Consider the following 144,179-nt stretch of genomic DNA (forward strand, 5'->3'; position numbering starts at 1 on the left):
TTCATTCAGTCATTTCTTTCTTTCATTCATGGCAGTCCTTTCTTTTCAGTCCTTTTCATTTAACAGTTCATTCATGGAAAATGTCATTTAAAAGCATGAACTTAAACATCATCTTTTCATTTAACAGTACATTCATGAAGAAACATCATTTTAAAAGTATGAGTTTAAACATCATTTTTCATGGCATCCATAAAACATCAGTTTATAGGGACATTTTAAAACACTTTCTTTGCGTCATTTAAAACATCAGTTCATAAGGACATTTTAAAACATTTTCTTTGAGTCCTTTAAAAGCATAAGTTCATAGGGGCATTTTAAAAACTCATTTAAAGCATCACTTGAAGCATAAGGCATTACACATTCATTTCTTTTCCTTTGCAATCAAAGTATTTTCATCATCTTTCTTACTTCGATGCACATGCATTTTTATGAACAAGATACATTTTCATGCTATACTACATATAGGAATAATCAATAAGTTTATTGAGAGAGCATGCATGGAAATCTCATGACTTAGAACCTACGTGCATGCATTACCTTATACACATACACACAATTATAATAGATAGGGTGCTTAATAGGAGCTATCAAGAAAGGGCTTGTACATACTATATACATTTACTCTTTCTTTAGAAGAACATTTGAAAGGAGAGATAGACATTCTTTCATAAAGAGAAATTGGTGTAAGAAGCATGGTCATATCTACTTACCTCTATGCTCCTCGATACTTCCATCATCAATATAGGTCCTATTTCAATAAATAGCATAAGCGTGTTAATACTCATACAATATTCTTTAGTCCTCTCTTTAAAAGAGAAAGCTACAATATTACAATCTAACGTCCCTTCTATGCTTATCATTAACCCAAATGACTACTCCTCACCTCAACTTATAAGAGAAATAACTTAAGTATTAAGACATGCTAGTTGTCCATGGAAATGTTATTTTAAAAGCTTACATGAAAAGTAGTTAAGAATTCATAAGCTTCAATTCAAGCAAGGTTTCTTTGATTCAAGCTCACTTTGGGTTGTGGACATTAGGAGATAAAATCTGGAATTCTCGACAATGGGCTTTAAAGTAGATTTAGGCATCTCAAGTAGGCTAAACAAGCTTAGGGAACATGCCATTTAATCAACTTGTAGTCACTCATTATAAAAAGGTTAGCTCATCAATATTTTGGACTCTTGGGTTAGGTAGAATTTAACCAAACGAGAGACAATATAAATAGTTATTTTTACATCAAGACATGGCATGACATGAACTTAAGAATACTTGGACAGCTTTGCATATCATAATATATCATGTACAATTAATCTCTTATATCTAAACTAACTAAGCTATAACTTATTCACATAAGCAATATATTAATTAGTTTAGAGAAAACCTACCATTAAAATTAAGTAGCATAAAGTATGGCAAAATTACCCATTAAGAACTTTAAAACCTTTAAATACTTTAAATTTATGATTTACTCACTTAATACCTTTCAAAAGCAAGATATGAAATTATAGGACCAAGCAAAACTTTTGAACCAAACCTCTAGCATTCTAAAAATAGATTACCAACCAAACCTCAATACAAGGCACATGATACCAACATATATAATTTAAAATCACTATAATCATCACCTATGATTAAATCAAGTTTAATAACAACATAGCATTTTCAAAATATAGGAAAATACATAGCAAAACAACTATAATACCATTCGGTTTGGGCCAAAAAAAGGGTATACATATTTATTTTCAACATAGGAAATTAAACACATCAAAACACAAGCTAAAACAACTTAATTGGCTTCCAAATCACATTAAAAACAAATGAGTCAAATTAGGATTTTTACCTTAAGCTCTTAGCCCCTTTCAAAACACAAGTGGAAGACCAAATAGAGGTATAGCCGTGTGGATGAAGAGGAACACGATATCACTGTTTTAAACCCCAAATCTGAAACATAAAAGATCATTGAAAGAAAACTCACTTGATCAACCATGGCTAAATTTGAAATACACAAAGGAGAAGGATTAAAGGTACTCTTACCTTGCTATTTTCCTCTTGAGGAGAAGGAAAAATGGATGCTTGGCTTGAAGGAGAATAGAGGAGTTTGGTTTCTTGGAGAACAAAAGAGAGGAGAAGAAGAGAGGGTCGGCTTTAGCTTGCTTGGAAAGGAAGTGAGAATTTATTTCTTTTCTCTTGGGTGAAGGTTGATGGGTAAAGGGGTAGAATGCTTTAGGAATTTTTTTTTTCTTCTTCTCCTTTTGTGCTGCTTTGGACGATGGGTGGGAGGAAAAGTGAAGTCAATGGCTTCCTTAGGAAGCTTATGGGTCAAAGGAGCTCAATGGCTTGCTTTAGAAGCCTATGGGTGCAAAGAGCCTAATGGCTTGTCTTGGAATCCTAAGGGTGAAAAGGGTGGGAGGAACTTTTGTCTTGATCAAAGCTTATCACATAAGATTGGAAGATGGATGGTGGAGATCTATCCACCTCAAGAATGCTTTTCACCTACCAATCCAATGGTAGATAATAATTGGCCATTTTTTTAAATAAATAAAATTAAAGGGTTTAAGGAAAAATATTTCAAAATCTTAAAAATAATACCCTTGATTTATTTTAATAAAGCATATTTTAAAAATAAAGCATACTCATATTAAAATAAAATAATTGAGAGTAAGAAAAATCTTTATCTCAAAATATTTAACTTAAATAATTGATAAAATGACGTAAGGACCTACGTAGTAGAACTTGGGTATTACACTTGGAGATCATAAAGATGAGGTGAAGGAAGAGGTGGATCAAAAGAGGTAGCAGGTAGAGGTGTTTCAAGAGGATGTGGTTGATATTGGAGATTAGAATTGGATGTGTTAGATTATAGGTCATTAAGAGGAGGTGGAAAGTAGTTATCTGGTGGTGGAGGTAAAACCAGATTATGAAGGAAGGATGAGTGAATGTCCAAAGAGGAATGAGAGGAGGGAATGGAGGTGGAGGAATGGAATGAGAAAACAGATTCATGGAAGATTACATTTCTAGAAATAAAGGTGGAATGAGTCCCTATGTCTTAGAGCTTGTAACCTTTGATATTTGCAGAGTATCCTAGGAAAATGCAAGGTCTGGCTCGAGGTTCAAACTTGGTTCTGTGGTGCTTAAGAATGCTAATATAACTTAGGTATCCAAAGACTCAAAGATGAGCATAGGATGGTGGTGATGAAAAGAGCCATGGCTCTTTTCATGGAGAGACTGGTTAGAAAGGAGGGGAGTAGGGATCCTATTGATGATGTATGTTGCAGTTAAGATGTCATCTCCCCCAAAAGGAATAGGTAAACCAGCTTGAAAAAGGAATGCCCTAGCAACATTTAAGAGGTGTTGGTGTTTCCTCTCAACAACACCATTCTGTTGAGGGGGTATACACACATGTTTTTTGGTGAATGATGCCATGGTCTTTATAAAAATTAGCCATCTCGAATTCAAGGCCATTATCAGTTCTGATTTTCTTAACTTTGCTATTGAATTGAGTGTGTATGAGCTAAAAGAAAGACTATAGGATAGGTCTTGTGTCTGATTTTAGCTTCATTAAAAAAATCCAAGTGATTCTTGAATAATCATCCACAATGGTTAAGAAGTAATGAAAGCCTTGAGTTGATGCTTGAGAATATGGGCCCCATTATCACAATGAATTAAGTCAAAAGGAAATGAACTAGTGGATACACTTGGAAGAAATGGAAGATGTTTCTGCTTGGCCAAAGGAAAGATTTTACAATGAGATAGGTCCTTGGACTTTACATTAGGAACAAGAGAATGAATTAGATTCATTCTTTGTGAAGATAAATGTCCTAATCTAAAGTGTCATAGATCAAAATCTTGTTGTATAGCTGCTTGATTGGGAAAAGTTAAAGAAGGGTTGATGTTATTGTCATGAGAAGGAGGCAGCAGATAAAAGAGGCTAGTATGAACTTTAGCAAGTCTAATCTTCATCCATGAAGAGAGGACCTGAATGAAGCAAATATCTTTTAAGAAAAACAAACATGTATTTGGTTTTTGAGTGAACTTGCTAACTGAGATGAGGTTGAAAGTGAAAATGAGGGTACACATAAGACATCAATTAGTGATAGTGAATCCAACAGCTTAGTAGTGCCTATGTGTGTGACTTGAGCCTTTGTACCATTTGGGAGTTGCACGAAGGCTTGTATGCATGAAGAGGGATTGTCAAAGAATGAGGTGGAGCACACCATGTGATCAGTGGCTCCTGTGTCCATGATCCATGGTGTGTTATAGATATTAGAGTGCTTATTCTGGGAAGATGAACTGTGTTTACATTGATTCACAGTACTGAGATGAGAGTGATCACTGGGTATGGAAAGAATGGATAGGTAATATGATTACCTGCTAAGTTTCAATAAGGTGTGGTCGAGGAGCTGGTTTCAGTAGTGTCTGGTTTGGCAAGAGCAGCAGGTGTAGGCATAATTGGTTTGGTTTGTCCCAAGTTCATTTGAGGAAATTGAGCATTGACAAGAGCCATGAGGTGTTGTGTTTGTGCCTAAGAGAGGTTCAATTGAGAGACACTTGGAGCAGGTGCTTCATGGCTTTAGGCTGTAATCTGAGCAGCAACCTGATTTGCAGAATAAGGTGCAGCATAAGTGTTTTCAATTCTTGGTTTGGTAAACTTGAAGTTTGGTGGGAATCCCACTAACTTGTAGCATTTTTCCTTTATATGTCCAACCTTACCACAATGGTGGCAAACCAGGCTTGACCTGTCCTTTTTCTTTGGAAAATTCTGGTAGGCAAGCAAAGCAGAAGGTTCTGAGGTGGGCAAGGCTGTGTTCCTTGCCTGTCTTTGTCTTTCCTCTTGCAAAATTAGTGAAAAAGTTTTATCTCATGAGGGCAAGGGACTTAACAAAATGATTTGTCCCCTCACAACATCATAATTATCATTTAAGCCCATTAAAAATTTAAACACATAATCTCCTTGTTGAACTTCACCAACATCTTTCAAGGCATCACATGTGCACTTCCCACAAAAGCAACATGGAAAGGTCTATAACTATGCAATTATCCCAAATAGCATTAAGTTGTGTGAAGTAGTCACTGACAGAGAGGTGTCCTTGTACAATGCCACTTAGCTTGTGTTAGAGGTGATAGATTTGAGCCTCATCAAGTTGTACAAAACGCTCCTTAAGCTTGTCCCATACCTGTTTGGCTGAACTCATGAAAAAGACATTAGATGCAATATCTTTTGAGATAGAGTTTAGAATCTATGCAAGGAGGATGTTGCATCTTAGCCATGAAACATAGGAAGATTCTGATAAATCAGAAGTGGTGATCTTGCCATCCAGGAAGCCTAATTTGTTCTTGATGGAAATAGAAAGCAAAAATGATCTACTCCAAGAAATGTAGTTTGAACCAGTTAATGGAGATGAGACAATGATAGTGTTAGCATTGTCACTGTGATGTAGGAAGAATGAACTATTTTGATCCTCAGGCAAGAAGGAGAAGAATAAGAAGAGGAGGTTGTCATGTTTTATGAGATGAGGTTTGTTTGCAAGTTAAGGAAATGTAGTAGGAAAGATGTCCCACTCTGATACGATGTTAAAACATGAACATAAACTTGAACTGAATAAGCAGTTTAGAGAAGAATCTCATTCTCATTGATGTAATTTTCATACAAGAGCTACTGTTGTATATATATTACAAAATGCGGAAAAGAAAAGTTCTAAAAACCAACTTTAATCTCCTATTTAGTTACAAGTAATCGATTGCAGCTTTATGGACAGTATGGTTTAGGCAGTGCCTTACATGTTGATTTCTTGACATTGCTTTGTATGCAACCATGTATTTCAGCATATGATCCCTTACTTTTATGTGACAATACCTCATTCCTTTTGCTGTTGCTTTTCACTTCTCCTCTAAAGTGCTTTATTTCAACATTTTCTGCTGCATGCATTTCTTGGTCATTGTAGGGTACTTTATATCTATTTTTGCTGCTGCATACATTTCTTTATGTGTTGCAGCTTTGTTGCTCAGTGTCCTTATGTCCTTCTTGCTTGTAATCATCCTTCTCTTTATGTTTTATTTCGTGAGAGATTGAGATGGTTTAACACGCTAATTTATTTTGTGTTTTTTTCACGTGTATTTTTTAAAAAAATTCACAACATTATTAAAAAACACACTTAATTATTTAAGTAAAAAAACTAATAAAAAATCCTAGATAGTTCTACAGCCGCCAACCAATTCTCCCACTTGATGTGGTATGTCACGTGGTTTTTTTTTTTTTTAAAAAAAAAAAACAACGACAAACCAAACAAAATTTGAAAACCCCCAACCTCGACAAGCCTACCCCCTCAATTACTCCGACACTGGCATCCAGTCAGCGTGGCAGAAGAGATCCATTTTCGGCGTCATCTCCCCTCTATCCGACCTCCAATCCGAGAGGTAGATTTATTTTCCTCTTTCTAGAATAGAGTTTTGACCTAAAAAATTTATTATGCTAAAATCGATGTTCTCTGTATAACCGACTGCTTCTATACACCTTTTCTCTTCTCTCCTTTGAACTGGCCCAAATTTTGAAGATGCTTCAGTTACTAATTTTGATCCTGGAAATTATGTACATGTATGTAATGTGGTGAAAATAATTTAGCTAGGAACATTAAGTTTCAACAATGCTCGCTGATGATCCTTTGTTCTTAAAATAAAGTCTGAGCCACAAAGAAATTACTGAGAAAATAAAGAACATACATAGGGATCAATAATGGAAAAAAAAATTATCACATATAATATATATACCGATTTCTTCTAGGAACTTGTGAACCACAAGAGAGTTCTTCTTCAATCCTACCTCCTTAGGTTCCTTGATAAAAGTCTGTTGTAGTTGAAAACTTGATTTAATTAGTTTTACTCTTTATATTTTCATTCATCTATTATTTTCCTTATATATATATATATTTCGTTATTGCCTCAAATGTACTGGGTACAATCTGACCTTGATTTTTGCTACAAAAGCCTCATATATCTCGAGGACTTTAGGTTGAAGCTCAGTCCTCTTCTCTTCAAACTCTTTATTGATTTGCTCCTAAAACCAAACGATATATATCGAAACAATGTCAGAATTTTGTTGTTGTTTTATTCTGCAATTATTCTTCATATATATATATATGCCTGCATGAGTATATCAAAAAAGTTTATGGTACGATGAGGTAGGAATTGATAAGAAGATTAAATGTGATGAAACTATTGAAGAACCTAAGGTTGGAATGAAATTTTCATCTATAGAAGAAGTTTGGTCTTACTATATGAAGTATGGTAAGCAAAATAGGTTTGGGATGTGTAAAAAGAATTCTAGACAAGATGATGATGTGAATGTTAGATGGGTTTGCTTGACATATGCACGAGAAGGCACATCAAAGAGTAAGGCTGTCAATGTTATGAAACCAAGACAGACAGAGAAGATAGGGTGTATGGCTATGATTAATGTGACATTGAATGATGAAGGTGGATATACCGTATCTAAAGTGACGTTGGATTATACACTTGTTTGTAGTCCGGGAAAGGTAAGATATTTCAGATGCATTAAGAAGGTTGATGCTTGCGTGGCTAAGAGGCTTGAAATAAATGACGAGACAGGAATAAGGTTGTCCAAAAATTACAAGGTTGTGGTTGTTAAGGCGGGGGGTTATTAGAATGTGCCATTCGGGGAGAATGAGTGTCGAAACTACATTGAGAAAGCACGACAACTTCACCTTGGGTGGGAGTTGCTGAAGCTCTATATAACTATTTTCAAGATATGCAAAAAATAAATCTGGATTTTTATTATCAGATAGTCGTTGACAATGAGATGCAGTTAAAAAATATGTTTTGGGTAGACAACCAAAGTAGAGATGCGTATGAATCATTTGGGAATGTGATTACATTTGACACAATATAACTGACTAATGTGTATAAGATACCTTTTGCACCATTTGTGGGTGTGAACTACCATGGTCAGTCAATTCTATTCGAGTGCGGATTGATTATCCAATGAGGACATAAATACATTCGAGTGGTTGTTTAAGTCATGGTTAAAGTGTATAAATGACCAACCGCCAAATTCAATCATCAGAGACTAAGACAAGGCCATGAAAATTACAATTTTAAGGGTGTTTCCAACGTCTAGGCATCGCTTTGCTTGTGGCATATAATGAAAAAGCTTCCTCAAAAGTTTGGATCACATTATCGATATAAGAAAATCAAGAGTACTCTACATATATGTGTTTATGACTCCATAAACATGTTGGTGAAGTATAATTGGTGACGTTGACATATTTTTTTTGTGGAGATGACTATTTTCAGTGTATTTTTGTCTCCATAAACATGTTGCTATTGTAATTATTTTTTATTGTTGTTCTTGAGTATTTAAATGCTATATTGATAAAGTTTGATCTCTTTTCTTGTAATGAAACAACATTGTCATTTATAAGGGAAATCCCTATAGGGTGTTGCAAAATAAGCCATGCTCTACGTAACCTCTTGATTCCATTCGGTACGGCAATGAGTTTGGTCCCATTTTGAATCCGATGGTAGTTTGGCATCCTCTTGTATCAACCAAAAGATTGATAATTAAGAGCACTTAAATATGTAAAGCTAGAAACTATACATTCTTGTTTATGCAGCATAGTACTCCCTTGGATGTGAAGAGTCATATGCATTCTTATGCAGCATCTATTTACTTTGCTGAAAAACTGTTTAACAATCATCTGGAAAGGATCGGGAAAGGAGGGCATAGTACTCCTTTGGTCCAAAGAAGCTGAAAATTAAAAACCTGAAAATTAAGCTAAAATACAAAACTAGTTCATATAAAATTAAACATGCTTAGTTACATCTTGATCACATTGTTTTCTTAAAATTTCCCAAAACACATGCCTAGACTACCAAATGATTGATTAGTGGCCTCATATATTAGGAACAACTGTTAAATTTAAGAACCAACCAAGTATTAAACATTATTGTATTGAATTCCTACATGATAATATTCATGAGTAGGAGAAGTCATGAGTGGAGTTTGTTTGAATGCGAATTTAAGAACCAATCTGTCTTGACTATAAGAAGCAATCTCAATTGAATTTGTGTATTGTTATCTAAAATATATTAAACAAAACAATAATTCAAGGTGAAGGAAACTCGCTGTTTGGTGTAGATAATGACTATGAAGTTATTTTCAGACCATGATTTTTGCATTCATGGGTTGATTTTTACATTCATGCTTTATGTTAAGGATACAACTGTCAAGCCTCTGATACAAGGAAAGTCAACTAATGATCCTCAATCATAGCTTCTATCACAGCATAAATAGTTGCACCATTAGTGTCTAATTTATAGCCTACAAATCAGCTGTAAATCTCTTTATATTTATTTATAATATTTGTACAAATTATATATAAATGAATACAAGAACCCATGCCTTACTTAAGGTTGTGAGAATCATTTTGTCAAACCTTCTCATGGTATCCAAAGTCCGACAGGATTGACATCCATTTTGTCATGGCTTCTGAATCCTCCACTCCTTCTCCTTCTATTTTGTCCTTCAATACTATGATGCACATGCTTTCTATTAAGCTCACTTCTACCAATTACCTACTTTGGCATAGTTAGATTCTACCCCTTCTCTCAAGTCAAATTCTCTTAGGGCTGGTTTGGATGTTGAGACGAGATGAAAATTTTGAGAATTTTGTGAATAGTATAAAGATAGTATGAGTTAAGATTTTCGGATGTTTTAAGAAATTTTTGTGGGTCCCATAGTGAGATGTGTTTGGAAGTAAAGTTGAGATGAGAATTTCCGGTTTGAAAGAATAGAAATATTTAGGTGGGGCCCACTGGCTGTGCATTTATTGCCTGTCAACCGAGACGTTACAAGTCCTACTCCAGTCGTCTCTGAAACTCATATTCTTCTCTTCCTTCGTCTCCCTCCAAGCCTGAAAATGCGAATGAAAACCCTCACTTCCAAACCAGCCCTTTCCGTCTGAATATTGCTGCTCCTGGTGGTGATAGCTGCGTTTGAAGACCCCATCTCCTCATTTCAACATTTCTGTAAGACCTGGACCGAGACTTGCGTTTCTTTCCCAACATCGCTTTCATTTTAACACCCTCCCTCTCCAGCCGCAAAGACGGACTTTTGCACGCGTTTCGTCTTGGCGTCTTCGATTTTCAATTTTCCCGCACAAACCAGAGCAGGACAACCAGGTAAGTTCCCGTATTTGTATTGTTGAGCTAAACGAAGTCGATGTTAGGTAGATTAGGGTTTCCGTATTTTTGCGCTGCATCTCCCTTTCATTGCGGGTGCAGGGTGTTCTTGTAGTGACAATGGTTGGGATCGAACACGGCCTTTGAATGATTTTGCTAAATGTTGCTGTTGTACATATGGTTGTGCCTACTGGTTGGGATGTGTGTTCGATTTCATTGCTGTTCCCGTAATTTTGCTAAATACTTGTGCCTAGTTATGGTCCAAATCAGTAAGGGTGTTTGGAGTTATGTATTTTGGGGGTTTATTGGATTCTCGCACGAGGTGGAGATGGGTGTATCTGTTGTTTCTGTCAATACATTCTGCACAAAATTGTTGGGTGTATCTCCTGTGTTTTGATCTCATCTCTTGTGACTGCTTCCACTCCAAATATATCATTAACATGGTTAAACAGTGATACATTGTTTTGGCCTTCTATCATTCTCCATTCTCAAGTACAGTACTCTCATACGGACGGGGTCAAACATTTGTTGTTGCAACATCCAACGTCCAGCTTAAGGGGGCAAAGAGGGGTTGTCATAATTAATACAAAAATATAGTCAGTCATACGTTAACAAGTGCAATTCACTTTCCAAAACCTATTTCTATATTGTTTGTCTGTTCAGCTTATTTCCACACTGTCTTTGAATTCCATTAGTGACCATGTGAATCAACTCTTATGGGAAAATAATATTGTTGAGGTTAATGACCATGTTGTTTGGTTGGGAAAAGGGGCAAGGAGGTTTATCCTAGTAACTACATTTCAAGTAGGTACAGATCAAATAGACACAGCTGTCCTGACCATGCCAAACAAAGCCATTCGTCAACCCATGGAACTGCTCAATAGAGTTTGTCACCTGCAACATATTTTTATAGTTTCCAATTTATGTTGCTGTTATAATATTCTGACCGCCATTCACGAAGACCAACCTATATTATGCTGTTATATATTTAAGAGTATGCATTTCCCTGTATAAAATCAGCATTATAAATTCTGGTGGGCAGTGTGAAAGGCCAGCTTCTTGTGAGCTGTCTGCCTTTATTCTCTTTCGCAGTGATGTGAGAAACTTGACCCTATCTCTTGCTTTCTTTCTGGTTTATACTTTGTATGCAAGAATTATGGCAACGAGTAGCGGTGTGTCCATAAACTGCGCTCATCCTATGAGGTCAGAAGATGAGCTGGTATACGGACGAAGACCTCTATGTTATTGTGGGATTCCCTCCAAACTGCGGATGTCGGCCAAGGCCAATAGTTTTGGGAGGCGTTTTTTTAATTGTCGATATTACAAGGGTGAAAACCAGTGTGGATTCTTCCAATGGGTTGATCTTGCAAGGTCGCTACCAGTTTGTTGTCAGCGCACCTTGGAATTAGCAGATCAAAGGAATGAAAGGATAGCGGCTGAACGTGCAAGAATAGAAGCTACCAAGTTCCAATCAATGAAGATGAAGTACAAATGTGCTTTGATCACATCTTTGGTATTATTGCTTGCATTATTATGTACTGTTAAATTTGAGAAGCTTAATGATAATGTAAATCATTTAATGCTACCTAAATGATTTACTTGTCATACATTAGTCTTACGGTAAAATGAACTGGTGTTACCATTAACAATTAACTGTAGTTATAAGTGCACCTTTTTTTGAGAACTATTGTATTTATTACACTATTACAAAGTAGTGAATTCAAACTTGAAAAAGCTTCTACTTTCTTGAACAAGAATATAAAACAAGAATACCACTTCTTGGGGTGTTCTTTCCTGGATGCTTGTAAAAACTCTCACTACAAAACAAAAAATTAAAGCTAACATCACTACATGCATCTAATATCAAAAGCTAACAGGTCTAGTTCAATTAAAGCTATAGACTTACCCATGGAACCAGTAGAATTCATGAAACATGTTAAGAAACTGCGCTCCCCTGTGCTTTTGTTCTGCTCATAGAATGGTTGTTCACCAAAATATGAATAAAGAGGCAACACATACTTGTAAATACTCAAAAGGTTGCATTGCCTCTTTGGGAAGTGATCGAATCATCCTTAAATTGACTACCTACACTCAGATATGACACAAACTGCCTTTCTCTGGATAAGTAATAGGTGAAATGGTGATTTATGGTAAAAAGGTGGACTGATTTACCTACACAGCCACTTCATTTAAGTGCATCAAGTAAAAACTTGCTTCCACAACCACAAGAGGCACAAATATTCCATCCCGAGTATACACAACAGACAAAAGACTGCATTAGTTTGCTGGCAAAGTGATCGAATCATCCTCCACTCAGACACAAACTTCCTTTTTCGGTACAAGTAATACATGAAATGGTGATTTTTGGGTAAAGATTTATCTACACTGCTACTTCATCTATGTGGATGGAGTAAAGCTTCGCCTCTAATCCATTTTATTATCAGATTAGATTAGAACAAAAATGAATCCACCATAAAAAAATAAACAACATCTTGCATATTCGATTTACCTTGAAAACAAAAATGAATCCACCATAAAAAAATAAACAAAAAAAAAAAAGGAAAAAATTCAACATAAGTTGAATATTTTTTTTTTAAAATATTTCACCAACTTTATCTTATAAATATTATTTCTCTTTATCATAATTATAAAGAGGCAAGATTGGAATCTCTTTTCAATTAGGCAGGATTGACAAATGATGAACATGGGTCCGTTGATAAAGTTTGTACATACGGGGTGGTAGGTAGTTTTGCACATGGGTCCTTCATTAAAGACAAAATATGAAAAACATACATCATGTAAAGAGTGTCGTTCACAAACAAATAGAGATACATATCAATCCTTGGCAAATACACTTATACCAAATAGTATTAATTATTTAAATACTACAAAACCATCCAGAGTTTTTCAAAGGCACTACGCAATCATTCCCCAAACCTATCTTCCCACATAGGGATTGCAATCCCATCTCTCTGTGCTGCCATAACTCCAGCTGACTCATAGGACACGTCAACCACTTCAGAGGTTTCGCCCAGGTGGTCGGCCGCATCCATATTTTCTTCACTAAACTGAAGCGCCAATGTAGCCTGAATGAACTCATCATTCGGTGTTACCGTTTTAATAAGGTTGTGCAGTGTACAACATGCGGTAACAAGCATCCCTTGCCTGGTAGGCCGATATCGAGGCATCGCATTCAATATTAGAAACCGATTTTTCAGTAACGCAAATGTACGCTCAATAATATTGCGTAGCGATGAATGACAGAAGTTAAAATAATCTTTATAGCCTCGGAATTGATGACCGCTATAACGATCAGATCTATGATACCTCTCTCGTGGATACGGAGGCATAAACTTCTCAATGCATGGAAATGCAGAATCAACAAGGTAATAATGGCCTACAAAATTAGAAAAATTACCAACTCAATTGGAAGTAATGCCGCTCAAAATAGTATTTAATTACCAACTTGGTCAAAGGCATGTCAAATGAATTGTTTTAAAAAATACAATTATTTACCTTGTGGTGGCCAAGGAAATTTATTCGGAGATCGACTCAAAGCATCCAAGAATACTTGAGCATCATGGGCTATTCCCTCCCAGCCAGTATATACATACGTGAACTTCATATCGAAGTCACATAAGCACAACACATTTTGTGCGATTCGACCACGATGATTTCTATATGCGTTACTCAGTCTAGATGGTGCAGCAGCGTCAATCATGGTTCCGTCCATCGCACCAAGACATTTCTACAAAACCATTATCATATAACGTAGTCCATAAGCTTAAATATTTTGATATCATGAAAACTTAAATTAATATAATGATATTAATAAAAAAACAAATAAAAAAATACCTCAAACCATGGATAATTGTGTGGGTTCCTCGTAATGTAAGGATGGACCCCATCTGTGTTTGTAGGCCTAATGACAGTTCTCCCTAGCTGATGTAGCGCCCGCATGACTGTCTTAACATGTCGGTTAATTGTCTCGCTCGAATGTTGGAATCGGTCTCCAACGATACGTTGACCTTGTGCATGGCCAACAAGAAGGCAAAACATCCCTAATGATTCCTCCACAGACACCCTCTCTGTAGGGTCCATTATGAAGGACTGTCGTAAAAGATCACAGACATAACGGAAGGCCGGCACTTCCATTTGAAACATTGTTTTGTAAGTCCTTGGGTTCCCATTCAAGACGGCTTCAATATATTGATTCCCCCGTAGGCCAATATTGTGTTCCGGCATGAGAACTCGACCTCCGCTCAATTGTGATGCCATCCACATCATGTAGATGATGTTCACCTCCTGCGTTGCGGCTTCATCCCCACTCGAATGATATGTGGCCATAGGGTCATCCGACTCGCTGGTACGAGTCCTACTTGAGCTAGAATCCTCAATCTCGCTGTTTGTCTCCATCGATCGGGGTTCTTCCGAACTACTCTGATTCTCCATTATGAATACTGGAATGGTTGGACAAGAAAAAACATAACAATATTACAGATTCATCTTTAAATTGAGGTGGATGGCGATGGGTTTTGGAATAAATAAACAAAATTGTTGGAAATTTTGGTTTAGCCTACTCGTCATTATCATAATATTTAGGTCTTGAGTTCCGCATTCAATAGGGTTAATAATGGCATAAATTCATGAAGCACAAACTAGCGGTGTGAAAATGTTAACAGGCATCACAAACTCAAGTACAATGCGTTTGAAGAAAACATAAACATCCTGCAAATAAGTGGCTATTCAACGTCGGAAATACATGAAACATGCTGAAAATAAATAGCTGTCTTCAAATGAAAAAACAACAAACAATAAGTAGAAAGACATGCATAAAAGCCGAGAAAATAAAGAGGAGCCTCCAACTCTTTCACCAATCACTGCAAACTCTAAGCCCACTAGCTTCTGCGGGCATCTGAGATCGAGACAAATGACCTCTGCACTTTTGTGCTCAACAATCGGTCGAACGCCTTGTTAAAGAGCTCGGTCGGTAGGGGAGGTTGTACTTCTTCAAGCAGCTTCATACAATGCATCTGCAAATCAAACGCACCAGATGACTCCATGCTAGTGTCCCCTTTACTGCGCTTCCTCGACCTGCTGTACTCCATCGATTCCGTCGCTGCTTGTTCTCTGGCTTCTGCTGAACGTTTAATAGCATCAAGGGTCAGGCTCATTTGCACTTGAATGGCTGGGTTACTCATGGGCCCCCCCTTTGTCGTGTACGAGATCCGCTAGCATAGAGATGGAGAAGGGTCTAGGTGGGACGTGGGGATCGGCTGAGGGGGCTGCATCATGATCAGTAAATGGTCGGCCACGACCTTGCTGCTCCTCATCAAGCAAGTGCTCATCATCACTGTCTAGGGCCGAATCTGTCGAGGCCCGATGCATTGTACCAGTCGCAACTGAACAACCAAATATTGTACATAGTTGTTCATACTTAGGGCATCCATACGTCTTGAAATGCTTCCATGATGGTCTCACCTAACAGAAGAAGGGAGTGATTAGATGGAAAGATGGAATGTTGAATTTAATTATTTACAAATACATTTTAAAACAAGAGCGAAATTTATAGGTAGTACCCGAAGGGCATTCACCCTGTGTTCTTCACTAGCAATTGGTGCATTCCTCTCTGAGTCCCACCCCAAGCCGGTTTGCTTCATGAGATCGGTAAATTCCCGCTGTCTTCGCTTGAGACGGGCAACTTTGCCCTTAACTTGATCAGAATTAAAATTTCTTGGCCCAACGGCAGACAACTTCTCAGCAAGCCTTACATGATCACCGTTTGTGATCCTCCCTCCCCTCAATCTATCCATGATGGTGTCTTCATACAACATCTCTATGAGCAGATTCTCTAACCCATCTGCCCATAAGCTTCCATCCCAGGTCGAGTCGATGGTATCATTTTCCATGTGGTTCTAATATATGAAGAATAAAAACCCATGGTTTGCACATGTAGTGAGAACAACCAAACCAGATTGGGATTGTTTGAAACCACCATAAGATTGTGATGAGACAATGACATGAAATAGATGGAAGTTGGTACATAATTACTACAATTGTGGCTCATATCAAAGCTAGAATGAAGTAAGTAGGTAAAAAGGTTAGATGGAAGAAGTTAAGAAGTTGACAACCAGTAAATTGTTATAAATAAACAAAAGTTTCATACCTTCGTAGATGATGACCTGGATGTTGAGCGTAAGTTGTAACGCTACAACAAGAAATGGTATAAATTAGGCCTCCAACAAACCAAATAAAGGGCCAATTTATGTGGCTTCCAAGAGTGTGGATGATATATAGATCACGGTGAAACATATTTTCAGATGATAGATATAACCAATCCTGGTTATTTTCATTTCCTTTTCCAACTATACCATGGTTGGAAAAAGTCCAACAAGTCCATATAGATAGGAATTAAAATGGACTAATTATTATAAATTAAATAAAACACAAGTTTAAAACTTTATAAACTCAAGATGGGAGATGTGTTGGAATAAACACAAGTTAAAAATTAGTTTTATAAATAAAACACTAATTTTAACCAAATAATGTTGTTCTCCTGTCTAGATATATTTTTCATCCTTCAAGGGATGGATTCTTCTGCTTTAATACTTTAGTGTAGGTTCTTTGGGAGATGTAATCTTTCAGCTCTTATACTTGAGAATTATTAGGTAGTCTTTAGAGTACAACAAGTGTTACTCCCATTCTATCACACTCTGCCATGTCATTAAAATTAGGCAATTTTAATGGCTTGCCATTTTGTGCTAAGACAGGACAACCACGTTGTCCAGGTCTCAGGAGTATTGAGGTTAATTTTTCCTCATACTTATACTAGTCATTGTGTCATTGAATGTTGTGGCTTCAGCCTTGTATGAAGTTAATGACATACCAAGATCCATATGTTACTAAAACCTAGATGAAGAATAGTTTACACGATTGTAACCCCTTGCTGCAAGAGGTTAGGTGCACATGTGAAAGCAAGTCCTAGAATAATGGTTTATTCCCCTCTTCCTAGTAGCATCCACCACATATGAAGCTAATAAAATTCCCAAATAAGCCTCAAGAAAAGTGCAACTGAACATTTGTTGTTGGATGTAGATCCCTTGTGAATGTCTAGTCTGCCTACCATAAAGATTCCATTTTGTAATACAAAGAGACAAGTAACTTAACCCTCAGATTAAAAACTTGTTCAACTTCTTACAAACTATAATATCTTACCTTTAATATATGATATTTGAATTTAAATTAGTTCACCTTGAAAAGCTCCCCTTACCCACTCGGATGCTCTCTACTTCACTACAAGATATCAAATACCGTGTAACAAAGAATTTATAGACGTTTTATACCGTGTACCACTCTATGGGTATGGTGCGTAATTCATGGGAGAAATGCTACATTATTTGTGATTTTTACACACAGGTGGATGAGTGTGATATATGGCCTTCAACGTCCAGCTTGCCAAGACCAAGATTGGCATCCAATCAAATTCTTCCGAAAGTAAGGGATGGTTCGATTTATGCATGCCCCAAGTGTTTAGTCGCACAACACATTTACCAAACATACTGACATCTGTTCTTACCAAACCACCCCATCTCCTCAAAACATACTGAACAAAAATTACAAACCATTTCAAGGCCTCAAGACACTCGGATCATTGACAATACAGACATCAATACAAACACTACCAATCCAAATATAATGAATATAACATGTGAGAAATGAAGCCTAATCATGTGAAGGACAGACAAATACATGGACATCTGTTCAATACCAACTCCAACTACTGAAGATTTTTCCACACACACCACAGATTGACAATATTGTTCCACGATGATTTTTCTTAGCTTGCTACAGCTTCTAATCCAGGTTAAGGAAATTGAAATATGATGGAAAAATACCTGGTAGGAGCGTGTCTTCGGACCCGTGGTGGTGGAGTTATGGACGGCCAGCCATCTATTGTGACATTTCGAGATGCTGTTGCGAGACTTGCACCGGTTCATTGGGGTGCCTTCGGTTTGAGTGGTTCCCGTATTTTTATAGACCATTTCTTTGGGGCAATGAGGCAGCCGAAGTCAACAAACCAACACAGTGGCGTTGGTACAATTCACCAGCCACGTGAGGCGACGGGTCTACTCTAGAGGTCACTTCTATTCCTGAGGAGGACGTAGAACAGAGGCAGAGAAAGAGGGGCAGAGATTCGACTGGGTGGGGGTGAATAATGTTTACACTGCCAATGACCAGGTTAGGCGCAGAGATTCCCCTTGGTAGGATGATTTGAACACACAAAGGGTTGGAGCACAGTGCCTTCAAGGGAATGGGAATTGAAACCGCGTCACTCCAGAGGTTGTGGAGACGCGGTTCGAAGAGAGGAGCTGGGTTGCGCTGGTTTTCGCATGAAGTCACGCTGCAAAATTCTTGGCCGAAGAACTTATCTGTGGCTTCTCGTAGGGCTGCGTCGTGCATTTACCTTGCCACCAGGGATGTATTCTTGGAATGGGTCTTCTCCTAGATGAACAGCAGCTCCATTAAAGACTTCACAGGGGTAGTTCGAAAGAGGGAAGAGAGAGGTAATGTTACGGGAAAAGTACATTGTACAGAAGGGACAACAGCTAATATCTTCAGACTGTTGTCATATCTATAAACAGTAAAGAAAATTCCTTATCTCGCTTCTGGTTTATATGAACAGTGCGTTTGGATATATGATCTCGTCTCAAGTTGAGACAAGTTTGAAAATTCTGGGTTTCGTCCCAGCATCCAAACCAGCCCTTAGGTTATGTTGATGGTTCTCTCCCTGTACCATCTAAAGCTATTCTTTATAACAATTATTCCATCCCAAACCCAGCTTATGTTTCTTCGAAACAAACAGACCAGCTAATCCTCAGTCTTATCTACTCCTTTCTCTCCAAAGAAGTAATAAGTGAGGTTCTTGGATTGACCACTGCTAGAGATGCTTGGAAATCTCTTGAGAATTCCTTCTCTCATAAATCCAAGGCCAGAGAACTCAGGCTAAAGGATGATCTTCAACTCATGAAGAAAGGGACTCGAACTGTTGGTGAATACTCTCGAGCCTTCAAAAACCTCTGTGACCACCTTGCAGCCATGGGTTGCTCTATTGATGATTCTGATCAAGTCCATTGGTTCTTACATGGATTGGGACCTGAATTCTCCACTTTTTCCACCACCCTGCTACCACATTTTCCTCTACCACCTTTTAAGAACATTAATCCCAAGGTAGAGAGTCATGATTTCTTCATCAAATCTATTGAAGGGCATTCTAATACAATAGTAGCATTCATTGCTCAAAGAGGAGGTCGTCACCCCCATCGTGGTGGTTGTCGAGGTGGCAATCGTACTTGAAACCAAGGCTCTCAAGGTGGGCGTAGCAACTTTACCAACACTAAGAACTCCTCCACCACACGAAAACATAAACCTGTTTGTCAAATTTGTGCCAAAATTGGTCACATTGCAGCTGTTTGTTGGGAATACTATAATCAAAATAGTCATGAAGCTCACATTGCAGAATATTTCTCTTCTTCTGATAATTCATTTGATTGGTATACTGATAGTAGTGCTTCTTCCCACACGACAAATGACCCTGCCCAACTTGATACCTCCACCACCTACACTAGTACTGATCAAGTCTTAGTTGGAAATGGAGCCTCATTGCCCATTACACACAGTGGTTCACTCAAACCCAATTCTTCTATTTCTTTTCGTGATTTTTTGTTGTGCCTCATATCACTAAAAACCTTATCTCCCTTAACAAATTGACTGTTGATAATCATTGTTCTGTCAATTTTTTTGACTTTGGTTTTGTCATACAGGATCTACACATGGGAATGGAGTTGGGAACTGGAAGATGTATTGATGGCCTCTATGTTCTTAACCATGGACACCAAGCCTTTCTTGCTTCTCTAAAAAATAACAAACTCAGTGCATCATTTTCTCTTTGGCATGCTCGATTGGGTATGTCTCAAATCATGTACTTGAATTTTTTTAATAATAATGGTGGTTTATCTTTTACATCAATTTTGCCAACTCCCTTTATCTTCTCTAGCTGTCAACTTGGTAAAAGCAAAAGACTTCCATTTCCTATAAATGAAAATTGCAGCACTTCCATCCTAGATTTAATCCACTATGATTTGTGAAGACCCTCTCCAATTCTTTCTTCTTTAGGTTTTTGGTTTTATGTGATCTTTGTTGATGATCACTCGAGATTCACCTAGTTCTACCTGTTAAAACCAAAGCTGGTTTTTATGAAACATTCATTCATTTTTAAAGGTTGGTTGAAAATCAATTCAACACTAAAACCAAGATTTTCCAATGTGATGGTGGAACTGAATTTGCCAATTTTCACTTTAAGACCCACTTGGAAAATCAAGGCATTCAACAACAAATTTCCTACCCATACATGCTTGAACAAAATGGCAGAGCAGAATGTAAACATTGATATATAACCGAAGTTGGTTTAATATTTTTGTTTCACTCTCATGTTCCTTCCTCACTTTGGGTTGAAACGTTCTCAACAGCTACATTCATCATTAATCGACTCCCAAATTCAATTCTCAAAGCCAATTCTCCTTGTGAACTCTTGTTTGGTAAGAAGCCAAGTTATTTACTTTTTCAAACTTTTGGTTGTTTATGCTTTCCTTTCTTACGTGATTATCAATCTCATAAACTAACTCCAAAAAGTTCTCCTTGTGTTTTATTTGGCTACAGCTCTACTCATAAAGGTTTTTGATGTCTTGATCGCAGCACACTATGAGTCTATATCTCAAGACATTTCACCTTAGATGAACAAAATTTCCCCTTTGTAGGAAATTCTCTTTCACATTTTTCATAACTCACTGATTTTGTCTCCTATTTTGATGCTCCACAAATCATATCTATACCAAGTTCTCCACTTCCCAGTTGCACCATTACCACTTCCTCCTCTCATCCTACAATTTGTCTTCCTTGTGCACTCAATCCATTTGCACTACTCCCAAATTCAACAGCTCCTTCCACTTCAATATCTTCTAGTCCTTTCGACATACCAAACTCCTTTGTTGTTCCAGCACCTCCATCTTCTCAAACCCTACCCACATCATTGCCATCTGATCCTATTAACACTCACAACATGATCACAAGAGCTAAAGCTGGCATCTCTCAGCCTAAAGCCTATCATGCTATCACTGCATTACCTTCTTCTCATTTTATTCATTGTCTATTGGCTCTTAAAGAACCAAAAGACTTCAAATCAACCTTAAACATCCTAAATGGATTTCTACCAAGGATGACAAAAGACGAGCTCTCAAACAAAATGAAACTTGGATTTTGGTTCCTCGGCCACCAAATAAGAATATTATTGGCTCTTGGTGGGTTTTGAACCAAAGTCAAACCTGATGGGAAGTGTTGAATGGTACAAAGCATGTTTAGTCGCTAAAGGATACACACAGATTCCTAGCTTGGATTTCAATGAAACCTTCAGCCCTATAATGAAAGCCTCCACAATTAGAATGGTCCTCTCTCTTGTTGTTACAACAAGTTGGTCTCTTAGACAACTGGACATTAAAAATGCCTTTCTCCATGGCTCTCTTTCTGAAGAAATATATGGAGCAGCCTTCTGGTTACACTAATTCTATATATCCAAATCATGTATGTAAGTTAAATAAGGCCCTCTACGGATTGAAACAAGTACCTCGTGCTTGGTTTCACAAGTTCAGTAGCTTCCTTCTCAACTTTAGTTTTCAATGCAGTCGTGCTGACCCTTCCCTATTTGTTTATCATCAATCTGCAAGCACCATTTACTTGTTGCTCTATGCAGATGATGTTGTTGTCACTGGCACCAACAATGAGTTTCTTACTAGCTTCATTCAACAACTTGGAATTACCTTCTCCATGAAGGATCTCAGGCCACTGCACTACTTAGGCATCGAAGTTCATCATCAATCTCATGATTTATTTTAATCATAGATCAAATATGCTCTTGATCTTCTTGAACGAGCAGCCATGACTGATAGTAAACCAGTCGCTATTCCAATGGTTGTTGGGAAACACCTTTCCATCATAGGTCAACCCTACTCAAATCCAGCCTTCTAAAGATCACTCGTTGGTGCCCTTCAATATCTCACTATCACACGGCCTGACTTTTCCTACTCTGTTAACATAGTATGTCAATTCATGAATGCCCCAACTGAGGATCATTTCTAAGATGTAACAAGGATCATTCGCTATGTTAAAGGAACACTTCATTTTGGCTTTAACATTTTCTCTCAAAACTCTAATGATCTTGTTGCCTACTCCGATGATGACTTGGTTGGCTGCCCAGATACACGTTGATATGCATCAGGCTATGCTATCTATCTTAGCTCAAACTTGCAATCATGGAAAGCTAAAAAGCAACCAATTGTCTCTCGGTCCAATGCGAAATCCGAATATCGGTCCTTGCACTCACTATAGCTTAAATCATTTGGCTTTTCCATCTACTTCATGAACTTTGCGTTGATGTTCCACGCTTTGCTACTATACATTGCGATAATCAGAGTGCAATCTTCATGTCTACTAATCCTGTGTCTCAAACTAAGTGCAAACACATTGCATTGGACTACCACTTCATACGAGAACAAGTTGTTGCTGAAAATCTCTTTGTCAAATTCATTCCATCACTTTACAGATTGCTGATATTTTTACTAAAAGTATTTCATGGTATCGGTTTGTTTTATTTTGGTCCAAGCTCACTGTGACACCATCCCTAGTAAGCTTGAAAGGGGTGTTAAGGATACAAGTGTCAAGCCTCTCATACAAGGAAAGTCAATTGTTGATCCTCAATCATAGCATCTATCACAGCATTAATAGTTGCACGATTAGTGTCTAGTTTATAGTCTAGAAATCAACTGTATATCTCTTTATAAATATTCTAATCTTTGTACAAATTATAGATAAAGGAATACAAGAACCCGCGCCTTCCTTAAGGTTCTGAGAATCATTTTGTCAAACCTTCACATTTTACTCCTCTTGAATTTTACATACACTATAATTTTAGGAACTACTATAATCCTAAGGCAAATTCAGCAGACAATTTCTTAAACTACTTTGAATTCAAAGTAGGAACACATATTATACATTAGTGTTGAAAACCCAATCAACCAAAAATAAAAAATAGCCATCTAACCAAATTGTACAGATCAGCCAAGTGATTGATGTTGATATAAAGATCAATTTATGACAATAAAGAAGTCTTGATTGCTAACAAAGACGAGCCATAGCTTGAGTATTTAAAACTCTTTCTAGTTAAGAGCAACTAAAAGCTAAATTTACAACCAACAATACAAAGCATTTTCAAATATTGATAGTTGAAAGGTACATATAAAACTCAATTAATAGTTCAAATTTGAATTTTTTTAACAAAGTTTTAGAGGGACCATTAGAAGAGAAATACCAAAAGCTTCATATTTTTTTTCTCTTGGTTTTTCACGAGAGTCAAAGCCCTCTAGCCTAACAGTGAAGACTCTTGAGTCTGAAAAACCAAGAAAGATGAGAGAAAAAATTCATAGAAGAAAGGGAAGAGAGAGAAATTAGAATGTCCTTTCCTCTATCGGCGTGAAAACTGTGAGTGACGACAACGAAAGACGAGTGTCTAGAGCTGAGCTTGTTTCTGCACTGGGCTCAATGGTGAGGGGTAGGGGTAAGGGTGTAAAAAAAACTGGTGAACCGGTAAACAGGATCGGACCGGTCTGGACTGAACCGAGTTTTTTTGGTCTAGTACCGAGTTTGGTTCGGTCTGGTACCAGTTTTATTTTTCTTAAAACTGGTCAAAATCAGTCCGGTTCTAATTTTTCTTTTTCTAAAACCGGACCGGACCGAATTGGACCGATTCATATATATATATATATATATTATAAGTTTTTATATTGTATATAAATTATATATATAATATATAATTATATATAAAATAGTTTTGTATTATATGATAAATTACTAATTAATATAATATTAAATTTTAAAATATTATATCACTCTAGTCTATTGTCTTCATAGTTATACTAATACTATATCACTATATATTATAATATATTATAATATATCACTATATTATTTATTATGATATATCACTATAGTCTATAATACAATTATAATATATATTATAATATACTACAATATATTATCACTATAGTATTATATACTATAATATACTATTATATATATATTATATAATTTAGTATATAGTATATTAAAACTGAAAAACCGGACCGAAACCGATAAAACCAGAAGTACCGGTTTAGGGGGGTAACTGGTACGGAATCGGTTCTTGAAAACCTGACCGGTTACACCCCTAGTGAACGACTTCGATTTCAGGCCTTCGGATGGAGGAGATGGAATGGTGAGGGGCTTTGGTTTCAGGCCTTGGGATGGAGGCGTCAGAATGGTAAGTGCTTCGGTGGTCTTAGGGTTTGGCCTTGGGATAGAGGCGACAAAATGGTTTGGTGTTGTTGATGGAGGCTTACAGGGTGGAGCAGATCAATATTTTCCTTCTTGGAAAAGACAAAACTTTTTAGTATTTGGATGCTACATGGCCCATGCCACGTCAAGCGGGATTTGAAAGCAGGATAATTGTGCGGTGGGTGTAGCTTTTTCAACTAGCCAAACTTTTCAAGACATTTATTTCACGATTCTGTCTTTATAAGGCCTGACAAATAAGATATTGGTCACTCCACCTTTGCGAGGAAGAGGGTATGTTTAGTTTGAAAGTGTGATTTACATCTTCTGCTGGACAATTTTAAGCTAACACTTAATTTAGACAACGTAAGGGCCACGACACCAGTATGGGTGCAGGCGAACGAGTTTCTTGTATTCTCTTTGAAAAAGGTAGAGCCTATTATAAATAATAATAATAATTTTTTTAAGTGAGTCTCCTTTATGCAAGTTTAAACCATGTAATTTTCATTGGTAGGAATAGATCAATACCAACAAGTAGTAATAAATATAAGAGACCTACTTGGGTTGGTGAACCTTGAAAGAAACTATTTGAAGGTTAAATAATATTAGCTTTAACGCTAGTATTTGGATTTGACTCATTATCTATGGAGTTGACTCATAAATACTCGATATGATGTAAAAATCACGCAATAATTAAAATCATATAACCATGAACATCATAATTGATTGGGGTCTCAATTTTTAAACCCCAAAACACTCAAGTAATTTCGGGGTTTCAATATTGAAACTCCCAAACTATTATGAGGTTTTAAAACTGAAACCCAAAACTCATTAGGGTTTAGTTTTGAAACTCCAATCAATTGTGATGTTCCTGATTATATGATTTTAATTATTGTGCGGGTTTTGCATCATGTCAGGTATTTGTGAGTCGACTCCATAAATAGTGAGTCAAGTCCAAATACTGCATTAGTGTTATCTCCCCTACCCCTACACCTACACCAATCCCTACCCCTACACCCATAGGCCCACCAAAGAAGAAACAAGCTTAAGTTGTGTGGACTCACTTCACCAAGTTAGAGGATGGTGACTCCAATGATCCCATCCTAAATGTAATCATTGTGGTAAAATGTATGAATGTCACAACAAAAAACATGTTACATCCCAATTGAAGTTCCACTTAAAAGAACAATGCAAAATTAAAAATTGGGAGATAGAGTAGGAGGGAATGTTGAATGGGTATACAAAGTATGATTCGGAGGAGCGTATAAGGCTCCTAGCTCTTACGGTCATAATAAACGAGCTACCCTTTCGGTTTGTGAAGGGTGAAGGCTTTTTAGCATATTTTAGATACTTAGAACCTAGGTTTAACATTCCTTTTCGTCACACGATGGGGAAGGATATTATTAAAATATATGGTGTACAAGAGAAATGTTGAGAAACCAACTGAGAGGTCAAAGAGTATGCCTCACCACTAATACATTGACACCAGTCCAAAATCTGAACTATATGTCTTTGACGGCCCATTTTGTAGATTGTGATTGACAATTAAACAAAAAGATTCTTAAGTTTTGTTTAATTGTCAATCCCAATGGTGAGATCATTGGGAATGCATTGGAGGCCACAATAAAAAAGTGGGGGTTGGAGCCGGTTTTAACAATAACGGTTGACAATGTCTCTTCTAACGATATCACTTTGAAGTATCTTAAGAATAAACTTAGAGAGGACTATAAGTTAATCATGGGTGGTAAGTGTTTACATATGAGATGTGTTGCACATGCCCTATATCTTATTGTGACCGACAATTTGGAAGATGTGAATGATTTAGTCGAAAGGGTTAGAAGTACGGTGAGGTTTGTGATATCTTCATCGGCTAGGCTTGATAAATTCAAGGTTACTGTGACGGTTGTGGGTATTGAATGCAAGAATGAGTTGTCTTGGTGTTCCTAAAAGATAGAACTCAACCTTCTTGATGTTGGACCTCAACAACTTATTGGGTGACGAGGACATGCAATATGTCAAACACTTTGAGGATAATAGGAGATTGGACAAACCTAATGATGATGATTGGGATGTAGCAAGGATTTTTGTAGAATTTTTTAAGCTTTCCTCCGAGGTCATAACACAATTTTTGAGTCTTTGTACGTTACATCCAATGAATATTGTCAACAAATATGTTAGGTGAAAGAACAGTTGGATAAAATATACGAGATTGGCCAAAGTAGACCATGAGATATGATAATGAGCATGAGGACTAAATATGAGAAGTATTTGGGAGATTTGAGTAGGATAAATATTTTCTTACATGTGGCTATTGTTCTTGACACCTAGTACAAAATTGATAGCGTGGTGTATGGCTTGAAAATGGTCAATAGGAAGACATAAATGGATCATATTGTGGTAAGGGTTAAGGAAATAATTTTAAGCACATTTGCTAACTATTCAATTTATTGAACACTCAAGAATCGTACATAAACTTCCTCAAGAGGTCTCTAAAGAGGTCTCCATTTTTCTATTAGAATAATGTTATAGACCAAACTCTCATCCTACTTTTATCATATTAAGTAAAATATGGCATATTCATCATAATTGGATAATAAAGATGCATGCAATAAATGATCATTTAATGGTAATAAATGTGTCACATCTTATTTAATGGAAAGAAAATAAGATGGTAGTGTGGTATATAGAATTTTCCTTTTGCCATATCTTGATCTGGAAGATGAAGATGAAGAAGCAACGTAATGCTAAACCAATAAGACCTTCCAACATCAAGGTAATTATGTCATTTTCTAGTCACAAGCAGCAAGTTTAGAATTTTAGTATGATTCATTTCCAACAAGCCTGTGAAGTTGACATTTTATTTGGGTCATTGCCACAAGTAAGAGGTAGGTAGGCTTGAAATTTTATGTCGAGGTATAATAAGTGATAGGAAAAAAGTTGTGAAGAAGAAAAAGAACAAATGCATATACGAGAAGGATTTTGGGACATGAGAAAATTTTGGAGGTCCATTTGTAGTGGAAGGAAGGAAGAAGCGAAGGAGAATAGAGGAAAGGAAGGAAGCATTTGGATGAAAATTCCAATCGATTGGTAGGATTCGTTTTGGTTTGTGATTGAATTTGGAACGGATGGAAAAGATAAAACCAAACTTCAAGCATCAGCAAAATGATATGCTCCTTCAACAACTTCCTAAGAAATCCTCACCCAATATTACATTTAATGCTAAAAGAATTATTGCTATTTTACTATATAATTTGTCTAATCTTTTGAATGTCTTAGTCAATTTCACATCATTCTTACCGGCCCAGTAATATTGAAAATTTCGGACTCCATGCTAAGAAATAAATTTGGACAAAAGAAACCGTCCTCACGATAGTGACATCGTGATGATATGATATAATGATAGTATACATACATACATACATAAATATACGACACTCATATAACATCAAAATGTCATAATTGCCTTGAGAATGAGCAAAAGGTGATTAGAATTGATTAAAAAAATAAGAAGGGATGGAACCAAGTTAGTAATATTGAAAGTTGTACTATCTTGTTTCTTTCGCTTTTTTCAGCCTTCTTTTCTATGGGTTTTCAGCCTTCTTTCAGCCTTCTTTAGAATCTGTAGCTAGAGTCCAGACCAAGGTTCACATGTAAATCTGGATAAACTTTGGGCTAACGTGGTAACACACAACAGCTTCATCAACCTTCCTTCCATTCAGTCCCCCAGCCAACAGGTTTTCAAAGAACCAGAATGTACGTGAAACAAAGACGGCCAACATCTATAAGCTTTGGTGGTTCTTCGCAAATCTCACAATAAATTCAAACGAGCACAAAATTTTGATGGTTCTCCGCAAATCTAACATCGTTACTAGCATTCTGCCTCACCCACATGAACACGTTATCAGCAACCTTCTCCAAATACAAGCATCTCTTACCCTTATTCATCAAATAAAACAAATCTCTACATAAATTCCTAAGTACCCAAACTTTACGTGAAATCAAGGAGGAAAAAATCTCAAAATGTTTACCTTAGCAACGCAATGCTTGAGCCGGAGAGAGGCGAGCTTGAAGCATGGGAATGGCCTTGATCGGTGATGGAATTTATGAGCAACAACGAACTTGAAGAAAGGTGCCAAAACACAGAGAAAATATTATTTTAATAATATTTTATTCACCTAATTTAAAATCATTTCAACTCATCTCTAAATTTATTACAGAAAAAATGAAAATACGATATTATCCACAATGGACATGAGAGAGAAATTAATTAAAAAATTTTAAAGCTGTGAATAGGTCATTTAGAGGAAATATTGTATCAAATTATTAAATAAAATTCTTATAAAATAGGATAATGATAGAGTTACTACCATACTACTACTCATTTGCTACTTTTGTTGTATTTGATTTTTTTTTATTTAATGATTAAAGAAGTAAATATTAATAAAGTTATATATTTTTTTAATTTTTTTTAGTGATTAAGGATATTAAAAAAATACTTAAAAGAAAATTATACAAAAATAAAAAATTTTAAAATGCATTTAGGTAGTAGATTGGTAGTAATATAATAGTAAGCTTATCACTATCTTATAAAATATCCATTGGATATCACTTTTGATCATTTTTTTTATATTTTTTTTAATAAAAAAATTATATTTTAGAAGATCCATAGGAATGACGAATACTGCGACTGCTGCTTCTCTTGATCTCTTCTTTCTCTCTCTTGTTTGCTTTATAAATTGGGTCATGCTACAGCCCCGTGGGGCTCCCCTGGGAGCTCTCGTTGGGATGTAATATTTTTTACATGTATTTTTTTAAATTATTTTTTATATAAATCTTTTAATATTTTTAAATTTTTTTAAAAAATAAAATAAATTTAAAATATCATTAAAAAAGTACTTTCTTAATCAAAAAGTAAAAAAAAAAATTATTAAAAAATACTTCTTTAATCACAAAATAAAATAAAAAATTATAAAAAATATTTTTTTATAAATTTTTATTTTACTTCATTATTAAGAAAATATTTTTTAATAATATTATAATATATTTTTTATTTTTTTAAATATTTAAAATTATTAAAAAATTTATATAAAAATACTTCAAAAAATATATTAAAATACACTGTTAATCTCCAGCAAGATCTCCCAACAATAACCTCCAGCGGGAGATATAACATTTTCCTTATAATAAATTAAAGCTGATGTGGCTCCGTAGTCCCCCGGGCGACTGTAACTAGCAGAATTGAAAATATAAAACTCTCTTTTAATTCCATCAAAGTTTCCATACAAATTTGCAGTTAGTTTCCATTAAAATCTGCAAAAAGTTTCTTCATTATTTTATAATTCAAAAAATTGCTTCCATAGTCTTTAAAATTATATATATATAATTGAAAATAAAAAAACAGACCCCAAAAATTTTTAAAAAAAAAATTCAAAAGTCTTAATTTCTCTAAATTTAAAAGTCATTTTAAAGTATTTTGTATTCTTATATCTTCTTCTAATTTTTTTCAATCAGTTTTTTTCTCCAATAAAAAAATACATGAATGAGAAAAAGGATGAAAACTTTTTATTTACTTAAATCGAAAACTTTAATATGACGAATTGATAATAATTCTGTAGTATAATATAATCCTATTCTTTTATAATTATAAATAACAAAATGCAAAACATATACACACATTTACATGTACATGACTCAAATAATCATCATTATATAAGTTAATTTGGACCTGATGTTGCTAGTTCCACCGCAGGTTTGAACTGACATCAAATTATTTAAAAATTATTTATTATTTGTAATTTACATGTTAATTAATATTTTTGTCATATAAAAAATGATGATAGGATGAGCATAATTTTCTATCTAAATTTATTACAAAAAAAAATAAATATTTATGACGGATTATTTGAGATGAAAATAAATATATTTTGACAAGAAATAATAATTTTCGTAAGAAATAATTAGTCATAAATAAAAAAAAATTTTGTAGTGGAATAATTGATTATAGGTTATAAAAATTGAGATGATCATAACTCATACATGCATATTGATGTTTATTGAAATTTTTGAAGTAGCATTTACCATTTTAGTATTTTTATGATATTTAAAAATCAACGATAAAACTCATGTATAAGTTTTTTATAGGATAATCCTCATCCTAGATTTTGCCACGTTTATTGATACCACTCCATTTAAGTGGCCGCTATAAAAATAGTTGACACGTGATATATGACTGCGGACCGCGGGTGAAAATATAGGGAATAATACTTTTCGTTTAGTTGATAAGTTATATTTTAATATATATAATAATATTAAAGAAAATTCGATATGCTATATTATTATTTTATTTTTATTTATTAATTATGATGTAATATATTTATTATTATTAAATAATTATTTATTATATATTTTTTTTATTTAATAGTGATAAATGTGTCACATATTATTTAGTAAGATTAAAATAAGATAAGAATGTGATTTATAATATTACTCTAATATTAAATATAATTATGAGTTATGTAAATACTCTATATTTTTTTTAAGAAAAATGAAATTTATTATTTAAATAATTAATTTTTTTATATAAATTTTATATTTATTCAAATCGATTTTGATGCAGTGTTAAATCTTAAATGATTTCCAATATCTTGTCGGCTGCCATCTCGATCGACAATTGAAGCCTAGAGCCTAGAGGCGATTTGGAAATTAATTAGCATCAGTAGTAATCTTGTGTAATCTATTTTATTTTAATAGCCATGAAACCCTTAGGTGGCAGCACATGGTTTGTGGATGTAAAACAAGTTTTACACCAGCTTGATCAAAGGTGCTCACAAACTTTAAAGGCCTTGTCACTGAGAGTATTTTCAATAAATTAGTTAAAAATTAAATTTATTGAGTATTTAGTTATTAGAGAGTAAAATATGTTCATAATGGATAGGCTACAGCAAATTTTAAAATTTAAAATTTGAAAGTTACTGTATATACATTAAATACATATTTTATCAATTATTTCTCTCTCATTTCCTTTCTATCACATATTTTATCACAATTAATATATTAATTTAAATTAGTGATATATTAATTTAATTAGAATATGATTATTAATTATTATAATAGATAGAATAGTAAAATATGATAAAATTAAATAAATTAATAACTAAAAAAATTAAATATTTTAAAATTATTAATTACTCATTATTATATAATGAATAAATAGATAATCTAATGTGAAGATTTGATGTGAATAATCAAAACAAAATTCATCATATATTATTTTATTGTTATATAATGAAAATATAGATATTCCAATGTAGAGATTTATATAAATAGAATAGTCAAAAGTCAAATTTCTCTTATATTTATAAAAAATGTCCTTTAAGTTTAGCTAATCCATTGAGGATACTCTAGAAGTGATGATTATTCTCAAATACCGGTTGATTTGTAGTTCGACTGGTATGTCGTTTATCTAAGAGTTGATTTGGATAGTAAAATGAAATGAGATGATTTTAAATAAGTTAAATAAAATATTATTTTTTAATAATATTATTATTTTGATATTTGAAAAAATTTAATTATTTATTATATTTTATATAAAAATTTAAAAAAATTATAATGATGCGATAAAATAAAATAAAATAAATTAAAAATATTTTTATATCCAAACGCTCTTGTAATAAAAAAGAAATGTGAAGTCGTGGGTTATAATCCCTACAGAGACGTTATCTTTATTTAAATAAAAAAGGAAGGTAGAAGTCTGGATCTAATCGTCATGGGTGACGTTTACGCAGTACGGAAAAATACAAAGTGCTATAAACAATACCATTACACAAATTAAAAACAATACCATACTCGCATTGATTGTGTAGGCAGTTTGAGAGTTCGTTTAGAACATAAATTATTTTTAACTCATCTCAACTTATCATTATAATTTTTTTAAATTCTAACATAAAATATAATAAATAATTTAACTTTTTCAAATCTCAAAATAATAATAATATTAAAAAATAATATTCTAATAATATTTTATCATTTCAACTCAACTCAATTCAACTCAACTCAATTCACTTCAACATCCAAACTCACCCAGAATCGTATAGGATCTAAACAAGCATTTTGTGTCGATTTGCTTGGACTCTGGCTGTTTGTTTCAATACGTATGACTATACATATTGAAACAAACAGAATCGACACAAAATGCTTCGTTTGTAGATTGAAGATGTTGTTTTACATATGTCATACATGAGAAATGGCTCTCTGCAGATAGAGACAACACGATAGACAATACCGTACCTGTGGACGTGATTTTTATCTTTCAAGTAATGCTACACAACTTGCTTATTATTATGATATTATTTTACGCCATGATAGACGATACTTTCTTCCATGATATTATTTTCCATGTCATGTTTATCCAGAAGAAAACGATATTAATTTCCTAGTAATTATTTAATATAAACCAATAAATGCAGACCCCAGATTTTTAAAAAAATTAAATGATCATATCTTTAAAAATATGGATACGTTGATTGAATTTGTGGCGGTGAACTATCATCATCATGTGACGGAACGAAGTAAAAGACGGTCAGAACGAAAAAGAATAATCACAAAAAGAGAAAAAGTATATATACACATGAGAAAGAAGCCAAATAACAAAAATTGGGATTCTCGCCATAGCAACAACAAAAATTGGGATCCTCGCTATAGCACATATGCTCTTGGCCTTTTGCCAGGAGAAACCACTAGTTTTGCTCATATATATCTTGCATACTTTTTCCACTACTCATTCCTTAATTTCTCATACGAAAATCATGGCGGTGGGAGAGCTCTTTCTTTCCGCATTCCTTAATATGTTGTTTACTCGATTGACGTCTCCTGAATTTATGCAATTCGTTCGTCAAGAGGGACTTCGAAAACAGCTAGACAAGTGGAAAAAAATGTTGACAAGAATTCGTAAGGTGCTTGATGATGCAGAGGAGAAGCAACACATTGACATGTCAGTAAAATATTGGCTTGATGATCTCAGAGACTTGGCCTACGACGTGGAAGATATATTGGATGAGGTCGCTACGGAAGCAGCTTTGCGATGCACGTTGATGGGTGAAAGTCAAGCTAGCACTAGTAAGGTAAAAAACCTTGTCCCTTCTTGGTTTACTAGTTTAACTCCAAATGCTGTCAAGATCAAGATTAGGCTGTGGTTAAGAATAAAGAAAATCACTGCTAGATTTAATGATCTCGTGACACAAAAAGATCAACTGAATTTGAAGGAAAATTCTAGTCCAAGGCCAAGGAAAAGAAGAGAGATACCTCCCTCAACTTCTGTGGTGACCGAAGATCACATCTACGGTAGGGAGGAAGTCGCAGAGGCTGTACTTCAATTATTGATAAGTGATAAAAATAGTGATACCTTGACTAAAGTGAATGTGATTCCTATAGTTGGTATGGGGGGTATCGGAAAGACAACCCTCGCCCAGCTCGTTTACAATGATAAACAAGTGAAAAACTTTTTCGATCTGAAAGCATGGGCTTGTGTTTCTGAAGATTTTGATGTTGCTATAGTTACAAAAACAATTTTACAATCTATCACGAGTTCAGAAAATTGTGATGGCAAGGATTTAGACTGGTTACAAGTCAAACTTAAGGAGCAACTATATGGCAAGAGGTTTCTAGTAATTCTTGATGATGTTTGGAACGAGAAATACAATGATTGGATTCTCCTACGTACTCCGTTTGAAGCAGGGGCTCCTGGAAGTAGTATCATCGTCACAACTCGTAATCGGGGAGTATCATCACTGATGGGAACCATTAAAGTTGAACCTTTTCAGTTGGAGGTGTTGCCAACTGATGCTTGTTTGTCCATATTTTCCCAACATGCATTGGATGCAAAAGACTTTAGTGCACATCCAGACCTTAAAGATATTGGGGAGGAAATTGTTAGAAAATGTAAAGGCTTGCCTTTGGCTGTAAAAACTGTTGGAGGCCTCTTACGCAGTACACAAGACCGCAATGAGTGGGATAAAGTTTTGAAGAGTAAGATATGGGATATACCAGAAGAGAGAAGTGGAATTGCTCCCGCTCTTATGTTAAGCTATCACAATCTGCCTTCACATTTAAAGAGATGTTTTGCTTATTGTTCTATACTTCCAAAAGATTATGAATTTAGGGAGAAGGAGGTGGTTCTATTATGGATGGCAGAAGGTTTGATTCATCCACGACAAGATGAAGAGGAAATGGAAGATTTGGGTAGCGAGTATTTTCGCAATCTCTTGTCAAGGTCATTTTTCCAACAATCATCACGCTATGATAAAACACGATTTTTTATGCATGACCTTATCAATGATTTGGCTCAATCGGTTGCAGGCGAGACATGCTTTAGAATGGAAGATAGGGTTGGGGGTAGTTGGCATGAGAATCTCCCTATAAAGGCACGCCACTCATCTTACTTGGGTAGCCAATATGATGTTGCTAAAAAGTTTGGGGTTTTTTCTAAACTCATTAGTTTACGTACATTCTTACCTCTCATGCTACCATATTTAGGTTGTTGCTATTTGGCTCGTCATGTTCAATGTGAATTGGTTCCAACAATACGATGTTTAAGGGTGCTTTCTTTCAATGGGTACCGTATAACTGAACTATCGGATTCTATCAGTGATTTAAAGCATCTACGGTACCTTAACCTTTCCCATACTCAAATTAGTAGCCTGCCTGAATCAATAGCTACTCTCTACAACTTGCAAACATTGTTGTTGGAGATGTGCCTTCATCTAAAGAAATTACCTTCAATGTTATGCAACTTGGTCAACCTGCGGCACCTCAATATTGTAGGTGCAAATCGTTTGGAAGGAATGCCTATGCAAATAGGTAAATTAACTTGTCTCCAAACACTGACTAATCTAATTGTGGGAAAAGACAATTGCTCAGGGGTAAAGGAGCTTGGGCGTTTGAAGCATCTTAAAGGGGAACTCAACATTTCAAGATTGGAGAGTGTGATTGAACCAAAGGATACAAAGGATGCTGAATTAACTAAAAAGATCAAAATTAGTGCGTTGTCGTTGGAATGGAGTAGTGACATTGATGAGTTGAAAGACAGGACAAGTGAACTAGAGGTACTAAATGGGCTACAGCCTCATGGCACTTTGACGGAGCTGGGTATAATTGACTATGGTGGTACAGAATTTCCTATTTGGTTAAAACCAGCCCCTTCATTTCCTCATATGGTCTCCTTGAAAATAAGAAATTGTCGCAAATGCACATTACTACCTCCATTGGGGCAATTGCCATCACTCAAAACTCTTTCGATATCTGGCATGGATAGCGTGAAGAGTGTTGGTTCTGAATTTTGCGGCAATAATTGTTTTGGACAATGTTTTAGATCCTTAAAGTATTTGAGTTTCGAGAACATGAAGGAGTGGGACAATTGGAGTCCTTGTGAAGAATTCCCAAATCTGCAGTCGCTTTCCCTTCGTAATTGTCCAAAGCTATTAGGGAAGTTACCAAACAACCTTCCTTTACTAAAGAATGCTTCTATAGATTATTGTGCGCAGTTGGAGGTTTCACTTTCTTGCTTTCCAGATAAATGCAGACTTAATACTGAGAGATCCAATGGGGTGGTGTGTGGAAGCAAGGTTAGATTCAAATTAATAGACTTATCCAGATCACTTTCACCAATTTCAGATGAAGGGCTTGATATGGAAGAGCTGGCAGAGTTGGAATGGTTATCTATTAACAACTATGAGGAGGTGACGAATTTGTGGTCAGACAACATGGGATCACTGCCACATCTCCTATTTCTGAGTTCTCTCCACATTTGTCATTGTCCCAAACAAATCTCTTTGGTGGCGGAAGAAGTTGATCAAGAGCGTCTCCAACTTAGAATCACAGGTATTGTTATCGAAGATTGCATGGCCTTGGAATCATTACCCAATGCATTGATGTACAACAACACGTGTCTTCAGTTTATTTGTATCATTAAATGTGATTCGCTAACGCATTTTGCAAGAAGCCATATGCCTCCAACTTTAAAGAAGCTAGATATAAGAGACTGCAAGAGTATGAGGAATTTGGTGGATGATGATGATAATGATACAAACAACAACAGTAATTGCAATAGTGGCATCACATCTCTTCTTGAGGAATTGGACGTTAGCAATTGTCCATCCCTTGAATCCTTAACATCAAGTGGAGAATTACCTACCACACTTCTACGCCTCAATATTCGCGAATGTCCGAAGCTGGAGTCAGTAGCAAAGAGTTTTCGTCACAATTCGTTTCTAGAGACCATCACCATCTCCAATTGTGAAAATCTTCAATTGTTGAATGGTGGTGAGTTGCTCCTCCCTTCCAACCTAAGAGGGCTTGATATATCTGGCTGTGAGAAAATGCAGGGACTACAAAATGGCATATACAACCTCACCTCTCTTCGAGATCTGAAAATACAGAATTGTCCGAGCATTTTATCATTTCCCAAAGAAGGTTTTCCCACAAACCTAACAATTCTTAGCATCTCTCATCTTAAAATCACTCAAGCCATGTTCGATTGGGGGCTGGACAATCTCACTTCTCTTAATGAACTTCAGATTGGTGGATGTCAGCATCTAGTGTCTTTTCCAAAACTCACATCTCTTAAAACATTGTGGATCTTTGACTGCAAGAACCTCACATGTTTTCCAGAGGATGGTCTGCCTCTCTCACTCGTAGTGCTTCGTATCTCTAATTGCCAAAAGTTGAGGTCCTTTCCAAAGAATGGCCTGCCTCCCTCACTTGTAGAGCTTTGTATCTCTAATTGCCAAAAGTTGAAGTCATTTCCAAAGAATGGCCTACCTCCCTCACTCCAGCAACTTGCAATTGATGAATGTCCACTGCTGGAAGAACACTGCAAGAAAGATCAGAGAGGAGAGTGGAGCAAGATAGCTGACATCCCTTATGTTGGAATTAATGGCAAATACATTTTTGGCACAGATACGATGGAATTAATCCAAAGATAAGTTTGTTTTGGCTCAGATCCAAATGTGCTTCGAATGTTGAATGGTGGCATTGAAGAGATCCCATCACTCCTATTGCTTGCTGCAACCAGATCTGGTTGGTATGTTCTGTCTAACTGTTCTTCTTCTGGAATTATTATTATTATTATTATTACTATTATTTTATGTTCTCGTTGGGTTTGCATAACGACATAACAAGTGCTTGTCAAAATTTCCAAATCTCCAAGCAAAGAGAGAAGGTCTTCCAACATGCAATTTTTTCTTTTCAAATTGGCAAATTGCTGAACTTGACAAATGATTTCGCTCCCTTTCTCGTGTTTTCTTTTTTCATTTATGGATTTAATCTTTTTTTTTTCATTTATGGATTTGCTTCTTGTCAGATTGTCGATTGCATGACATGGGTAAAGATGAAGAAGGGGAAGGAGTTCTGCCAATGTAATATCCTTAGGAAAGAACTTAATTGGGGTAAGGAATATAATTGTTAAGGATTTTTTTACATCCGTATAAGGCTGATGAATCTTTATTTGTTCAATGCTTACAGATGGTTCAAAAGACTAATGCATGCTGTTGCAACTTCCGACTGCTATGTGAAAAAAGGATGTGCAAGTAATATAGCTTTCTCTCTTGCTCTAAATGTAGCAAACCACTTTTAAGTTAGTATAAGAGATTGATGTGTGGTTTAGTGAATTCCATAAGCCAAGATCACACCTCAAATCATTGTAAAAAAATTGATTTTGGGAATTATGCAGTGTATGATTTATGAGCTTTGTAGGTATGCTAAATTCTAATAGGAAAGAAACGCTACTCTTTGTTCTAAGGTTGAGGGAGGCAAGAAGTTGTAAACCAAGCAGCGATGGATGCCATTTCTCATAGCATCTAATTGGCTCTAATTTTCAGTGCAAAAACCTTAGATTGTGCCCTTTCAAACCCAATATATTTGCTGTCTTCACAATGGCTGGATCATGCATTCTTTCTCTGCCTAAACATGCACTTCTAAAATTGTAGCAGCAAGTTGTTGGCATGCCAAGTCTTTCTTCATGTTTTGGATCACCCCCAATGCTAGTAAGAGCGGTCAAGGAGGTGCTTAAAACGTTCTCTATATGTGTTCATGTAATTTGTCATTATTTTATCTAATTGTAAATTTGTAATGAATCAAAGTAATCCCAAGTGTGAAATGAAGGTAGCTGCTTTGAATATCTGAACCACTCTCGGCAACCCAATTATATAATGAAGGAAACAATAATAGCCAATTCAGTAGATTCCAAACCTTCGATGTGCAACAAGAGAAAAATAAATTTAGTTTTGAGAAAATTTGAAACACTAAAATGTGTTGGGAAACTGAATAATATCAAATTCTTGATTTTATTTTCATAATAATCACTTTGACTTCATATTATTTTGATTTCATTTTCATAATCACTAAGAATATTTATTTATTAAGTAAATAAAAATTGAATTTTTTTCCTAATTACTTACAAAAGTTTAAAAATTATTAAAATCTTCAAAAAAAAAAAAGCTCTCTTCCATTTCCATCTAAAATTATTGAGTTCCATAACAATATAACAATATGCAAAAAGTTTGTTCGTTATTTTAAAATCCAAAATATTGCCTCCATAATCTATAAAATTATATATATGGTTAAAAAATAAAAATAAAAAAACCCAAAAATCTATGAAACTTGAACAGAAAAGGTTAAAAAACCCTCCCAATATTTTGGCGTATACGTAATATGAATATCTATACATGTGCGTACAAAAACAAAAAAAACTCAAAAAATTCATTTTTCTAAATTTAAAATGTCCTTTCTAAAGTCTTTAGCATTTGATATTCTTATATCTTCATTCTTCTCCTAATTATTTTCAATTGGTGTCTTTTTTCTCAATGAAAAAATACATGAATGAGAAAAGGATGCAAATTTCTTATCTATTTAAATTGAAAATTTTAATATGACCAATTGTCTAATTTGATAATAATTATTTGGTATACATATATTGAGTAAATATGAAATGAAATTACATCTATAATTATATTATTTATAACTATAAATAAAAAATTGCATAATATATACATACAAATTTACATGTTCGCTCAAATAATCATTATTATATCAGTTTGGCCCCCCAAAACCATTGATTTAATTTGAAATGTCATCAAATTACTTGAATACATTTATGTAACACCTGGCTCTTCACGGCTAATAATAAAGTCAATTTTAAAAATTCTTGGGAGTTGGAATGCTACTACTGAACTTGACTTAAAATATTTTTCTTTTGTTATAAAGGAAGCACCATGTACACTTTTTTTTTTTTTTTATAATAAATCATAAAATACTGAAATCATAAATGAGAAAGTGCACAGAATTATTTATTAAAATTTTTCGAAGTATGTGCTATAAAAATTCATAACTTAAAATCTATACACGTGATCTAAGCCACTATCATGCCTCCCTGGATTAAGTCCCGTCTTATAGCTCTACCTTCATAATATTCTAACCTGGAGTGATTTACAAATATAAAACAAATTAAAATGAACAGATAAATTAGGATGAAACCCATCATAACGTAAACATATTTAACATAAGAATTTCATAAAAGTTTTCATACTGAGAACTTAAAGTCATGATCATTGTATTGAATTATTTGAATTAACTAACTGATCTAACTGGCCAACATACCTAACTTTGTTTGCGAGATTGTGCACCGGCCACACGTCTCGCGATCGCAAGGGGAGTCGCTGATAGTATTCTAGCATACTATGGTGGACCCGCTTGAGTCTGTGGCTTGCATATCCACCCTAAAACTGCATTGGTACCTTGCATTTGAATTTTCATCTTATTAAATGGTCTGATCTTTTCTTACAATTGATTATAAAAAAGATTATGTGTTTTATGCAATGTGAGATGTATGATATGTATAATGCATATATAACTATAATATGCGTAATTGAACATGATGAGTGAGTGCTTGCAAATATTATGATTTGCATGGTAGATAAACACTGGTTTCCAAAGAACTGGCTTTAATAATTATATATTTAACTAGCTAACGTATGTTAATACTAATTTATGATCAAGCTACTTACCTTGTAGCGCTAATTCGATATTTTTGGAGCGTGACTGATTTCCTTTCATGGGCTTAATTGCTACACTTACAGAGGTTTATGATTTTTCCAAATAATACACGGAATGGAAGATGCTTATAGAGATATTTGGGAGAGTGTTCCGACGAGTTCAAGTCGGACTTGGTCACCATCATTCAAGAAGAGAGTTTAAATTTAAAAACATGATATATTAGTTCATTTAATGTAGCATTGGCAGTGACTGAGACTGCGTAAGAGACTTCAATCATTGATGATTTTACATTGAAATAAATTTCTAATGACCGATCTTTAAATTATAAAAAGAGTCTAACTCGTTCAATAAATAATAAATGAGATTTAATCTAATGAATGAGATTTAATCTAAAAGGAGTGATACCACGAACAGCAACATAATATCACTCAATATAAGAGGTCGTTATATATATAAAAAAAGTTGATATGTGAAATCACTTAAAGTAAGTTGTATAGGGTTGCTATTATGTGACATGACCTGTGATCCCAACACGAATACGATAGGTAATTAGTAAGTTTGGGTTTGATATAAATGGGTTTGAGTCAAAATTAGTTGACATGTTAATACACGATTAATAAATATTAATAATTGATCGACCCGCTTAACCCGAAATCAATATGCAATAACCTGTTTACATTTTATTTCAAAACTAATAGCCAGTAAGGCCAAGGAACCCCCGTCAAAGCCTTCAAAGAACTTGGAACCTGCACTCCTGTAGAAGAAATCTTTGCTAGATTAGCCTTCACACCCCCTTAGAAATTATGTGGCCAAGATAATCTATCTTAGTGACCCCAAATCTGCAATTCGATCTCTTGGCAAACAAACTATGCTTCTTCAAAACTATCAAAACTTCTCTTAAATGTTGCGAGTGTTCTTCAATGCTTCTGCTATAAACCAATATGTCATCAAAAAATACTAACACAAATCTTCTCAAGAAGGGCTTGAACACCTCATTCATTAGCCCTTGAAATGTCTTTGATGCATTAGTGAGCCCAAAAGGCATCACTAGAAATTCATAATGATCTTCATGTATCCTGAAGGCTGTGTTATGAACATCTTCTACCCTTACACGAATCTAATAATAGCCTAATCTTAGAGCAAACTTAGATAAAATCTCAACCCCCCACAATTTATCTAAGAGTTCTTCAATAATTGGACTTGAAAACTTATCTTTAATAGTTTCATGATTTAGAGCCCTAAAATCCACACACATCCTATAGCTGCTATCATCCTTCCTCACCAATAGGACATGTGATGAAAAAGGGCTCTAACTTGTCCTGATTACACTAGTTTGTAACAAATTTTTTCTATCTCACTTTTCTAATAGTAAAAAAGATACCTATAAGGTTTGACTGAGATGGACTATGTTCCCTCCTTGAGTATGATTTTGTGATCACGCTCTCTTGAAGGATGAAGTCTAGTAGGCTCAAAAGTCTTTTGAAACTTCCCCAACAATTCATTCACTTCCTACTAACATATTTATGCCTTCTCACTGTCTTCATTCAATATCAATTGCAACAAACATCCTCTCTTCTCTACTAAAGAGGGTTTAAAGAAACAATGGCCCTCCTTTAAAGAGATTTCCCTAGTTGACGTCCCTTGCAGCAACATCTTTGTGCCCTTTATTTGGAATTCCATAATTAACTTAAGGAAGTCCCAAACAATAGGACCTAGAGTCTCTAATTATTGAACCCTAAGAACCACATCATAACCCCCAAAGTCAACACATGAAAATAGACAGGAAATTTATTTCCTTGAATCTTAACCAAAGTATTCTCACAGTTGCTTGTACTCAATAGCTTTTCACCATTTCCAACCTGCTCTCATTGGTCTCTTCAATTTTTAATCTTGCCAACTATGCCACCCCAAGATCTAGGAAGTTATGTATACTTCCTGAATCCACAAGAATTACCATAGGCTACACCGCCATTAGCCTCATAGCAAAGCACTTCATAAGCCAAAAATTGCATGGATGGAAATATGCAATTTCTCTTTAGATGCCTCTACTTCTTCTTCTTCCATCACTGACTCATTGTTCACATTATCTTAATTCAATTCCTCCTCATATCCACCTTCCTCTACCTATAAAAGGTAAACCTTCAAATTCTTACAAACATGGCTTGGGTTTCACTTTTTATCACAGTGGTAACACAAGTCTTTCCTCTTCTTTTCATCCATTTATAAGGAAGATATCTTTCTACCAGGCCCCAAATTCTTCTGAAATCTTTTGCCAATATCTTCACTGCCCCTAGAAAATTGTTCATCCCCATTATTCACCACAAATCCCAAGGTCTTCAAGAGCTCAAAACATACTCTTCTTGGTTCTTGGCCAATCCAAATGCAGCACTTAGGTTGACAGAGTTGAGCATTCGAGTGGGCAATCAAATCTCATATTTAAGGCCACTCAAGAAGAAACTCAACTTATGCTTCTCTAAGAGACCTTTCAATCTATTTACAGACCTGAATATTGGGCCTGATAAGCAGCAATTGTAGTAGTTTGCTTTAATTGAGCCAAAGACTCCATGAGATTGTCATACGCAATGGGACCAAACCTTATTTGCAAGGCTTTAACAAGTGAATCCCACCCATTAAATTGGCCATTGTTTATAGTATTTTGATACCAGACTGAGGCTTCACCCTCCATATGGTGCAAAGCCATCAAGAGCCTTTGATTTATAGGTGCTTGATGGAAATCAAAGTATTGGTTTGGGTTGCTTTGAAAACCCAACTCGCAAGATTATTTCCATCAAAATAGGAAAACTCCAATCGGACCCCCTAGGCATAAACCCTTTATCATCTTGCATTACTACATGAGATTCTTGCACTTCTTCTCCACGAGGGTGATGCTTAATTAAAGTTCTCATTATATCATGCATTTGATCTAAACTCTCCGTAAGTACTTGAATGGTTTGTTGTTGCCCATCCAATTGCCTTTGTAAAGCTTCCTACTATCCTCGTTGTGCCCTCGATGCTGCTGATCATGTCCTGTTTGCAACCAGAATAGATAAGAGAAATAGCTATCGAAAAACAAGAACAAGAAAGAGAAGAATCCAATAATTGAACTCTTGGAGAGAATGACTAGATTTATTCGAGGCAAATCCCACTTCCAAAATGAATCAACACTGAACAACTTCAACGCCTCAGGTTCTTTGCACCAATTTTGGTATCAGAGCAAGGGTCATTCCTCAAGGAATTTTAGTGTTTCATGCCGGTAACCCGAAGTGGGAATTCTTACGACATGTCAAATAACCAAGATCCAAACAACCAAAACCCAAACACCAACCTACCCTAATTGCAAGACCAGATCACTCAGCTCACGAATGTTTTGGAGCAAATTACCCAGAGATTGGACTTGACGGAGGAGCGTTGAGATCGAGAGGAATAGGGCATGATGCTCACCATCAACCTCTTGATGAACTTACTAAGAGAATGAAGGTGGATGTCCCATATTTTTTTTGGGAAGTTGGAACCCAATGCATTCGAAGATTGGTTAACTGCCATTGAAGATTATTTTGATTGGTTTGTTGTGTCAGAAGATCGGAAAGTTCGCCATGTTCGAATGAAATTAAAGGGGCATGTGCAAGCTTGGTGGGGAAGTGTAGAGGAGCAATTGCGTCGTACTCATCGTGCACCAATCTCTAACTGGGAAGAGATGAAGGAATGCCTGAAGGAAAAACACTTGCCTATTGATTACGAGCAAATGATGTTTGAAGAGATGTTGCAATTGAGACAAGCACCGTTAACTATCGATCAATATACGGACCGATTTCACGAGCTAACTGTCCGTAGTACAATTGTGGAAAATGATCAGCAAACTTTAGCCCGGTATTGCACTGGGTTATGTAGTGAAGTGCGAAAGGAAATGTTGACCGCACGACTGATTAATGTTGATGAGGCATGCCAACTAGCACTGCATGTTGAGAAACAGTAGGGATCCTCAAGTGGGAGGCGAGTGGCTTCAACGGATTCTAGGTAAGAACGTTTGCCAACATCTTCATTCCAGAAGCCCTGATTTTTGAGTAAGGAATTTTGTGGTGGGAGACCAAAAAGGCAAGGCCAAGGTTACCGGTGAAGGGCCCCAGTGTTACAAGTGCAAGGGGTTTGGGCACTTCACTATTGTTTGTCCCACAAGAGAGAAAAAATTGGCTTTTGTTTGTGAAATTTATTGTGTTGTCTAATAGCAGATCATAAAACAAGCTGGGACCTGGTATTACCTCAAGCGGAATTTGCTTTCAACAATTCCGTGAATCGTTCCACAGGGTGCACACCATTTGAAGTGGTCTATGGCTTTCAGCCCCAAACTCCTTTGGACCTCCATCCTTTACCTCTGCCTTCTAGACCAAGTGAAGCTGCATTGGATTTTCTGGCTATATGGGGGACATCCATGAAGAGGTGAAGCGACGTCTTTCCCTTAGCACTGAAGCATATGCAGCCTTTACCAATGTCAAGCGCAAGGATAGACAATTTGATGTCGGCGATAGGGTCCTTATCCACCTAAGATCAAAGCTTTTCCCTCTAGGTAGCTTTACCAAGCGCGCGGGCCCTTTCAAAGTTGTTAAGAAGTTGGGGTCAAATGCCTATGTAGTAGAACTGCCCCTGATTTTGGCATCAGTCATGTTTTCAACTTTGAATATCTTATTGAGTTCCATGGTCCCAAAGATCAATTACCAGAAATTCCAACCACACCAGCTATGATAGAGACAATTATTTGGGTCCCTAAGAATACAAGCCCTAAAGATGAAATTGCTTCTATATTGGATCACCAATTCATTACTACACGCTGTGGAGGTTATTATAAATTTTTGGTCCAATGGAAAAATTGCCCCAAGTCCAATTCAGTCTGGCTACAGGCATCGGAGCTCAAGCGGTTACACTCAAAGTTATTTACTGCATATGTTCAACAACACTTGCCGGAGTCAAGTTCTTCTGGATGGGCGACAGTTGATGCAAATATGGAGGTTGTTCCGTGAATGATGTTCCGTGAATCAAGGTGAATGGAGATTATGCGAGAATGAAGATTACTTCATTGAAGAAGATTTTATCCGATTTATTTTTGAATTCTTGTTTATCTGATTTGTTTTGAATTCTTTTTATTTTGATTAGTTCTTTTTTAATTTATTTCCTAGTTTATCGCAATCAATGTAACCCTTTAAACAAAATCAAAATGGAATGGAGAAACAGTTGCCATTTTTTACCAAGTTTGAACTTTTGTTTTGGAGAGACTCCAATTTACAGAGAGATTCTGTATTTTCCCTCTTGGTTATCAATGTGACGTACGTTGATCCTTGAGGTTCTTTGCACCAGCCTCCTTCCTTCAGTTTCTACCTTTTTATACTTTAGTTTGTTTACAAAGCATTACACATAAAAATGCCACGTATCATACTAACGTTCGAATTACATCTAAACTCACTGTTTCACTCATTACACAAAATGCAATGTTCCTTTTAACTACACAGCCTCTCTTGAACGCACCGTTTCACTAAAAACCCAATGAACCGTTTAAGAACTTTATACTTATGATATTTCACCAGTGCCCATGACACAGATGCTTCCATTTTCATTTATTTTTATCGATAACTGCTATAAATATAAAGAGATTACGTAAAAGTAAATCTATAAATTGATATAGTTCATGAGATCCATTAGATCTACTTTACAATCAAATGCACTACATCAAATCACGTCAATTTATGAGTTTGTTTTTATGTAATCCTTTTGTGACTAAAATATTTCTCATTTTTATCACATGTGATGTGGCTCATACAATTATTTTATACAGTGCTAAGGTGGTAGGTTATATCTATTAGGAAAAATGATAGGGTTACTACCCTCTTACTATTTATTTACTACTCTTTTTGTATTTGATTTTTTTTTTAATTTTTAATTTTATTTAATGGTTAAGGAAGTGACTATTAATAAACTTATATATTTTTTTAATTTTTTCTTAATGATTAAGAATGTTAAAAAAATACATAAAATAAAATGATAAAAAAATAAAAACACTATAAATAATAAATGGGTAATAGATGGATAGTAACCCTATCACTATCCTATCTATTAGAGGGTGTTAATGCCCCAAAACCGGCACATCCGTTCCAAAGCGAGCTGCCCTGGGAAACCCATCTATTTCTAGCTTGAACGGTGCAATCCAAGTGGGTGGCAGGTCGAGTCGGTTGATATAAAAAATTGAAATAGATTTGGTTTGAGTTTTAGAAGTTACAGACATAAAAGCAAACGTCTACTATAGGTGAAAAGAAAAAACCACAATTAGGCTGCAAGCCTTTATTCTGTATGCCTCAGTCAATAGGCATTAGATACACATCACAAGGTTTCAAACCTAAACCTCTGGCCATTAGGCCTTAAGTTACAATAACTTAAGAAAAATCAACTATAAAAACACATTTACGTTAACGCATAATAGAACTTTTAAACATATTAGAAACTATTTATTTTAAGGATTAATGAAAAATTTAGTACATTGGTTCTACTCATTTTTCTACAATTCACTATGTTTCACAAGCTGGCATTAAGCTGACTTCTTTCCAAATATACCATTTCTAATAAATTCATGGAACACCCACAACACTCTTGAGAGAATGCCATAGAGTACCCATTTGGATCGGGTCTCTTGTTTGTATTCATATCTTTCTACACTTGAAGAACCTCTCTAGCTCCTCAAATGGCCTTTCTGTTGGGTTATGGAGCCTGATTTTGAACTGAAAAAATGTCAAGCCTAGAGTTCGCTCTTTCTCTGCTCACTCGAGCTTGTAAAATAGAACTAGAACTGGCTTGAGACATGGAATAGAAGAACAAAAATCTCCATCTCTTTGTATTTTCTCACTTCTTTTTTTTTTTTTTTATGAGGTGATGTGGAACCGTGCCATGACGGATTAGTACCCAGCACTTGCGCAAACTTAACTGTACATAACAGTTATATTCTTTACATCATCCGACTGATCAGTAGGTGAATCTTAACAATAATTTTCAATTATTTAATATCATAACATAAGATAATTAAAAAATAATGATAAAAAAGATGGTGAGCAGGATGGATCAATCACAATCCATAAGAACCCAAACTATAAATCACATTTTGTGCTTGGAAAAAAAAAAAAAGCATTGTAACAATACACCTTGGGGCACCTCAACATGTAACCTTTTGCTTTTTATCCTTTTTTGTTGGATAATTTAATTCAAAATCATAATCGGTGAGAGATATTGAAATATTAAATCATAATTAATAATTCTTTCAAAAAAAATTCATAATTAATAATAATAATAATAATAGAAACTAGCCGTTGGGTATCCAAATTCAAATTGTTTGGTCATAAAGAGTAAGACAAAAGAATAACAGAGCGCTTCTCTCTCTCTCTCTCTCTAAACCCTCGAAACCGTCTTTCATTTCACGGTAAATCTCTCTTTAACACTCCCCTCTCTCCTTCCCTCTCCAGCACTTTCTCTGCGTGTGTACATACTTCTGCTCTTCGTGTTTGGAGGGTTGTTGATCTATTCGATTGGTTTCGCCTGCTCGGATCCGATTGTTGCCTACTGAAATTCTTGAGTTTGGAGGCTTCCGTAAGTATTTTTTCTTTCCGTTTGTTAATCATTTACACTCTTTGGTATATCTATTTTGTTTAGATCTCAGCATTCGATGCTGAAAGCCCAATGGCTAATCGAGAATATTTATCTATTTCTTTTTGTGTTTACTGTTTAATGCCAATGAAGATAAAATAAAGTCCATGAGATTTGGTTTTTCTTATTAAGTTTCCTTCTATGACTCAATGCGACTTCTTTGATCCGTGTTTGGAAATGGAATCTTTTTGGCTATTTTAAAGTCATCAGCTTCAAACTCTTAACAATATGGAAGTTAAAATTAGGAATTATGTGGAATTTGTGTACAAATTAGGAAATCTTTTTATGATTTTATCTCAACTGACAATGGAAACGAGTAGAAAAAGTTGGTGAAAAAAATTATATAATAATAATAATAATAATAATAATTAATATTTCGTTCTTATTCATGTAGTTCCTGAATATAAGATAAACGAAATAACTTCAAAATTCTCACTTTGAAAAGTTTATTTGGACTTATTCGACCCGTTTAATTTTTCAGCGTTTTTGTTCAAAACAACAAAACCATGAAGAGAGTAAATGGAATTTCTTGAAAATTGGCATGCTGAGTGAAAATATCTGGAATGAATAGGATAAGGGATAAGTGAGTAGAAGACTGAATTGATTTCCGAAAATTCGAAAACTAAAAAGTTTTAGTGTTTATTTTTGTTTAGTCTTCATTATATATTGTGCTATATTTTTGTTGTATTTGAAGATTTCTGGCTGCAAAACACGGAGAAAATTTAAAACAAATGAAGAATTATGCATTTCTTTTTTCATGCATGCCACTTTTTTTGTTGGTTCGTTTCTTCCTTCACTACGTTTTAATGTACCCTTTAGAGGGTCAATATTGAATTTCATTCGACAAATCATCTTCATCATTCTGATTGTTTTAATAATTATGTGATTCTAATTGTGTTGTCATAGACTGACACATGATGGATTTTCAGAGTATTTTCCAACTTGATAGCTCCTGATATCCTATTTTGTGTCGCATCCAGTGGCAGTTTGATTCTACAGCCTCTACTAACAGCCTCTTGTAGTAGAGGCCTAGTTTCCCGCTTCTTCTTGGTGTTCTTGGTAGTGCTTAAGAATAAAAATGACGGTCAGAACACCAGGAACACCAGCTTCAAAAATTGATAGGACACCAGCATCAACCCCTGGAGGGCCACGAGCTAGGGAAGAGAAGATTGTAGTTACAGTACGGTTAAGGCCGTTAAGCAAAAGGGAGCAGTTAGCCAAAGACCAAGTGGCATGGGAGTGCATTGATGATCACACAATTGTGTACAAACCACCAACTCAGGACCGATCAGCTCAATCAGCCTCATTCACATTTGGTAGTTAATGATGTTATCTCCTCTCCTATATATCCTACCTATATATCTTTTTTCCTTTTTCTTATCTCAAAAATCTTTGGTTGACTACTTAAGAAAAAAGTCGTCAGTTAATAGTCTCTTATATTTGCAGATAAAGTTTTTGGTCCTGTGAGCCTAACTGAAGCAGTATATGAGGAAGGAGTAAAGAATGTTGCCCTGTCTGCTTTGATGGGCATCAATGGTAGCAAAATTTTTAATTTGTTTATCTTGGCTAGCTTTTAGTGTTGTTTTCAATTATATAACCAATTATATATCTAATTGCAGCAACTATTTTCGCATATGGACAAACTAGCAGTGGTAAGACGTACACAATGAGAGGAATAACTGAGAAAGCTGTTAATGACATCTACAGGCATATAATAAATGTAAGCTTTGTCAGAACCTTATGTAATCATTTCCGGGAATTTTGGCTCCTGATGAGAAACCTTCAGCTGTTGCTTGAGTTCCATATGGTGCGAAGCATTGTACTCGCTTTTTTTTTGGGGGGGGGGAGGGGGGGAGTTAAAGTATGTTTATACTATGATAAATTAATTTCTTACGTGATAAATTTTTGAACTCAAGTAGGGGGCCATGTCTAATTCTATGTGTAAGTTGGGCATAGATGGGAAGAAATATAAGCATGTATAAAATATGTTTAAATCCTTTGAGGTGATCGTGGAATCCCCCTGATGTAATGTGGAGGGGGCTTTTGAAAAGAGAATTTTTGTTTTGATACACGGCCAGCATAAACTGTTAAAGTACGTTCATACCAAAAGTAACTTTGATAAATTTCTTAACTCAAGTAGGAGGCCATGTCTAGGTATACATGTAAGTTAGGCAAAGATAGGAAGAAATATAAACATATTTTTTTGTGTTTAAATCCTTTGAGGTGATTCACCCCACCCCACTGCAATGTGCTTCACCACTGATTCTCTGGTTGATGAAACTGATTTACTCTTTGAAATGATTGCAGACCCCTGAGAGAGATTTCACAGTAAAAATTTCTGGACTCGAAATATACAATGAGAATGTTAGAGACCTGTTAAATTCAGAATCTGGTCGCAATCTGAAACTGTTGGACGATCCAGAGGTAATGTATCCACAATTTTTTTTAGGACTCAAGTGCTTTGACTTTGAGAGAGTTTCCCCCCTCATCAAGTGGAATTTTTTTCACTCCCTGCATGCAGAAAGGTACTATGGTTGAGAAGTTGGTAGAGGAAACAGCAAGTGATGATCAGCACTTGAGAAAATTGATCAGTATTTGTGAGGGTAAATAAGCATTATCCTTGTGCGTGATTTAATTTAGCTTCCTTAATATGTATTTCTTGGTTGGAATTAATAGTTTTTCCTTGGTTTTGTAGCTCAAAGGCAAGTTGGTGAAACTGCCCTTAACGATAACAGCTCGCGGTCACACCAGATAATAAGGCTTGTAAGTCTTGTGGATCTTGATTTCTTTTGATGCTTCTTACATGAAGTCTCTTCTAACATGCTAATCATTGGCTTTTTAAACAGACAATTGAAAGTACTCTGCGTGAAAATTCTGATTGTGTGAGGTCTTTTGTCGCAAGCTTGGTAAATACAGACCATTCTTATCTTTTTTTTCTTCTAAATTGAATTTTATCAGTAGTTACTTTCATTACAATATATTAATATCTGTAATCTGCAGAATTTCGTTGATCTGGCTGGGAGTGAAAGAGCTTCACAGACACATGCAGATGGTGCTAGGCTCAGGGAAGGATGCCATATTAACCTTAGCTTGATGACACTTACCACAGTAATTAGAAAGCTCAGGTCAGAATCTACTAGAGCATATATTTCGATCTGGAGACATAATAGACATTTAAAAGCCTGCTTCCATTCCAACCTTACTATTTTCTTATTCATTTTTGCATTTACAAGACTTTTCCTCTCTCATGCAATTTTACCTGTTGCAATTTGGCTCTAGCAAAGAAACACATCTTCCTACCATACATGAGAATCTCGACTATAGCTTCATGCTCCTTAAGTTATAGGTGGTGAATCCAAATAGAATACGTCATCGTGATTTAATGTTTTGATGGAAGCCTTCAGATCATATAGATCCAGAACATAGGATCAGGTGTGATTTGATAGAAGCCTAAGAATCGTATAGATTCCCGGAATGCAATGCTTAAATAAATAGTCAAGAGTTGATCACTTGGTGAGCATTCTGTAAAGAGTGCAAGAAGTATTTTTTATGATGTACACATTCTGCTAACTGCTAAACAGCTTATTGGTTTTGATTATATTGTGATAAGTCTGTTATGTTAATATTCTGTACTCACCCCTTTAATCATTTACACGCAGTGTTGGCAAAAGAACTGGCCATATACCCTACAGGGACTCAAAACTCACTCGTATATTGCAGCACTCGCTTGGTGGGAATGCACGCACTGCCATCATATGTACTTTGAGTCCAGCACTGAGTCATGTTGAACAATCTCGAAATACTCTTCACTTTGCCACCCGGGCGAAGGAAGTAACGAATAATGCACGAGTTAACATGGTACCATTGCTTAGTCCTCACCGTGTTAATTTGCCTTTTCCCAACTGGTTTTATATAAACACAATCAATTATCCGTTTTTTCTTAAACATCTTATCAGGTTGTTTCAGACAAGCAGCTAGTGAAACATTTACAGAAGGAAGTAGCCAGGCTGGAAGCAGAATTGCGCACTCCTGATCCATCAAAGGAAAAAGAATTGAAAATCCGGCAGGTACATTTCAAAGCATGTTTGAATTGACCTTGGAGTTAATGCGGTGGGTGGAATCAAATCCCTGATAGTTATGTAACATTATTTGACCACGTCCAGATGGAGATGGAAATTGAAGAATTGAGACGCCAAAGAGATCTTGCACAAACTCAGGTGGATGAATTACAAAAAAAACTTCAGGAGGACCAGCAGGTCTCTCTCTCTCTCTCTCTCTCTCTCTCTCTCTCTCTCTCACTCTCACTCTCACACACACACACTCACATAAACGAGATACATTATTTATTTAAACTTTCTCACCAAAGGGAAAAATAGTTTCAACTTTACCTTACATTTCTATTGTTCAGGGTTTAAACCCATTCGAATCACCCCGTCCATCTGTGAAGAAGTGTCTCTCCTATACTGGTGTGCTATCACCAAAACTTGAAGGCAAGGAGATAGGCCATGGTGACAAAGTAAGAAGTATGATGTTAAGGCAATCAATGAGGCAATCATCAAGTGCACCATTCACCCTTATGCATGAAATTCGCAAACTAGAACATCTTCAGGAGCAGCTTGGAGAAGAAGCAAATCGAGCACTTGAAGTACTGCAAAAGGAAGTGGCTTGTCATAGACTGGGTAACCAGGATGCAGCTGAAACAGTTGCAAAACTGCAGGCAGAAATAAGGGAAATTAGTGCTGTGCGTTCGGAACCAAAAGAAGTTGAAGTTGGAAGTATAGTTGCTCCAAATAAGAGTGTCAGTGCTAATCTGAAGGAAGAGATTACAAGACTTCATTCGCAGGGCAGCACCATCGCCAACCTTGAGGAGCAGCTTGAAAGTGTTCAGAAGTCGATAGACAAATTGGTAATGTCTCTTCCAAGCAATAACCATCAGTATAACAGTGAATCACTGCCCAAGACTAAGAAGGAATCAAAAAAGAAGAAGTTACTTCCTTTGGCTTCTAGTAATACTGTCAACCGGCAAAATTTTATAAGATCTCCTTGCTCCCCTTTGTCTGCTTCTCGGCAAATTTTGGTTCCTGATATTGAAAATAGATCTCCTGAGCATGATGATCATGTGTCCACTGAGACACTGACAGAGTCTGAAAAGGGGACACCAACAAAGAGTGAAGAAGGTGGAGATATCTCATCTAAGGAAAACAATTCAGGCTACAGACGTTCTAGTTCGGTGAACATGAAGAAAATGCAGAAGATGTTCCAAAATGCGGCAGAAGAGAATGTAAGAAGCATAAGAGCATATGTAACAGAACTGAAAGAACGTGTGGCCAAACTTCAATACCAAAAACAACTACTTGTTTGCCAGGTACAACCTACTTGTCTTCATAGTTGTTAAGTTTGTCTTACTTTGTCCCCTAGGTAGGGAAGTTCATTTTATTCACTTTGTGTAGTGAGTATAGTCACTTCTGCCATTCTATCATTTCATATGCATCTTTTTACGTATTCTAGGTTCTGGAGCTTGAAGCAAATGAAGCAGCTGGGTACAATGTGGAGGATGAAGAAAACACATTTGAGCCAGCAGAGCCACAGGTTCCATGGCAAGTAACTTTCAGGGAGCAAAGGCAGCAGATAATTGAGTTGTGGGATCTCTGCCATGTCTCCATCATTCATAGGACACAGTTTTATTTGTTATTCAAAGGGGATCCAGCTGATCAAATTTACATGGAAGTGGAGCTTAGGCGCTTGACTTGGTTGCAGCAGCACCTAGCAGAACTTGGGAATGCAAGCCCAGCTCAAATAGGAGATGATCCCCCAATCTCTTTGTCATCAAGGTTTTTCCTCTCTCTCACTCCCCACCTTTCCAGACAACTTATGACAACAACCATTAATCAGCACTTTTAGTTATCCAAGGTTACCGAGCTACAAAAGGTTGTTCTTAGTGACAGAAAAATTAAATTCCATATCTTGTTCTATGTGCAGTATTAGAGCATTGAAGCGCGAAAGGGAGTTCCTTGCAAAGAGGGTGAACTCGCATTTGACTGCAGATGAGAGAGATGCATTGTACATTAAATGGGATGTCCCACTTGAAGGGAAGCAGAGGAAGATGCAGTTCATAAACAAACTTTGGACAGATCCCCATGATGCTAATCATGTACAGGAGAGTGCTGAAATTGTGGCAAAGCTGGTAGGCTTCTGTGAAGGCGGCAACATTTCAAAGGAGATGTTCGAGCTTAATTTTGTGCTTCCATCTGATAAGAGGCCATGGCTTATGGGCTGGAATCAAATTTCAAACCTTCTTCATTTGTGAAACTATTTCATTTGTTTGTAAGTAACATTCTTATCTCTTGTACATGTAATTGAGTTTTGGGGCTTTCCTCCATAATGTCTTGTTATTTCTTTCTTGTGTGACTGATCAAGCCACAGGATTATAAAATAATTAATTCCCCTGGTATCCATCTGATTAGAAATTTTGGATATAGTTAGTTACAGTGTTTTTGGTTATCTTAAGGTTTCTTGTAGGTTTCAACCAAAAATTGGGCACTGGCAATACTTGCCATAAAAGGGTACACTGGCAGCATGAATGATAACTATCTTAAACCTGCACCATTACTGTGATTACTTTTTATTAATGGTATGGCACTTATGGATGAGTGCTCAAGATTAAATCATGAATTCAAATTGTATGGGGCAAACAGAAATTATGTTATGCAGAGGCTATTTTGCTTCTAAGCATAATGAATCTGTTCTATTTTTTCTTCTTTGATAGTTTGCCATTCTTCAGCAATGCTAGTGTCAGTTATAAGAACTGCAATAAAACTATCCTTTCATGGAATGTCGATTGGAAGGATTATTGATTCCAGCCCGCGACAAATCATCTCATTGGAAAAGTCTTCTTGCAAGCGAGTTCGCGCACTAATGTTGAAGACGAAAATAATTTTCGCGAGATAGAGGACCTCTTCTTCTCTCAAAAGTTTTCTTCTTTTGTTTTTTTTTTAATAAAAAAAAACTATGTAAGCGTCGGTACGCGGTTTGGTGCGCAAACTCGCTTATACCTAGCTAGGCTCGTTTTGCAGTCCACTTTCCATAGTAACCATGCAAATACGAATGAAGCAAAATGCTAATATTTAAATTTCACCTACTTTTTTTGGTGTTCATTTTTTAAGGAAAGAAGATCTCTAGCTAGAAGCTTTGCTTAACAACTCTTTATCTCTGTGTCTCAAATGGTCTGGCAGATTTGACAAGATCTACTTATCTTCCAATTTCTGTTAGGTGATTAGTACCTCTTCATCTTTGTATCTGTCTCACATGTTTCATGGAAAGATATGCATGATGGAACTTCTAATCCAAATAAATTGTGAAATGCCCTTTTCAATTTTCAATTTTTATATGTATGTGCCCGAGACGTGGAGTCCATATTCATCCCATTCGTCTATAGTGGGGAATACTGTGTGTGTGTGTGTGAGAGAGAGAGAGAGAGAGAGAGCTTTAGGAAACATTGCTATGATTCACCATTGATGTTGATAATGCATAAATTAGTGGCCTTGGAAGAACTAGTAAAAGTATATGATAAATCACACCAACAGATCACTAGGGGAACATGTGCGCATGACCCCGCATTATTACAACCACAACTAGTGCTTCTACTAGCATATGATATAGGAGAGACCACACCCAACTTCAAAAGTAAATTAACTCTCTAATCTCCACCCTTAAGCTAATACATCAAAGTAGCATGATGCATATAGAATGGAGAAGTCCTTCCTTGAATGTTTTAGGGATCTAGCACTTGGGGAAGGGAGTTCCACAAGTGTTTGCAACTTTCCTTGCATTGGGGGAGTCGACAAACTTTTTGAGGTTCGGGTTCTTGAGGTACTGGCAGAGGCAGGGTTTCTGTTCCTTGATCTTACTGCAGCACAGGGAAGATGGTGGATTTGAAGATGTAATTGCACCCACACAGGGGCTCAGCTGTGTGGGGTTGCATGTTACTGCCATTGTTACCTCTGTTTTTGCCAGGAGCAGCACCAGCAGAGTGCACACTGCAATGTATGATGCCTTCATTTCACTCACTTGAGGATGTGGCTAAAGATGTGTGTGTCTGTATGTCAGTGTGTGTGTGTGAGAGAGAGAGAGAGAGAGAGAGAGATGGTGGGGTGTGTGTGGTGCATTTGGCTGGGGTTTCCTTTCAATTTATAGAGGAGATGTGGGTAAAATGAACATCGAAAAGGAACAGTTAGAGTGAAAAGGATTTTTCATATCATTCATCTCTGATCTGAAAATTGTTACCAAAAGAATTGTATTTGAAAAATACAAAAGAATAGAGGCCTTCTACTTTAAAGTTGATCCAGTGCATAAAGAAGGAGATTATTGCCTACCAAAGGATCTAGCATGCGAAGAAAAGTACTGTTTGATCCAATGATTGCAGCCGATTTTAAAAATTTTTTTAGAGGGCAGCTGTCCTCACATTCTATTCTTGGCATTCTGCCCACAAAAATTGAGTTTAGGGAAATCATTATGCTTGAGGAGGATGCAGCCCATTCGACAAACAGCTTATATCAATTTTTTGTATCGTTTTTTTTTTATTATTTTTTGAAATATTTGGAAATGGGAGGTTTCGAATCCAAAACTTCTATTTTAGAGGCTGAAATTTATGTCAATCAGACCACAGAATTTTAACAATGCTCGAGAATGGGAAAGTTTCAAACCTTTTTTTCCCGTATGAAATCGGCTTGATTTAAGTTTGATGCTTCCTGATGAATACATCTTCATGTTCTATTGAAAAGGATATGCCAGAATAAAGTAGTGAATTGAAAAAAAAAAATACTCTCCTTTTAGTTTTCATTCTGTAATTAATTTACCCTTATGATAATGACAAAATGAACTGTGTAAGCACCTAATGTGAGAGAGAGAGAGAGTATATTCACAACAACACTACGAAGAAATCAGCCGAATAGCACATTAAAGTCAAGCAGAAAGATTTTCTTTTTGTAATTATTTTTACACAAAAGTCAGTAAGCTTTATCTGGTTGCAAGAGCAATCATCATTTCGCAGAATGCTTTAGTGATAAATAAATTTTATAAAAATAAATTTATAAATTAAAATAATTTAATATGATATGATATATTAAATTATAAAATTATTTTTATAATAAAATAAATTTAACGTATTATATGTAATTATATTAATTTATAAATTTAATTTTATGATATTTTTTTTTATGGATGCAATAGCATCATATTAACTATTTTTTGTTACATATGGGTGGGTACTGCAAGAAGACTGTTTCCCTGCCAAAAGTCATCTCAATCTGATTAGCTCAGGCTTTAAACGTTCCCTTGTCCACTAATTATGTACACATCTCATATCCAGATTCAAAAGCTCTACTGATAAACACAAATAGCTGATCTGTCTTTGGTTTTAAACTTCCAATACCTAGAAGTTTTCACTTATCTTCAGAAACTAGTACCCAGATTGGTCTGCAGCCAATGTTCTCGTGTGTTGTATGGAATGACCTTTTCTTGAATAGCAGGCCTGAATCAACAATGATTTGCATGAAATTGCCGCATCCACCCAACTCATATATTATTTTTCTGAGTAAATCTAACATATTCTAGAGTGAAAAAGCAACACTCTTTCCCACCCATCATGACAATCTTAACTGTAGAGAACTAGACCTCTACCCACTTATTATGGAGCGCACGCCCACACACACATGGGCATGTTCATGTACATGTACATATGCATAACAATTGCTGGGTGCATGAAAGTGCAGTGTCCCACTTCTTAGTGCCACTTTGGTGTCCTGATGATATGAGTAATGGCTGCATTTTTTCAGTGGTTTTCTTTGTTGAGCCAAGTGCATGCTGTCATCATTAGTTTGATCTGCACTAATGAGTTTTGTGTAATCATGATTGTAATCACTAATCATCCTTAACCCTTTTATCTGTAATGTTATTGTTATAGTCCCTTGACCTTAATTCTGGTGCCAACATCAACATGTCAGAGTGGGTTGGTTAGCTACTAATGGAAATAACAATGGAAAGAGGAAAGAATTCTACAGCCTTTGTACACTGCACATGTAACCCGGGTTTTGTCTTCTCAATAAAAGTTATTTTGTTGTGTAGGAAAAAAACCAAATGTGCCAGCTGATATTTGTTTTGTAAAAGCTTTTGTATATTGAAGTTTTTAGTTTTTCACCCGAGTTATATACATTTGTGTCGAGCAGGATTTTATTAGAATAAATTTTATAGAAATGATCATTACAGTCATGAATGTGCAAGTATCGTGTAATTAGTTTAAAAAAAATGAATAAATATAAGATTCACATGAAAAAAAAAATTAATTTTTTAATAGTAAATCTCACTATTTTTCAAAATGGTTGTACAGTACTTATACACTCTACGACTGTATATAACATTTCTCTAAATTCTATTTGTAAGTCTATTTATTGACACACTAAACATACTGTTGATATAGAAGTCTAACATATAAGAAAAGCACAATACTATGTATAGTTTTCAAATAAGAATTGTATTGTAAGTTTAATTAATTTTATCTTTAAATTTTTTTAAAATTATAACAATATTCTTATAAAAATAATATTTTTTTTTATTTAATAAAAAACTTATACATACAATCTCATTTCAAGATTATAAATAGAATTTCTCATAAAAAAAATATATATATATATATATATATATATTGATATTTTGAGTTTTTTCCGACTGATTTTTTTCAGTTGCGTTTGCGTATAGACTTACAAGTAGCAGACATCATTTATTAAACCTTGTACTCTTGTTCTGGTCAAGCGATGGGGACAAACAAACAAGAAAAAAAGGTGATTACTCAGGAAAAAAAGTGATGAATTGGACCCACGACACATCAAATTTCATACTTGGTCAAAATGTAAGTGGTAGATGACTTGACTTTTTTAGAGAGTAAACTTTTAGAAGGGACGTGTGAAAGGAAGAGTTATTTGTAAGCATTTGCCAGTTTGCCTTTGTAAGTTTGTAGGCCATTGGCAGGCGAGCTTTCATCGTACTTGATATTTGCAACAATTGTCTCCGCTTTTTCTTGTGATGTATAAAGGATCTTGTGCGATTCACACAATGCTCATGTGTGTGGTTCACATGTAACCTTTACTGAGAAAAGAAAAGGCAATGCAATAGATTTTCTGCAATTTGGTGTTCGAGAAGAAAGGGGAGGGGGGAGTGTTCTTCACAAGATCCACCAAAACTTGTGGTGGGAATTTTCCCTGATGTAATTTCTTAAGTCGGACTGAGAGACAGTTGTAAGTTTGATGTTTGTTAATGAAGTTTGTTTCCTATAAAAAAAAAAATGAAGAAAAATACTAATATGGCACAAAGGGATCGCACACACTGATGTGGCACACTGCTTCTCTATTATTTCTTTCTTTCTTTTTTCTCTCTTTCTCCCCCCTCTCCTCATACCTCTCCCCTCCTCCCCTTTCCCTCTCTCTTTCTCCCTCCCAAGGTGGTTCCTGACCACCACAGACGATCAAAGGACGGCGACCGTCGACCACGAAAGCCGTCGACTCAGATCCCGACTACCACGGCCACCTAGCGGTGGCCATGCACACAGTGTGTGAAATGTGCACGGCGAGCTGCCGTGAGCTCCCCGTCGCCGGTGCTACTTGGACCACATGTGTCTTCTGCCCACCTTGAGGTGGTCCCAAACCACCATGGCTGACATAAAGAGAGAGCACAGGGAGAGGGCAGGGGTGGCAAGCATGGGGAGAGGGGGAGAAAGAAAGCAAAAAAAAACAATAGGGAGGAGATGTGGCACACTAGCAATGTGCCACATTAGTGTGTAGAATTCTTTTGTAAGATTCTTTTGTGTCTATAGTATTTTTCTTTAGGTTAAGATGCAATATTTTTTCTTTGATTCCCGCACTTACTACCTAAGGGAAGAAAAGACATGTTCCATCCATTCTAATAGACTTTTGTACCAGAAATTCATTGTCTCTTCTATCCTTCCATTTCCACCTATCTTATCTTTTCTTTCTGTTCACTTTTCCATACTTACTGCAAGTCTTAAAGTCTACAGTTAAATTGTACGACTATACAGATATAAGTATTGCTGTGTGGTGTCTTGGAAAAATGTCTACTACGAGTTTGCAGATTGTCCTTGTGAACACCAAAAAGAAAATAGAACACATTTTCATGTACTAACTCAAGAACTGAAAATCCCTTTAGCCATCTAACTCGTTTATTCAAAGCCAGAAATTGGTCACTTTTACCTTGTTGTTTGGTGCTAAGTTCCCATGTTGAAAAAGAAACCCAATCGGGGTGTGAAATAAAATCATTAGAGCGTGAAAATGGATCATCATTGATCTTACTCAGAGTGAGAACTGAGAAGTCTACTCAGTCGAAATTAGAGTGCTTGATATCATTATGTGGACCCTTAAAACCATGGTACTTCATCTCTTTAATCTTTATTCTCAGTTGATAAGTAATGAATCTTTTATCAATAAAGTAAGTAAAATTTTTCGATGGCAGTGCTGGGTGGTGTCTAATTAAAAAACAAAAAAAGCCCACTATAAAAGATTTTGCAAAAACACTTCACTATCATAACTACCCCACCACTGGCTGCTTTCCTGTTGGGACAACAAAGCTCCTACAAATTACAAGAAAATTATAGTAAGAGTAACACAAATAATTCATGCTAACTGTCCAATCTTTTATTTTATTTTATTTTATGTCGGATAATCTTTTTAAGGCAAGGCCCTTCGGATCCACTTCTTCAAAAGAAATTTTGGTCCCGTACACCGCACTCTCGAAAATTTTCCTATACGAAACTGGTTAAATCACTGACTTTTCACCAGGAGTATAGCCCCTAGAGATTGTTTGCACTCAAAGAAATTTGAACCTTGACCTAGGGGAGTATACCCACAAACCCAAAGTCTTTACCACTTAAGCCAACCCTAAGAGTTAACTGTCCAATCTGATAAAGCTTAGATCCCTTATTGAGATTTGAATTGAAGCCACCTCTGCAACAGTCATGATATATGCTGATGCTGTGCTTGTTTTATTAAAAACTGGATCCAATAAAGCGTTTCACAATCTTAATGAGTCAAGCATGCTTAGTAACAGAAGTACACATGTTGTACTGTGTAATTTGGGGTCAGAGTTATTACTTAGGCATGCCTATGCAGCAACTCTTTGCAGAAAATGGTGGCCCCAGAAGGTAAAGAGAAGTGGGTTTCATTTAATTTAAGGAGCTTTATATTTAAAAAATAATGTATTATCACAGCACCTTTAGAAATCATAGTTTCTAATTACTATTCTGAGCACTAGCTTCTTAAAATGGTAGGTTTGAGATACATAATGTTAACCCTATTTAATTTATCGCACTTTAACATGCTCAAGTCAACGGATGAAAGATGCAACTAAATGTGAAACAAAAAGGCCATTTTCCCAGTGTGTTTTATTTTTTTATTTATTATTATTTTTTTAATGTTGAGAAACATCTCCAAGGTAGGGCCCTTTAGACCCATCCCTTTAGAGTAAATCCCGATCCCATGCACCGCACTCTTAAAAGTTTCCCTACACGAAACTGGTTAAATCGCTAACTTTTCACTAAGAAATGTGATCCCAAAAGATTATTTGCACTCATAAGGTGTTAAACTTTGGATTTTGAAGGGAGTGATATCCCAAGACGAAGGCCTTCATCATTTGGACCAACCCCTTGGGATTATACCCACCAAAATGATAATGGACATATGCATGATAATCCGAAAATTTTATCCGAAAACCTTATTACATATATATCCTAGCTTCAACTGGGTAGTGATTTAAGGTAGAATCTCTAATTTTCAAATAAAGCTGTAGTGTATAACTAGGGAACCATTAGGTAAGCAACCATTTGATCCAAAACATGCTCCTTCCAACTGAAATTTCCTTGTCTAATCAATCTAATGTACAGCAAAACATGCTCCTAATCCCCTCTACATGCTCTTCGAGTTGGACAAAAATCATATGACCTGGGAGATCTGGCGAGGCCAATGTAAAGCATCATGTAATAAGTGGAAATTCAACTTTCCTTTGGAATGATAGTTGGCACCATTAGGGACCATTTGCTGCAGAAATGTGATCAAGGAATAGTGTATGACTCAATCAGCTGGATGACTGCCACTGTTTCAAGTGTTATTCTAGATGGTAGATGTAATTGTCATCCTATCTGAGCTTAAGATTCAGTAGAAATTAGTCTTTGACCCGTGCAATGTGTGCAAATAATTAAAATAGAATAGTTAGGAGATGAGAAAGTCAAATGGATAAATAATGAAGAATCAATAGTTATATTAAGGTCCTTTTAGATTTAGAGATGAGTTGAGATGATTTTAAATAAGTTGAATAAAATATTATTAAAATATTATTTTTAATATTATTATTATTTTAAAATTTGAAAAAGTTAAATTTTTTATTATATTTTATACAAGAATTTAATAAAGTTGTTTATTCCAATAAACGCTTTTATAGTCTTGTTAGCTTTTCAGAAAAAATGGTCACTATGAAGAGCAGGCTGTTGCTTTTGCAGAAGTACTATGGAAAGCTTAAATCAATTTTCTTATGGATGTGTCTATTTTGAAGGTTTTGGAGAAGATTTGTTGCAAATTGTTACATAAACAAGCAATTGAAGGATGGATTCAGAGCTGACTATTGCTCTAAGCACTTGGAAAGGCAAGTTCTTTAAAGTGAAAGGAATTCTGGCAATTGCATGCATTTTGAAAAACTCAAGGATCAAGAAACTCTTCAGGAAACCTTGTTGCAGATCTAAGCCTAGATTGACTTCATGCAGGAAAGAAGAGAGACAGAGAGACCAAGCAAAGCCTTTTCCAAACCTGGGGGCATTCCTACTGAGCCTTATATACAGGATGACTCTTGGTTGGTTAAACAGATATCTTTTTTATATAAAAAAAAAAAAAACATTCAAATGTGGAGCTAATATCTATAATTCAGATGGATTCTAACAGTAAAAATTAGCACTGAATGAGTCATACTCTTGCAAAATCTTGCTTCATTTCCATTTCCATAGCCCAAATTGGTAACTGCTAGTTCCCCTCAGAAGTTGATTTGGATTGCTAAGATCCAGCCTCAATGAGAATAGAAGTAAATCCCAAAATGAGCTATAATGTGATGATCTATTCATGTTGCTTTAGTTATATTTATAGAGAAATGGTAGAAATTCAAGGGAAAAATATTGTGATGGCCAATGTAAATTGTTTGTTGGTCTCTATGATAATCTTCACATAAACCGCTGACATCGGCTACAAAGTAAACAGCCACCTCTCGGGTCCCCGATTGATTCTACCATAGAGGCCAACGCTTTGCGTTTGCAGATGAAATCCCTCGATAAGGGTTAGAATCAGTGTTTTGAATTTCGTATTGTACTGGCCGGTGTAGTCGAAATATTTCGTTCTGTAGTGTAAGTGTATAGTTTCGTACCGGTCAAAATTTCGGCCGTTTCAGCCTTTATTTTTTTTTCATTTCTTCAAACTGCAAGCTCATTTTTTAACCTCCAATTCAAACTAGACTATTTATAATTTATATATAATTTATTCATATATAAATTATTATTTTAGAATATAATTTATTCATATATAGACTATTCCAAAACGATACTGATATCTAAATATCTCGTTTCAATATCTCAACCGAAATTATCACTGGTATGATATTCAAAACATTAGTTAGAATGACAGTTAGTCCCTCCGACCATTTCCCTAGGAGTCTTATACCCTTTGTGGGGAGGCCATGCCACCACCTTAGCGGCGTTCCCCTACTTGTGGGTAACTGCTGACACCATGAGTAAGGGAACCCTTCTTCCTGTCTTTTTTTTTTTTTTTTTTTTAGTTAATTTATTTTAATGTTTACATTTATAATCTTACTTTATATTCAAAGAAATTTTTTATCTGTTTTCATGCTGACGTGACATCATGAAATAACATTTTATAAATTTATGAATACCTAATTGGTCATGACGTGACAGACAGTCCACGTGTCCATGATTTGAAAATGGAAGGAGGGACCAATTTGATACGTGGGTATTACAACAATTGAGTAAATTTTAAGACTTTCTACTCAAGGATTAGTTTGTAATTCGGGCAAACCACGGGACAGATATGGTAATTTTACTTCACATGAACTCTTCCCAAAATAACTGTGCTTAGCTACATTGATCCTTTTTATACTATAACTTTCAAACAAGTTAATTGCCATGAACAAAAAGTCTCTCTCTCTCTCTCTCTCTCTCTCTCTCTCTCACTCATACAGTCGGTTATGGGGCCAATAACCTCACCTTCTATCCCGTACTTACTGGGAACTTGATGGAGAAATCTACTCAATTCAGAGGTGTTGGGTTGTTGGAAAATGATAGCTTTATCATGTGATTATCTGGGAAAACTAGGGTCATCAAAGGTTTGCTAATTCCTACTATCTCCATGGTGACCAACAAATAGAGGAATAGCATTCACCTAAATTCAATGTGAAATCTAGGCAAAGAGATTAATTGGTTCATTCAACTTTTACAGTAGATATATATATATATATATATATATATATATATCAATCTTAAAACATAAAAAGAAAAATACATGAAATCTGAAATGTAAGGAGATATTCATAACTCATTTATGATCATTTACATGGATATCTCATATGATGATGCAGTCTTCTCAGTTAGCAAGTACAAAACTTGTCTGGTAATGCTGGAAACAATTTCTTTCCGAATTCCAATGATAACAAAAACAACTATTCACACAAGGTGAAGTGATTTGCTACAATGAAAAGAGTAAATCTACTCTCACTGTTGGGTCCTGACAATTTTTTTTTTTTAAATTAGTGATTAAGGAAGTGTTTTTTAATGATTTTGTGATTTTTTCTTTTTTTTTAAATGTTCAAGGATATTAGAAAAATGAATGAAAAAAATTCAAAAAATAAAAAAAGACTTTTACTCTTCCCATTTCGTGGCACACCCTCAGTGGGTGTAGCACACTGCTCAAATGAAAATTATTTCAATCTTTTATCATACGTCTCACCTGAAAACACAATAATTTAAGCAGAGATCAGTCCTGCCTTGTTTCTCATTTATCAGAAAGCATCTTATCAAATGGAGATCTGCCAGGTTTTAGGGGGCATGGTTCAAAAACAACAGAAACTTACAAGCTCCACTCATAGTTCCAGAGGTAAGGAAGCAACGAAAGTTGTAGTTCTGCAGATAAGTAGGTATAGTTAGCATATAAATACTGAAATTAGTAACTATAACATGTTGAATTAGCTCTCAGTTTGATAAACTACAGCATAAAAAACCAATGTATTAAATTATTGGGCAATATTTTAAGTTCTCATCTCAATTTTGGAATCAAATGCTTCCATCATTATTGTTTCTCTTTTCTTTTTCCACCCTCTAATTGGCAACTGTTTTTGGTCAGGTCACTTTTAAACTGATTGGTGCAGTGTTGTGATTTGAAGCTTCAAAAGTTACAAAGAAATACTAGCATTGATATCGTACTGTTTGTGAATATTTATGTGGTAAAAGAATCAAAGTGATAAGGCATTGCAGTAGAGTTTGATCTGAGGATAGGCACACGAGTATTCACAAAAAATTACTGGAGCAGATGCTTGACTCATATGACAATGCTGGGGATCACAAGAACAAAAAGTTCATCGAGCAATTATTTCTAGATAATGATGGCTGTGGCCTATGAAATTTATCATAAATTTAAGTTTCCAATTTTTTGTCCTTTTTATAAAGCGAGGGTCTAAACAGCTTGTTCACAAGCAATGAAATGAATAAACAATATTTTGAGTCACCCTTCAAGAAGTAATTCAATACACAAAGACAATTGCATGGTAAATGACTAAACTAGTCTCATGATCACCAATAACGTGCAGCACTCACTGTCCTTCAGAACATTTATAAGATGTGCTTCTCTATCGCAATTAGATTGAAAAAAAAAACTGTTAGATGGTTTAATAATGGCATACCAAGCAATATTGTCCCAATGAAGAAAACCACCATGGCCTCGAGCATTCGTGAACTTGTAAACAGCACCCGAGACTAGCAAAGAAATGATTGTAAAAAAAAATAGCCAAATTTTATAATAAAAAAAATACAGCAAACAAACATATAAACATTATGAAGTTTTGAGTCATGCTGAGATTACCCTCGTAACCCTCAAGAACTGGATCTTCGGATAGCAAAAGGGGTGTGTCTAGGTCAACAAACCTGTTACAGCAAATTACTACTTAGATCTCAAAACACCAGTATAGATGATAACCCAAATGCGTGTAAATAAACATTTGTAGGAATGTTTCCTGACAAAAAATTATTTATGATACTTACTTGAAACACCCAAGGCCAGCAGCAAGATGGCCAGCAAAGCCCATGGCCAGTCTAGTCTCAACCATACCACCAATCATCAGATGCAATCCCGATGCTCTTGCAATCTCAATAATCTCAAGGGCCCCCACTACCCCAACTTTGGCAAGTTTAATGTTAACGACATCTGCAAGATTTCCTCGGACTATTTTCTTGAAATCAACTAAGCTCCGACAGCTTTCATCAGCGGCAACAGATACCCCATATTTGTTTTTAGCAATACGAGTAACATGACCGAGACCCTCCCAATCATCTCTATGAACAGGTTGTTCAAAAAGAACAGGAGTGACCCCCATTTCTGCAGGAAAAGTAATTGTTTTAATAATAATTCAGTGGCCAAAGAAGCCTGAATATTTTAATCATAAATTTGAGAAAAGTACAAAATAAGTTCTTTATTTGGGCTGACCATGCACATGCTAGCATACAAGATGGTAACTCGAGTTTTTTGCAAGCTATATACATTATATACCATGCAATTTTTCAAGAACTTCAATTGCTTCTGTTGGTTTGTATCCCTCATTAGCATCCAAGATAAACGAGCATTCAGGATGTGCACCACGTATGGCCTGAAGAACTTCTATATCTGCTTTCAGATTCTTTCCTACCTTAAGCTTCAAAGTATTGAATCCTTGATTGTAATACTTTGCAGCCAATTCTGCAGCTTCAGCTGGAGAAACAATTGGAATCTGCAGGTATAAAATGGCTTAAAGACTTAGTTGATCACAAAAGTATTAGTTGCTAAATTGGTCCAGTATTAAATTATAGTCACATAAATTTCTTAATTACTCCAGCAGTAATGAACCGCAAACTTCCAAGTGGAAGGCTTCTCCCGGAAGAGAGAAGAAAACAATAATATCCATTGCAGTGACTAATAACCAAAAGAGCAGACGATCTTTACACAGCCACAATAACTAAGATTGGAACCTAACTGTTATATCAGTTGTTATGGTATTTGAAACTCCCCCAAATAGTCTCCACAGAGGCACGCCTATGCTAGTAGCTACTGCATCTATCACTGCCATTTCAACTCCTGCTCTAACCTTCAGTTGCAAGAAGACACTTGATAAGATATTAAAATAAAATACTTCATAAATTTGCAAAGATGACACTGCAAAAACTCTGAACAAAAGTATAAACATATAGAAATCGTCACTGGATGTACAATAGCAAACACACAGATGATTGTGTCCTTTTACCCAATGATTAATCATCAATGATAACCAGGCATAAATTCTCAACATAAATGACTAAGATTCTGTCGCAGTACATTTCAATAACCTTTTCAACAAGTATTACATTTTAGTTTTCATGCTTCGATCCACTTTATGTGGCATCTAATTGAATTCAGACACAGAAATTATGTGAAGTATTGATAAAGTGTAATTCATGAAGTATACGCCAACAATTACCATCATCTGCTACCCAATTTTGGACATTTGAATAAACCCAGAATGTGATACCTAAAATGATAGTGTCACTTGAACTGATTCGATCCACCAAGCAGAACGGAAGATTGGCATAGAGAAGGTATGCATTCAGCATCGAATAAACCTCCATTTAGTTGCTAAGAAACAACTTAAAAGAAGTGAAAGATAGGTTTCAATGTTTTCGTTTCTTTTCTTTTGGAACCTGAAATTTTGTGTTTAAAAAAAGAGAAATACTTTAGCCGGATTACACAAAAGTAAATCTACAAACTGACATGGCTCAATGTAGCGCGTCAAATTGTAAAGTTACTTTTAATGTAAAGTAAATCTAACGGATCACATGAAGCCATGCCAGTTTGTGAGTTTACTTTTATGTAATCTCTTTTATGTAATCTCTTTGTGTCTGCAGCAGTTTTCTTAAAAAAATCAAGTTGACCGAGAAAAGTTCTTGTACTAGACCCAATTGAAGGCTTGAAGTTTTCTGATTTGAAGTTTTCTCAAAAAGTAGTTTTCTCAGAAAGTAAGCACAAGATAAAGGTAATCGTCCAAATCAAAATAACCGACCATCAGTAAATTCAACTCTAAACATCCAAAAACGAACCAATCACTAAAACCCCCCAAATACTGTAATTTCTTACACAAAGTTTGAACACCAAAAGTAATCACCAACTCTTTCTAAAAGGGAAAAAAAGTACTGACGAACTCGACCAACAGAAGATCAAAAACTCCATAAAGAGCTAAGTTTTCAATTTTTCTCACTGAAGCAAACTCATGTCCTGGAAGAATCCCATCAATCTCCGCCAACAACAATCCCATCGTCATTGCCGGACTCCGCTTTAGAAATTCACATGCCTCCGCCGCCTTTGACATAGCCGTACTCTGATCCTCTACAGTCACAAAAGGCAAAATTGGAGCCTCACCCCACCCCGCACACCCATTTCTCAGCTCAATTCTAATTGCCACATTCTCAACCCTCTCAAGCCTCGACGATGAAATCGTAAAAGGCGCAATCAAAGGGACATTCAGTGGTCTATTCTCTGCTCTCTGCACATCAACTGTGAATGTCTCCATCAAATTCTTGAGCCCGAAGCTAGTCGTTATCGCAATAGGCGTTGTGGCCGCCATTTTTTTGGTGGGAGTAGATGAAAACTGGAAAAAGGGATGAGATTTTGGAGGGGTTTCAGTGGGATGCAGGGGAGAACAGAGGATCGGAGCGTGCGGTGGTGAAAACAAAGAGAGCCCAGTTGAGAACATTGGTCTCCGTCACCCGTTGGCTCCAGGTGGGAAATTGGTAGATGGGGTTGAAGTGATTGTGGAGTTTAGATGGCTTTTGATTGGAAGGTAGAAGGAAATGCGATGAGCCGCCATGTTATTCGCTTTGTAGTTAACAAAGTGTCTGAAACAGAGCAAAGAAACTATTAATTAAAAAAATAGAGTTATTAGGTGTGGAAGAATTTTTTAACGCAGACCTCAATAATGTAGCAGAGTTTGTCTTGACATGTTCTATTTTACATTTTGGATGCACTTGTGTTGTTGTGCTAAGCTGTTGTTGTGCTGCTTAGCACAACTTAAATTTCTATACGAGGAGAAACACATCATTGTACAATGAGAGCTCTTCACCAATCACGAGTAGTCACGAGTAGGGATATGTAAATTTCAAGTTCTACTCATGTGGCATAGATTTCATATTTGAAGTTTCATATCATTAACTATTTTTGTAAATTAGATTTTGTAAATAGATTACTCTTTTAGATTTTTTAGTGGCAATCTTTTAACTTTTTCAAAAAACTTAAGTTTGTTATTTTTGTAATCATTGGAAAACATCTTGTCCCATTAGTTTTTTTTTTTTTTTTTTTATAAAGCTTTGAAAGTTATTTAGAATAAAAGAACTTGAAATTCACAAAATGGTGTAGTTTAATATAATAAATTAAATTATAAAATCATTTTTATTGTAAAATAGATCTAACGTATATATAAATCATGTCAATTTAAGAATTGACTTTTGTAAAATCTTTTTGCGATGGTATCAGTTTTCTTATTTATATCACACCATATTAGTTTATCAATCTATCCAATATTATTTGTTCATATTATGTGTTAAGTTATTACTTATTTGTAGAAGCTTAATTTGATATAAAAAAATAAAAGTTATGCTACATGCGATCATCATTGTCTTCCCTAACACACGTCATAGATATTACTTGTGGCACATACCGCGAAAAGTCTCTGAGCAGCTTAGTGTCCATACTCAATACAAGTGTGGGTTGCAAAGTAAGTTGATATCTTGTATCTATGACTCTCTTAGTATTGAAAAGTTTAGGAACTCTTGGGATGTCCTAATATTATCACGTTCAATTTGTATGAAAATACATGGTTGCAAATTTTATATGCGGAGCGAGAGTTTTGGGTACTGGTATATTTGAAAAACTCTTTTTGGGCCAAAATGAGGACAACTCAGCATAGTGAGAGAATAAACGTTTTCTTCAACGGCTATATGCATGCTACGACAAACCTAATAGAGTTTATTGATCAGTTCGACAATGTACTGAAGAAAAAGATTGAAAATGATAACCAAGTAGACTTTCATTCATTTAACTTCACAATTCCTTACATTTCACACTTGGCACTTGAGAGGAAGTTTCAAGAGTTGTACACAAAAGCCAAATTTAGGGAGGTTCAACAAGAGATAATGGGTATGATATATTGTCATTGTCATCTCTAGAAACAGAATGAAGTAATCTCAACTTACCATATAGATGACGATGTTACTGCTGAAGATTTCATCAAATAGATTACTTATATCATCTACTTTAACGAAGCTGAGTATTAGGCGAAATGTGTCTATGAATTTTTTATATGCGATGGATAATGTGTAGAAATATTCTTACTATTTTTTCAGCTAAACAAGTATGTGGGTTGTTGAAAAACGCAGAAACTCTTAGATATAAACGTCTATCGAATATTTGTTATGAGGTGATAACAAATGCAGTGTCATGCGATGGGTATATTAAGGATATGATCTCGAAATTGTATGCGATTAATAAGGTATACTGCATCTCAAAGCCCTACCTCATAGTTTCCAATGTAGGAGTAAGTATTGTGAATGCAACTACTGAAGGAAGTTCTAAAACAATACTAAGTCTCCATATTGTTAGAGGCAAGGGCATGGCCCCGTCTAAGAGGAGCGTATCGAGGATGAAGGACCACACGAAGGAAATAAAAATTAAAGCTAAAAAATGTAGTAATAAAGGGAAAAGTATACTAGTGAGTGCATCATGCAATTTATGTTAATTGTTACCTCTCTATCATCCTTGAATATTTGCTAATGAACCATATTTACACTTATTTTATTAACTAAATATTTGTTAGGAATGTTAACGGCGTTGATTGGATATCGAATTTTTGGTAACAAGTGAAAATCAATTTGGCCAACCAATTATAGGACGCAAGAAAGTGTACAATACCACATTGAAGTTTTCATTGTATTTGTATGGTTTTTATGTGCCTTTTATTTTTTTTTTTTCTATTACATTCATAGTTGCAACTAAAGATGGATGAAACATAGTCGGAGATGGCGGATGGAACGTAGCTAGACTACTTTTTGAAGCTATGTATTCCCATTATTGGAGTATGTTGAGTACGGCTGGAAGTTGATTTGAAATATTGTGTATTGGTAGTTTGAGATGTTGCATGTTGGTGGTTTGAGATGTTGTGTATTGCTCGGGATAATATATTACGTATTTGTAGTTTGTGATGTTGTGTATTGCTGGGGATGATATATTGCGTATGGGCTGTTTGGGACATGTATATCTTTAGATTGTTGTGTAATGCACTACAAGCAATTTATTTTTCTTTATTTTTCTTATTCAATCAGGTCAATTATGTGTTATAAAAGTGTTACCCGATCAGGTTCATTATGTATTATACACTCATTCCCGTTATATGACCTGTATGCAATATGAGGGTGGCACAGCTCTTAATTATAACTATTCACTTACAAGTATAATGATATTTATTGTGATAGAATTAAAGATCATTAAAGTTAAATAAAGTCTTAAGTACATAGCATTTCCATTACAAACGCTAAGTCCCTAACAACAGTGATGGCGATTGGTTGGAACATAGTAAGGAAACCTCTTTTAATTAAAAAATAAAGTTGTTAAAGATGTAGAAGAATTATTTAATGAATATGTCAATAATTTAGCAAAGTTTGTCTTAACATGTTCCATTTTGCATTTTGGATGCATATGTATTGTTATCTCATGCTATTTTGTACAACCTAAATTTCTACCTAAAGAGAACCACATTATTGTACGAGGACAACTCTTCACAAATCATGGGTGGGATCTGCAAATTTCATGTTCTGCTCGAGATGTGACCTGTCATGGCATAGATTTCATACTCGAAGTTCTATATCATTAGCTCTTTTTATAAAATGGGTTGTGTAAATAGATTACTCTTCTAGATTTATGAGTGCAATCTTTCAATTTTTCGAAAAGAGTTAAGTTTTCTCTTTTTGTATTTATTGGAAAATATCTTGTCCCATCAGTGTTTGCTAAAAAAGTTTTGCAAGTTACTTGCAATAAAAGAATTTCAAACTCCCAAAGCGATGTAGTTTAATATTATAAATTAAATTATAAAATTATTTTTATTGTAAAATAGATCTAACTTATACATGAATTGAGTCAATTTATGAGTTCACTTTTGTTAGATTTTTTGTGGTTATATCAGTTTTCTTATTTATATCACATCATATTAATTCATCAATCAGTTCAATGTTATTTGTTTATATTATGTGTTAAGTTATTACTTATTTGTAGAAATTTAAGTTGACAATACAAACAATTATGCTACATGCGATCATCATTATCTTCCCAAACACACATCACAGATATTAATTATGGCACATATTGCGAAAAATCCCTGAGCAGCTTGGTGTCCATAGTCAATACAAATATAGGCTGCAAAGTAAGTTGCTATGTTATGTCTATGACTCCCTTAGTATCGATGAGTTTAATAACACTTGGGAGGTTTTATATACTACGTTTAATTTGCATGAAAATGCATGGTTGCAAAATTTATACGCAGATTGAGAATTTTGGGTGCCTATATATTTGAAAAAAAAATTGGGCCAGAATGAGTACAACTCAGTGTAGTGAGAGTATGAACGCTTTCTTTGACGATTATGTGCATGCTACGACAAACCTAACTGAGTTTGTTGATCAATTTGACAATGCACTGAAGAAAAAGATTGAAAATGTAAACCAAGCAGATTTTCATTCATTTAACTTCACAATTTCTTATGTTTCACACTCGGCACTTGAGAGGAAGTTTCAAGAGTTGTACACAAAAGTCAAATTTAAGGAGGTTCAACAAGAGATAATGGGTATGATATATTGTCATTGTCATCTCTAGAAACAGAATGAAGTTATCTCAACTTACCATCTAGATGACACTAAAACATAGATATATTGTTATTCTGAGTAGTTATGACATTGTTGATCAGAGGCAGAAATTCTCAAATATAAACGTTTATCGAATATTTGTTATGAGATGATAACAAATACAGCGTCATGCGATGGGTATATTGAGGATATGGTTTCAAAGTTATATACGACTAATGAAATGTCCCGCATCTCGAAGCCCCACCACATAGTTTCAAATGTTGGAATAAGTATTGTGAATGCAACCACGGAAGGAATTTCTAAAAAATACTAAGTCTCAATGTTGTCAAAGGTAAGGGCATGACCCTGTCTAAGAGGAGCTTATCAAGAATGAAGAAACCCACAAAGGAAATAAGAACCAAAGCTAAAAAACGCAGAAATAAGAGAAAAAATATACTAATGAGGGCATCATGCAATTTATGTTAATTAGTATCTCTCTATTATACTGAGTATTTGCTAGTGTACTATATTTGCATGTATTTTATGAATTAAATATTTTTTAGATTGTTAACAGCATGGATTGGACATTGAACTTTTGATAATAAGTGGAAAGCAATTCGGCCAACCAATTATGGGATGCAAGAAAGTGTATGATTACGAAATTGATTTTTTAATTGTATTTGTATGATTTTTATGTGACTCTTACTTCTATTACATTCACAGGTGCAACTAGGGATGGATGAAACACAGCTGGAGATGGAGGATGAAATGTAGCCGGATTGCTTTTTGTAGCTTTGTGTATTGCCATTGTTGGAGTATATTGAGCACGGCTATAAGTTGATTTGGAATATTGTATATTGGTAGTTTGGGATGTTGCTTATTGGCAATTTTAGATGTTGTGTTTTGCTTAGGATGATATATTGCGTATTTGTGGCTTGGAATATTGTGTATTACTAGGGATGATATATTGTGTATTTGTGGTTTGGGATGTTGTGTATTACTCGGGATGATATATTGCGTGCTAGTGGTTTGAGATGCTGTGTGTTGCTCAAGATGATATATTGTTTATGGGTGGTTTGGGATATGTATTTTCCTAGATTTTTATGTATTGCATTTACAAACAATTTATTTTTCTTTACTTTTCTCATTTACTTATGAATTAATCAGTACAAACTGTTATGCAAACTTGTAATTGAGGTTATTTTTCGTATCAAGTACAACGAAAACAAATGTTAGTTTTCAAGGTGGTCAGCATGAAGCACTGCTGGAAACATTTCCAACCCAAAGTTATGCAAATTCAAAGTTAATTGTCCTTGTGGATTAATTAGTATCAACATTATTGTTGTGGTTAAAGATAAAATTACAACAAATTGTAGTTTCTATGGATGTTTTAACTTTGTAGTTTATGATGTATTTGAGCCCATATTTTGTATCTAAGTACTCATGCTGTGTAAATTTGGTTGAATTGATTAGTATAATTTATGTTTTATTAAGAAATCAATCAGGTTTATTATGTGTTATACATTCTTTCTCGTTATGTGACCTGCATGAAATGTGAGGGTGGCACAGGTCTTGATTATAAAAAAATTGCTCACATGCAAGTATAATGATATTTATTGCGACAGGATTGAAAATCACTAAAGTTAAATAAACTCTCAAGTACATAACATTCCCGTTACAAACGCTAAATTCCTAATACCAGTGATGGCGACTGGTTGGAACATATTGAGGAAACCTCTATTAATTAAAAAATAGAGTTGTTAAAAGTGTGGAAGAATTCTTTAATGGAGACGTCAATAATTAGTAGACTTTGTCTTGACATGTTCCACTTTACTTTTTGGATGCATGTGTTATTGTCTTGTGTTTCTTTGCACAACCTATGTTTCTTCGCGAGGAGAACCACATCATTATACAAGTACAACTCCTCATGAATCATAGGTGGGGGATCTATAAATTTCACTTTCTGCTCGAGATGTGTTCTGTCATGGCATAGATTTTGTACTCGAATTTCCATATCATTAGCTCCTTCAGTAAAATGGGTTGTGTAAATTAAATACACTTCTAGATTTCTGAGTGCCAATCTTTCAAGGTTTCCAAAAAATTTAAATTTTATGTTTTCATATTCATTGGAAAACATCTTTTCTCAACAATGTTTTTTAAAAGTTTTGGAAGTTATTTGAAATAGAAGAATTTCAAAACCACAATTTCATTATAGTGGACCCGCTAACTTTCAAAACTTATCAATCCTCCCTTCCGTCTACCAGTAGCGTCAAATGCAACGAAAAGTGTCTTCATGTACTTTTCACGTATATAACGTTCATTGCAAAGAAAAAATAACCCCTGACTTCATCGATTTCATGGCCCTCAAACTGAAGGAGAAAATTTGAAAATATTAAGCCAGTGTCTTTTCTTCTATACTTCTCCACGAGACACAAGCCCTAGAATCTTTAATGCCCAAACGTAAAGTACAGTAAATTTTTAGGGATTTTGATACTAGTGAGAAGCACGGGAGCCATGAAATCAATGAAGTCAGTGATGATTTTTTCTTTGCAGTGAGTGATATGCACGTGAGCATCACGTAGATACACTTTATGTTGAATTTGATGTTATAGGTAGACGGAATTGAAGGATTGATAAGTTTTGAAAGTTAGCGGGTCCATTATGCTGAAATTATTATTTGAGTGGATACATTGTGAATTGCATGAAAGTTTGAGGGGGCTAAGTAAAATTAACCCAAATAAGTTACTATCTAGTGTCTATGACTCCCTGAGTATTAAGGAGTTTAATAACTCTTGGGATATTCTAATTACTAGATTCAATTTGTTTGAAAATGCATGGTTGCAAAATTTATATTCAGAGCGAGAGTTTTGGGTGTTGGTATATTTGAAAAATTCTTTTAGGCCGGAATAAGTACAGCGCAACGTAGTGAGAGTATGAACGCTTTCCTTGACCACTATGTGTATGTTACAACAAACCTAACAGAATTTGTTGATCAGTTTGAAAATGCACTAAAGAAAAAGATTGAAAATGAAAACCAAACAGACTTTTATTCATTTAACTTCACATTTCCTTACATTTCACACTTGGCACTTGAGAGGAAGTTTCAATAGTTGCATACAAACACCAAATATAGGAAAGTTCAACAAGAGATAATGAAGATGATATATTGTCATTGTTATCTCTAGAAACAGGATGGAGAAATCTCAACTTACTATGTAGATGATGACGTTAGTGCTGAAGATTTCATAAAAAAAAATTACTTATATTGTCTAGTTTAAAGAAGCTAAGTGTTAGGCAAAGCGTGTCTGCAGATTGGTTGAAATGTGACGGATAATATGTAAACATATTATTGCTATCTTTTCAACCAGACGAGTCTGTAGGTTATCGAAAAAGTACATATTGGACTAGTGAAGGAAGGACATAAAACGAGATATACTATTATTCTGATTAGTTATGACATTTTTTATCAGATGACAAAAACTCTCATATATAAACGTCTATTGAATATTTGTTATGAGGTGATAACAAATGCAGCGTCATGTGATGGGTATATTGAGGATATAGTTTCGAAGTTTTATGCGATCAATGAAGTATACCGCAACTTGAAGCCCCACCCCATAGTTTTCAATGTTGGAGTTAGTATTGTGAATGCAATCATAAAAGGAAGTTCTAAAAAAATATTAAGTTTTCATGTTTTTAAAGACAAGGGCATGACCTTGTCTAAGAAGAGCATATCGAGGATGAATGAACACATAAAGAAAATAAGAACCAAAGCTAAAAAACAAAGTAATAAGGGAAAAAGTAGACAACTGGTGGCATCATGCAATTTATGTTAATTATTACCTCTTTATCATCCTTGAATATTTACTAATGTACTACTATATTTGCACTTATTTTATGAACTAAATATTTTTTTAGATTGGTAACGGCGCAGATTGGACATCGAACTTTTGGCAACAAGTGGAAACTAATTTGACCAACCAATGATAGGATGCAAGAAAGTGTACAATTACCACATTATAGATTTGATTGTATTTGTATGGTTTATGTGACTCTTACGTTTCTTTTCTATTACATTCACAGGTGCAATTAGGGATAGATGAAACACAGCCGAAGATGGCAGATGGAACGTAGCCAGACTGCTTGTTATAGTTTTGTGTATTGCCGTTATTGGAGTATATTGAGCACGACTGGAAGTTGATTTGGAATATTGTGTATTGGTAGTTTGAGATGTTGCATGTTGGCAGTTTGAGATATTGCGTATTGCTTGGAATGATATGTTGCGTATTTGTGGCTTTTAATGTTGTGTATTGCTGGAGATAATATATTTCATGTTTGTGTTTTGGGATAGGGGTGGGCAGCCCCTGCCCCTACTTCGCCCAGTGTGGCAGTCCCGGATGCAAAGGCGGGGCCTGCCAGGGGGCTTCTTGGGATGGGGGATTCCCATAAATACCCATATATATATATATATAATATTTTATATATAAAAAAAAAAAACTCATGACGACATCGTTTCATGCACGGGTTAATAAAGAAATCTCATCCCCCCCCCCCCCAATTCTTCCCTCCCTCGTTCACTCTCACTCTCAGACCCACTGACCCAGTCGCGCAACTCGTCTCTCCACTGAGTTCCCGGCGCCGCGCCGCACCCATCGTCCCCTTCGTCGTCGCACGACTCGCAACTCGTCGGTCCCTCTCTCTGCATCTCCGGCACCGAAGATCCGAAGGTAAGAAAATTTATCCCATTTTATTTTTTTTGTGATTTATATTTTTAATAGAGATTGGAGAAAGGATAGGGTTTATCGGACATGGAGGATGAGATTTTTGTGAATTGTGTGCTGTGGAGCTTAGATTGTGCATGTGGTCTGGTTTGAACTTTGAATAAGTCCGTGACTCCGTGCATGTGAATTGTGTTTTTTACTGTAATTATTTTTTTTTTTTTGCTTGATTTATACTTTAAAGAGTGCCATGAGTGAAACCTCTAAATTAATTTAGGGGATTCAAAGATTGAAACCCCTAAATTAATTTAGGGCTCCAATCTGAAACCCTTAATTTAGGGTTTTTATCTTAGAAACTTTTAAATTAATTTAGGATTTCGAAATATCCTAAATTAATCACTCTAAAAAAAACATAATAATTATAAATTTATAATGAGGAGGGCATGCATGTGCAGCATTCGTGTCCTGAAATTGAACCCTGCAAATGCTAATTATAAGTACTAGTACTTCTTTACAAAATTATTAGTATAAATCATTAATTTCCATCATTTATGTACTAGCTAGTGTCATCTGTAATGTGTATTATATATATATATATATATATAGTGAATGAATCTCTCGATCTGCTTTTTCGGCCAAAAGAAATTAAACGTTTTGCTTTGAATTAAGTGATTGAGATTTGAGAATTTCCTTTGATCGATCATGATCATGTCACATGTTTTTTTCTTTTTCTTTCTTTTTTTTTTTTTCCTGAGCGATGTCACATTTCCTTCATAGAATATCATGTCATGTAAGAGAGAGAGAGAAAAAAAAAAGTATGGGGTTGAACAAAATCACCAAGTGTTCTATATATAATCATGATCACCTTGAAGAATAAACTAATAATTAACAAGTTAATTGTAAAGGTAGCAATCATCATTGCCATTAAGAACAAGACACATGAACATGTCACTCTCTCAACATATTTAAAAATTCTATTTTCTTGTTTTTTAAATTTATCATATACTTCACAATACTATTTTTTTGAAAACCATCTATCATCTTTCCTTGGTAAAGTATATATCCCTGTCAAGTTCAATTGCCTCATGTCCTCATGTCCTCATCCAAAATTATTTTGAGTACTAAAACTTTGAAACAGATCAATTAATATAAACTTTGATGAAGTTGAGGATCATCAGGTATTTGATCCAACAGTGTAATGTGTATTTATCGCTCATAAATATCTACGTACCAACAAATTAATTAATAGGCTAGGTAGCTAGCTAGGAGTTTGTACCCCCGTATGTTTATAAATGTTTGTATAAGTATCTTCCAATCTAAATGTTTGTAAATGTTTGTATATATATATATATATATACACACACACACATATACATATCTTCCACGTAAATATATGTAAATGTTTAATCCAACTTTTTTTTTTATGTTCATTATATACATACAGATAGTGTATTTGTTGTTAATATACTTTATTACATTTATAAACAAAGTACACAATATATATATTTGCATATATATATATATATATATATATGAATGTCAAGTGATACTTTTTTTTTATTCTACTTTTCTATTATGTTCATTATATAGTTGTTATGTTTTTTATAATTTCAAATTTCTTGTTTGCTTGAGTTCATGGATATGCCAGAAGATTCTAGTGCGAGCTCTCCTTTCCAGGCCGAGGGCACCCCTACCCCTACCCCTACCCCAACACCTACACCTACACCTACCCCTCGTACTCATACCCCTAGCCCTACGGCACCTTGCCCCGCTCCAAGCCTAACAAGAAACCTGCTTCAATAGTTTGGAGTCATTTCACCAAACTAGAGGGTGGTGACTCAAGAAACCCCCAAGCCAAGTGTAACCATTGTGGAAAAATTTATGGATGTCACTATAGGAAACATGACACCTCACAATTAAAGGTGCACTTAAAAGAGCAATACAAAAAAAGTCAAATATTAAGATCATTACAAGAAAAAAACCAATCTAGGCTAGAAATTGGACTTCAAAAAATGGCAGATGGGACTAGTGGGGGTACAACTTTGAGGGGGTATACTAAGTATGATCCTGATGAGTGTAGAAGACATCTAGCTTGTATGGTCATAATGGACGAGCTACCTTTTCAAATTGTTGACGGGAAAGGGTTCCAAGCGTATTCTCACTACTTGGAACCAAGATTTAATATTCCCTCTCGCCACAAGATGGCAAAGGATGTAAAAAAGTATTTTTACATTGAAAATGAGAAGTTGAGGGGTCAATTGGAGGATCAATTTGTTTGTCTCACCACTGACACTTGGACATCGATCCAAAATTTTAATTATATGTCTTTGACTGTGCATTTTATTGATTGCCATTGGACATTGCAAAAGAAAATTATAAAATTTTGTAAAATCACCGATCATAAGGGTGAGACAATTGGGAAGGCCTTGGAGGCTTCAATAAAAGAGTGGGGTTTGACCCGAGTTGTTACAGTCACAGTTGATAATGCATCGTCTACCAATGTTGCATTAGGACATCTGAAAACTTATCTTAGAGAGGCAAATAAGACACTTATGGGTGGTGAGTGTCTGCATGTGAGATGTGCAGCACATATTCTGAATCTGATTGTCAGTAATGGTTTGAGAGATTTTCATGACTTGATTGCTCGGGTTAGGACTGCTGTGAGATGGGTGAGATTTTTTCCTTCAAGGTTGGAGAAATTCAAGATTGCTGCGAGATTTGCGGGTCTAACATCTAAGAAGGGCCTTTGTACTGATATGCCTACACGATGGAACTCAACATTTCTAATATTGGAGGCGGCCCAAGAATATAGGCTGGCATTTGCATTATTGGGTGATAAAGACATTCAATATGTTAAATATTTTGATGATCACGGGGATTGGAGAAACCCGTAGATAATGATTGGGAAATTGTAACTATTTTTATAGAGTTTTTGAGGCTTTTTACGATGTCACCACGAGACTATCCGGAACTTTGTACCCTACATCCAATGTTGTATGCCAGCAAATATGTAGGGGCAAAGAAGAATTAGATGATATGGTTGCGGGTGGTCACATTAGGCTGCAGGAGATGACATTGATTATGAGGACAAAATACGACAAGTATTGGGGAGATTTAACTAGGGCTGATATTTTGTTATATGTAGCTGTCGTCTTTGACATGAGGTATAAGTTGGATGGTATGATATTTGGATTGGGCCTTACGTACGGGCAAGTATGGGCGGAGCTTATTGCAGCAAGGGTTCGGGAAACCCGTACTAGATTATTTGATGAGTTTTCCACCCTACAGGGTGGTAATGCTGCGGCACCTACATCTACCCTCTCAGCCTCAGGCTCACAATTTCCTGAAGTCGAGGTTGGGAAAAGGCATAGATTGGAGTGGGGTGAGAGGTATGAGCAGACCTCCTTCCTCTGGAGTTCTGTAGAGGCTCAGTCAGAGATAGACAAATACTTAGCAGCAGAGATTCTACCATTTTCACGAGATTTCGATGTATTAAGTTGGTGGAAAGTGAATGTCGTGAAGTATCTCATCCTTGGAGAGATAACCCGCACAATTTTGGTCATCCCTGTTAGCACAGTAGCCTCAGAATCGGCCTTTAACACCGGATGGCGTGTATTAGATTCATTTCGGAGTTCATTAGTTCCTGCCACTGTAGAGGCTTTGATTTGCACCCAGAATTGGATCAAGGGAACTCCAATTCATGTTTCGGATGTTCTTGAGTATGAGGAGGCCGACGTCGAGGAGGAGGGTGATGATCAGTCTGGATCCGGTATTTATTTTAATTTCATTTTCTAATTTCTTATTTTAATTTATTTATTTTCATTTAATTGGTATTCATTAATTTGATTTCAAATTTAATACTTATAGTGATACATGAGACGGCGTCTACGGCTACCTCCGATGCAGTATGACTTTGTATTGGACTCACCATTGCCATAGTTTGCATAATTTCTCCTCTAATTTTTTTTTGCATTTAAAATTTTGTTTCATCTTTATAACTTTTTAATTCTTATTTGTTTTGCTTTTAACTTATTAATATTTCAGGTTTTATAACTTATTAACTTTTATTTTTAACTTATTGATTTTCAGTCTCACAGCAATCGACACAACTCAGTGAACTCACCGCTACGGCTCCACCCCAAAATCAATTTTGTTAATTTACAATTAATGTAATATTGCTACAATAGTTAATTATACAATTTGTAATATTTATTTTTTTTAGAGGAGTTTGTAATAGTGTAATAGTTTATTAGTTCTCTTAATTTGTATAATTATAAACTATTTATTTTAGCATAGTGTCTTACTGCCTTAGTGATGATTATTACTTAATTAGTTAATTAGTTATATATATATATATATTATTTGTTTTCTACTTATCAAAAAAAAAATTATTTGTTTTATGTTTTTAAATTTATATTTTTTTTAATCTAAATAATGGGTTCAAAGTGGCCCAAAACGAATTTCGGGCCCAAAGTGGCCCAAAAACCGATTCTGGGCCATTTAGGGCCCAGAAAAATGTACTGGGCTGAAGGCACAGTAGGGGATGCAGGGGGTGCAGACGGGTGGGGGTCCACCCCCGCACCCCGGGCAACGGACGGGGGACCCCGCCCCCGCCCATGCTGGGGCGGGATCCGGGGAAAAATCTCCCACCCCCGCATATGCGGGGGTGAGGGGCGGGGGAGGGGTGGCCCTGCCCTATAGGGGGCGGGTATCACCCCTATTTTGGGATGTTGTGTATTGCTCGGGATGATATATTGTGTGTTAATTGTTTGGGATGTTGCATGTTGCTCGAGATGATATATTGCGTGTAAGTGGTTTGAGACATGTATTTCTTTAGAATTTTGTATATTGCATTTATAACCAATTTATTTTTCTTTATTTTTCTCATTTACTCATGAATTAATCAATCCAAACTGTTATGCAAACTAATTATTTAGACTTTTTTAACGTATCAGGTACAACGAAAGCAAATGTTGGGTGCCATGGTGGTCAGCATGAAGCATTGCTGGAAATATTTTCAACTCGAAGTTATACAAATTCAAAATTAATGGTCTTTATGGATTAGTTAGTATCAAGATTGTTGTTGTTGTTAAGGATAAAATTACAACAAATTGTAGTTTATGATGAATTTTAAGTTTGTAGTTTTTGCTGTATTTGAGCCCACATTTTGAATCCAAGTAGTCATGTTATGTAAATTTGGTTGAATTGATTAGTATATTTTATGTTTTTATTATGAAATCAATCATGTCCATTATGTGTTATGCACGTGTTACCCAATCAGGTTCATTATGTGTTATGCACTCACTCTCGTTACATGAATACATGCATGCAATGTGAGGGTGGCACAAGTCTTGATTGTAACTATTCAGATGCAAGTATGATGATATTTATTGCGACATAATTAAAAATCACTAAAGTTAAATAAAGTCTCAAGTACATAACATTCCCGTCACAAATGCTAGAACCCTAACACCAGTGATGGCGACTAGTTGGCTATAAATAATATTGACAATTTCAAAATTACAAAGTCTCCATCACTTTGATTATATCAAATACAATGAGATACATATAGATATTAGCTAATACACACACAGTAGTGTGCATGTATGTCGCATGTCTGCTTCTTACCTTCGAAACAGGGTTTGATTGTTGTGGAGTGTCAACTCCCTCCTTCCAATCTCTTCCTCTCTCTTTTAAGAAATTAAGTTGTAGAAGGTTTCTTGGTTGGGTTTGATTATCAATGACTTATGAATTGTTAGATTATATTTACACTTTACAAAAGGAACTAAAAATATTTAAAATTTGTTGGTTGTTTGTTATTAAGTCAATGAATTTAAGAGGAGAGAGAAAATAATGAGTCTAAGCAATTCACACTAAAGATAAGAAGACAAGCATATCCTCAAAACTTGAAGAAAATGAATCACTAAACCATAATAGTGTATTACTAAAATAGTGGGAGTCATAATGGTGAAGGTTTGACTAGAGACCTTTTAGGCCTTAGAGCTCTCTCTCACAGTGACATTCTCAATATTGCTGATTTTGGTAATTGCATGAACACTTCCAACGAGCATCAAAATCAACCCCAAAAATCTTGGCAAGGTTAATAGCACCTACATATACATATACATATATATTATATGAAACTTTTCTTGTTTCTTTTTCTATAATTTAGATTTTCTTTTTTTGTGCTATCAATGATCTTCCCTAAGGGAAGGACTGGTTTGAAATAATATTATCATTTCCATGTAGTATGCTAGCTATTATATGAATTTTCATAAGTATTTAACTTTAAAGCTTTGTAACTTTCAAGTATTTTATAGTTTTAGAAGAATTAGCCAGGAAGCAACTAATGATGACATTCTAAATCTATCAAGGAATTACAATGATTGCATCACAAGCACGTATTCACAAATTCACAAAGTCACAGTTTCACAAAGTCACATATTTGCAAGTTATTTTGTGGAGGAAATATATCATTTTCAAGTATTCATTTCATACTAGTAAAAGTGAAATCTCCCATGTTCTATGATTGAGAGAAACTCCAGACGGACAAGCCTTATATAATAACTGATGCATGAAAGCATACATTGTGTGAGCCATGAGAGATAAGAGTTTTCAATAACAAGTTAAAAACTTAAAACAAACTTAACACATTGAAACTATATTTTTTGTAAGAGATTTAGATTCTATGTGACAATCTTCAATTTTTTAAAATGTATTTACTAATTGATTTTACATTTCTTCTTTTTAAGTTGGAGTTGGGAAAAACCAGTGATTTATTTCTACCTTCCTAAATAACATCATTTTATATAAAACTGAGTTATGCTAGTCTTTGAAGATATTGTAAAGCAATGAATAGAGTATTCACTTCTCAACTTTGTTAAATGGTTCTACAATTTTTATGCAAGTTCTATTGCATTAAGATTTTATCATATTTTTTCCTCTTAATTGTTTATTCTTGCAACAGTAGGCTTTTAGGATTCCTCCCACTAGTCTGCTCTCCATGGGAACTAGGGGACCATGGCCCCTAAAGTTTCAAAAAAGCCTACATAAATATACAAAAGAAATACCATAGTTGTCTCTTGAAACTTAATTCCAAAATTCACTATGAAGGTGTTTTATACATTGCCAACAAGAGTTTACCACATAATAGATATATCTTCTTCGTTGAGAAATGGTAGATGTCATTGAAAACAAATGATTTTCTACTCGGAAGATATAAATGATTCTCTCTAATAGGAGACTCTCAGTTGGTGATTTCTTCTATTTATAAAGAAGAACAGATCTGGCAAATAGCACCTATCTCAGAAGATATCGCAAACTCTTTGAAATCCCACTCAGACTAGAGCTTTCACAAGATTGAAAGATCACAAAATCAATTTGCGCACTCGGTTGCGCAATGGGTAGCTACAAACTTTTTGTTTGGTAGCATTTCATTAGATATTATTCATTCTACTATTTTGTATATTGATAGCGGGAAAGACCCTACTTAGTAGTTTGTAATAGTTTTTACCTATTGATAACATGCAAGCTTGCTTAGAAAAAAAAAATGATTTTCTACTCTTGTTTGATTAATTAGCATATATTTTATATAAATTACATGATAACTTTAACTCATCAAGTGCTACCATTCAAAAATGAGCGCATAATTAGTGGCTATAGTTCTGGAATTGGTAAAGTGAAAAATAGGCACCAATTATTGTTAAATGACTTGAGTAATTATTGGGATTTCTTTTTTCCTATACGCATTTACCTCGATTATTAACTCATATCCAGCCAAGTGATTCACTATCTTACGGCAATGAGAATTTGAGATACATGACAGCTTAAGACAGCTGAGATACCAAACATTTCCAAGGTATCAAATACATTTAGAAGATATTACAGAAGTTAAGAGTTAAAGAGAGATGACTCACCGATTAGAGGAAGAAGAGGAACCTTGTGAATAGAACCGAATGGAGCTTAGTCTGCTAGCAGAATCGAACGAAAATGAATCCATGAAGAAGAATGAGGAAGGACTTTCGCTGGGGGCTTAGGGTTAAGGTTAAGAAATGAAAACACACCATAAGAAGGAGGGACTATCAAAGGAAAATGGAGGGCATGTGGTAGGGAAGTTAGGGTTAGGGCTATGTAGTGGAAAGGGAAATGGAGAAGGGACGGACCATCGGGCGAAGTCTTAATGGTAGGGGAGTTAGGGTTAATGTAAGGCATTGTTTCATGAGAAGAGAGGACTATCCCGCGTGCTTTTAAATTTTCTTCTGAAACCTCCTATGCACTAAATGCCGAGTTTCATTAATCCACATAGACTGTTGCGCGCGATGCTTATGCATTTCATGTTTGTGTTTAGAGTTTTTCTAATAAAAAGATGAATTTAATTATTTCATCTAAGATTTGACACATCCCAGCATTCTCTCTCCAAGTAAGCGAGCCTCATAAGATGTAAGAGTCGCTCCCTCCCTCTATTTCCCCCAATCCCCATTTGCCTCTGTATTAGTAGGTTCTATTTTTGTTTTTTTGTTTTTTTCCTTTTTTGTCTATAGTTTGAAGATGACCTGATTTACAATCTTTGACTACCTACCTACAGCGCCAGTCCACAAGATTGTCAAAATGTCATTCCTTCTATAACAAAAGAATATAAACTAAACGATCAACGCGTAAGGCTCAAGCACGAGTTAACCTGCATGTGAGATCCATGATCCATCGTGCCAAAAACGGTCTTCTTCTACCATGCACCACACTAGAAGATTCAGTTGCCATGAACTTCTCAAATTCAATTGACTCCCCCCCTCCGCCTCTGACTGGCATGTAAATCATGCATGTCAACACAATCATCGCTAAAGGTCACATATTTTTGTCAATGGCTTTGGCTATCTGTTACATGTTATCTTTTTATGTTATTGTTTAGTCTAACCAATATAAATAACAGGTGATGACATGACCCGTATAACCGTATAATAGTTAACTTTTATTCAGTTAATCTAAACAGGACTTGTTTAACTCATTTCAACCCGCATAATCATTTTCATATGAATGAGTTGAACTAATTAATATATTTATTTGGACCCAATTACTATAATTTGTATATAATACATGTATAACTATATAAATCTTTCATAATTACAACTGGTTTCATGATTAAATATCAGCACTTTTCTATAAAATAAGTAAGTAGTCAAATACTAACATTAATAATTTAATATTACATCACAACAATAATAAAGACATCTAAAACTAAACAATTATAGAATTTGAAAAGATAAATTCTTCATGATATATGGGCTAATTGTGAGTTTCATCTTTTGACTTGCAATTGACTTGTCTATTAATCATATTTTATTGGATGAATTTTTTTGACCCAAATCTATTTATATAAAACATAAACTTGTGTATTTCGTGTTATGTTCGTGTTGATTTCACAAGTCATGTCATATCTTATCACCCCTACATGCCAGCTATGGATCTATAGGACTAAACCAATTATAAGGTTAATTTTTATAGCTATGGTCATATTCGTATCGTGTCAAGTTATGGACATACGACTATATGAGTCAAGTCAAACCCGACCCGTTAAGATAAACATGTCAACTTTCAAATCTTAACCCGACCAATATAAATAATAGGTTGTGTCATGTCACCCGTTTTAACATGTTTAATAATTAATTAGAAATACGTTAACATGACATGACTCATTTCAAACTGTTTCATATAAATGAGTTGAACTAACACGAATAATTCATTTGACTTGATTAACATAATTTCACATAAAAGTTAAAATCTATATTTATTAGTAGCCACAGTATCTAAAAAAAAAGACTACCTATTAACAAAAAATATCAATATTCTTTAAGTTTTAATCTATAATAAAACCAATATTACAAACTCTATAATAGCAAATATGAGCATAGGTTCAGAATTACAATCTCAATAATAAAAGCATAAGTATATTAAGAAATACCAATATTACAATCCAAAAATTATAAAATTGTTATTTTTAAATAAATTTTAAATGGGTTATTGTGGGTTGATTTCAGATTAAGCGCGCGGGGGTTTGACTCAAAATAATTGGCTAATTATTCACCTTTTAACTCTTTTACTTTCGACTCTTTATATTTTGAAGAATTGATTTTGATGTTTGTTGAGATATCGAAATTTTCATTCCAAAAGATCAGTTAAGCAGCTTATAATTAATTAAAGATATTATTGTATTTTAGATTCTTTTGTAATAGTGAATTTTAGGTCACTGCTTAGATGCTTAACAAATAGTATTGGAGTAGACACTACGCTACAAGTTTGATTCACAAAGGAGGCTACCTATAGGCTAAGGTCAGGTTTGGGGCATGGGATGAGACATAAATTTTTCATCTTTTTTTGAGTAAAAATTATCACTTCATTCATCAGCTTAACTGGATTACAAATTGCATAGGATAATACAACAACTATGCAACAGAAAGCAGAAAAACAGATTACACCATCTCATGGTTTACTAAATGTTGAATGCATATAGGAACTTCCTCAATTTCATACAGATCTTCATTAATAAGAAGAGCATTTTGTGCAAGGAGGTGAGCTGATTTGTTACCATCCTGCTTGGTGTGAGATGTTGTCCATTCTGCAAAAATAGCTAGTAGATGGTTTGCATCCTCGATGAGTAGACCACCATAGCTCCAGTCCACATCTGGTGTATTAAGTAAGTTTACTACCTGCATGGCATCTCCCTCAATAATGAGTTTTGTCGCACCCAAGTCTTTGTAGAAAATTGTGCTCGCCATCATAGCATAGGCCTTTCCACTGAAAGCATTCAATTTCAATTTCCTTTTGGCTTGGATGGTGCCAATGACTTGCCCAGCAAAATCCCTTAAGATGCCTCCAATGCCAAGAAGCCCCTATGTTTCATTAAGAGCAATATCCCAGTTCATTTTATAAATTCTAGTAGGAGGCCTTTCCCATTTGACAATAGTATTTGTTATAGCCCGTGGTCTAATTGGGACCTCCTTGGTCTGGCTTTGTCTAAAGAGTTCTAACTCTCTCCTAGCTTTGCTTATGAGTAGATTAGGATGCATAAAACATTTCGCATGAATGAGATCATTTCTTCTGGACCAAGTGAACCGAGATATCATAGCCACCTCCCCAAGCATATCTTCCTGCAATGAATTGACCATGTGGTTCCAAATTGCTTTGAAGAAGTGAAGGTGAATACTCATTTTTTGGACTTGACTACAACATTGGCTCCAGACATCTTTAGCAGCCTCGCAACTCCAGAGTACACGTGCTGATGTTTCAACTTCAGTTAGGCAGATTGGACAAGTGTTTTCTTGCACCACCTTCATTTTCAACAGGTTATCCTTTGTAGGCAAGCTGTCATTGCATGCCTCCACACAAACATTCTAACTGCATTAGGGACAGGCAGTTTCTAGAAGCTATGCCAAAACTTTGATTGAGGGCTAGTGTGGGATGGCCCTCCCTCTAATCTTAACTGCATTTCTCTATGAATGTGATAGGCGTTTCTCACTGAGAACATGTTATTCTTTGTATAATGCCAAACTAGTTGATCCTCTCTTCCACCTAAACTAATTGGAATTGATTTAATGATCTCAACTTCATGGGCTGAAAACAATTTGGTCAGAAGAGGTTCCTTCCATGTTCTTAGGTCAACATCAATAAGTTGAGAAACTAAAACCTGGTCTACATGCTCCATCTTGTGAGATTGGATTCTAAACGTGTGAGGCGTAGGGATCCACTTGTCCTCCCATATATTGACCCTTCTACCATCACTAATTCTCCAAGTTAAGCCCTCCTTAAGTAAAGTTAACCCACTGAGGATGCTCCTCCAAGCATAAGAAGGTCTATAGCCCAACTTGCCATCCAAAACCTACCCAAAGGGGAAATATTTTTCTTTAAAAATATGAGCAGGGAGAGAACATGGATTCTGGATAATTTGCCAACATTGTTTAGCAAGCATAACTATATTGAAACTTCTTAAGTTTCTAAAACCCAACCCACCCTTGCACTTACCTTGGCTCAATCTTTCCCATTTCAGCCATTGGATTTTCAAGTGGTTCTCAATAGAGCCCCACCAAAAATTCTTCATTAACTTGTTAAGTCTTTTTTATATCGAAATAGGGAGAAGGAAGATGCTCATGGAGTATGTAGGGATGGCTTGGAGCACAGCTTTTAGTAGGACTTCTTTTTCCTGCAGCTAGAGGCACTTAGTCTTCCAATTAGTAATTCGCATCCAAGTCCTATCAATCAAAGAATGAAATGCAACTACTTTGGATCTTCATAGTAAAGTAGGTAGGCCCAAGTACTTTTCAAAGGAGCCTGAGGATTTGATGCTTGAGATTAACAAAATGTTGTTTTGCACATCTCGGGGTGTGTTTCTACTAAAGAAAATAGAGGTCTTTTCTTTGTTAAGCATATGTCCATATGTTTTTTCATAGATCTCCAGAAGGTAAAGAATTATGCTCCATTCCAGTGAGTTGGCCTTGCAAAAAAGAAGGCTATCATATGTAAAAAATAGATGATTAACACGAAGGGGACTAGAGCCAATAGGGATACTTTGTGATGCTCCCTTGAGCTTCAGCTTGGTGTAATAAGTTGGACAAGGCTTCAACACACATGATGAATAAATAAGGGGATAGGGAATAACCTTGTCTAAGCCCTCTTGTGGGATGTATTGATAGGCTGGCTTCTATGTTGACAAGTATATAATAGGAAACTAAGCTTATATAATTCATAATAAGAGATATCCACTTATTGTCAAAGCCCAACTTGATCATTACTAATTTGAGAAATGCCCACTCAACTCGGTCATAGGCTTTGCTCATGTCGAACTTGAGTGCCATATAACGAGCTTTGCCTGTCATCCGAGAGTTCATGGAGTGTAGGGTCTCATATGCAGTTAGTACATTTTATGTCATGAGTCTTCCTGGCACAAAAGCACTTTGGTTCAGAGAAATGATGTTAGGGAGTATAAGTTTGAGCCCATTTGCCAAAACTTTAGAAACAATTTTATAACTAACATTGCATAGGCTGATGATCCGGAAATCAGAAATTCTTTTTGGCTCATTCACTTTAGGAATCAGTGAAATGAAAGTATCATTTACACTCTCTAAGGAACCCCCCCCCCCCCAATTAAGGATATTAAGGACAAACTTACAAGTCTCGTACCCAATCCTATCCCAATAAGTTTGATAGAAATGGGCTGGGAATCCATCTACTCCTAGGGAACCAAGAGGGTTCATTTGGAAAACTGCATCCTTTACTTCTTTTTCAGTGAATCTGAGGAGAAGTTTGGAGTTCATAGCATTAGTAACTTTTTGTTCCATACCTTGTAGACATGCATTGAATTTAGATGAGTTAGAGGATGAGAACAGTTGGGAGTAAAACTGAGAGAAGACACCAGCTATATGGTGTTTAGCAGAAACATGTTTGCCTTGTTGGTCCAAAATCTGAGTGATAGTGTTAGTTTGTCGTCTCTGGGTAGCATGCATGTGATATAACTTCGTATTTCTGTCACCATGCTTCAACCAATGTTGTTTGGCCCTTTGCCTCCATTTTAGCTCCTCCTTTGCCAGACAATGTTCCACCTCCTTCTATAATTGATGCATTGTATGGATATGGTCTTCTACCGCCTCTTTTGGTATATTTGCAATTCTGGCCAGTTTCTGTCTTATTAGTGCAGCTCCTTTATGTTTCTTAACTGAGGTCCATCTTTCCAATTCCAGTGCACAGGAGGATAGCTTTTGTCTAAAGAGGGAACTTGCCTCAGAGACAACAAGTTCTCTATTCCAAGCATTTTGAATGACATTAGAGCACTCCTCAATAAGGGACCAAGTTGCTTCATACCTAAACTTAGGCCTTATTCTGCTTCTTGGGGAAATTCTTGCCAGCATCTGTAAATTGAGAGGGGAATGGTCATACTTCAAAGTAGGTAACACATAGCATAATGCATCAGGAAACCTGTTTTTCCACTCTGAATTTGCCAAGGCACGATCAAGTCTCTCTTTGGTAAGGCCCTTACCACATCTGTTGTTGAACCAAGTAAATCTCTGGCCTTTAGTAGACACTAAGTGTAAAGAGCAGGATTCAATAGTCTCTCTAAAGGCCTCCATCTGCTTGTAAGGTCTATTTACGTCCCCAACTTTCTCACTTTGCCAGATTATCTCATTAAAATCACCAATGCAAATCCATGGCATGGGTGGGGTAGGTTGTTAGGCCTTTAGCAGGTCCCAACTAAGGTTTCTTTAACAGGTGATAGGGTAGCCATATAATCCAGTGAGCATCCAAGGGAAGCTATGCTCTCTTGTTGTAACCAGAACACTGATATGCCACCTAGTATAATTGTTTAACTGAACATCAATTGTATTCTTCCAGATCATGGCTAAACCACCACTACTCCCCTTACTATTAACAACTAAACAACAATCAAATTTTAGGAAGCTTTTAACAATCAAATTTTTCATCTAATCTCATTTTATCTCATTTTCAAACATAATTTAAATACAAAATTTTCAAACTAGCCATTACAACTTTTTCAAACTAATCATTACAATTTTTTCAAATTTTCAAATAAAAAATTTAAAAAAAAAATTGAACTTTTTCAAATCTCAAACAAAAATAATATTATAAAACTATATTTTTACAATATTTTAATTTTATAATATTTTTTTTTCAAATTTTTCTCTCTCCTTTCTCAAAACCCAAAAAATACTAAACTCAAACTATTTCACTATTATTTATAAACTATCTTACTACTAATCACAAAATTTTCATCTCATCTCACTCCCCCAACAAGCCCTAAGGTTAATACCTAGAGTATATATTATGATGTGTTAACTCATCGAATAAGGATATGTGAGTAGAACCATCAAAAGAGAGTGGCAGATTGGCCATATTCGGAAATGACAGAATAATGCTACAATCGAGTTAAAACTTTAGAATAGTTTTGCCCAGCCCCTTGTAACAATTTCTGAGTTTCTCCATGGTTCTCGGCGTTGAGCGGCTCAAAGTTTCAAAGCATATAGTTCACGCCAATCGGCAATCACATATACATTCCTTTGTACCTGCAGCATGTTCTATATATAATAACATATAGACAGTCCTGATCCACCGGCACATGCATTTAAATTAAAGACCACCTGATGCATGCAAATTATAATTCAATAACATATATAACCTAATTAGTTGGAAACAGTACTACAGATTTGGTCGGACTGCAACAGTTCCACTAAGATTGTGTTTGCTTAAGTGGAGCTCAAAAGTTCCAACAGTCTAAGTTGTCCAACAGCTAATGAGATCTCAACCCTTTGCTTTTTTTTTTTTTTTTTTTTTTTGGGGGGGGGGTGGGGCTTCCTTATATTGTGCATATATACAACAGAAGCTTTTGATTTTGTCTTCTGTGTACTTTGAATCTGCAGCTTAATTCCTTAAAGTGTAGTCTTTGCTCTGCAAAAACTTCAATCAATCTGGTTGAACATGAAGACAAAAGTAGCTTCAGTTTAAGACTGATCTACTGTAATTTTGGTTGACGTATAGCATGAACTGAACCTAGATCTGCTGATAAAAATCACAGCACAAAGGTTACTTCAGACTGCATTTATTCAATAACCCATTAAAATCCTGATAAATGGGAAACCCATGCATCAGCTGGACATGTAAATAAATCTTTATTTGGTGAGTGCTAAGTAAAATGGAAGAGGCAAAGTCATTCAGAAACACGTGGTGCAAGATTTTAGGGTGCAAAAAAAGGAGAAAAGATAAAGAGACCAGATTCACAAAGAACAAGGAGATAGCTAAGATTATCTTGCATGTGTAGCAAATCAACAAACTAATTACAAGTATCCTTAAAGCTTTGTGGAGTTGTCTTGAAAATGCTAGTGACATGAATTCCTTATTGGCTTCCACAATCTCCTTAATTAGTAATTAATTGGCAATGTGCAACCCTAGTAATAATAATGTTATTTTTTTAGTGCTATTATTGTTCTCTTTTTCAGAAAGTTGGCTGCAAGAAAACTCCACTTCTGCTAGTAATTATATTTCAAAAATCCCTTTTGGAACACTTATAGAGATTCTATTGGAGGACTAGTTCCAGCCTCCCCAAGTCATCAACATCTAGGAGAGAGTTAAAAAGCCTTGAATTATTGAGCATCATGTAAAACATGAAGGCCAGTTTGATAATTGCATGTGCTGACTAGACTCTTTAACCAAAGGTCGACACCAGTACCATCATTATCCAGCCGTTGGATCATTCTAAAGGACACTTGCTATGTAATAATGCTAGCATATTGCATCCACCCATGTCCATTTTATGACAAGAAAGTGTCCCCAACCATTATAGTTTGTGGTGGCAATATTGACCCACTATTCTAGATCTCTTCATGTCAAAACTCGTGGTTTTGCCTGCCAATTCTAGTGCAGAGAAAAGAGAATCACATGAAGTCTAGAGCATAAATGTGGGAAGGAATATATATATATAGAGAGAGAGAGAGAGAGAGGAGGAGCCAAAAGATAGGAAAGAGAATTTGAATTTGAACTTAGATGATCAGTGGTCCATTAGTGTATTGTAAAAATAAAGTCAAGATCCAACCACTAACTAAAATAGAAAATTTAGTAAATAAACAACCACACAAATCTACTAAAAAATGATATATAAAACTCCCTATATATGAGATAAATGTGACATAATTCATCTCATTTGGGAGTTTTTCATTTTTCATTTTCACCCATCTTTAATCATATATGGGAGTTTGATTTCATGTAATATTTATAGGATCATGTCCTAAATGTCTTGTATGAACTTTACTAGCTTTTATAAGACTGCGAGAAAAATAAATATATAAAATGCATGGTTCATACACCATTTATTTCGCTGTCTGTATGAATTACTGATCAGACAACATTAATATGTGTTCAAAAAATGATTTAGGCATCATATAATATGTTTATACTCTTAATCAAGTATTTATAGAAAGATGCAAATTAAATATATGAACCAATGAAATTGATCATCATCAAAACCATCTGCTCTAACAGCTTTTTGGAGGATTACATGAAGATGCATGCATATAATCTAGAGAATTTCTGGTCTCTTATTGTTAAAGATGTGTTTACTTGTTAGTGGAAAATCGTATGGCAGCATATATAGTTGTCGAATTCTTATATGGGAAACCTCCAAACCCCCATAATGGAAATAAAAATGCCTTTTTTCTCTTGTAATTTTACCAAATTCTTTTATATTATTCATCAACTGCAACATCCATAAATTATATTATTCTTGCCAAAAAGACAGCCTAAGTAGTAGTAGTTGTAAAAACTTAATGAAACAAATTAGTGTTTTTGTATGGGGCACCACACCCATCTTCTTATATCTAAACTTTAAATTTTAAAGCATCATTGATCAAAAAAGTCTTAAACTTTAGAAGAACTTGGAGAGAGAGAGAGAGAGAGATTGATTATACCTGTTTGTTGACCTTGGAGCTTATATAAAGAAGCCCAAGTACTGGTAAAATTAAGATGCTCACTTCCCAGGACTAAGAGCAAACTTAGCAAACCACAGATAGAGTACCAGAGAGAGGTAGATGGTGAGGGAACTAATTGGTGATCAGGGAGGTAGTACTGTTGGTGATTTTTGTAATGCTTTCCTACTCTTCTGGGCTGTTCTGGTTTCCCTTTCTTTAATCTCAGTCATAATCTTCTCCTGTGCTAGTGGTGTCTCCAAGGAGAAGAACTCAACAACCGACACAGAGTTCAATGGCGCCGGATGTGCCACCGGATGTGGTGCAGCATGCGGCGGATGAGTTCCTTTCTGCCTCTATTCTTTCCCAATCCCAAAACCAAAGGAGATGTTGGATATCCATGATTAGATATTGAAGCAGCTTAGGAGAGAGCTAGCCTAGCTAGATGCTAAACTACTGATCTGTTTATAATTGGTTTTTTGTAGTCTCTATAATGCTTGTTCTAATTGGAGAAGCTTGTGTCTAATAATATTATCATCATGCAGCTTCAGTTACACTTTCTTGTTACTGTTCTTTTCTATATATACTTTCTTCTAGCCAAGAGTATAGCAGTCTGGCCTCTGCATAATCTCTGCTGGGTTTAAACTGTATCTGCAGATTTACCTATTTAATTCACTGCAGAAAATCATAAGTTAATGAAAAGGAATGCTCTACTTTCTAAATGCAAGAAAGGAAAAGAATTGGTAGTCTTGGGAAATTTAGAAGCTATTTTTTCCTTTTTGTATGTACATTGAAATTATATCTGAAGACTTTAGTCTCCAGACTTTCATCAACTAATTTTGAGTTTATATAAATATATTTATTTAGTTTGTATGTATGTATATATGTATATTGAATGTATCTATATCGAGTTCAATCTATTTTGTATATATTTCCGCTATATATAAGCTATTTAAAATATTTTTTTTGTAAGATCTCTTTGTGGCTAAAGTATTTTTCTTTAAATAATCATCAAGTTAATCATCATCATAAATAAACAAGTGGAAACTCAAAATTAAGAATATATCTATTTGAAAGCTTTACACCACAAATCATCTTCGTGGAATAATTTAATTTTAAAGATAGATTTTAAAATTAAATCTAATAAATCAAATTATATCATGTGGATGGTGTGTAGTATGAATTATACGATATAAATAAATAATTGTATTTATATCGCTACTTTGTATATATTGCCCATTTATTATTTATTCCTTAGATACAAAACTACAATCAATTATTTTTAATAATTTATCTCTTACAAAATTCAGCTCTATTTTAGATATTAAAATATTATTGTCTATTGCCATTGAAAAAGAAACATAAAGAAATAATTTGCATTTATCATTATATAAAAGTAGAATAAACATATTTATGTTTAAATATAAATTTATGTTCAATCCTTACACCGAAGTCAAGATGGCCGAGTTGGTCTAAGGCGCCAGTTTCAGGTACTGGTCCGAAAGGGCATGGGTTCGAATCCCATTCTTGACAACACCATTTTACTTCCTTTTCCTCTCTTTATTTCTGTTTATCAACTAACACTTTTTTTTTTCTTAAATCATTTTTCACCTAACACTTGGCACTACTTTTCGTATGAAAAAATAAAAAAAGTGATTATCTTATTTAATTTTTTCCTCCTTTTTCTTAGAAAAATATAATTTTTAGCTATATAGGTTTTCATCTATAATCACAGAGTGAGTATTTTTAAATAGTATTCTATTTCAGTGATTTAAATAAAAAAAAAATTAAAATGTATACCATATTCTTACTTTTTGGATTTACATATATTGATAGCAATGGAGGAACTAACTTAGTTTTCGTTTGTTTTCATAAAATCTCTCAACTCAATTTTATTTTATCTAATTATTATAATTTTTTTAAATTCTCGTACAAAATAAAATAAACAATTTAACTTTTTCTAATCTCAAAACAAAAATAATATTAAAAAAATATATTCTAACAATATTTTATTCAATTTTCAACTTTCATTTCAACTCATCTTATCTATGAAAACAAACGAGTTAGTCTCTTAAAAAGATATTAAAAATCTCTTTTAATTCAAATAAAAATTAGGAAGAAAAAAATCCATTTAACCTCTTCAAAAGATTTTAAAAAGGAAAACCTTTTGATCTTGTTCCAAAATCTAAAAATCCTCTTCTAACTCCATCTATGATCTTCTAGTCTTCACAAATATATATATATATATATATATATATAAAATGTATCTATATTTTTTAAAATCCAAAAAACTTTCCACCGAAACCTAAAAATATATTTCCATATATATGGACTTAAAAAAACTATAACAATTGGCAGTGTATTGATGTTTTTTTATAAAGCTCAAAAGCCTTAACTTTTATAAGTTAAAAGGTATCTTTTTTTTTTTTTTATAAGAGTAATGTTATGTATAGTCGTGGAGTCTGCAAGCATCGTGCAGTCGTTTTGAAAAAGAGTGTAATTCATTATTAAAAAATTAATTTCTTTTTCATGTAAATCCCGTATTTATTTATTTTTTTTAAAGTGATTACGCGACGCTTGCATACTCACGACTATAACTATCATTTCTCTTTTCAATTCTTTTTTTTTTTCCACAAGAAATTACATGAACAAAAAAATATGATGTGATCCATTTACTGTTCAATTTGATTTTTTTTTTCTATGAATAAGAAAATTTTATTAAGACAAGTAACAAGGCAAAACCCAAGCGCACAAAAAGTATTCAAATACCGAAACCTAGTTACAAGTCAGGAACTGAAAAAAGAAACAAGAAAAGCATGGACACTAGTTCCATTAAAGACAATGGCAGTAGGCTACAGAAATAAGGTATTAACGAAAAAACATCTAAGTTCGTCCCCTTATCTTCAAAGCATTGAACATTTCTCCTAACCCAAATACACCACACACATAAAGGAATCATATTCCCAAAAGATCCACCACCCTCCTAGGTGTCACCCGTGCCACTCTAATCCTATTAAACACTTCATACCATGACTACTTTGCCACCTCACAATAAAGTAACAAATGATCAACCATTTCACCATATTTTTTACGTAAGAAATACCAATCCATAACAATTAATCCATGCTTTTTGAGACTGTCCAAGGTCAGAACTTTCCCTAAGTAAGCAGACCAGCCAAAGATCGCAACCTTTGAAGGCACGTTACTCTTCCAAGGAAAAGAGTGTACCATATTCAAGCTAGAAAACATCCCATAGAATTGAAAGCTTCTTATTACCGGTATGAATCCAAACCATCTTATCCCTCTCAGCCCGACCAAGCTATGTAGCATATAATAAGCCAAATAAATCAGAAATTACATCCATTTCCCGATCATGCACAGCTCTAGTAAAGTGGACATTCCAATAGGGTAAACCACTAGAACAGTCCAAAACCTCAGCCAATGAAGCATCCAGATTTTGAGTAATTCCAAAAAGGTTTGGAAAAACAACAAACCCTACCACCACACCATGGATTGTGCCAAAAACAAATTCTGGAGCCATCACCTACCACAAAATTAACATGTTCTGCAAAAGCATCCCAACCACTCTTAATATTTCTCCACAGCCCCACACCGTAAGTACCTCTTACCTCATGAGATCACCATCCCCCCTCCCCCCAAAAAACTCTCACACTTAGAATCAATCACTACCCTCCATAAGGATTCACAATCCTGATGATACCTCCATAACCACTTCCAGCTTTATTAAAGGTTATGCATTGGTATATAAGGTTTGTTTGTTATACATTGATTAACCATGACATGGAATTGAATATATACTAAAAATAATATATATTTCCACTATAAATGACAGAATGCATACTAGTTACATATAAACACTCGTACATACGGCCCCCCAAATATATGTACTCATTCCGCTTAAAACTGAAGTGCAAGGTGAGCTCGTTGAAAGCCTCTTTCGCATTCTTTCGAACGCGTGGTGTGCAGGCAATTTATCGATTATTTGAGAACATGCACTTGTGACAATGAGCAGAAAAGAGTGTGTATCAATTGCATATGCACCTTTCACATTGTTTCTACGCAATCCAAACCCGAATGGAGCAAAAATCATCTAAATCCAAAACCAAAAAGTTTTCCCCACTCGTACAGACCCCATAAACTTATATGCAGGGATGAGGGATCAAACACTTGGTATCACGCAATCCGACATCACGAAACAATGACGAATCGGGCATCAAGATCGGGAATTGAAAGATATAAACGAAGTAGCCGGATTTTTCCGGGTGACTTTGGAGGAATATAGAACCCACCAAGAATTTCTACCTGGAATTCCGGCCAGCCGTAGTCCTGGAAAACTCTAATCCATTAGCCGTCTGTGTCGTTCTCTTCTTCGGATCAGCCAAAGTCTTTGAGCCTCCATGCGTATCTCTTGGCAGAGCATCCGAATCGATGTCAGAAAACGAAGAATACGACGCAAAATCCCTCTTGTCAGACCCACAACAAGCCCAGTGCTTTGCACGTTTGGCAGCATGCAATCCTATCTTGCAGGGGAGTTTGATGCAACCCCACACCACGGCCAGAGGACAACAAACACACAGCAAGCAGGCGGTGCAGAGACACTCCGTCGTTTTATCGCAGCATTGCGAATCCCGATGACGGCAACTTGAACAGGAACGGGACTTGGAAACCCTTGTTTCCTTGTGACCTCTTGTATTGGCACGAGGGTATACTGGCATTGATTCATCTCTGAGGAGGAACTTGCTTTCCATTCTACCGAGGAGTGCACGACCGTGCTGTTCGACATGTGCCGAACAGATTAACGAACCAAAATTCCTACAACGCCCAAAGTTGTAACGAAAAATAGAAACTTTCCTAAGAAATCCTTGCCTATGATTGTTCCCGATGAGAGCATCATTCTCCAATCCGATTCAAAGCATACCTTCCCAGATAAAAAGACACGTTTCACTTCACAATTTCTCTCCATTCATTTCATTTTATTTTATTTAATTATTATAATTCTTTTAAAATTTTTATATAAAATAAAATAAATAATTTAATATTTTAAAATTTAAACTAAAAATAATATTAAAATATATATTTTTAATTTTAATCTCTATCTCATTTTAACAGCAAAAATAAACGATGCTTTGTCTTTTGTTCCCTCGTCAAGCTGCCGTCTTTCTTTCCCTAAGCTGCGGTCTGATTGGGATGGTTAATATTATTTATTTAATACTCCCGTCCTACTCATGTCTCATATAATGTAGTTTGGCTTTCAAGAAAGGAAAATGATATTTTGCAGTCCATGCGCAACTTCCATCCACTCTTTTAAACAAATTGAATAAAGATTACGAAGGCCAAATCTTCATTTTTTATTTTATTTTTATAAATTTTTTTATATTCTTAAACATTTTTTAAAAATAAAAATTCACAATATCATTAAAATATATATTTCTAATCACTAAGTAAAAAAAAAAAAATAAAATGTCGACCCATGCCGAGACCCAACTCTCAATAACTCTATCGTTTTCTTTTAACTAAGAGAAATTATTTGTACAAGTCTCAAATAGATAAACCTCATACAAGCTCTTATAAAAAAGTAGACTCCATATTAAAAAAATGTAAAAAAAGCTATTCTTTATTAGTAGGACCTATTTCTTTTTACAAAAGGCTTGTACGAGACTTATCTATTTAGGACTTGTATCTAGCATTACTTTTTAAATAAATATGATATTCGCATGAAAATTTTACTTTTTTTAATAGTAAATTCTACTTTTTAAAATATATATATATATATATATATATATACACACAACGCTTACACAATCCATGATTATATCTAATATTGATTTTAACTTTTATAGTGTAACAAAAATTATTTCATGTGTCTTGTTAGCCAAATTAAATAGACGAGAATTCGATAAATTAATTTTATTTTTTTTACTGCATATAAGTCGGTGTAATAACATATTATTTATAGTGAGTTTATTACAATGTTTAAAGTCAAAACACTTATCAGTTCTTAACATAATTGACGTAGAAAACTTTTACAGTTTAAAATTAGACTTATAAATATATTTTTTTCATAAATAAATATATCTCGTCCATAAGAACTTATTTTTATGTAATTATTGGTTCTTATTGATATGATATCCTTTATTAATTTCAGATATCATGTATCTCGTACTTTACAACAACTTAATAATTCTTTAATCGGAATATTCTTAGACTCCTATCCAAATCTTAACCCCAAGAGTTCATTGAGAGAAATTGATTTACAATAGATTTATAATTGAATCTTATAATATTTATTATTATTTAAATAAATATTTTATAAACATTTAAATGCATGAGTAATGCAATTTGAAAGTCTTTACACCAAACATCATCTGTATAGTATAATTTGATTTGAAGATTCAAGTTTCATATCTTCCAAATCAGATCATGTCACATGAATGATATGTGATGTAAAGACTTTTAAATAGAATTATTCTTTCCGCCCTCTTCTCAACTTGTGTTGCCTTTCGGACTTCGAACCTAAAGCTTGAATATGATGTAAATGCCTTACAGGTGCTGGATTCCACCAGCAAAGCAGCAAGGACCAGAGAGACAGTACCAGTGGCTTAGTTTTCTTATGAACGAATGACGAATCTTAGCACCAGGGGTTCTTAGCATCTTTGCTTTCTTACGGGCTTGGCCTACACTTTAAAGCTTTTCTTCACTCTACCAAAGGTTTGAAAGTTGAGAAAATATTAGGCGACAAGGACAGGCAAAAATAGGTCCCTTCCTAGTCTTGGTATTGACAGCATAAACCAAGATGCAAGAAATAAATTAGCATCCAAGGGGCTTTGTCAGCAATGGGAACATAAAGTCATCAACTGACAGGAACATTATTTTGCCTCAAAACTTTTGAGAACAAACTCCATTGCAATTAAAATACTTGTGGAGCAGTCATCAATCATGTGAAACAAAGCAAATATCAAGGAATCATACAATGAAACCAGTAATTCTATTATTCCCTGAGACAGCCAATTTCCAAGCAAATTTTCAAGAGGACGCAATGTAAGATTCTCGTGTTCTCATGGTCTTGGCACGCAACCTCTCCATAAATGCAGGATTAGCTCTAAGTCTCTCCTTGACATATGAGGTTCGGGCATTCTCCACCAGCTTCTTTGCTTTCCCAGCTTCTTCGACGAGGGAATAGAGAGTCCTAAGGCAATCCTTTCTGTTCTCCTCACGATGTTCAAACCTTCAGTCCAGAAAAAGAGACACATGGCATAAAGTGCACATCCCAAGGCATATGTATAATTAAAAAGAGTTGAAAAGCACAACTAGGTTTTTAACAGTTACAAACCCGAATACCCCACCCCCCCCCAAAAAAAAAAAAAAAACTTAAAAAAAAAAAAGGGTAAGTGAGTCTTTTCCATTTTCCTAGAAGAAAATATCTTACAGAAAAATGTTGATGCATAGAATGCAAATATTGTGGTTGTTGTGGAACAATTAGTTCAAGGGTAAAAAACATAACCCTCATCTCATGACCAGATATCCATGACTAGAAGATTGAAGCATTCCATTTTCTGTTTGGTCATATCGTCTCTCCATGATTTCTAGGATTTCAGAAAAGGGCCAAGGACCAAAAACAAAAACAAAGATGGTATGCTGTTGTTTGTTGATCTTACCTCTCACTAGTGATTGTAAGCTCATCTTTCCCCGGATGGTATCTTTTCCCAACCAATTCCCTGAGTCGGCGGAATTGATGCTTTGAAAGGCCAAGCTCTTTCACAGTAACAGACATTTTCACTTTCCTGTTTTTGGGGTGCCATGCATCACCACCAGGAGCAAAGACTACCCGTGTCTGCCACCTAAGGATAGGCCCCTCACCAGGTGGGTCATCTAAGTCCTTTTTCATGTCTGGCACATCAGTCTCATCAAATTTGGGGGGGCCCTCGGCTTCCATTATATTCTTACATTCTGTGACCATCTCATCCTCAAACTTCTTAAACAGATCATAAGCTTCTTCAGCTTCAATCTCTCCTCTTTCACACATATCCCCTAGCTCATTGAACCTCTCTTCAACCTTTTTCTTTATCTCATCTGAAGAAAACTGCAGTTAAAGAAATATCCAGTAGATGCCATTTTGCATCAAAATAAGATGCATTGATTGGCCGAATAATTGACTACAATATACATTTATGCAAACAACCAAGAAATTTAATGATTGATTATATACATTTGGTTGTTTCAGAGCTAAAAGTTACGAAAGATCTGGCCTCTAAGAAACCAGACACACTGCACAAACAATAAATAAATAGAAATGTAAGGTTACACAGTCTGTAGGCAGAAAGCTGGATATTTGACATAGAACAATCAGGCATTCCATCAGAGGAACTCTTTCAATAACTAGAAAAGTACTCACAGAAAGCGAATAACAATCTAATTAGAAGGAACAGCTTTTCCAAGTAATGAAAACTATGCTTCGAAAATAACTGATAACCAGTGCTGAGTTCCCCTACATCATGGCTTCTGGTCATAACTCTTCAACTATCATCAATCTCATATAAACTAAGATGATGAAATGCTGAATTTCACTTACCCAAAACCACTAACACAAAAAACTCGAGCTCAAATAACATATCTGCTGCTCCAACAAGTTTTTTCTATCCCATTTACCTCCTTTTTTTGTATAAGTATAAATATTATATATATATATATATATATTAATATCAATAGGAATTACAAAGTACACTGCACGTATACAAGAAACACCTAGCCCATACTAGAGAGCACCTATTAATGACCAACAAGGCCATGAAAATTAGAAATCTATCCAAAATACACCAAGCCTGAATGGGAAAAGAATACACCTCCCCAACCCCAACCACTTGTTTCCCGTAAGACTAATACTCCACCCGAAACTCCCTTTACGAGATGGTTTTATAATGCCCTCCCTTTAGTCTCCCTTTGACTTGAACTACCTCCCTTAGCATCGTAGTTGATTGCTTGAGAAAGACGCTTCAACTCCCTGCTTTTCTTAAAATCTTGATTTGATTTCAAGCGAGTGGCCAGCCTCAATCGCAATGAGTAGTGTTGTAAAGTGGTTGTCACATCCTTCATATGAAATCCCCACACACTATTGAATCTCGTTAACCTTATGCAAAAACCAATCCGATGATGAACCCACTATATTGTTTATCGGAGAAAGAGATACCATGGGAACAACATTTTCCTTAGACACAGCTCCCAACTGCACTCCCAACCCTAAACATTCCTCCTCACAAGGCACCAACGACAAACCCATAATTTCCAACCCACCATCGCATTCAAATCCCAAACCTCCTCAACATCTATATTGTTGCTGTCCATTGTTATTGTCACCATTGAGGTCCCTTTTAAATTACCATGATAATTATTCTCACTCGTGATACCAAATCTTCCTTTTGACTAATCAGATCTGAACCTAAGACTATCAATGACTCCATAGAAGGTTCTAAGCAAGGAGAAAGTGGAAGACAAAAATAGCAGGAATACAAAAACACATATACATATCTTGTATGTTATATCCATTACTACTTACATATGTGTTGAATCAAAGCAGAATATTTTGCACAAATTATGCGTACATATCCATCAAAATCCACTTAAAACAGCTGAATAGAAATAGGAACAAAGTGAACATGGATCATCGGTGTAATGACCCAAGAAAGGCCCAAGCCACATCTGAGTCCATACTACAAAAGTACCAGCCAAGGTCACTATAGGCTCTAAGAATCATTATAAAGGCTTGAAAGTCTCCCTCCCAAGCAATGTAGGGCCCCATTTACCACATTCCTATACACACTAAGGTATTACAATTGGTCATTAGCTTAAAAGAGATATTAAACCTTAGCCTGCCAATCCATGCCAGCCACTCATCGAAAGTTATATGATCACTTAAGTCAATACCAAGGGAGAACAACTAATATAAATTGCCATAAATTTAACCCATGGAATAGAGGCAAAACACTTTCAGCTTGGCCTCAACTACTCACTTCACAGATAACAAATCCATCCCCGATGGGTAAAAACCTAGGAAAAGCATTAGCCACATCTGTGCTATAACCCCAAAAAGACTAGTCAATGTAAAACTTCCTTAAAACTAGTCAATTGGAAGGGACTTCGTTGTGGAGAATGGTTGTGGGTTGGAAGTATGTTTGTGATTGGGGGGATTGGTGTGTAGGGGGGTCTTATGGTGTGAGTCTTTGGAAATTTATTAGAAAGGGGTGGAAAGTGTTTGCAACACATCAATTTTGAGGTTGGAGAGGGCACAAGAATTAGGTTCTGGTTTGATGAATGGTGTGGTAAGAGAGCTCTATTTTCTGCTTTTCCAGGTGTTTTCAGATTGGCTGGAAATCAGCACGCCGTTGTCTCAGATGTGCTGTGTTGACCCAATGGTACAGTGCATTAGAATATGATCGTTTCTAGAAATGCGCAAGATTGGGAAGTTGAGGTGATAGCAGGTTTTTTCAGCTTGCTTTATTCCAAGAGGATAGGAGGTAATGGGAGCGATAGAATGCTGTGGAAACCTTCGGGGAGTAAAAGATTTTCTGTTAAATCTTTCTATAAGGTGCTGACAAATTATCAGCCTATTGCGTTTCCATGGAAGGGTATTTGGAGAGTTCATGTGCCTCCCAAAGTTGCATTTTTTACTTGGATAGCAGCTTTAGGAAAGAATTTGACAGCTGACAATTTAAGGAAACAGGAGATGATCGTAATGGAGTGGTGTTATATGTGTAAAAACAATGGTGAATCGATTGAACACCTTTTTCTGCATGGTGAGGTGGCAAGGGAGTTATGGGATGGCATATTATTTAGTAGAGCTGGGTTGACTTAGGTTATGCCCAAGTGTGTGGTGGAGCTCCTAGCATGTTGGAATAGGCATCATCATAGACCTCATCTGGCTGCAATGTGGAGGATGGCTCCTTTGTGCTTATTGTGGTGGATATGGATGGAAAGAAATGAGAGGTGCTTCAACAAGAAGGAGAGAGCTATGGGGGAATTATGGAATTTTTTTGTACTTTCTTTGGTTCAATGGCTTTCTACTATAGTTTTAAAGGGAGGGAATGTTCATGAGTTTTTGCTATCTTTTCAGCTTTCTAGAATGTAACTAGTTGTCTCTCTTTTGTATACTTTCTGTGTACATGGGCTTTGCCTAGTTTTGTTTGATCAATGGAATTTCTTACTTATAAAAAAAAAAAAAAAAAATCACTGATAAATCCCAATTCACCAAGTAGAGTGGGACTTAGCACCCATGATTACCTTTATAACTTTCCCTATATGGCTATTCATATTCCTCATGTGGTATTGGAGTGCTACAAACAAACTCCCCCTTTATATTCCTAACGTCCTCTTTAGGGCTATGTCATATGAGCTTGAGTGTCACATGACTAGCCTTACTAGGCAACTTTGATACTATATATAACAACCCAGGGAAAGTGCCAACCACATCTATGATATAAACCCAACTAGACTAACAAATCTGAAACTTCCCTAGAATCATTTATAAACTTCAGTTTCACTTAATAAGTAGTAAAGGAGAGACTTAGCACTCATGAATACCTTCATAACTTATGACTCTAAGTGGTTTATTTGTACTCCCCAATGTGGGACTAGGGTGTTACAAAACCCCCTCTTAAATTTTTTGATAGGCCATAATCTATGAATCCCAAGATTGAAACCTAGCTCTAATACCATTTTTAACCATGCAGGGAAAGCACTAGCCACATCTACACTATAATCCCAACAAGACTGGTCAATTTGAAACTTCCTTAAAATAATTTATAGAACCGGTTTCACTAAGTAGCCAACATGGGACTTAGCAGTTAGCACCCATGAAATCAAGTTAGAAGTAATGATACAAGATTTAGAAAAGAGAAATGATATTTGTAGTCATAGAGTGTGCAAACACCGCACACCTCTTTTGAAAAAAGTGAGTAAATATGGGATCCACACGAAAAAATTAATTTTTTAATGGTGGACCTCACTCTTTTTTAAAAGGAGTACGCGATGATTGCATAACCTATGATTGTATCTAGCACTACTCAGGAAAAGATGTTCTGATCCAAAAACTAAAATGAAAAATAATTACAGTGGTGATTAAGATGAATCAAGCAAAAAAGCAGACAGCATAACGTGAAACAATATATCATTTATGGTAAAAGTACATCATATAAACAATAAAATAAAATGAGGCAAACTAAGGCAAAAGATAAACCTGGGAGAAGGTTGTCCCATTTAAGCATATCCTCTAAAATCTCCTCACACTCCTTTGTGTCCTTCATGATCTGATGGTCGATTGCTTCCTTAACAAGCCCCTCCCACTTCTGGTCATCCATGTTGAAGAACTCGTCCTTAACCATTCTCTTCATCACTATATCCCTTGCATTGTACAAATCATCAATCTCTTCATCCGTTTCATGCATTTCCTCAAAATCTGATTCAAATTCTTTGTCCTTAACATCATCCAGAGGTTTCATTCGGAGCTCTTCCATCAGCTCATCATCAGTGTCCTCATGTTTCCCTGCCAACTTCCTCTGTAGGATTGCTTCAAGTATTGATGGGAGCGCCTCTTCATCGCCTTTAAAATACTTCTCTATCCTTGTTTTCAGGTCTGAGGACAAAAAACTAACATATAAAGTCTCAAAAAAACCAAATAACTTTCACAAATTTATCTTTTGAAAGGTAAAATAAGATTTTATTGATAAAGTAAATAGGCAAAACTTTCAAAAATCCACCTTATTTCCAGAAAATCTAGGAACCGCATAATCAAAATCAAAATTTGAATATTTTACTCCAAATTAATATGATAAAGTTATACATCAACTCACGAACAGTTCAAGTCCTGAAACCAATAAATGAAAACGATTCACAATTTCCTTCAAACAGAATAACCACATTCCGATACAGAATCATCCAAATAACATATTGCCCACAACTCAGGGACATAATCGAAAAGTCTTTTGTAAGGTGAGCGGAAAGAACGTCAAAATTTGGATCCCACCATTTAACTGGTCCCAATACAACGATTAGCACCTCAATTTTTTATAAGAAAACTATCAAGGATTCAAAACACCATACCAACATCAAAATCAAATAGAAACATCAATTTTCGTATGTGTTTTCTTGCACTTACTCAGCATCCAAACAGAGCATCCCAACTATCGTTTTACCTTTGTTGCTGACGTCCTCGACTGCGATGGAGCTATCCTTGTTCTGGGATGTTGCCAAGCTGGTCTCGGGAGCAGGGGTAGGGTTTTCACCGGACGAGTCATTTTCGGAGGAGTAGAATCTGAGGCGGGGCCGAGTAGTCGACGGCGCGAGTGGGGCTAGGAGAGGACATGGATTTGGGTTCTTAAGAATATTGCGAGTGTAGAATGCGACATTTTTGAGCAGCAAGCGTTTCATGGCTGCTCCTCCTCTTCTCTCTCTCTCTCTGTATCGATCTCTCTAAGGAGAGGGGTTTAAGGTTGATTTGGTTTCTGAAGGGGTTTGTGTCTTGGACTCTTGAGTAATGCGAGACACTACGCTTGCTTGTAAATATCATTTTTCGTTTAAAAAAAAAAAAAAATTCTAGTGTAATTAGAAATACTTAAATATATGATGTAAATCCATTATATTTAATTTTAGGTTGTATTTGAATGTTGAATTGAATTGAGTTGATTTGAGATGAAAGTTAAAAGTTGAATAAAATATTATTATAATATTATTTTTTAATATTATTATTATTTTGAGATTTGAAAAAGTTGAATTGTTTATTATATTTTGTATTAAAATTTGAAAAAATTGTAATGATAAGTTAATATAAGTTTGGGATCCAAACTGAGCCTATCATTTGCAAATAATGTTCAACTGTGAGTCTAAAGTACATGTATGTTTCTCCTAGTTGTAAAAAATATCTAGAACATAAACTATATGGAACCTTAATCGAGTATGACCATAGAAAGTGGAATTACAATTAGGTTTGGTTTGGATTTGTGTCATAACTAGCTATGAGTATATAGTTATATGAATCAATTTTAACCTAACTTATTTTTTTATAACTGAACTTATTTAATTAAATGGATGAAGTCTCTAAGGCCTTTTTCTTTTACTAAATTTTATTCAACAAAGAAAATGATGTTGATAAAATAATAAAGGTAATGAAATAAACTTCAGAACATTGAACATTGTTCATTGTCCATGATAATAAAAATATATGAAAATGAAAAACTACATTTTAGCTAGAAACAACTAATTAGCTTTTCAACTAAGTACATGTAAAATCAAAAAGAAAACCAATATTCAATATGTAAAATGTATGCAACAAAATGCATGCATAAAATAATGTTGGAGACGACTTAGTTTTATATATAAAATTAACCTTTTTGAAAATTAAAGTCCGGATACTCAGTTTTTACTTGATACCGTACCCGCCCCAAATATGGGAGGGTAAGGAATCCAATTTTGGCAGATAATTGCCTGTATGAATCAAGATTTTGTATTATCTTTTATCTTAATTTAATCTTGAGAGGTAGTTCAGCTGGTCCGGCCTTAGGTTTGCTCCCCCAATGGTCACTAGTTCGAGTCCCCTTAAGGCCACTGGAAATTTACCTGGTCGTTAACTTTAGGACTTCATGGGATTAGTTGAGGTGCGCACAAGCTGGCCCGAACGTCCACGGTTCGTAAAACAAAACAAAAATGAATCAAGATTTTGGATTCCCAATCGGATCGGATCAAGAAAATCCGACCCAACCAGTCTGAAGCATGACAAATTGGTCGAACACATTTAATTGGATAAACCCAAATGTTTGTGACTTGACTTGATAAATACAATATCATATATATCATATTGTATAAACATAAATTATATCAATTACTGATATTCACAGCTAGAATAATAACAACATTAACTTCACAACGTATATCTTAGCTCTAACTAATATCCCAGTCTAACAAAATTCATCTAAAGGAATACATATATACCAATAAAAAAAATAAGAATATATCCAATAAATAATATGATCAACGTCCTCACTAAGCATCATTATCAGTTATTACCACTAATTATTACATGATCTTAAGATCTTATTTTTAAGAACAAAAAAGTGCATTCACGACAATGAAATTGTTAAATCAACCTAAATGCACTAGTATGCATCACCTCATCCTGTCAACAATATCCAAAATGACTGTCCATGTCCAAGTACCCTGTTCTTCAGTGTAACCATTGACAAAAACGAAAATGCAAACAAATAAATGATATTAGTATTAAGGTTTCTACCATTAATGAAAAAAAAAAAGTTATCCAGGTTAACTTCATGCACCACAGCCATACGGCTGTCACTGCAAACACCAAAATCCACTTGCAAGTACTTGGTCGTCATTTGATCTTGTCAATAATATCAGACATGACTTTGCACGTCTTTGGAGCCTTCAGTTGTAATTCGGAAATGGACGCTCCATGTCCGGAGATGAAGGTCACACCACCTTGCTCTCCTGTATTTGGAAGCAATCCCTTCTCGGCTATTAGGATTGGCCAGCAAAGTGATACTAGAAACACCTTTCTCCAAACCTTTCTTTCACCTGAATAGCCCTTGTCTTCAATGAAATGCATTGCATGCACTCTACTTTATTACTAGGGTCTCGACTTTGCCACTTCATTGGTGCAAATAGCCACATACTGTTGAAATTCGTCTTCAGATCCATTTTTGCTTCTCTAATGTTGCCAGTATTCTCTCATACAGTGTAGCTGACCTGTGAATATTTTGTGTCCAGTTCCAATCCATTGTTTGTTGAGATGGATAGTCATCAACGATTTCCTCTAATCCCCCAACTTGATACTCACCAAAAGTGACATTAAGCACATCAATCAAACAGGAACAATAGTTTCTCGTGGTTAAGAGTAAATATAAATTTTTACATGCTCATGAATAGTTTCATCCAATCCTTTTTTTTTTTTTTTTTAACATAAGTACTTCGTTTCTTCCATTTTCTCCCAAGGGCCAAGGTTGAATAACAGTAAAAACACACCATAGCAGGTCATATATATAACAAATTTGAAGCTTGAAGAGTACAGAAACAAGAAAGAAAAATTTTCTCCTCTGAATTAATTAGCAATATAAAGTGCATGAGGTGCAAACAGACAAATTGCAATTATCATATAATAGCAAGTCCTTGTGCTCATGCTTATAAAAAAAAGCCACCAAGCCTACATGTTCATATTGAATTTTCAACATGGTCAAATCATATGCTTGTGACATAAAAAGCACCAATCATAGCATCTCTTGCATTATGCATATTACTCATCCCTAATCCTTCTCTTCACGTCACTTTCTTTTGCATCAAAATCTTCATCAGTTTGATAGGATGATTCATCCAAATCAGAGTCAGGCTCTTCATCCGAGTCAGGCTCTTCATCTGAGTCAGGCTCTTCATCATCCATATCATCCAGAGGCTCCTGCCTCTTTCCACAAATTTCTTCCATCAACTTATTGTCAGCCTCATCATGTCCACCTGCTAATTTCCTCTTCAAAATCACTTCAAAGATTGAGGGTACCACTTCTGCATCTCCAGCATAGAACTTCTCTATGCGCCTTTTAAGCTCTGGAAGATCAAACCATTTGAATAATATTAATTCAGCTGCAAATGCTTGGACCAAAAAAGCCCGAAAGAATGTAAAATAAATTGGATTATTTGTAGTTGCCTACCATTGAAACGCAGATAATGAAAGTCCATAAATCCTTGAATTCAGAAAATCAATTCCCCCCCCAAAAAAACAAATTTTGTTATTTTATTTTTGGTGAAACCAAACTAGATCATTAGAATCTTCCTGATATAATGACAATTATCAAACACCAGAATTGAACAATTCAGTTTTTCCCAAAAAGTGATGAAAGTCAAAAGATCCTAAACCCACAAAGCCAAGTAGCTTCAGAATCCCCAAATACTGCCTTGAAGTTCTTAACTCCTACAAATAACGAATAGTGATCATATTATATATATGTTTGTTTGTTTTGATAAATATGAATAGCTATCTCATATTCCCCGACTAGATGGCAATAAAAATAATAGAGCCCGACAGATTCTCGGGTCTTTCAAAATGAAAACTAATAGCACAAGTATAGAACACTCATCACACTGAAGAACTCAGACTCTGAATTTTACAGAATTTTTCTTTTTCTTTCTTTAGTTTTGCTCTTGTTTCTCAATAACCAAACAGAGACCAAGTCAGAACATCCAATCCTAAATCTCTACTTTTACCTTGGTCGCTAACATCTTCAACACCAATGGAAGAATGATTCTTCCGGGTTAGGGTCAAATCCGATTCATTGGAAAAGTTTGGCTCGAACGAGAAGAGTCCGAGTCGGGGCCTATTCGAAGCTGCCAAAGGGACGAAGATGGAGACACTAGGATTTCGGTTGTAGCTGGGATGCGAGAGAAGAACATTGCGAGCGAAGAGAGAGGCATTTCTTACGAGAGCTCGCTTCATTTCTTATGGTTGGTATCCTTTTAGGGTTTAGGACTTTGTTAGGGTTTAAGCTTGACGCCTTCGTAGCTTTTATATTTGCTTTTAACTGGGCCGAGATGGGCTGCATAGTTTCCCTTTAGGAATGGGCCTTACACAAGTTGATTGGGCCTGTATCTGGTTTCTAGTACGATGGGTCTTTCTTCACCTAACTCCATTCCTGCAAATATGCTTTGAGAAACACAGTGCAGACGGCTCCATAAAAAAAAATACTTTCATTTTTGGTGGATTTTCTTTTTATAAAAATTGTATTTATCAAACTGATATGTAGAACATGCCTAATAAAATTCTTATATTTTATAATTTAATTTTAAAATTTAAATATTATAAATTAAATATTATCATTTAAATGATGTAAATAACGTGTTCTGCATACCGACTCGAGAATAAAATAATTCAACCACAGTGCATCCACATATTAATCATCCATACCACACTTCAACATTTAAGATGCTTTTTAGTGTTAGTAATTATGTAGAGAAAAGAAATTCAAGTTCGTGGTTTAACCAAGACAGTTGGCCAAGGCAACTGTATTGATCTTAAATATCAATGATGTTCTTGCATCACACCATTCTGAAGAACCAAGAAGGTTAGAAAATTTGATTCTAAACTTACTGCACTGCCAATATGGCATAGGACAATGCTAGCATGCCCCTAATGCATATCAATATTTTTAAACATTTTTTAAACATCTTTAAACATATAAAAAAAATATACAACTTTATTAATAGTCATTTCCTTAACTATTAAGTAAAAAAAATTAAAATAACCAGGCCGTAACTTCGAGGCTGTTAGGAGGTGGCTTGAATCAGATGGAACAGTGCATGTGTCGTAGGTTCGCTCGAGCGAAGTTTCACTTGGCTCGAGCGAAGTCAGACAGAGAGTCTCGCTCAAGCATCGCTCGAGATTTAGCTCGAGCAATATGAAGTCAGAGAGCTTCGCTCGACACTTGCTCGACACTCAGCTCGAGCGAAGTCAGACAGAGAGTTTCGCTCGACCCTCGCTCGACCCTCGCTCGACATACAGCTCGAGCGGTATCCAAGTCAGAGAGCTTCGCTCGACCCTCGCTCGACACCCAGCTCGAGCGAGTTCAGGCAGAGAGCTTCGCTCGACTCTCGCTCGACTGTTGGCTTGAGCGAAGTGCAGAAAACCTACGTTTGCTCGACACTCGCTCGAGTGTTCGCTCGAGCCAATGTTCATAGAAGTGAACATTACTGTTCCTATAAATACCAAACGGCGCCCACTTCTCTCATAACTTCAGAAATCACTTTTTTCTCTTGTTTTTAGTGTTTTCTTGAGAGAGAAGTTATAGAGTGAGTTTTGAGAGATAACTTCTTTGTGAAGTTTTGTTGTATTCATCTGTACTCCATCTTTGTTGATAGTGAAATCTCCGATACCGACCCCACCAGTGGACGTAGGCTCATTTTGAGTCGAACCACTTAATTCTTGGTGTTCTTTCTGTGTGATTGTCATCAATTTCTTTCGTTTAGTTCCGCTACTATACTTCGAGTTAGTCTTAGATCTACAGTTATTCCCAACAAACTGGTATCAGAGCTTGGCTCAAACAGATCTGGAGGGATGGCTATGGCTAAGTTCGAAGTGGAGAAATTTGACGGTCAGAACAGTTTCAGTTTATGGCGCATCAAGATGAAGGCTTTACTGCGACAACAGGGCTTGTCAAAAGTATTAGAAGTGTCGATATCCGAAGATTCTCTGGCTGCTTCGAAAGAAGAAGAAGAAAAGGTACACAGTGCTATTCTTTTGTCACTATCTGATGGAGTTTTAAGAGAGGTTGCTGACGAGGAGACTGCAACTGGTCTCTGGTCGGCACTTGAGAATCTGTACATGAAAAGATCTCTCACAAACCGTTTGTATTTGAAACAATGGTTATACACTCTAAAAATGAAGGAAGGTACTCTTATTTCTGAACACCTAGATGAATTTAACAAAATCATTATGGATCTGAGGAACATAGATATTAAGCTTGAAGAAGAAGATCAAGCGTTAATTATTTTATGTTCATTACCCACATCTTTTGAGAACTTTGTAAATTACATGTTATATGGTAGAAATTCAATTTCCTTGGTAGATGTAAAGTCCGCTTTGAATTCTAAGGAGTTGAGGAATAAATTGAGTGTGAAGAACACTAATGAACAAGCTAGTGGCTTGTTTGTTAAGGGGTCCTCAGGCAGGGGTAGATCAAATGACAGAGGTTCAGAGAAGAATAAGAGGAAATCCAGAGGCAGTTCACAAACAACGTTCAGTAAGAAGAATGTCAAATGTCATTACTGCCATAAGTTTGGTCACTACAAGAATGAGTGTCCAAAATTGAAAAACAGAGTGGACGACACTAGTTCATCTAATGCCGTTAGTGTTACTGATGATAGGTCGAACGACCTAGATCTTGTTCTAGCAATTAGCGACTCAAGTAGTCGCTTTAGTGACAAGTGGGTCATGGACTCAGCTTGCACTTTCTATATGTGTCCCAAGAGGGACTAGTTCACTAACTATGAATCGGTCAACGGAGGCTCCGTTTTGTTAGGGAATGATATGGCTTGCAGAATTGCTGGAATTGGTTCAGTCCGAATTAAGATGTTTGATGGAATTGTCCGGACATTGTCTAATGTTCGACACATTCCAGATTTGAAAAAGAATCTTATTTCTTTGGGCACACTTGATTCGTTGGATTATAAGTACACTGGTGAAGGTGGAGCTATCAGAGTCAGTAAGGGCTATATGGTTGTGATGAAGGGAGATAAGACAAATGGTCTTTATTTCCTTCAGGGCTCTACGGTGACAGGTGCAGCTGCAGTGTCTGTTTCAGATGATCCGGATTTAGATGTCACACGTTTGTGGCATATGCGTTTGGGTCATATGAGTGAGAAGGGGATGTCAATTTTGAGTAAGCAGGGTTTGCTATGTAATCAGAAGATAGGGAAACTTGATTTCTGTGAACACTGTGTGTTTGGAAAACAGTGTAGGGTTCAGTTCTCTACAGGGGTTCACAGAACCAAAAGTTCTGTGGACTATATTCATTCTGATCTTTGGGGTCCATCTTCAGTTCCGTCAAAAGGTGGAGCTCAGTATTTGCTTACGTTTATTGATGATTTCTCACGGAAGGTTTGGGTTTACTTTCTGAAGCAGAAAAGCGATGTATTTGTTAACTTCAAACAGTGGAAAAGCTTTGATTGAAAATCAGACGGGCAAGAAAATCAAGCGACTTCGCACTGACAATGGTATGGAGTTCTGCGGAGGTGAGTTTGATGAATTCTGCAGGAATGAGGGTATTGCCAGACATCGTACAGTTAGACATACTCCACAGCAAAATGGAGTAGCTGAACGGATGAATAAGACTCTCTTGGAGAGAGCCCGAAGCATGCTTTCTAATGCAGGTTTGGGTAAGGATTTTTGGGCTGAAGCAATCAACACAGCCTGTTTCTTGGTCAATCGTTCTCCAGCCACAGCGATTGGTTTGAAGATTCCGAATGAGGTATGGTCTGATACTCCTGCTGATTATTCGAATTTGAAAGTTTTTGGTTGTCCTGCATATTTCCATGTTAATGATGGAAAACTTGAGCCAAGGGCAAAGAAGGGCATATTCATTGGGTATGCCAGTGGGGTGAAAGGATTCAGGTTGTGGTGTACTGATCCCAAATCACCCAAGTTTGTGATCAGTAGGGATGTCACTTTTGATGAAAAATCCATGCTTATTCCGAAAAAGGAGATTACTGGGTCTACAGGACAAGAACAGGATGTCAGAAAGCAGGTGGAGTTTCAGGTTGAAGCACCACAAGGGCTGCCTCGTGGCGCCCAAGATCATGCTATTGCAGATGAGCATGATTCTGATCCGAGTAGCAGCGCACAAGGTGAGCAAAACTACAGTATAGCGACTGGTAGACAGAGGAGGCAGATTAGACCACCTCAGAGATATGTTCATGCAGATAGATATGGTGATGTATGCTCTTACTACAGCAGAGAATATTGTCGGTCAGGAGCCTTCCAGTTATTCAGAAGCTGTCAAGAGCGCAGAATCTGCTCAGTGGTGCGCAGCTATGACTGAAGAGATTGAGTCTCTTCACAAAAACCAAACATGGGATTTGGTTCTGTTGCCAAAGAAGGTGAAGACTGTTGGCTGCAAATGGGTCTTCAAAAGAAAAGAGGGAATCCAGGGTGATACCGATGCAAGATACAAGGCACGCTTAGTTGCTAAGGGCTTCAGTCAGAGAGAAGGCATCGACTTCAATGAAGTCTTCTCTCCAGTGGTGAAACACAGTTCTATTAGATTGCTACTTGCTATAGTAGCATTGTATGACTTAGAGCTGCAGCAACTTGATGTTAAAACAGCGTTCCTTCATGGTGAGCTTGAAGAGACCATTTATATGCATCAGCCAGAGGGATTCATTGTTGAAAACAAGAAAGATCATGTGTGCAGATTGAAGAAATCTTTATATGGTTTGAAGCAGTCGCCAAGGTAATGGTATAAGTGGTTTGATTCCTTTATGATTGATCATGGTTATTTGAGAAGTAACTATGATAGTTGTGTTTATCATAAGGAATTATCTGATAATTCTTTCATTTATTTGCTATTATATGTTGATGATATGCTTATTGCTGCTAGAAGCATATCTGACATATGTTTGTTAAAGACCCAACTCAGAAATGAGTTTGAAATGAAAGACTTAGGTGCTGCGAAGAAGATTTTGGGAATGGAAATCATTAGAGATAGGAAAGCTGGAAAGTTGTACTTGTCCCAGGGAAAATACATTGAGAAAGTGGTTCAGAGATTTGGAATGTTTGATTCCAAACCAGTAAGTACACCACTTGCTACGCACTTTAAGCTTTCAACTAGCCTATCTCCTCAGACAGATAAAGAGGAACGGTTCATGGCTAGTGTTCCTTATTCCAGCGCAGTTGGCAGCATCATGTATGCAATGGTTTGCACCCGTCCAGACATTTCACAGGCAGTGAGCGTGGTTAGCAGGTATATGGCTAATCCGGGTAAGACTCATTGGCAGGCTGTGAAATGGATACTCAGGTATTTGAGGGGAACCATGAACTTTGGGTTAATATTTGATAGAGATGTCGATCTCAGTTCCAAAGTTACTGGTTTTGTTGATTCTGATTATGCTGGAGACTTAGATAGAAGAAGATCATTGACAGGTTATGTTTTCATTTTGTGTGGGTCTGCTATTAGTTGGAAAGCAACACTGCAATCCACTGTTGCTTTATCAACTACCGAGGCAGAGTACATGGCAGCAGCAGAGGCTGTTAAGGAGGCCATTTGGTTGAAAGGCTTGATCAATGATTTGGGTTTGAAGCAAGATGGGATCTCAGTATTTTGTGACAGTCAGAGTGCAATACATTTGACCAAAAATCAAATGTATCATGAGAGAACGAAGCACATTGATGTCAGGTATCATTTTCTCAGAGAGATTGTTACAGAGGGTCTTATACAGATTCTGAAGATTGCTACTACAGAGAATTCAGCAGATATGATGACTAAGCCAGTTGCAGTATACAAGTTCAAACTTTGTTTGGACTTGATTGGTGTTTGCATTTTGTTATTCCCGTAAGGGATTTGGTGGTGGGGATTGGTTTTGTGGTCAGAGGTTTTTTTTTGTATTTTTTGGCAGAGTTCAAGCCAAGGTGGAGATTTGTTAGGAGGTGGCTTGAATCAGATGGAACAGTGCATGTGTCGTAGGTTCACTCGAGCGAAGTTTCACTTGGCTCGAGCGAAGTCAGACAGAGAGTCTCGCTCAAGCATCGCTCGAGATTTAGCTCGAACAATATGAAGTCAGAGAGCTTCGCTCGACACTTGCTCAACACTCAGCTCGAGCGAAGTCAGACAGAGAGCTTCGCTCGACCCTCGCTCGACATACAGCTCGAGCGGTATCCAAGTCAGAGAGCTTCGCTCGACCCTCACTCGAGACCCAGCTCGAGCGAGTTCAGGCAGAGAGCTTCGCTCGACTCTCGCTCGACTGCTGGCTTGAGCGAAGTGCAGAAAACCTACGTTCGCTCGACACTCGCTCAAGTGTTCACTCGAGCCAATGTTCACAGAAGTGAACATTACTGTTCCTATAAATACCAAACGGCGCCCACTTCTCTCATAACTTCAGAAATCACTTTTTTCTCTTGTTTTTAGTGTTTTCTTGAGAGAGAAGTTATAGAGTGAGTTTTGAGAGATAACTTCCTTGTGAAGTTTTGTTATATTCATCTGTACTCCATCTTTGTTGATAGTGAAATCTCCGATACCGACCCCACCAGTGGACGTAGGCTCATTTTGAGTCGAACCACTTAATTCTTGGTGTTCTTTCTGTGTGATTGTCATCAATTTCTTTCGTTTAGTTCCGTTACTATACTTCGAGTTAGTCTTAGATCTACAGTTATTCCCAACAGAGGCTCTCCGTTTGGATTGAGAAATCATCTCAACTTATTTCATCTTATCATTATAACTTTCTTAAATTTATACACAAAATACAATAAACAATTCAACTCTTTTAAATTTCAACTCAATTTTTTCAAATTTCAAAATAATAATAATATTAAAAATAATATTTTAACAATATTTTATTCAACTTTTAATTTTTATCTAAAATCATCTAATCTCACTGTCCAAACATGGGCTAAGTGGGCAAATTCATGGGATCAAGTATCATTTTCCTTTACCATAATTTATGCATGATGGAATACGATTCACTCAATATCACTTGAAATGGATAGTATTGATTTAGCGTAGAATATGAGATTTTTATGTCATTTCACGTGTTGACAAGTGAAATTTGTCAAAATATCTTATGTTTAGCATCCATTTAACTTGAAATAGAGAAGATGAATGTAACTTAAAAGTGCAAAATAATGTTTAGATATTAGGATAAGCAACACTCAAGCAAGCCATAAAATTCTTCCCAACACAAAAGTAGTGATCAAGTTAGGTATTACTTGGGAAATGAAAATAGGATACCTTCAATTCTGTGGCTGGCATGGAGTGGAATGCCTTGCTTCTCCACATTCATCAACAGCATATTTATATTAAAATAAATAAATAAAAATGGCCTAGTTCAAAGGTTGTAGAATGTTCAAATCGTGGGCCTTAGCAAACATATTTTAATAGATTAAAGTCTTTTTTTTTTTTTTTGTTTGTAGATATTCAAACTCTGAATTTGGGTATGCTCGTTGAAAAATAATATTTATAATCATAGAGTGTATAAGTATTACGTATTCTTTTTTAAAAGAATAAATAAATACGACACACTCACGTAAAAAAAATTAATTTTTTAATAGTAGATTCTATTTTTTTAAAAAAATAGTACACAATTCTTAACTGTATTTAATATTACTCGTGTTCATAATAGCATGTAAAGAGGTGTCCATATGGACACTCAGTGAGCTGGCTACATGGGATTGGACACAAGAAAGATAGAGCTAGAACTTGATCTGAACCTCAAAAAGATACATATCATGGTAGATCATATATAGCAACTTAAGAATGTTGAAGTGTTACAACCTTTTTGTTTTTTCCCTGCTATTCAACATAGTCATAACAGTTCATCAAGTCTGCCATGAGCCTTAAAATTATCAAGAGACAGATTCCAAGGATCCTCAATGTCTATGCCCAAGCAGGAAGATTCAGCAGTGGAATTTTTATAGTTTTAACTTAGTAACAGCAGCATCAATTCCAGATTATCATTTATTTTAAAAATTTAAATTAATAGAAGTGGTAGATTTAATTATTTATATTATATTATTAACACTTGCTTTCATCTGGGTGGACCAAACTTCCATTCAATAAGTAAGTTCAACATATGAAATATTTAATTAAATGTGATAGAGTATAAAATCAGTATTCAAATTCAAGATCTCTACTGTGATATTAAGTAAAATCGCTACTTGTCTAAGAAACTTAAACTAATAAAAATAAATAAATTTAATTATTTATATGATGTTTTTATCACCTTTCAACTGCCATTTGGTGTCTTCGTTTAACATCTAGGCTTTCTTATGTGCAGATAAAAGGCTAATAGCCTTTGAACCGTTTGATATCCTTTTTTCTTTTTTCTTTTTTTTTTTCAAGTTGGTGGGTAAATTTATAATCCTATTTACTCAAAAGAAAATAAAAAGAAATGTTTTAACTAAAAGCAATTTTATAAAGTTAAATTTATAAATTAATGTGATTTAATATGACATGTTAGATTATAAAATTATTTTTGTCAGATATCATATCATATTAATTTATAAAATTTATTTTATAAGATGTGTAACACTTTTTTTAAAAATAGAGATAAAAAAGAAGACAAAAGAGAAAAGAAAAGAAAGTCAAAAGAATCTTTAACCGATACACGCGTTTCAATCTATTGGAGTTTGCAAAACCCTTGGCTTGATTGTTTTACAGATGAACAAATGGCGTTCAAAACACTCAAAAGAAACAAAGTTGAAAGTTGTCCCTTCTTTTTCTCTCTGAGTCTGTCACAGTGAAAGTAGACCAAACTACACTTTGCTTCTTTTTTATTTTTTTAATATAATAATAATAATAATAATAATAATAGTCTATTTAGAGCAGCATTGATCTACCTATCAACATAAACACCCTTTTGTATGATATTTCCTTTGTAGCTAAGCTTTATACAATTCCTTGCCAACAAGGTTTAAATAGTTGAAGATACCATTGTCAATCAAAAAGTATTGGTGAATGGAATAGAGGATGCTTTGTTAACAATTAGAGGATCCTTCAAACATGGACTAGAAATAGAGGAATTAATTTTAATGGCTTAAGAACTAATATTTACTTGTTATTTTTTCAATAATTCATTCTACTAGAGCTTAGGTCCTTAGAGTATTCTTGTTGGGTTCTTTATAAAATTTTTTATAATTTAACTAAAAATTACATTTTTTAAATTTTTTTCTTAAATTTTATTCATCTTTTAAAAATCTCATACATCTAATTCTCCATCCTCATCTCTATTCTATTAAATAATATTTCTTTATTACTTTTTTCTCTCACTTTCATTTACAATCTTAATTACTAACTCTTTTGTCTTATTATATTCTTTTCAAATATCACATTCTACTAAATACTTATACGATTTTGACTACCGAATACAATATTATTTGTCAAATTGAAATCCATATTATAAAAATAGTAATTTTTTTTAATATGTGAATTTTCTAACGTAATGATATTTTTTAATATCTACTATTTATCAGTTTCTCTAATGGTAATACCTAACCACGTATTGATGATAAAATTATTTGTCATTTCTGTAATAGTAATATTTTTTGTCATTTCTCTAACGGTAAGATTTTGAAAACTTTATCTAATGGTAACATTTTGAACTCCTATCTCCAATGATAACATTTTTTATTTTTTCTCCAATGGTAACTTTTTTTATCTTCTCTCAAACGGTAACATTTTTTATCCTATATACAACAGTAACTTTTTTCTCTATAAATATGCATTTTGCTTGCATTCACATTCTCACAAACTCAAGTCTCATTTGATCTAAAGAACCGAATGGATGGATCAATCAAGAAAGTTCAAAGTCAAGGAACTAACAAATATAATAAAAACATGTGTTATTCTACATAATATAATCATTGAAGAAGAGCGTGATGATAGTGAGGGTCCGAACAATGAGTATGATCAACTTGATGATGAAGTCTCGAAACTGTTGCGCAATTATACACTTGAGCTTACAGACGTCATCTAGCGTCATCAACATATTAGAGACAGCTCGACACATCATCAGCTCCAAGCAGATCTAATTGAATATCAATGGCTATTATATTCCCAACAGTAGACATGTCGCATAATTGATTGGTATTTTCTTCATGTTAGTAGCGACTATATTTGAGTTAATTAAATTTCCATTCGTATTTCCTTCATGTTAGTATAAACTATATTTGAGTTAATTAAATTTCTATTCTTATTTCTTTCATATTAGTAGTGACTATATTTGAGGTAATCTGTAATAATTTATGAAATTGCAGTGGCTAGTTTCCTAATTGATTTCAAAATATCAATTACACAATTCAAATAAAAATCAAATTGTCTTAGTATCAATAATATTGTCATCCATCATTGTCTGAAACAAAAAATAAAAAAATAAACTTTTTACAGAAAAATTTAATCACTCCAAATGTGCTGCAACATTGCATCTCGCCATGATTTTCCTCTGCAGTTTCTGGAAATATAACCGCTGCAGTCCTAGCATGGCACTCATGTCCATCATGACAATGCGCTGATCCGTTTCTTGCTTGGTGAGCTCTAGTTTATTCGCCTCCAATCTCAATCTTTCGTCCTCTTGATGGATTTTATTTAACTTTTTTTTCTTGTCATTTTCCATCTTCTCGGCCTCCAACCTCAGTTTTTCTTCCTCAAGACAGATTTTATTTACCTATTTTTCCTTGTCATATTCCATCTTCTCGGTCTTGAGGCGAAAAAACTCTTTCTCTTGAGCACGTGACTCCTCCAAAAGCGTATACTTCAACTTGCTGAACACAACAATCTCATTTGAATGCTGGCCTTGGGCCTTTTGTTTTCACTTCTCAGCTTTCCTTCCCATTGGTTGGTCTAATTCGATCACGTCATTATCCATCACATTATCCGTCTCGAGATCAAAAACTGAATCTATCATAGCGCCCGAACATCAAGTCGAGGTCGTGGACGCGGATGGAGACATCGTCTTCCTTCGCTTTGGATCCTCCTTTATGGAACTTCAAATCCATTTAGGTTGGTCCTTTAACAAGTGCCAACAATGCTTGAACTAGAATGAGCATTTCTCTAGCAATTAGTACATAACTTTGGCCTCGTCAAACTTACATGTAAATAAAAAACTTTATGTTAAACCAACGTACAAAGAAATTAATTATTCGTAAAACAAGTAAGAGTATGGATATTCTACCTTGTCTTGCTCGGTCATACTACTTCGATTCAACCCTTCAACTTGGACTAGTTTCGCACAAAATTTGTTTGTTGCCTTTTGAATAACCGACCATCGATGTATTAAAGACTTTATAGTTCAGTCATTTGTGGTTTCTTTAAATTTCTGGAAGTATTCAAAAAATTTTTTTTGAAGTTTGGAGTTTTTTGATCTGTTCCCTGGACGACATCAAGGTTATAATTAAGCCATGTGGAAACAAGTAACTTGTCTTCTTCGAGGGTGAAGTTCACACCCCTGACTGATTTCCTAACGCCGATAGGATCGTTATGAGATAGGAGTGGAGAGTCATCAACAGTCATAGGACAGTTTCCAATTTACTCACCGTAAGTGAGGTCTAGTTGAGGGAGGATCTTGTTTTAGGAAGTTAGTGAAGTATATATGTCCAGGGTCTTATAAATCCATCTCTAAAAATGCATTGAAATATTAGACACGTAACTATAAAGTTTGAGATTTTTCCATCGCCGGCTCAGGAACTGAATGGTGACATCTACGAAATTTGGCCACCCTCTCATGGCTGCAATAACTGGTTTTCACTACTTGTTGGTCGTCCGAGTTACCTAACCATTGAGGAAATGACCATAAATTTCTTGTATCCCCACCAGACTTTGTCATCATCACATCCAAGGGGGTTTAATTTACATATTACTTCTCTATCACAACATAACACAAAACAATGACATAGTAAAAAACAATGTAACAGAACTGACCAATTCACATATTCATACAAAACAACAATCAAACAGCATGCAAATCACAATAATGCTAAATAAGAGCATTCACATCTAGTGCATTTATATCGAATGTATAAATAAATGGGGTTCAGAATGGTGGAAATATTGACAACATGCGTAAGCAAGAAGCCATTCACATCAAATGGCTGCAAAACTCCACCCGAACCCCGATTTCCTTTTGTGGAAAGTACCACAAACTGCAATATGGTCATCCGGGTGAGGATTACACCACCATATCGATGGGCCCCATTAACACTTGTGAATTAACCTGCACTACAACACCATCATCACAACCTAATAACAACCTCTCCCTCGAGAGATAAGAAACACTGCAAAAGACCTAACAACACAGAACAAATTACTCATAGAAAAAATAGTAAAAATGAATTGGTTTAAGGAATTGACTGTACATTTTTCGGGTATCAAAATTCAAATTCGGATATGCAATAAATTCACCCAACACAGCCAAAAATATACAAAAAAACTTAATGAATGGATAACCACAAATAATGATTCGCCCATTCCATAACCACAAACTCTACCAAATTCTCCTCAAAACCAAAAACCCAATGCACCAAATTCTCAAAAAGCCAAAATCGCAAACCTTAATGAATGGATCGATCAAGAAAAACGATAAAACATGAGCGAGACAAACTTAAAAAAAAAAAGAAATCTATGTGAAAGCATCATCACTTTCTCGGCAGCCAAATAGTCAACACAATAAAAAACATACAGACAAAGCTCGACATGCAAAAAAAATGAGAAGCAATTTCCTCAAATAAAGCCCAAAATCAAAATTGTAAACGAGAGAAATATCCAAATTCCACCAGCACAACACTTTCAATCTCTCTACCAAACAATGATTCGCTCATTCCATAACTACAAACTCCACCAAATTCTCCTCAAAACCAAAAATTCAATGCACCAAATCCTCAAAAAGTTACAATCTCAAGCGTCAATGAATGGATCGATAAAGAAAAACGGTAAAATATGAGAGAGACAAACTTTTAAAAAAAAATCTTGGTGAAAGCATCTCAACTATCTTGGCAGCAAACAGTCTCAGCGAGGATGAAAGAGTCAAAGAAAGTGAAAGTATAGATCAGTGGAAGAAATCTTAATCCAAAGAGATCGCTGACAGAGAGAGAGAGTTGTAGGCAAACATCTCATTCTACCTTGATCATGGCATTAGGAGGAAGAAAAAGGAGAAGAGAGAAACATAGAAGGAGAGAAATAGGAAAAGAAAAATAGAAGAAAATGAAGGAAGAGATAAACATACGATTTTGAAGAAACCAAATTTCACTTACAAAAATTGCTGATGGAAAGGCTGCAATCGTTGGTGTTGCGTTGCGAGGAAGGGGCCAACCGAGAGAGAAGAAGATGCTGGATGAAGGGGAAACCGAGTGGGGTTTGGGAACAATGGGATGTACAGTCATTCTCCAAATATGGGGAATTCCTGAACAGATCGTAAACCCTAATTGTAAAATAGGGATTGGGATGGGGAGAGGTTTTTGTTCAAAACCCTAAAATTTTCCCTAAATTATAGGGATAGAGGAGATATGTAGACCCAAATGGGAATGCTCTTAGTAAATAATTAGTTGTTTATATAGTGGTAGATGGTTCCATTTGGATTCAGAAAGTGTTTCATTTCATCTTATTATTACAACTTTCTCAAATTTCCATACAAAATATAATAAACAATTCAACTTTTTTAAATTTCAAAACAATAATAATATTAAAAAAAATAATATTTTAACAATATTTTTTTTTAATTTTTATCTTTCATTTTAAATCATTTTATCTCATCTCTAAATCTAAACCTGCCCTAAGTATTTCAGTAGGTTCGAATCATTTTGAGTACAAATAATTTATAGGGATTATGGGATTAAGAGAATTTTTCCATAAATTATTCGAAATAGACTTGCAGAAAACTCTTTGTTAAAAGAGCCTTTGCATCTCCAAAATCAGTTGGGATTTTATTTTCGAACACCGGATAACAATAAAATAAATAAATACATCAATAGATAGGTCCACATACACAGATAAAAACGTTTGAGCAGAAAATAGGTTGCATTTGATTATCAAACATATTTTTGGTGATGAACCAAATGCTTAGTCCCTAAAAAAAAAAATACAAACTTGATTCAAAAATGAACATTCAACGTGTTGGATTTTGGACCATCTGTAGTAAAAGCACAAAATGATGTCCTTGTGCTAAAACAGACATTATCCGATGGTCCATGCACAAACCCTTCTGAGCAATATGTCCAGAATTTATTGCAGAAATTACCTTGGCATTGCTATTCTTGTCGTTTTGGTTTGTTCTTTCCGAACGGAGAACAGAGGGGCTCCTTTGCATTGTCCAAGAATATCATTCAGCCACTTGACTTTACACGTTTTTTTGACATTTCGAAAAGTTCCATGAACTTGCTGCCAAAACAGATACAGTTTCCTTAACTTTTTGTTTTCTTCTCTTTTAAAATACAGTAAAAGAATCCCTTCTCTATAGGTTTAAGCACCTTTTACTTTGGAGCAGAAAAGATAATTCAAAATATAGAGTCCATAAAAACATATATATATATATATATATATATATATATATATATATATAGCTGTGTTATTCCTCTGGTTGACCGATAAAGCTGGAATTTTGTCAGTCTCTTGCTGCAAAATTTGGAGAAGAATAATAGCTGATTTAAATAATATTATAAAATGAGGTGAACTAATTTTAAATAAATTGAATAAAATATTATTTTTAAATATTAATATTATTTTATAATTTAAAAAATTAAATTATTTATTATATTTTATATAAAAATTTAATAAAATTATAATAATAAAATGAGATAAAATAAATTTAGAATATTTTTACATGGAAAGAGCCTAAATTTTGCAGTCATGTCTTCTTTGGTATCTGAATGGCCAATGTGCTTCTTTTGAAATGATAGAATTACCGTTGTATAACAATTTGTTTAGAATTATGTAATAAAAAAGTATACTATTATTTTGAATTTTACTTTTGATTTGATGGATTTAAATATAATAAAAAATATTACTATATTTAAAATTGTATATAAATTGTGAATATGTTGTAAGCTTATCACTATTTGCGCTTCTTTGTCTCTCTCTCTTTACTGTGAGATGAAATTCTATTTGTCTCTCTCTTTTGACTGTGAGATGAAATTATTTTAGGGTCTCGTTTGTTTTGGAAAAATATCTCATCTCATCTCATTTCATCTTATCTAATCATTACAACTTTCTCAACTTTCAATATAAAATAAAATAAACAATTCAATTTTTTCAAATCCTAAAACAAAAATAATATTAAAAAATATACTCTAACAATATTTTATTCAACTTTTTAACTCTAATCTCATCTCATCTCCGAAAACAAACGAGGCCAGTTGTATAAGTTCTCTGTATCATTAAAATTAACTAAGTTATGGTTTGAATAATGAGATGTGATAAATTTATATAAAAATTTAGAATTGAATAAAATATTATTATAATATTATTATTTTAAAATTTAAAGTTATTAAATTATTTATTATATTTTATATAAAAACTATAATAGTGAAATAAAATAATTTCATGACATATTAATTCATTAGCCAAAAAAAAGTAATCTTTTTAGGTCATAGAACACAAAGGCCCAGCAAGGACCCAGTACTGGAAACTTCACACTTACGGCATCCTTTGGGTCAAAATTAGACCTTACAATGATTGAGACTATTTGGCTTAAGAGTCCTTTTAATAGATAAATGATAATTATAATTATGAGAGTATAAATATTATATAATTATTTAAAAAAAATTAAATAAATATTAGACTGATATAAAAAGAAAATTAATTTTTAATAATAAATTTTATTTTTTTTAAAATGATTATATAATATTTATATATTATAATTATATATAGTATTATTCGATTTAATATAGTGCTAAAAGAGCATATTACAGTTGTAATCCCAATACACATGGTTATTGACCTTTTGTTTCTTTCTCTTTTACAGCACCACACCAACCAAGAAATCTGACTTTTTGAAGACCCTATATCCTCCCTTGCCCCATAACACAATTAACGCTTCCTAATCCTGAAACGACTACACTGCACATGATAAAAGGGAGAGAGAGAGAGAAGAAAATTAAAGCAAAAACCTTTTCTCTGATAAGTGATAAGCAAGCATCAGCCTTAGCTTAAAAAGCAAAATAGAGGAAAAGCAAAAGTTAAATCATTGTTCACAGATTCCAGAGAGCCTGTCTCTCTCTCTATCTCTCTGAGACTCTGCTGTTGGATTGATGATGGCATATACCCACGATCCCAACAAGAAGACAAAGCAGAGCCCACCTAACAGACCCCCATAAAACACCAAAAAGCAAAGGAGTGAGAAAAACTAACCCACAAAATCAGTTCTTTAATCGAGTCTCTCCACTAACTCAAAGCTATTCCCTCTCTCCTCTGTAATATTAATGACTTCTCACACTACATTATGCATTGTCTTCCTCTCATAAGCTCTACCTCAAACTCTCCCCTCCATTGGTACCAAAAAAAAACTCAAAACTTTATCTGTCGCTCTCCCAGTGAGTGCATAGAAACCATGCCTGTTATTACAGAGGCATCGTCAGTGGGAGAACAAATGAAATGGAGGAGACCTAGAAGCCAATTTTACCAACAAATCTCAGAGATGGGTCCTCCTATTTCAGACCCGCAAATCCCTTCCATTATCCAATCTACTCGCTGCAAATCCACCATATCTTCCCTCCTCCTCTCCACCTTTTCCACCACCAGCTCCACCACGACGGGCGAAACCACACCACCCACGAATAGTACCTGCAAGAAGAAAAACAACTTTGCGTCAGCTAAGTTTAGGGGCCTGGGGTGCACGGCCTCGGCGTCGCATCAGGTGTCGGTTCCGGCAGTGATTCGGGGCTCCGCTGATTGGGAGGGCAAGAAGAGCAGGAAGAAGAAGAAGAAGAACAAGAGCTACAGCACGGACAAGGAGGGTAATAAGAGCCATCAGGGAGGAATGGTTGATGTGTCTAATTCTATAAATTGTATGGATGCGCAAGATGTTTGGTGTGGCCCCGGAATTGGGTTTTCTGCGGAGGATTGCGTGGTGGCAAGGAGGAATGCATCCTCTGGGAGAGGAAAGATTGATGGGGAGAAGATGACTCATAGGGAGGTAGTAGTCTTTTTATTATCTTCATTGCCTCTCCGCTCCCCGTCTCACCTTTTCTACTTTTTTTTTTTGCTGAATATTTTCTACTATGACTTGTGGGTGTGGATACTGAATTTATCTAATTTTATAGGATATGGATTTTTTTTTATTCTTCTTAATTTCTTTTACTTTGTAATTTTTTCTTTACTTAGAAATGTGGTTTTCATTATTGAGTGGATTTTGTCGGTAGAAATGGCTGTCTTGGGTACTTTGTCTGGGTTTGCAGGGTAAAAGACGGTGTTTATCATTTTGCGGTTAATACATTTTCCTGATATGTTAACATGGTTGTCTGTACGCAGTATGCACAAGTTTTGTTTTCTGTTTGGTTCACAATATATAGAAGAAAATGATGTGAAGAAAAGAAATAAAAATAGAAGAAGATAAAAGTTCCTTGTGAGTTTGCTTCCAACTCGCTTATCTAAAAGAAGAAATGTCCACATTTTTTGCTCATCTAATTTTCTCTTTGAATTAAATCCATGTTAGAAAACAAACTTTTGGTTGGTTTTCTTCAAAACTGTGAAAAGGCGATTTTATTACTGGTGGGGCTCTTCGCCCTTTTTTTCTTCAGATTTTTAAGCTTTTCATATTTTTCAGCGGTATGACTTCTGTGTTAGGAAAGTATCGTTTTTGTGCAGGAAAATTTCACTGCTTTGATTTATGGCACTTCTAGAATTTTTTGGGAGTTTTTGAGTATATATTACTTGTCTTGCCTTACATTTGACTGTTGTGCCTCATGGAACCAAGTCCCTGGATTTTTTTTATTTGTACCTTTTCACCAATGCGTGCACGCAAGAAATTTCCATAGAGAGAGAATTTATTATTTCATGAATTTTTCATTTTCAACCTAGCCTTAATTAGGAGACTTTTATAGGCAACTTTCTAATAAGCATTTCACTGGTTGAGTTAGAGGAGGGCATTCATTTCCTTTTTCCATATATTGATCCAATAATGGGTTGGAGTATTGGACTTTGTTTAGTTTGCTCCATATTTTTCTTTTCTTTTGTTCTTTTTTTATTTTGCTTGATTGTGCTTCATCTATCTTGGCAGCGGCCTTGTTTATCAAGGCGAACAGTGAACCCTGAGCCTATATCGTTTTTGGATTCCGACCCTGACTATGTATCTAGGCTCCCTGGACCAGAGGTATTTGGAAGTAGGTATTACCGCCATGCTCGCCATCCTTCTCCTGAGGGCCTTGCTGAGGTCTGTCCATGCTCTCTGTGTTCTGTTTGTATAGTTCTTGGGTATGCTGATTTTCTTTCTTTGTTTTTAACCTATCATACTCTTGCTCCCTTGTGCCTTGTTTGAGTTGGTAGGATTTGCACCGCATAATTGTAGATGCTTTGTAATCTATGCCCCCATGCACCTTGTATGGAAAGGCCTTTAGATGTCATCCCTTTTTACTAATTTTATTTGCTGGAAAAAAAAATCCTGCAGTTTATCAGCACTGTACTTAAGGGTCCGTTTGGCAACACAATTGTTCTCAAGTCTTCTCAGATATTTCCTTAATGATGATGGGGCTTGCGTCGAATGAATGGGGTTTTCCTTTGCACCATACTCCTCAAGAAGAAAGCTAGTGAAGTTTTGACTTCCATTTTTTTTTAATTTCTTTAGGAAAAGTAAAAAAGGTGTCATCCTTCCTCCCTAGAGAAGCAATGGGGATAAAGTGGTGGAAGAACTTGAATTTGTTTATGCAAAAAATACACTTGCTGAAAAATTAGTTTAAGAGTCTGACTTGCTGATTGGATACTATCTTCCTAGATTATTTACTTGGATTGGTCTGTGGACTTTTATGTTCTCCTATGTGATGGTGATGATGAATATAATTTGGAGAAGAGATAAGGCTTTAGGGGTTAGGTCACCTACTTATTCCCTTTTTCCAATTATTTTCCCAAGTGAATTTAATTTATAAAAAAATACACCACTCAACACTAAAAAATTGTTGGTAAACCTAGTATGATGAATTCATTCTTAAAAAAACTATAGATTTAATAGATGCACACATCTTTTCCATTGGCGTGATCATGAATGTAACCGGGGGTGCGTGTTTCTTGAGGGGATTCCCTTTGGAAATTCGTCAAGTTTATTTAATTAATATGGTTTACTTACCAATCAAAAGAAAAAAAACAAAAGATCATGCACATAGCTAGTCACTATTGCTAATTGTAAGATAGCTAGCCTGACTAATTTATTCATGGACAATGGTCAATGAGACCTTGTATGTCCTTAGAATTAGAGGGGGAATTTTGCTTCATAAGTAGGTTTCAAGTCTAGGTTCCTTTAACTTCCTTGAGAAATAATGGACTTGTCTTCAGTATATATGACCATTCAATGAACTAATTTTCAGTACCAGAAGTCATTTAAAATAATTCAGACTAGTTGAGCTGTTGTTGACTCTACTTGCATATGTATGCCCACTAGTTGAGTTATTGATTTTAATAAATAATTGTATCAGAGTTTTTTGAATAAAAAGATCCAATAGAATGATCCTGGTTTGGGAAAATGTGTTTTAGTGAGCCATATATGCTTTTAAAGTAGACCATGTTTTTTGTCATTCCGGAGTCATTTAAAATGATCTGGGGAGAAAAGCGTAATTGTTTCTGTAATCATTGAATATTTGTTGGGTTTGCTAGAAATCATTTATGAACAACTTTACCCAATTGAAGCAGGTTAAGGATGTGCTTTAATGGAAGTGTGGTGTTGAGACTCAAAGTAAGAGGGATTTTGTAAATAATTGCATGTCAGTTTATGGTATTGCCATTAATAGGTTGGATGCTATAAATTGTCCTTCTTTTTCACTGTTGAATTTAATGATGGATGTTCGTTTACGGCTCAATATTATAGATGGATTAGTCTATCAACATTGGTAAACCCTTATGGCATCTATCTATATTCTGTATATCTTTGTATCTAACAGATAAGGACTGTCCACAATGGATTTACATAATTTGTTACTCGTTGTACTAGAGATGTAAATTTATGGCTTGTAATGAATGTCATGCATACATTTTGGTGAAGTAACAAATTTGTGAGGGGAAGCTTCTACTTAGATGAATCATGCGGTATTTAGGAAGCATTTAAATCAGTGCTGGCTGGTGCAGATTATGATGCTCCAGAATAGTCTACTAATGGGAGGAAGATTTGACATGCATGATCGATATAGAGACTGGAGACTCGATGTAGATAATATGTCATATGAGGTTTGTTGATCTTACTCATAAACTGCATCTTCAATTAATTGTTGTCCCCTATTCTTAGGTCTCCTAATGTTTGTTGTATCTGTATTACATATCATCTTGGGAGCATTCTACAATAAATCCCTTGTTTTTGTGTGGCAAACAGGAATTGCTTGAGCTTGGTGAGAGAATTGGTTATGTGAGTACTGGATTGAAAGAAGAGGAAATAGGCCGCTGCCTCAGGAAAATTAAGCACTCACTTATGAATGATCTATCACCGCATGTGTCGAAGCAAGTAGATAGAAAGTGCAGCATTTGTCAGGTGAGCTTGTAACAACTTGTTTGCCTGTTCACCGTCAATTATTGTCAATCTCCATAGAGTTGGCCTTAAATCTTATTTGTGCATACAGGAGGAATATGAAGCAGATGATGAGATGGGCAAACTGGATTGTGGACACAACTATCATATACAATGTATAAAACAGTGGCTTGCACAGAAAAAAGCCTGCCCTGTCTGTAAGGCTGAAGTGTTAGCTTGATGCTAAGAATGGTGGCAGGCTCTTCGTGACCTTACTGCTGATGGTTTTTGGACACTGCTTTCTTTTTGCTCCTTTTCGTCATGTATAGATTTAATTTCCTGCAATATATGATCAAGAAATGATTCTTTGGTGTGAAGCTTCCACCCTTATTTGCTTGTTTTGATATGATTGGCCTTTCTGTGGCAATCTGGCGGATACATGTTAATGAAAATTATCTGAAATTAATAGGAATCAGTAACATCATATGCTATTGTTCTTTTCTCGGAACCTATCTGATATATACTTGGGTTGTAAATGCCTTCTATGCTAAGTTCTGTTTCAGGTTGTTGAATCTAACCAGTAATTTTCTATATGGCATAGCTTAATATGTGATAAATTTCTATGATGAAATTATTCTAATGTTAGTGAAGATAAATTGATTACAATACCCAAGGAACTTGAATATTGTTTGAAAAATTCTCAGTGCTTGTAATTTCCGGGAAGGGGGAAAGGTTGCTGTCAATGTGTTATGAGATGGTGGTGTGATGGCGGTTGTGGATGCCAGATCTAAGCCAAGAAGAGAAAAAAAAACCACCTGTGTGCAGGAGATCCAAGTGGTATAGAAGTTTGAATGGCATAGTTCTTGTTCTACTTTTAAGGTACAGTTTTACAATTTCCCTTGGGTGAGTTAGAGGTTGCAGACTGGGGTCTAAAAGCTCTTTCCAGATGGTACTGCTCCCAATTGAAAGTTGGCAGCCATTGTAGTAATGTACTAGAGGATTCCTATCATCCTATGTAAAATCATTCTAAAGAATGTTGTCTGTACAATAATCTTCTGTGGGATTATTGCTAATCACAGGACTCTGGGAACATACTACTTTTCATTGGTAATAGATTGTTATACAATGTTTACTGGATTTCAAAATTATTACTGTGGACAATGAGCGAGCCTTCTAGTCCTGATCATGGCCAATTTTGTACAAGTTTAGCCCTTTCTATACCCCTTTCTCTCTATTTATACCCAAGCACCTTCCTCACATTTCCTACTAGAGAAATTCTTAAGCCACAAAGAGATTCTATAAAAGTAAACTCACAAATTGATGTAGTGCATTAGATTGTAAAACTAATTTTATTATAAAGTAGATTAAATGTAATATATAAAGTCATGTCAGTTTATATATTTACTTTTGTAAAATATTTTTTGTGGCTACAGCGCTTCTCTTCCCACTATTGAATTCGTAGGTTTCAGATCTTCAAGATCAAACCACCCATACCTCTCGGCCAACACATTCACATGTTGGTTTAGTTTTTCATACTTGTTAAACGTTCACAAAATTGTGATTTGTCTGATTACTTTTACTTGTCTAGCTTATTAGTTTTCCAAAAGCTAGGTTTATATGTAGTCGACGCACTCTTTTATTTGTGGAAACAAGTTGTAAGTCTATCAATCCTCACCTTTAAATAACTGCCACCCTTGTTGATGGGGATGGATCTGAGATGGACTTGAGATTGTATAGATAATTGTTTGTGATCGATTTCGGGCAAGTTTTTGTGATTTTTTGTTGTTGGATGCGTTGATATGGTACATTATAATTTTCTGTTTTTGTCTAACTCCATCAACCTTACTTACCAAGACTAATGATTTGTAAGTTGAAATTTGACAATTGCAGTACTTATATAATTTAGCTTCTAATGTTAGATGTGTTAGATTGTGCAAAGAACTTGAGTTTACAATAAACTTTCCATAAAATTTTCTTATATCCATGCCAACTCAACTAAATTTGTTCTTCTTATTGGTATTTTGTATCATGACCTCTTTAACAATGCATAAACATGAAATGCCATCCGTATGGATATGTTTGACTGAGAAGAGAATGTCAACACTTTTATCTTCATTTATTTACTAGGATTTATACTTTCAACGTAAATACAGAGTGGCCAAGTGTGCATATTAGTCTCCGAGCATACAAATAGCAATGTTTTCTTATATGAAATTATTAATTGCCTAATTCTGTTTATATGTAACTTTGCCCTTTAAGAGACATTGTGTTAAACATTATTTAGTTAGTTTTATATTTAGGTGTATTTCACCATTTTCTTATTTCAACATTTCGTGATTTCAAATCAACCATTTGTTTTCTTTTATTCTTTGTTATTTTTATTCAAGTGACCTTATCTCACATCAGTTTTCTAGTTGGTTTGATTCGCATTCAAATGGATAAGAGTTGGATGCAAGTGCCCAACAAATTTACATCATGCGAATATGGTGAAAATGGATTAATCAACTCCACAATATGGCCTGAGCCCATGCACTTTGGAACCACTATGTTCAGGTGTCCATGTCGGAGATGTTGTAATGGCATTTTCATACTAATCAATGAAGTCAAAAATCATCTATTCATGATAGGTATTGATCCAAGTTATACACGATGGATATTTCACGGGGAGGATGAATGTTGGAGTGGAAATTTGTCAAACAATGATGACGAAAGTAATGAAAGAGAAAATTATATTGATGATATAGATGAAATGATAGATGATATTCAGGCCGAATCATTTATGGAGGATGCATGTGGGGAATAAGATACTAGTTTAGGACCCACCGTTAGTAAAGGCCCATCCACAAATTTTGACCAATTGTTAGAGGATGCCCTATGCCCACTTTATCCAAGTTGTGCAAAGTTTTCTAAGTTGTTATTTATTGTTAAGCTACTTCATATCGAAACAATTGGTGGGTGGATTATCAAATCGTTTAATATGATTTTACAGTTGTTAAAAGTTGCATTTCCAGATATTCAGTTGCCTAACTAATATCACGAAGGCCTGACACTTAGAGCGTGGCCTAGGTTTTAGTTATGTCAAGATACACGCATGTCCAAATGATTGCATGTCATTTTGGAAAGAGAATACCAAAATATAAGAGTGTTCTAAATGCAATGAGTGGAGGTAGATGTCGACTGCAGGGAAAAAAGGGAGGATTCCTAAAAAAATATTGTGATATTTTCCTTTGGTGCCGAGGTTACAAAGGTTATTTATGTCAAAGGACATCGCAAAATCCATAAAATGGTATATAGAACAATGTGTTGATAACCATAATACTTTACGACATCCTGTTGATGCAGGTTTGGGTGTGAGATGAGAATTTTATATTTTGTTTTAGTGTTTAAAATATTATGTTTTAGTATTATTATTGTTTTGAGATTTGAAAAAGTTGAATTGAGATTTGAAAAAGTCGAATTGTTTATTATATTTTGTATGAAGATTTGAAAAAGATGTAATGATGAGATAAGATGAGAATTTTGTGTGTCATCCCACCCCCAAACTTGCCCCTAGATGTGGAGAGAATTTGATAAAGATCAAAGGTGGTTTGGAGAAGATGCACGCAATGTCAGACTGGGCCTAGCCAGTGATGGTTTCAACCCTTTCAATAATATAAGTAAATCTTATAGCATATGACTAGAAATACTCGTGACAAACAACTTGCCCTCTTGGTTGTGCATGAAAGATTTGTACTTAATGCTATCTTTGCTTATTCTTGACCCCAAAACATCATAAAATGACATTGATGTTTATTTACAACCTTTATAGTTCATGAATTAAAACAGTTATGAGAGGATGGTGTAGAGACATACAATGCCTCAAAGTCAAAAAGATTTCGCTTATAAGCTGCACTATTATGGACTATTAATGATTTTTCTGCACATGCCAATCTTTCAGGGTGAAGCACAAAGGAAAAAATGATTTGTCTATTATACAATATCTATAGAGATTCCATGTAGTTGCATTATGGGAGAAAATATTGTTATATGGGCTATCGTCGATTCTTGCCATCTGCACACACTTGGAGAAAGAAAAAGACTACCTTTAATGGAAATGAGGATCATTGATTGCCACCTACAAAACTTATAGGACATGATGTACTCCAGCAACTAGAGAAGGATGCTACTGTCCAATTTGACAAAGGTTCTCAGAAGAGAAAATGCAAACCAAATAAATTGAATTGGACAAAACAAATTATATTCTTCCAATTACCTTACTGGTTAACGTTGCTTTTACAACATAATCTAGATGTCATGCAAATTGAAAAAAATATATGAGACAATATTTTAGGTACGTTGATGAATATAGAAAGAAAAAATAAAAACACTACAAATGCACGTAGGGATTTGATGGAGCATGGATTAAGGAATGAATTACATTTAGAATATGTTGGTAGTGGATATTCTATGACGCTTGGTTTCTACATGTTGGATTTAGATCAAAGGTAGCGTTTATGTAAGTAGCTTGCAAATGTAAAATTTCCTGATGGTTTTACCTCAAATATTTCCAGATGTATTTGACTCTGATGGAAAGATAACAAGAATGAAAATTCATGATTGTCATGTTTTTATACAAAGATTACTTCCAATTGCAATTTGTGGATTTTTGCAATCAGATGTATGCCTTGTATTGACAGAGATTAGTTCCTTTTTCATGGCTTTATGTGCACGAACATTGACATTAGATGTGCTGAAGAGACTACAATCCGATATTGCAATAATCCTATAGAAGCTTGAGATAATGTTTTCACCTACCTTTGATATAATGGTACACTTCGCCATTTATCTACGCCATGAGGCATTCCTTGCAGGTTCAGTACAATATAAGTGAATGTATCTTTTTGATAGATATTTGGAAAAACTCAAGTGCTACGTCGAAAATAAGGCTCGTTCAGAAGGGTCAATTGCAAAAGCCTATGTTCATATTGAATGCTTAACCTTTTGCTCCTTGTATATCCATGATGTTGAAACCGATATAATCGAGTGGAAAGGAACAAGGATATTGATAGCGATTATCAGTATCAAGAGTTGTTTGTGTTCTCACAAAAGGTATGTCATTTGGGCTCGCCAACTTTGCATTGATTGGATAAGACTCTACTTGCAAAGGCAAAATGGTATGTGCTTAATAATTATATAGAGATTGAACAGTACCTACAATAAGTATGTTGGGTTTTCTATTACTTGTACCTTATTAATATAGCATTAATAACACTTTATACGAACTCGAGTTACCGTGCATATTGATCTTTAGTGAGCACTACTCCAAGATTCAAGAACATTGTATCGATAACATAAAGCGTAAACATCAAAGTGAATTTTCAAGTTGGTTTCGCACACGTGTATGTTACCTAAAAAACTCATTGTCAAATTAAACTAGAATATCATTTGTAATGGGTTTCTTACCCTCCTCCCAAGTTCAGCAATTGTGTTCAGGAAATGACGAATAGGTCACCGACGATATATATGCACTTGCTTGTGAACCAGACCCATGGGTTGCTTCATATGATGCTTGCATCATGAATGGCATCAAGTTTCACACAGAGAACTTGAGACAATATCACCAAATCCAGAATAGTGGGGTGATTGTTAACGCTGAATATCGTTCAAAACCTATTTTTTTTTATGATGTTTTAATTGACATATTTCAATTACTCTACATGGGAGGATGTCATGTATATTTGTTCAAATGTGTGTGGTTTGATATTGGTGATGGGAAAAAGAGGAATATGAGTTGGTGACCATCTAACTAGTGTCAACACTTCGTAAATGGTATAAAGATGAGTCATTCGCCCTTGCCTATCAAGCCTCTCAAGTGTTTTACCTTAAAGACACTAGTTTGTGTGGTAATTGGTTTGTTGTGTAGAAGGTGACCAATAGGAACATGTATGATGTTCCAAGCGGATCAGTGGTGAATGTTGAGGATAATGACGAGGGTTTATTCGAAAATGATGCATTCCAAAAGAATGAATAATCATACATAGAGGTAGACCCCCAATATGATGATGCTGGCACAAGGAATCACTTGCATAGATCTAACGTAGAACTAGTTTATGTTGCTGATGTCTCAATACTATTGAACCCAATATCTGATCACGAATATTCGACCATTGACAATGAGAAAGACTTCATCGATGAGGAAGAGAATGAATATAATGAAAAAGATAGTGGTAGCAGTAAAGAAGACCTCCAAACTGACTTTGAAACTTTGTCCAATGATGGTATGCATCAATGCCAATTCTCTACTTATTCTTTTCGCATTTCATAGACACTTAACACAACCTGTTGTATCATAGTCTTTGATAGCTATACTTCACTATGTTATATGCAGGATCTGAAAATCACGAGGGCTTTCAAAGGTGATGTTTAGAATAAAACCCAATAAGCTCCAAGATGAGCATAAATATTATGGTAATAGACCACCTACAACCTGTTAGAGTCCAAAGAGTTGTTGCATACCTATGATATGATTCTTGTATTTGAATTTTGTGTTATATTAATGTCTTGTGATAAATCATTTCCATTTATTTTTTCTATAGTTTTAACCGACTTTGTGATAAATAATCTGACTTTGTGAAGCATTTCAAGAAGCATCAATTCTATGATAAATAATTAGATTGGATAGGTAAGAAGCAAGTTCAATAAGCATTTCAATATGCTTAAGTTCCTCAAATATGTGGATCAATATCATTCCTAACATTTATTTCTAAGTTTAACTTCCTATCATGTTTATATTTGGCAATGAGATTACTAGTTTAGCCTATTTTCATTATTGATATTGATTTTTTCAAGGTTGTACCATTACTAATATATCAATTGGTGTTTGGCGTTTGGATTTTGTTTGTTTATTGTGGACTAATATCTAACTAGTGGACTTTCTAGATTGACTACAACCAAACTGGATAATATACTTCCTAGGAGTAGAATGCCAACAATTTCTTTTTTAAGGGCAGGTGAACTAGCAAAGGCTGAAGGTTGTTGTAGTCTATGCCAGTGATTACTCAAATTTGCAATGATGGCAGTTTGTTTCAAGCGGATTTGGAAGATGTAATCATGTAAATAGATGTTATATATCGTTTTATGTATGTGTAAAGTTCCATATAAATTAGTGACCCATTGGACAAATGGAGGATGAGAAATACGTTTACTACTAATGTCGTTGTTTGAGTTCAATTTTAGAATAATTGAGGTAGAACCAATTGTTCTTCTAAAGACTAGCTTTTTTGAAAGAGGGTTTATGGGGATTTGGACTTATTAATTGTTTGTAAACACTCCCCTATTACATGAGTTTGATGTAGAGATCTAGCTTTTTCAATTTACTCATCATTATATAGAACCCAACAAATTGTATGTTAAGAAAACTTAGTACGATGATTTAATCATACCAATTCAACCATGTATGATGGAAATGTGTATTTGTTGTATCAAAATTACTTGGTTCAACCACTGAAATTTTGTGCATGCACACCACTTATGATGAACTGTCATGTTTGATAATTACTCTAACCACATTTAACTTAATTAGAATAAGCCAATTTTTTGACTTTAAATATAAAATTGTATTGAATGGTATATGTGAACAAAAAAATAAAAAAAATGATCGCAGTAGTTAAATTAAAAAAACTTACTTAACATGGTGAAGATCAAAGTAAAAGAAAATGTGAGCGGAAATGAAATATAATTTTAAAAAAATGTTTACAAGATGAACAGTTCCATTACATGTATTGGATTACTGTAGCGAATTGTATTTTAGATTTCCTATTACATAATTGGTTGGAACTCCTTTTTTTGAGTAATTATTCAAATAATTTACATGTATGGATAAGACATAAGCCATTGAGAATGCTCTTAGATCTCAATTTCTTCAAAGTATCAAATACTGAAGTTTCTTGTGTCTTTGATTCTTATCGGGTTTGTACACAAAATATTACGGGAAATAAGTGAAATGACGTGAAAGTTGGCAGGCTTCCCTGTTTTACAACTGCACTTGCGTAGGAGATAGCAAAACATAAGCACCAAAGTGAAATGTCTGAGAGTTATCATTGCTATAAGATCTAACTAGTTATTCAAAAATAGTCAGTAGAAGTGAACACAAGTGCCACACGTATGACTTGGAGATCTTTGTCTCAGCTATCCTTGCCATTATATGACAAAACACCACATAGAACACTCCATCAACTTCAAAACTGCTAAGAAGTCAACTTCAGTTATATAGAAAGGAGATATTCTTGCAGTTGGAACTCAACTACCTTCGTTAGTTTCAGCTTCCGTCTGCAATAGTTCATTCTGAGTTCAACTTCATTGTTAAACAATTAGCAAGATATTCCTCTATTTGGCAATAAGGTTCTATAAAAAATAAAAAATAAAAAATAAAAACACGAAGAGGCAGAAGAAGAGCTGGACAAACACCACAATAACTTAATATTAGACTTGCCCTACCATCAAAACCAGCAACATGGACTTTGAGAAATGAACACAGTCATCATTTAATGACTCCACTCAACCTCCAGATGTTGAATGTGAGGCATTGTTGGGTCCCTATAATGGGTAGAGATGAATACAACTGGCCAATGGGAGGGTAAGTAAACTCATAAGCAAGGTTATGAAGTCTTTCATAAATGGCCATGGTATGAGAGGATAAATAATCAAAATAAAATTGCACTAACATGAATAATATGGCTTGTGTTTGTGATATAGTACTAAACACTTCTAAACATTGTAGGGGTGTCGCCAAAGAGACTGAGTTTGAAAGGCTGAGAAAGTTAGGGAATATACCATTGGATATCAAAGACGGAAATATAGGTTCATCATGCAACAACAGAACAATGTATACCACGGGAGTCAAATGGATCATCAAGCACCATGCAAAAATGAGGCATGCTAACTGGAAGGTGGTTGATGTGAAGGAGAAAGATGGACTAATTGAGCGTGTTCAAATAAGGTTTTAGATTTTAATTGCTTCAAATATTTCCTCATGACTTGTGATTTTCAATGCTTATATTCTTTCACAGAGTTGTTAGATTAACTGAAAAGTATGTTGTGCATAGACTTTTTAAACTGGTACATTCATAAGCTGATTTTGAATGTGAGTGTTCTTGTATGGATGAGTTGTTAGAATAACATATAAGTCTGGTGCATGGGCTTTTCAAATTGGTTCATTCATAGGTTAACATTGTGTTATATTTTCAATGCTTCAAATATTTGTATATGGCTTCTGATCTTGAATGTTTGAATTATAGCCATAAAGATTTGTTAAATTCAAATGTAAGTGTGGTGCATAGACTAATCTAACACTGGTACATTCATAAGTTGATTATCTATTGGATTGGACCAAAAAAAATCATCGTCAAATAGTGACAAATCAGTTATGTCGTGCATATAACGTTTTTCTTTAGTTGCTACACTTTAAATACAAAGAATTAAATACAAAGAATCAACTATTAGAAAGCACTGGCTAATGAAGATTCGATAGTAGAAAAGTCGATATGGGAGTGGTTATGCAATTGATGGGTGAGTGTACCATTCAAGATAATTGTTACTGAACAAACTAATCAAAGAGGGTGAAATGAATTTAATTAATATATTACAACCCGTTGACACTTACATTTTGAGGCGTGTTAGTTATACTTAGAGATATTAGTTTTTTGACAGTTTTGTTAAAACACTTTATACTCTAACAACACCTACTTAATCTAGCAATAGCCCCTCCCCCGGAAGAAAAAAATTCTGATTCAAGAGTGGCTAATGTATGTTGTATTGTAGAAAATGTCCAGTCAAAACAGAGATACTATACTATGTGTTAATATAAGATCAACCACACAAGCGGAATGACGTCGTTTATTGTATTAATAGAACAAAATGTGAAGTTAAGAACAATGGCTAACTTTTGTTATAGTCTTTCAAAGTTATTTTCAAGGATGTGCCAAGACTAATGTTTGCCTATCTCACATTGTATAGAAGGACAAAAATCTAATTTCTTTTTATAAAGATATGCAGTAGTCAAAGAAAAAGAGAAAATTCATCACACTCACTATGGAAGAGAATTATATGAGCAAAACCTTTAGTAGAGTTAAACATAAATACTAACAAAGTGCAGGTAGTTAGATACTCACGGATATGTGATTTTTTTAGTGCAAATACTTAATGCTAGTTAATGGTAAAAAAAAATTCCACGCTTCAGTCACATGCTATATATGCCTATACAATGGGTACTAGACGTAGTCAGCTCCTCATACGTCTATTTCTTCTAACTTTTAATTTAGATAAGAATTTTGTATAAGTTTATTTTTCCCATTCAGAATTCCTAATGGTACAACAATAGTAAATTGATCATACCTAACTTACATTTCCTATATTTCATGCAATAACCGAATTAATATAATGGATCAAACCCAAAAAGATGACATAAATATTGAGTCAATGGACAATGGTGGTCTTAACTAGTAACAAGTTTATTTTTCCTTCTGAGTGTGTTAATATATATATATGTATGTATGTATGTATATATATACATAGTGGAACTTACACTGGAGAGCTGAAAATCAATC

The 144,179-nt window shown here is 35.1% G+C and overlaps 7 protein-coding genes, 1 long non-coding RNA gene and 1 other non-coding gene across 10 annotated transcripts in view; 4 read left to right on the forward strand and 5 right to left on the reverse strand.

Annotated features, from left to right (window-relative positions):
- LOC109010688 overlaps positions 1 to 2,206 on the reverse strand; it is a 2,874-nt gene extending 668 nt beyond the window's left edge. The window contains exons 1-3 of the long non-coding RNA XR_001999238.2: positions 2,038 to 2,206; positions 1,844 to 1,944; positions 711 to 748 (exon numbers count right to left, since the gene is read on the reverse strand). This is a non-coding gene — a long non-coding RNA (uncharacterized LOC109010688). The remainder of the gene's footprint in view (positions 1 to 710; positions 749 to 1,843; positions 1,945 to 2,037) is intronic.
- A 10,915-nt stretch (positions 2,207 to 13,121) lies between these two features.
- Positions 13,122 to 14,649, reverse strand: LOC109010681 (protein ANTAGONIST OF LIKE HETEROCHROMATIN PROTEIN 1-like). Its single transcript, XM_018991576.1, has 3 exons — positions 14,053 to 14,649; positions 13,714 to 13,945; positions 13,122 to 13,594 (listed from the first exon to the last, which is right to left on the reverse strand). Exons 1-3 carry the CDS (start codon positions 14,647 to 14,649, stop codon positions 13,122 to 13,124), a joined length of 1,302 nt encoding a protein of 433 aa, XP_018847121.1.
- A 19,394-nt stretch (positions 14,650 to 34,043) lies between these two features.
- Positions 34,044 to 37,589, forward strand: LOC109010680 (putative disease resistance protein RGA1). The gene has a single exon (XM_035685810.1). The coding sequence runs from the start codon at positions 34,047 to 34,049 to the stop codon at positions 37,587 to 37,589; it is 3,543 nt and encodes a 1,180-aa protein (XP_035541703.1). The 5' UTR covers positions 34,044 to 34,046.
- Positions 37,590 to 48,061: 10,472 nt separating this feature from the next.
- LOC109010674 (kinesin-like protein NACK1) lies at positions 48,062 to 54,926 on the forward strand. The gene is made up of 15 exons (XM_018991570.2): positions 48,062 to 48,273; positions 49,311 to 49,646; positions 49,777 to 49,866; positions 49,950 to 50,050; positions 50,638 to 50,754; positions 50,852 to 50,933; positions 51,026 to 51,093; positions 51,177 to 51,236; positions 51,331 to 51,455; positions 51,990 to 52,188; positions 52,287 to 52,397; positions 52,494 to 52,586; positions 52,739 to 53,695; positions 53,839 to 54,161; positions 54,310 to 54,926. The coding sequence occupies exons 2-15, from the start codon at positions 49,409 to 49,411 to the stop codon at positions 54,635 to 54,637; spliced, it is 2,892 nt and encodes a 963-aa protein (XP_018847115.1). The 5' UTR covers positions 48,062 to 48,273; positions 49,311 to 49,408; the 3' UTR covers positions 54,638 to 54,926.
- Positions 54,927 to 55,991: 1,065 nt separating this feature from the next.
- On the reverse strand, positions 55,992 to 56,507 carry LOC109010671 (non-specific lipid-transfer protein 2). The gene has a single exon (XM_018991569.2). It carries the CDS (start codon positions 56,386 to 56,388, stop codon positions 56,110 to 56,112), a length of 279 nt encoding a protein of 92 aa, XP_018847114.1. The 5' UTR covers positions 56,389 to 56,507; the 3' UTR covers positions 55,992 to 56,109.
- An 8,461-nt stretch (positions 56,508 to 64,968) lies between these two features.
- Positions 64,969 to 69,542, reverse strand: LOC109010670 (L-Ala-D/L-amino acid epimerase-like). 2 transcript variants are annotated; one of them, XM_018991568.2, is made up of 8 exons: positions 68,911 to 69,542; positions 67,657 to 67,767; positions 67,197 to 67,413; positions 66,692 to 67,025; positions 66,513 to 66,574; positions 66,334 to 66,406; positions 65,509 to 65,557; positions 64,969 to 65,384 (listed from the first exon to the last, which is right to left on the reverse strand). In XM_018991568.2, coding segments are annotated over exons 1-7 (1,293 nt in total). In that variant the 5' UTR covers positions 69,406 to 69,542; the 3' UTR covers positions 64,969 to 65,384; positions 65,509 to 65,556. The 2 variants fall into 2 exon arrangements, with proteins under 2 accessions (XP_018847113.1, XP_018847112.1); XM_018991567.2 differs by having other exon boundaries at positions 65,356 to 65,557.
- Positions 69,543 to 97,158: 27,616 nt separating this feature from the next.
- TRNAL-CAG lies at positions 97,159 to 97,239 on the forward strand. The gene has a single exon. It is a non-coding gene; the product is annotated as a tRNA-Leu (tRNA).
- Positions 97,240 to 102,478: 5,239 nt separating this feature from the next.
- Positions 102,479 to 113,206, reverse strand: LOC109010669. The gene is made up of 6 exons (XM_018991566.2): positions 113,151 to 113,206; positions 110,329 to 110,347; positions 108,909 to 109,089; positions 107,954 to 108,349; positions 103,383 to 103,797; positions 102,479 to 102,952 (listed from the first exon to the last, which is right to left on the reverse strand). Exons 1-6 carry the CDS (start codon positions 113,204 to 113,206, stop codon positions 102,751 to 102,753), a joined length of 1,269 nt encoding a protein of 422 aa, XP_018847111.1. The 3' UTR covers positions 102,479 to 102,750.
- A 16,006-nt stretch (positions 113,207 to 129,212) lies between these two features.
- LOC109010668 lies at positions 129,213 to 134,106 on the forward strand. Its single transcript, XM_018991565.2, has 5 exons — positions 129,213 to 130,089; positions 131,173 to 131,325; positions 133,224 to 133,322; positions 133,465 to 133,620; positions 133,709 to 134,106. The coding sequence occupies exons 1-5, from the start codon at positions 129,397 to 129,399 to the stop codon at positions 133,835 to 133,837; spliced, it is 1,230 nt and encodes a 409-aa protein (XP_018847110.1). The 5' UTR covers positions 129,213 to 129,396; the 3' UTR covers positions 133,838 to 134,106.
- The last annotated feature ends 10,073 nt before the right edge of the window (positions 134,107 to 144,179 follow it).

Source organism: Juglans regia, chromosome 15 (genome assembly GCF_001411555.2).
Source record: "Juglans regia cultivar Chandler chromosome 15, Walnut 2.0, whole genome shotgun sequence".
NCBI lineage: Eukaryota > Viridiplantae > Streptophyta > Magnoliopsida > Fagales > Juglandaceae > Juglans > Juglans regia.

Coding starts and splice junctions, on each gene's coding strand:
- LOC109010681 (XM_018991576.1), bottom strand. CDS start 14,649: ATGGAGAATCAGAGTAGTTCGGAAGAACCCCGATCGATGGAGACAAAC. Junction 13,946..14,052: donor ACAATTATCCATGGTTTGAG/GTATTTTTTTAT, acceptor ATGGTTTTGTAG/AAATGTCTTGGTGCGATGGA. Junction 13,595..13,713: donor ATTTCCTTGGCCACCACAAG/GTAAATAATTGT, acceptor CTAATTTTGTAG/GCCATTATTACCTTGTTGAT.
- LOC109010680 (XM_035685810.1), top strand. CDS start 34,047: ATGGGGGGTATCGGAAAGACAACCCTCGCCCAGCTCGTTTACAATGAT.
- LOC109010674 (XM_018991570.2), top strand. CDS start 49,409: ATGACGGTCAGAACACCAGGAACACCAGCTTCAAAAATTGATAGGACA. Junction 49,867..49,949: donor TGCTTTGATGGGCATCAATG/GTAGCAAAATTT, acceptor ATCTAATTGCAG/CAACTATTTTCGCATATGGA. Junction 51,094..51,176: donor CACACCAGATAATAAGGCTT/GTAAGTCTTGTG, acceptor CTTTTTAAACAG/ACAATTGAAAGTACTCTGCG.
- LOC109010671 (XM_018991569.2), bottom strand. CDS start 56,388: ATGAAGGCATCATACATTGCAGTGTGCACTCTGCTGGTGCTGCTCCTG.
- LOC109010670 (XM_018991568.2), bottom strand. CDS start 69,405: ATGTTCTCAACTGGGCTCTCTTTGTTTTCACCACCGCACGCTCCGATC. Junction 67,768..68,910: donor CAGGACATGAGTTTGCTTCA/GTGAGAAAAATT, acceptor TTGCAACTGAAG/GTTAGAGCAGGAGTTGAAAT. Junction 66,575..66,691: donor GCTGGCCTTGGGTGTTTCAA/GTAAGTATCATA, acceptor TTGCTGTAACAG/GTTTGTTGACCTAGACACAC.
- LOC109010669 (XM_018991566.2), bottom strand. CDS start 113,206: ATGAAGCGAGCTCTCGTAAGAAATGCCTCTCTCTTCGCTCGCAATGTT. Junction 108,350..108,908: donor CGAGGACGTCAGCAACAAAG/GTAAAACGATAG, acceptor TTTTGTCCTCAG/ACCTGAAAACAAGGATAGAG. Junction 103,798..107,953: donor ATGGGACAACCTTCTCCCAG/GTTTATCTTTTG, acceptor AGTTTTCTTCAG/ATGAGATAAAGAAAAAGGTT.
- LOC109010668 (XM_018991565.2), top strand. CDS start 129,397: ATGCATTGTCTTCCTCTCATAAGCTCTACCTCAAACTCTCCCCTCCAT. Junction 133,323..133,464: donor TAGATAATATGTCATATGAG/GTTTGTTGATCT, acceptor TGTGGCAAACAG/GAATTGCTTGAGCTTGGTGA. Junction 133,621..133,708: donor GAAAGTGCAGCATTTGTCAG/GTGAGCTTGTAA, acceptor TTGTGCATACAG/GAGGAATATGAAGCAGATGA.